General features: G+C 35.3%; 2 protein-coding genes and 2 pseudogenes across 3 annotated transcripts; 2 read left to right on the forward strand and 2 right to left on the reverse strand.

Annotated features, from left to right (window-relative positions):
* Nucleotides 1–30,469: 30,469 nt before the first annotated feature.
* Nucleotides 30,470–34,082, reverse strand: LOC149537939 (putative disease resistance protein At5g47280; annotated as a pseudogene). The gene is made up of 5 exons (XR_016355943.1): nt 33,187–34,082; nt 32,566–32,987; nt 32,134–32,489; nt 31,541–31,749; nt 30,470–31,410 (listed from the first exon to the last, which is right to left on the reverse strand). The product of XR_016355943.1 is annotated as a putative disease resistance protein At5g47280 (transcript).
* A 28,188-nt stretch (nt 34,083–62,270) lies between these two features.
* LOC149537940 (ultraviolet-B receptor UVR8-like) lies at nt 62,271–108,746 on the reverse strand (annotated as a pseudogene).
* LOC149537941 (UBP1-associated protein 2C-like) lies at nt 108,745–109,447 on the forward strand. Its single transcript, XM_089802399.1, has 2 exons — nt 108,745–108,809; nt 108,895–109,447. Exons 1-2 carry the CDS (start codon nt 108,745–108,747, stop codon nt 109,445–109,447), a joined length of 618 nt encoding a protein of 205 aa, XP_089658525.1.
* Nucleotides 109,448–113,714: 4,267 nt separating this feature from the next.
* LOC149537942 (uncharacterized) lies at nt 113,715–114,636 on the forward strand. Its single transcript, XM_089802400.1, has 3 exons — nt 113,715–113,732; nt 113,820–113,998; nt 114,084–114,636. Exons 1-3 carry the CDS (start codon nt 113,715–113,717, stop codon nt 114,634–114,636), a joined length of 750 nt encoding a protein of 249 aa, XP_089658526.1.
* The last annotated feature ends 7,260 nt before the right edge of the window (nt 114,637–121,896 follow it).

The following is a 121,896-nucleotide window of genomic DNA, read 5'->3' on the forward strand; positions in this document are numbered from 1 at the left end:
CCATAGTACCAGCAATCATTCAGTCCTCTCGATTGAGACCTCCTCCCTTTTGACTTTCCTCTTGATTTCCTATGATTTTTGGAATTACTTCCTGTCTCAGTCGTTCTTCCCTTGCTTTGTGCATTCAAAGTACTTTGTGATGTAGATCCACTTGAGGATTTCCTATGATTTTTCTCACTCAAAAAAACACTGATCACATCATCATATTTTAGGGTACTAGATCCAAGAATAGAATTACTCACAACTATTACCAAGCCATTCCTACTTTTAGGAAAATAACACAAAGTCAAGAGAGCCCTGATTTCCTCCTCAAAATTGATACCCACAGAAGATAACTGACTAGTAATAGTATTAAACTCATTTAAATGATTTGCAACAGATCCACCTTTTGCCATTTTCATATTAAATAAATGCTTTATCAAAAATACCTTGTTTGAAGCAGAGGGCTTTTCATACAGTGTCACTAGGGTTGTCATCAATTCTTTTGTCGTCTTCACTTTTGTAATATTAAATGCCACTGATGGTGCCAGGCATAATCGAATGCTTCCAAGTGTCTTTCTATCCAAAAGATCACATTCATCATTTGACATAGATCCCTGATTCTTAGCTTTTCCTTCCAATGACTTGCATAAATCTTTCTAATAAAGATAGTCTTCCATTTGTATCTTCCATAATTGGAAGTTCTGCCCATTAAACCTATGAACCCTCAACTTACCCTTGTCTACAATCACTCCCACTCAACCGTGAGACTTTCTTATAGAGGATAGCTAAAAAAACAATTAGGCCTTGATACCACTTGTTAGGATTAAACCATGGACAGAAAAAACAATTACATGCAAATATAACAAATAATTGAAAATAATATATCACATAGAAAAGAACACAAGACACCAAGATTTAACTTGATTACAATCCATAACCCCTTACAGTTCAATACCAACGCAAGAACCAATTTTGCATCACAACTATGAAACAATCCCTAACCCTAAGCTCTTTTATACAAGTATTTTTACCGCTTTAGGGTTATAATTAATAATTACATGTTGGCCCAAAATTATGATAAAATAGGGCCAATTTTATTTTTTTGAGCGATGCCGCGAGCCCCAAAGAATTTATGAAGTATGTACATTAACTTTCCTCATCAATCACCACAATCTAACATGACAAGATGTCCATTTGGAAACATTGTAATTGTTCAAATTATCATAATCACCTATGTTGAACATTTTCAATCCCTAGTGACTTATTCATCTGATGAATTTAGCCAGGCCCCCAAAGTGGGTCCAACTAAAAAAAAAATTGAATTCAAACACCTAAACTATCAAATTAATCTATTGAACCCATCATACTAGTTAGAATCAAGTTCGACCATTGAACAATCAATAAAAACTCATTTTACCATTGATCTGTAAAATGTCAACTTTGTTCCACTGGTCCTTTGACTAGCTTTACAAAATTGACAAAAGCACCTAGCTGGGCTCTAAAATCAAACACATTGATTCTCTATTTCGCATACTTCTATCTTGTCAAATTTTGTCTCATGACAAATTCTTAGTCAAAACATATTAACATCGAAGTTTCCCTCTCAGAACTGCTTTGCAAGAAAAGATATTAGATAACAATAAATCATGTTCAAATTTTAACTTCCAAAATTGGGCAAACTGACACTTGAGGAAATAAAAACTTAGGCGTTAGTTCACCATCATGAGGATAATATGAATCTATGATTAAGGCTCATGAAAAATAATAGGATGCAATGGCAAGTGGTCGAAGTGGGCTATTTAGGTTTGCAGACTCGAAACACTGGCAGAAACACATTTTTTGCAAACGGAATGGACATGAGAAAGTGTGCAGACGGATTTCTCAAGATTTGAAAATTGACACACTTAAAATTTTTTTAGAAGAAAATAGAGTGGTACAATCCATTAAATCTCACCTATCATGGGTTTAGAGTTATGACATCATGATTAGGGGTACTGACCGATCTATATTTCTTGACACTAGTAAAAAGTTACAAATTGCATTTGGAATCATGTTTGAAAAATAATCAAATGGATTCCTCATAAGCTCAAATTTTAAACATAGCAAGTCTCTGACCCCTAGAATGCAATACAAAAGGAATTTTCTCATTTTGGTCAACTGGGTCAAGGTTATGACAAGTTAAACAGGGTCTTCCAAAATTTTGAACAATTGACATTAGCATGATGATAATAAATGACCAACTTTGAGGGATTCAAAACCTAGTAAAATAGATTCAAAATGACTCAAAATTTAAAAAATAGTCTCTATGATATGGACACTAAACACTCCCAAAGTAGAAAGTCATGAAACATTAATGGATGTGAGATATTCAATTGCAAACATGGCCTCTTGTCGCTCTTTAACACTTAGGCAAAAATGCAGATTTGGTCATTGCTCAAAACGAAACTTCATGAAATAGCTCGGAATGATAGTTTACTTTCATGGGATGAGGCGATATACTAAATGCAAGGTGTTAGAAATATTAAACACCTCTTAGGCCTCAAATGGATAGTCAAGTACACATGCATTTGAAAGCACTTATAGGGCTTGATTTTCTCAATGGTACTCAAAATCAAGGCTTCAATTTTGAGTCCCAATAGTGGCTCTATTTAGGGATGCATTTCCCTTGTAGGCATGGCAAGGATTTAGATGTGTGGAAGAGCTAGACCACACACAAAAACTTCTCTTGTATAGGTTTTTTGAAAATAGGGAAACTACTCCTACTATGTACAAACGATGGCCCCAGGCCACCGAAAAGTTTTTAAAACTCCTTACCCCTGTCATACACCTAATTTTCATTGACATTTTCTTGAGGTAAACTAGAATTCTTATTCTCCTTTATTTCATCCAAGGTGTTAGAAACATTAAACACCTCTTAGGCCTCAAATGGATAGTCAGGTACACATGCATTTAAAAGCACTTACAGGGCTTGATTTTCTCAATGGTACTCAAAATCAAGGCTTCAATTTTGAGTCCCAATAGTGCCTCTATCTGGGGATGCATGTCCCTTGTAGGCATGGCAAGGATTTAGATGTGTGGAAGAGGTAGACCACACACAAAAACTTCTCTTGTACAGGTTTATTGAAAACAGGGAAACTACTTCTACTATGTACAAATGATGGCCCCAAGCCACCAGAAATTTTTTAAAACTCCTTACCTCTATCATACACCTAATTCTCATTGACATTTTCTTGAGGTAAACTAAAATTATCATTCTTCTTTTTTTCACCTAGCACATCAGCACTTTCAATCACTTTGTTATGCAAAACAAAATTATCATCACTTCCATAGTATACGTAAAAATCTGCATCAACTTCTACACTATGCTCACTATGAGAATATGAATCAGTATGATCATAACTACTAATATCAAACTAAAACTGATCATCACTAACTAACTCATGGAAACCTTCAATAGGAAACACAAAAGTTTGGTATTCTACTTCATTCAACCAATTACATGAATCAATTTGTAACTCACCTTGTGCATTTGGATATGAAGGGAATGCAAAATTTTATTTCTCCTCATTTGTAATATAAGTACTCCATAAATCAGATTGAACATTTGCTGCAATTTTTTGACATTCCAACAAATTATTAGTCACCAAATCATAAAAATCATCATGAAATTACATGTTTACAATATGCTGATCTGTATCAATGTTTTCCTCAACTAACTCATTAGAATGAGCCACTTCATTACTATTAGTTTCCTCATCATATGAACAATTAGAATGTATCTCAACCTCATAAAAAAAAAAAGAAAATGAACCAGTAATAGACCTTATCTCTATATCTTCATTCTCAACATAGAAGTCATCATGTGTATTGATGTACAAACTACCATCAGATACATCTTCAAAACTTGACATAACATATTCTGAAACTATATTTTCTTCAACATCAAATTTAGGGGAAATGACCTCACCATATGAAAAGGAAAAATGTGGCAAAGCACAAACATCCTTCGATAGAGTTGCATACCTTTCAAAATCATGAGCCAACAAACCTAAAATCTCATCGACACTTAACAAGACTTCATTACTGGTTTCTTCTCCTTGGCTATGATTATTATCCATATAGCTTGACACATCTCCAACAATAGACTCATTAGTAATACATTCAGAAAAACTAGAACTCTGATCATCACATATATCTTCTTCTTTGGATGACACCTCAACAACTAGTATCTTAGCACATTCATATTCATCATTAGAAGAAAGATTGTTACTGTTGTTACACTTTTACTCTTCTTTATAATCATCATCATAACAAGATGAATCCACATCACACCTATCATCAAATTGTTGATTACTGTCCTCTGATTCATAAAGCTAAGACTCTTCATATTCAACATCATTTTCAATGGATTCATTTCACTTATTATCATTTGTAGCATATTGATTTCTATTATCATTGAATTCATTAGCATTCAAGTCACTTTCAATCTCCATGATAAAATCTTTGTATTCACAAATCTTTTCTAACCATAACTTTTTTGACCAATCAATTGAATATGGTATAAAAACTTCTAAAAGTACCATTGGCCATGAATGCTTCTTAGGTCTATAATACTCCTCAAGATTCATAACTACTAATTTAAACTTCATGTAAATTTGAAAATTACTAAGACCATTAATACTACCAATTTCATATCTTATGTGAATGATGGTATTATTATGAATCTTTCTTTTTAGCCTAGCAATATTTGTACGAACACTATTAGGAGTTGGCACATCATTTTCATACCTATACTTTGAATCCATTTTTTAAAACTTTACAATTCTACCTCTATTTTCTTAGTGCTGAAACCACTACATAGAGGCAACCATTTTTACAATTCAACTTTCATTAAAGACAAATACATGAAAATTGAAAATACCTTTATCTATTGCTACATGAAATCTTTGATCTATTGATTAGCACATGTACAAACTTCAATTCTTCACACCACTAATCAAATCAATGTAGAACCTCCACCTCCTTGAAGAGGAAAATGAAATCACAATAGTGATTCACCTTTGAAATCAATTACTTCAGTAGATATAAACAACCACATAAATTTGCAATCAAGAAATTTATAATTCCTCTTTCCCAACAAACTAGATCTGCCCATAAATACTAAAAGCCTCTGATATTGAAATAAACCATGCACTGGCACAGAGATTTAGACTAGAGTCACCACTCACACTTTGTGAGAAAAGATTTTGAAATAATTTACCACTTGTAACTTCTGAACCAAACTTTCAATATAGGAGAAACTTGCATATCATTAACACTTGAAAAGAGAATACACTTCATAAATCAATTCTTGACTCTGAAAATTTCTCAACAGCATATGCAAAGATTGAACTGATTGAAGATAAACTTACAATAGTCATAAAACATAATTTACATCCAATTCTCACCACGTACTATTGTCCATGAATACATCTTAACTAGGGAACACAAAATTCAACAAGGATATGAAAAGAACACCACAATTCCTCACTATTGTAGCAAATTTTTTCTGATTTATTGAATCTTTCCTTTTCGAATTCTCAAGGCTTGTCTATCATACAGATTCAATATAAGTCCCCAACAGAGTCACCATTTTTTTGGTGACTTGGATGGGCAAAAAAATACTGAAAAATAGGATTGAGATATTCAATTCACACTAGAGGTTCTTGTCCTTTTAACAAGGTGTATTGCCATCGTATTCCCCAACAGAGTTGCCATTTTGTTGGCTCTTGATTTAATAGTTTTAAAATTAATCAAGAAACCAGACAATTACATCTAAGGCTAGAAAATTCCTACGATGGATGCATTTGACTGCAATCTTGGGCCAAGTATAAGGCATAACTCCTTCTTCACTTTAGGCTCTACAAAACCTAGGCTAGTTAACTATGAGGTTCTAATATATGGTACCAATGTAATCAAACATCTAATCTGAACCTATTAATAACAGATGAAACTCTTTTATCTTCTAATACTTATGCAATAATGTAGGAATGAGATAGCTACAGATAAGAACCTATGAATCCATAAGCTAAGTGAGGGTTAATTCATTTTAGCCCACTACAAAACATAAAGAACTGAATTGATTTTTATTAAAAAGATTTATGCAAATAACCTTCATATTAGCTTGCATCTAATTTAATGATTGATGCCTTATCCATTGCAACATAGAGTCATTACTAGCATGATGACCTAACTTGATTGCCTTACAATTAAGTTTGTCAACTGAAATCCTCAAATTCCATTCTTATGAAATATCCCCTCCATACACCCAGAAACCCTATAAAATCATTGAAGCATTTACTTAATTCCTTGAGTTAAAAGCAACAATAGATCTGATACACAACTCATCCAACCTGCCTTAGATTCAATTAACCTTATTCATTCAATCACAAAATTAATAGTGTATGAAGAATTAGGAGACATAATAAGAGAACATAGATAATTCATTGTAAATCCCTTTTTGCATTTATCCTTGGAAAGACTGAATACATTAAACTATTAATACTGAATGCAACTCAAGATATGTCACATGATCTATCATCAATTTCCATTATCTCAAAGAAACAAGACACAAAATGAAACGAAATCTACACAAGAGTGGATGTGTGGCCTTCATAGCTAGAGCTCTACTCAATTAGATAGGAAGTAAAACCAACAACATCCTTGGTATCATAGCAATGAGAAATTTCTTCAAAATTGGAACCCTTACAATGAATGAGAGAAAGAAAGATATAAAAGAGGATAAATTCCTAGATTTTTTCTATGGCTAACATGTGTCCGCTTGGAAAACCTTCTCAAGAAGTTAAAAGAATCTCTCTAATCTCTTCCCTCAACTGGTAAATCAAATCCTCACTCATTTTTCCTTCCAAAAGCATAAAATATCTTCAAGATTTGATGGAAATCGTAACTAATTGTAAAAGAAAAAAATCTCTGAGAAGTTCCATCAAAAAGCAAGTAAATTATGAAATACTAGAGGCAAAATACATCATTATGCATCAAATTTTGAACAAACTAAGCCAACAAAGCATATCAAATGTATCCCAACTAAATTGTGTACCTGCATTGATGAAATCATTTCTTGCAACTGAACATCCCATTGAGAACACAAAACCCCTTGTAGCATGCACCAATGACCACATGTGCAAAAAAAAATTCTAGAATAGGGAAGTTCATCTTCTCCCGATTCTAGCAATATATAATATGCCTATATTCACTTATCAAGAACTCTCAGGATCTAGCTTTGAAAAATCAGCTCCTGTCAAGGCCTCAAAATTGCATTGTTGCATATATTTAACTAGTTTCCTAAAGTTTGAACATTAGTTTTAATTTAAAATTTATTTAAAACTAATATGCATGTACTTTTTAAGAGGAAATATTAAAAAACAAAATTTATGCCTCCTTTTTCACTCTAGGTCAAACTTGGTTGACCAATTGGTGACACATGTCAATTCCTGATTCATCCACCTCACTACCAACTAGCACCAACTCATTTCCATGTGTCAATTGCTAGTTGGTCAGTGGGTCTACGTGTTTTGTTGACATCACCGGTCGTCATGTCGTGTGGTTAACCTCCTTGCAACTTTTATTTGGCAACATGGTGACTATTGTCGAATCTACCACATGGCACAATCAGGTGCCTTTTGATCTCAGACAACCACATCACCTTTTGATTCCTCAGTCTACTCACCACATGCTACCACTTGTGGGATTATGATTTGCACCACACCTTGCTAATAGACCCCACAACTCCTTATTGGATTTTAAGTTTTCTAGGAGGTAGCCATGTCGCTTGCCAATAGAACCTCCCATTTTTTAGTATTGATATGGTGACCATTGAATTTCAACAAGTTTTCTGGGTACTTCCTCCTTTTCCATGTGAGCGTCTTTAATTTTCATAATTGTTCAAAATTTTACTACTCTTTCCACTAGCTGATTGGGACTCATGTGCATGGTTCAGGCTTCAAAAGCCTTTGTCTTGTAGACATTTAGTAATGGGAGTCGAATAGTATTTAAACATTTAAAATTTCCCTTTCATAGTGAATGTGGGACTAACTGTTTATTATTTCCTATTTAACTCTCCACCTTTCACAATTATTTCCTCACCTGCTTGGGTTGAGCATGCATTCATAGCTTCATCTTGTGGTACATCGGATGACTACAAAAACTTTCTTGTCATAAAAAAGAGCATCTTGAATGCTCTTATTCCCATTAATGTTTATAAGAAACAATGGCAATCCAATGGGGAACAGAGTTGCAACCCATTCTCTCCATATTTTCCCATTTGGATCTCTTCCCCCACACAAAAAGCCATCTAAATGACTCATGGGAAAAGCTCCCTACTCATATTGAGTTTCATTGATCTTGATTGTGGACCCCTTCCCAAAGTTTGGTTGTGGATTGCGTAGGTTAAATTCCACCCGAGGCTCCTTTCCCGTTGTTGAGAAAGGGAAAGGAATAACATGACTAGACTAACACATAGGGCTGCTAGATTCTACCAATTCTAATTGAAATTTTTGATAAGTGGATCAAAACCATTCCTTCATCATTCAAAAACATTTCCTTTTTTTTTTTTATTACTCCCTTGCAGCTTATGCTCCGTCACTGACATAATGGTTTGTTCCTTTGTGTGTTCCTCCTTTGCATGGTTTTCACTTTAGTTCAGTTCTAAATGACTTTTGATGTTGCTTCACATCATAGTAGCCCCTATACTCTATAAGCTACCCCCCTTTTCGTGTGGGATATCCTGCAATAGGTGTGGGAGGTTCTTTCCTTGCTACGGCTTGTGTCTTTGTGCATGGAACTTCCTCTTTTACAAATGTTGCTAACCTCCTCAACTATTAATCTCCCATGGCTCTTCCAACTCTAATGTCATGGTTTTGAGATGCTTAATGTCAAAATTCCATGCACTAACTCCACACTTATACTCACTCTGTAATAATGCTTCTTGCTCTGTTGAAGGCATTTTCTTCAAAGAAAATTATGCAAAATCTTTAAGTTGAAGAGCTTTGACACGATCCCAAAGGGGAGGAAGATCTTGCAAAAGATTGCACACCACATATTCTAGAGATTTTTCTTGCTTGAAGAAGGAATGCTTCAACAACTTATTTTTTGTTGGTCATTTTTGTTTGATCTTTCACTAGGCACATTGCAATCATTTCTTTGAAAGACTTTGAGAATTTCTTGTCTCTATCATAATCAATCCCAGGTGGTGCATTTTGTATTGTCATAAGAAGAACTTTCATTGGTGGATATTTGGAGAATGGAGCGTGAACATGTGCCAATTCCAATGTTGTTATTCCAAGTGACCATATGTCAACCTTGAAATCATATTCACCGCCTAGTTGTAAGACCTCAGGTGCCATCCAACATGGTGTTCCCACAAAAGTGTTCCTTGACTATTGCTTGTGAATATGCATGCTTGACATAATGACCTTCTAAGTCAAAAATTGGTAAAAAGATTTAATTTATCTCTCCATTAATATTATCCACCATGTGTATCTCCCACACATCCATTTGATCTTGAAAGCCAATGTACAGACATACTGAAGCCTTGTTTGACTACATCCATTATAATCTCCTCTAACCCCCAATGATAAGATTTCCATTTGGAACATCGTAATTGTTCAAATTATCATAATCACCTATGTTGAACCTTTTTGATCCTTGGTGACTTATTCATCTGATGAATTTAGCCAGGCCCCCAAAGTGGGTCCTACAGACACCTAAAAATCCTTTAGAAAATAAAGTATTTTTATTTTTTGAAAAAGTCCCTGATGACATCATCATTTATTAATTAATTAATTATTTAATTAATTTATTTATTTTTATGCCATTAAATCCCTTTATCTTAATTAAAAATATTGAATTAAGGAATCCCTCCCACAAATTTTTAAATCTTATTTAAACATTATTTCCTTATTTATTAATTATTTAATTAATAAATTAACCAAAAATCCCAAAATAAATAATTTATTTATTTTTTGCCCAAAACTTGGCCAATTTCCTTAAGACCACTAACCTCTTCCAAAATCTTCTAATCCTTCTTTAATTTCGATTAAAGGCTAATCCCATCATTTCCTACCCCTAATCCCAACTCAAAATATTTAATTAAGATTAAATATTAATCTTCATGTTTATTAAAAATATTTTAATAAATATCTCCTCAACCCAAACCCTTGAAATAAATAAAACTTTATTTATTTTCTAAAAACTTTATTTATCCTCATCCTAGGAAGTTCTAGACTCTTCTAGAAAGTCTTTATCCTCATCCAAAGCCTAGACTATTCTAGAAGATGTCAATCCTTATCTTTGACCCTAATCCTAATCCCCCCCCAACCTTGTCACATTCCCTAAACATGGGTTAAGACTTGCTAACCCAAGCCAAAGCCAACAAATATCTCCTCCTTCACCCACCCTCATTAAATGCCATCCACTTGCCCATCTCTAACAAGCCTAATATAATCTTAACCCAAGCCTAATCCAAGCCTTAATCATTTGCACATTCCTAAGTCAAGCTTAAGACTTTCTTAATCCAACCCAAGTCAAAATATCTCAACTCTCTCACAAATATCCCAACCATAAAACTTTATGAAGCCCAAAAAGCCATAAATGACTCTTACAAGCCCATTCATTGCTCTTACAAGCCATTATGAGGGTTTTTATGAGCTTTGAACCTCCTTTGTTGACCCCTCAACCCCTCTTGCTCTAACCAATGACCCTGTGGCATGTGTCACTCCCTAATTGGTTATAAGGAAGCACAATCCATGTGCTCTCCTCTCACTCAATCTAAACCTTCCATAAGCTTTCTCCCATCCTTACATCCTAGCCCTCGATCCCTCAAGCCCTTTGCCTATTTAAGGAATCCTCTCCCAAGCCATTTTAACACAATCACCCATAGTAACAAAGTAATGCCATTTTGATCGTGAAGTAAAGCCATAATGCCATTTTTGAGAAGCCATTTTATATCAAATCCATCCACATCCAAATTCCAAGAATCCATTGAAGCTAGTTTGAGTACCTTGAGCATACATCGTAAATCCATATCCAAATTAGACACATCTATAAATTAAGAGAACAATCTCATTAAGAGAGCCCCTTAATGGCTCATATTCTCATTTGAGGGCTTCTCTTAGTCTATCTTGAAGTTACGTTTATTTAGTTTTGTGAATACTTTTGATTTGATATTTAGTGTTCTTTGCATTACTAATCCTTGTATGCATTCTGGCATGCCCAGTGGGACCCTGCATGGGTCATGCTTGTTATCATTTGTAGTCAAAATTGCATGTTTTGTACTAACTTTGGCTAATTTTCATGTTTTGGTGATTGGTAGAGGCATTTAATCAGGTTTTGCAGGTCCAAGGAAGCAAGAAGAAGATGAAGCAAGAGTTCTTTGCAAACATTCTGATGGGATTTAGAGTGTTTTCAGATTTTTCAAGCTTATAGGTGGACGGAGCACTTGGAATTCTTCTTCCTCTTCTTGTCTATATTCTTCTTCTATTCCATCTACTTCTTCTTCTTCTTCTTGTGGGATATTGGCCAATTTTTTTTTTTTAGGGAGCAAAATCATACACACCTTGTTTTAGTGCTTAAAATGAACCCCCAAATCATACTTAAATCCATTAAAAACTAAAAATTTGCAAAAAATAAAATAAAAAAATCTTTTAACAAGTGAAACTAAATCAATCCAATCATTTGCATCCTTGCAACATCAAGGTTTTAGATGCATTCATGCAAAGTTAGGAACACTTCATTTTTGGAAACTTAAAAAGAACTTCAAGTTTCCATTTCAAAAGGTTCAAAATCAACACTAAGTGCACACAAAATTCTAAATCAAACTCAAAGCATTAATTAAGGATAAAATGAACTTCATTTGCAAATATTTTAAAGTTCTTTAAAATCTCATGAAAACTAAGAGTCCTAAATAGTTGCCAAAATTGTCCTAAAAGGCTTTGTTATTTGTTCCAAACAAATGTCTTGTTGAAAAATCTTGAATGTTTCCTAGGTTTTTCATGCATCAAAACAATCTAGGAATATCATTTTTGGGCTTAAAACATGCAAACTAGAACACAAAATCTTGAATGAAAACAAAAGTCCAAAGAGTCATTTTTTTTGAGTCAAAAACAATCTTGAATGATCTAAACTAGAAAGAAAAGCATTCATATTCCTTCCTCTTTGAATTTCAGTTCAAACAAACTCAATCTTGAATGATCTAAGGTTAAAACAAAGCACTTCAAAGTTCTTAAAACAACACACAAAATCTCAATCTTGAATGCTCGAAGGAAAGAACTTGAATGTTTAAACACTCATCTTTGAATGCATGTTGCTAAAATCACTCTTGAGTGTCATGGATTAAAATCAAGTTCTTTCTTTTTCATTGGAATGCATAACAAATCCAATCTTGAATGCCATAGATCAAATAATCATTTTCATACATCACACTTCATCTTTTGGGGCATAAAAAGAATCCACATTTTAGAAACTTTCTAAGTTATAAAAACAAATAAAGATACTTTGAGTGAGTTTGTTGTTGGACTCACCCTCTTTAATCACCCATCATTCTAACCATTGGTTGCAATATCAGCACCATATATGGGGATGGGTCTACCTAAGAAGGTGTTAAATGCTCCACAAAAATCAAATTCCACTCACTTGAGTTTTTATTGGTTTTTCTAAAATAAAAAATTTCTTGAATGCACATTAGTCTCGCTAACACTTCATTTGGGCATAAAAATTGAACAAATCTTGACGTGGAGGGCCTCTGGCCATGTGCTTGAAATCGAGCTTTACACACATCTTTGTTTTGGCCTTAAAACAAACAAACACCAACTCTTGAATGCCTTAAAGAAAATTAATCGATACTTGACATGGAGGGGCTCCAGGCGCGTGGGTTTACTTTCTTGTTGACCCTAACTCTCCTTTGTGTATTCATTCTTCGATCACTTCCCTTTTGTTGGCACATTTAAAATTGGAATTGAACCTTTGCATCTTAAATCACGTGTGTTTTCAAAAAGTCTAGATCAAAAAATTTAAGCGTCAGTTGGAAAAGAACTCTGTCTTTTAGCCCAAGATCATCCAAGTCTTCTCTCCCCTTGTTGTCTTTCGAGGCCATCTTGGATGCATAAGATTAGGATCCAAAACCTTGTTTAAGTTTTAGGAGGCCTGCTCAAGGATTTCATCACCCCTTGGGACGACCTCAACTCCAACGTTCCAACGGAGTATAAAGATCGGGAGGTGAATACAAAGACACCTCTCTTGGGATCAAAATTCTATCACTCAAGCTAAGCCTCAAGGAACTTTATACCCTTGAGAAGTGAAAGAGGAGAAGTGGGTTACTGCTCCTCTCAGTTGTGTGACATCTTTTTGGTTTCATCCATGGATTTGGGCCTCACGTACCTTGCATATATCAAAGACTCCCTAGCTAAACCAAATTTCATCCTTGTAGAAAGCTTCCTAGGATGTTGGTGTGTTTGACATGCTTGCTCCAAACTTTTAGCTGCTTGTTTGTTCATAGCTTTTGAATGAATGTTTGCCAACTTTGGTCAAAATCCCAGAAAATAGAAATCTCCCAACTCAAGGGATACTTAGCGTAGTCACTGCCTCATTAGAAAATCATCCAAGCTCCCCCGCCACAACTGAATCTATCTAGTTCTTTGCTTTAGAACAATCCCAAATCCAAAGTCCATCCAAATCATCCCCCCAGCTAGCTAGCAACCCAATCCAAAATCACCCAAGCCTTTAAGGAATTGTTGTTACTCTACCAAAGTTTTCTATCCAATCAATCTATCCAAATCCCTCAATCTCCCCAAGGTTATCCCTTTGACAGAGCTTTGTCTAGGGTAATCTAGCCTTGTCATTTTTCATCCCTCATCACCTTAAGCTAAAGGTTGGGATCCACAAGTGGTCAATCTCATGTCATGCCCATAGGATCATTTGTCTATCCTCAAGTTGACACCAAAAGCCACCAATCCTGCACATAGGAAAGCAAAACTCTCACTTTTTGACAGCATACCCTTGAAGTCTTACATCCACAGGAAAGCCAAAAATCTCTAGCCAATCCTCCTTAGGTTTGTCATCCAGCTTTGACTCTCCCTAAGAAATCTTTCATCAGCCAATCCAAAATCTGCGCTTAATCCAAATCCAACCATGAGCTTCCGTGTTCATCCATATGCAATACCCCATCCCCATCCAACTCATCATCAAAACATGAAATCCCAACCCTATCATGATGAGTTTGGTTGCATTGTCCTTTCTTCTGCTACATCCTATTCCAATGATGATGAAAATCTTGTTGATTATGACATGTATCTTGAGAGCCTTAGATGCCTTCTGCCAACCATCCCCCAAAACCCAAGCACTCCTCCAAACTATCTAGTCATGCCATCTCATATCCCAGCTTCTCCTCCATCACCCAATCAACCAAGCTTCCAATCTTCCACCCCCATCACACCAGTTATTCCTGTCAATCCACAACCTCCACCTCTGACACATGAGTCTCCTAGGAATCTCCTAGAGGAAATACAAGAAAAGCTACCTCCAATAGTCGATAAGCTATGTCATCTAATCCAACCATGTGAAGTAGTCAATGATGAAGCTTCCCCATCTATAATATCACCTCCATCTCCCATAGCTATCATCCCCATACCATCCATCAAATTGCTTAAAATCCTTCCACTTCCTGCAAGCATCAAAATCCCACCACCTATCAAATCCCTCCAAATCCTATCCACATCACCTCCAAGCATTTCCCAAATCTCCCGCAATGATCCTTATGCATCCATCTTCTACTCACCCATCTCCACTACCGAATCTCCCATCTTGTTAGGATAAACCACAGACAAGAATAAAAACTACATGCAAATATAACCAATAACAGAAAATAATAGATCACATAGAAATGAACACAAGGCACCAAGATTTAACATGGTTTACCCAATCCCTGGGCTACGTCCACCAAAATAGTAAGTCCAATCTTATTACAATCCAATGATTACAACCTAATTACAATCTGTAATCCCTTACAGCTCAATACTGCCACAAGAACCAATTTCACATCACAACATAATGAAAAATAAACAACCCTAAACCCTTTTATACAAGTATTAAACCACTTTAGGGTTATAACATGTCAGCCATAATATGTTAGCTACCATGTCAGCCACGGACATAGTATGTACAGTACTTTCCTGATCAGTCACCACAATCTAACAATCTCCCACTTGGGGACTGATCAGGCTCCACACTAAACAACAATCTCCCACTTGGAGACTAATCTTGTAGCAATACCACTACCACATGGGGCTCCCACTAGATCAAACCACCCTGGACTTTGCTGTTCTTTTATTCATGTGCAGTCTAAAAGACCAACCGAAGCTGAAGAGGAGTTCAGCTTCTCCCTTCTTACAACCTTTGTCAATATATCTATTGGATTGTCATTGGTATGTATCTTCTCCAGCTCTAACTGTCCATCCTCAAAAACTGATCGAATGAAATGGTACCACAACTGTATGTGTTTGGTCTTAGAATGCAGAGCTGAATTCTTAGCAAGATGAATGGCACTCTAACTATCTGTGAACAAATAATTATCCTTATAAGGATGTCCAAATTCTTCCAAGAAGAATTGAAGCCATATCATCTCCTTGGTTGCCTCTGTAGTAGCAACATACTCTGCCTTTGTAGTGGAGAGAGCATTAATCTTCTGTAACCTAGAAACCCAGCTCACAGCTGCCCCACCAACAGTAAAGACATAACCTATAGTACTCCACCTGGTATCAATATCCCCAGCCAAATCTGAGTCAACATAGCCCTGTAAATCAGTAGTAGTTATTGGATGTTCCTCTCAAATATCTGAGAATCCTCTTGACATCATTCCAATGCTCAAATCTTGGATGACTCATATACTTGCTAACAACTCCCACTGCATGTGCAATATCTGGCCTAGTACATACCATAGCATACATCAAGCTTCCTACAACTAAAGCATAGGGTACCTTGGATATCTTATCCTCCTCTTCATGTGTCTTGGGACACATCTCCTTAGTTAATTTCAAATGACCAGGTAAAGGTAGAGAAACGTTGTAACACCTTCTTGACATAATCAGCTTGAGATAGTGTCAATTTTCTATTCTTCCTATCTTTGCAAATCTTCATACCAAGGATTTTTTTTCCTGCCCCCAAATCCTTCATAGAAAATGCATGTGCTAACTGGCGTTTTAGCCCCTTAATATGATCCATGTTAGACCCAGCTACAAGCATATCATCAACATATAAATATAAAATAATGTAGCTATCATCATCCAACCTCTTAAAATAAACACAGTAATCTGAATGACACCTATTATATCCATGCTCATGCATAAAACTGTCAAATTTCAGATACCATTGCCAAGATGCTTGCTTCAAGCCATATAAACTTTTCTTCAATTTGCACACTAAGTTCTCCTTACCTTTGACCTCAAATCCCCATGGCTGAGCCATATATATTTCTTCATCCAAATCACCATGAAGAAACGCTATTTTAATAGATCTAGCTACTCTAAATGCAAATCCTTAGTAGCCACAAGACTTAAAACAGTATGAATAGAATTCATTTTAACAACAGGAGAAAATATCTCATCAAAATCAATTCCCTTTCTCTATGCAAATCCTTTTACAACTAACCTGGCCTTAAATCTTTTCTTACATCCTTCCTCTTCTTTCAACCTATAAACCCACTTATTCTATAAAGCCTTTTTACCTACAAGCAACTTACACAAATCCCATGTCTTATTTTTCAGCAAAGAGTCCATTTCATCTTTTATTGTAGACTCCCACTGAATCTTAGTATCCACCTACACAGCTTCATCATAACTTTCAGGTTCACCAGCATCAGTAAATAAAATAGAATATAAAGAGGGAGAAAACCTTTGTGGAGGTCTAATTTGCCTTGTTGACCATCTAACATTCACTGGTGTTTGGGATATTTTTTGTTGCAATTGTTGCACATCATGAGGAATGGCTGGAACATCAACTTTTGGAGTATCATCCAGCACTACATAATCATCTTCTTTCTTCTCATGTTGCTGCAACAGATCTTTGTACAATACTTTCTCATTGAATATGACATCCCGACTTATAACAATTTTAAGATTTTCAAAATCCCAAATCCTATAACCAAATTCATTAATGCCATATCCAACAAAGACACATTTCTTTGATTTAGCTTCTAGCTTGGTTCTATTTTTAGAGTCTATATGAGCAAAAGCTTCACAACCGAAGGTCTTGAGAAAAGAATAACTCACCTTCTTACCAGTCCATGCTTCCTCTGGAATACCACAACCCAAAGGAGTAGAGGGACCTCTATTAATCAAATATATTGTAGTATTGATAGCCTCTGCCCACATGTGTAAGCGCAACCTAGCATGCAACCTCATGCTCCTTGCGCGCTCCATTATAGTCCTGTTCATGCGTTCAACCACTCCATTTTCCTGTGGAGTCCTTGGAACAATTTTTTGTCTATGAATACCATTAGTGGAGCAATAATCTTCAAATTCATGACTTCAATACTCACCACCATTATCAGATCTGAGACATTTTAATTTCTTACCACTCTCATTTTCAACCAAGCATTTTCATTTCTTAAAAGTTTGAAATACATCAGATTTTTGTCTAAGGAAATAAACCCATAATTTTCTAGTTGCATCATCAATAAATGTAACATAATAATGAGAGCCACCAAGGGAAGATACTTGAGCTGGTCCCCATACATCTATATGCACAAGCTCTAATTTCTCCTTTTTGTTTTCCTTCCCAGTCTTTACAAAACTCGCTCTCTTTTGTTTTCCATACACACAACTTTCACAGAAATCTATATTAACACATTTCAGACCTGGTAAAACTTTCTTTGAATGAAGTACTTTCATACCTTTCTCACTCATGTGCCCAAGTCTATTGTGCCACAACACTGTATCAGAATCTATTTTTCTCCTTGCTCAACTACAGCAATTGTTCTTGAACATTCATTTTTCTCTGAAACAATCAAAGTAGTAGGAAGAATATGACCTGTACAAAGATATAAGGTGCCTACTTTCACACCTTTTTCTACTACAAGGGAACCTTTTGAAACCTTGCAATTTTTATCATTAAAAGTAACTACACAACCCTCATCACCGAGTTGCTTGACTGAAATTAAATTTCTACTCAGCCTTGGAACATGTCTTACCTCATGTAGTAGCCAATGATTCCCATTCTGCAACTTAATCTTAATTTTTCCCTTTCCAACAATCTGACAAGGTTCATTATCCCCCAAATAAACAAGCCCAAAATCCCCTTGGACATAATCAATGAAATAACCTCTATGAGGTGTAGCATGAAATGAAGCACCAGAATCTAAAACCCATGAATCATCAACACTCTCTAAAGACAGAAGCAAAGCATCCTCTTTGGATTTGTTACTTACCACATTTGCCTCCTTGTCTCCATCTGACTTATCTCCTTCATTTTTCTTTCCATTCCAACAATCTTTCTTTTTGTGCCCTGGTTTCCCACAGTACCAGCAATCATTTGGTCCTCTTGATTGAGACCTCCTCCCCTTTGACTTTCCTCTTGATTTTCCATGATTTCCAGAGTTACTTCCTCTTTCAGTTGTTCTACCCCTGCTTTGTGCATTCAAAGCACTTCCTAATGTAGATCCACCTAAGGATTTCCTATGAGTTTCATCACTCAAAACAACACCGATCACATCATCATATTTTAGGGTACTAGATCTAGGAACATAATTACTTACTGCCATTACCAAGCCATTCTAGCTTTCAGGCAAAGAACACAAAATCAAGAGAGCCCTAATTTCTTTATCAAAATTGATACCCACAGAAGATAACTGACTAGTAATAGTATTAAACTCATTTAAATGATATGCAACAGATCCACCTTCTGCCATTTTCATATTAAATAAACACTTCATGAGAAATACCTTGTTTGAAGCGGAGGGCTTTCCATACAATGTCGCTAGGGTTTTTATCAAATCTTCTGTCATCTTTGCTTTTGTAATATTAAATGCCACCAATGGTGCCAAGCATAACCGAATGCTTTCGAGTGCCTTTCTATCCAGAAGATCCCATTCAGCCTCTAACATAGTTCCCTAATTCTTGGCTTTGCCTTCCAATGGCTTCCATAAATCCTTCTGATATAGATAGTCTTCCATTTGCATCTTCCATAACTAGAAGTTGTACCCATTAAACCTATCAACCCTCAGCTTACCCTCATCTGCCATCGCTCCCACTCAACTGTGAGACTCCCACTTAACTGTGAGACTTTCCTGTCAAGGATAACTGAAAGACAACCTCGCTCTGATACCACTTGTTAAGATAAACCACAGACATAAATAAAAACTACATGCAAATATAACCAATAACAAAAAATAATAGATCACACAGAAATGAACACAAGGCACCAAGATTTAACGTGGTTCACCCAATCCCTTGGCTACGTCCACGAAAACAAAAAGTCTGATCTTATTACAATCTAGTGATTACAACCTGATTACAATCCGTAATGCCTTACAGCTCAATACCACTGCAAGAACCAATTTCGAATCACAACATAATGAAAAATACCCAACCCTAAACCCTTTTATACAAGTATTAAACTACTTTAGGGTTATAACATGTCGGCCATAATATATCGGCTACCATGTTGGCCACGGCCCAAACCCCACTATTTATGAAGTATGTACAGTACTTTCCTGATCAGTCAACACAATCTAACACATCTATCCATTTGCTGCCTTTGAAGAATCCATCCCTTCACCTCCTATCGCACCATCCACTCCAATCCAATCCTATCAAGATCCTACCCAAAAGCATGTTGACATCCCCCAAAGCATAAACGAAGATATCATAGTACCATGTCTTCCATCCATAGTGCAGTCACCATCTCCTCCATCTCCAAAACCTCAAGCCATACCTCCTCTACTGCAGGATATCTTTTCATCCCATCAGCTAAATCAAGATCCTATCCTACCATCTCCTCCACTCCATCCTTCCATCTTATCACCTATCCAAGCTATTCCACCATCTATAATCTACCCTCTTGGTTCACTTAAATTCATCCATGGTGGCCCCCTCTCAGCAGAAGAATTAAGAACAATATCTCCTCATTGCAATACATCTAATAAAGCACTTCTACCATTTTCTACAAGCAAAAAGTTTCCTCAGCTCGTTCAAATGCTCAATCGATGGCATTATCAAGGTCAAGGTTTAGGACCACAAGAGCAAGGAATTAGAAAGCCTATTATTACACAAAAGAATCTAGGATTTAATGGTCTTGGATATGTATCCAAAGGCTCACCATCTAAAAGTGTTGGTACATGCCATCCCCAAACCAAGCCTATCTCCAGGCCCACCATGCTAGCCTCCCATCACTCCTTCAAAAAATCTTATGTCATCCCCCTTCCACCATCTTTGCAACCCAAAACAACCTACCATATCCCCTCTTCATCCACTAAATCCATTTTGGGTCCCCATGTCCCAAAATCTACCATCCTCCATCCTCCTATCAGCCATCATAACAATCCTATTCCCTCCATTCCTACACAAGATCAACAAAGGCACATATCAGGGCACATCATCCATCATCATCCCCCTACATGCTCTTCCATATCCTCTCCATCTCACAAAGCTTCTCCTAACCATCTTCCCAAAGCTTACCACAACAATGTGAATACCAACTTCAAAATACATAAAGCTAAAAATCCACATCCTAGGCAATCATATGTCTATTCTAAAAGACATACTCCAAAAAGGAAAAATCCAATCAAAGAATGCAAAACAACGCAAAAGCCTATGAAAAGAAAATCCAAAACCATGTGGATCCCAAAGAAAAAAGTTGAAACCCAATGCATAATGGCATCCACCATTGCTAATCCCCGATCCAGTGATTCATGTCCCCCATCTCCTAACTCCATCTTGGGTGCCTATATCCCCAAGTGTGCTTCCACAAATCCTCCATCAAGCTCGCATCTACCATCTATCCCCCATATGCTCTTTTCACACCCATCCCAACATGTGCCAATGTTGATCCTACAAGCATCCCCATCTCATGCTCCTTTCCAGCCTTTTCATCCCTCCATATCCTACCATCAATCCCATCTAATCCAATCTATTGCATAAATCACACATCCGGTGTACCAACAGCTAGCAACAAAATTGAACATTCCAACAGCCAGTGAAAAATCCCAAAAAAGCCAAAAATAGCTTAAGAAAGCCAAAATCATTCCAGCTAAGTTCAAAGTTAAAAAGTCAAAAAAGAAAAGAAAAATAAAGCGTCCGCTGGTGGAAACTTGGCAATTCAAGCACCTTGGACAAGTACCATGATGAAAACTTGGCAAACAAGCATCATGCGTAATCCAGCTATCCTTAGCTTAGCCTATCATCCTCATGCTTTTGGTCACATCTTTCCATCCAGCTCCATCTTCCAATTTATCCACCTATCTTTCATCCTCCAACTTTTATCTATCACTATCCACTTATCTTCTACAACCTCACCCCATCATCCTCGCTATCATCCATCTCCCTAGCGCCTTCAGCTTTTCTATCCTAGCTTCAATCCTATCACATCCATCATAAGCCCTCCTTTTGCATGTCATCTTCTAACTGGGGGCATTGTATTCCTTGGAGATCTTGTCTCTTCCATCCTCCCTTGTCATTAGTATCTCGCTCTAGGCTATCCTCATGCAAATCCAATGTCATCCTCTCATTAGCCATTCACTCTAGTGCCATCTATCAGCTCAGCTACCACCAACCTTAGCATTGTCCCCATCCTTGGTCGCACATCTATCATCATTATTGGATGCATCCTGCCAAATCCATATCTTTTGCTATCACCTCATCCTTAGCTTTTGCATCTTGCACCAACTTGAGCCATCTCACTATCTTATCATTTGGAGCTCTTGTACAACTTGTAAATAATCTTGTATCCAACGTTTGTATCATACCTTGTATCATAGCTTGTATATCTAATCTTGTCCAAAACAACTTGTACATTTGTACCATATCTTGGTCTGTCAGCTTGTACATCCTCTTTAGCTTAGTACCATTGTATCTATCTAGCTTTCGTGTCAATTCATCCTTGATCAACATCTTGCACACATCGCACAAATCTTGGTTAGCTATTCCAATGCATCTTTTAGCTAGATCTCCTGTCATCAAAGTGATATCCTTCTTAGTTCAGCTTGCCAGACACATCACTCATCCAAATCCACTAGCTTAGGTGCTCTTCGATAGATCCTTGTAGGATATAGCTTTCCTCATGTCTGATCTTGGTCCATTAGTACCTCGTCCTACCCATCTCATTGGCAAATGGTTCTCTTTTGGATTTTCGCTTTCTTTTGATTTGGAATCTTCCCTTTTGGGTCTTGAAGTATCTTTTCCAAGCAATCTTTTTGTTCCCTCCTCAAGGTTGTCATGATCTTCCATATCATGGTATGCGGCGAATGGGGCACTCTGAGCATAAGGTTTTGATCAAGTCTTTCGTTTGTTTCTTTTTTTCTTGTGGGTTACCCAGTGTTGGTTCCACGTTGTTTCCTCCGAGTTTCATGTGTGATGCTGGGCAATCCTTGTGTGTTTATTTTGAGTCAGTCTGTCAGTCCTCTAGATAGTTGGTGAAAAGGTCTTGATGTTCTTGGTACCCTTGGCAATTAACCAATAGTCTTATAGCAAATCTAGTGCTCAACTACATGGTGGTACTTCTCTTAGAAGTATCCCCCTACTCAAAAAGCTTCAATGGATTCCCTTCATATCCATTATCCCCCATCCATATCCATCATTCGTCTCTCCTACCCTAGCTTGTGCAACCGTATCTCTCAGAATCAATCATCACTCTTAGCTTTAGAGATCCACAATCCTAGTCTTAGGGATCCACCCATCAAATCAATCCACCAAGCCTCATCTTTCGAGATCCACAATCCAAGTCCTAGGGATCTCTGACACCAATCTTCCATCAATCTGACTCTTTGAAATCTTGTTGCCTCAACTTTATCTCATCCCATCATCCCTTCCCTTATCCTAGATTCCTTTTTATGGTGCTCCACTCCTTCATCCTCCATCTCCCCTAAAGTCTTAAGCTTATTTACTCTTGTGCCTCTGATTCTCCCTTTATCATTCTCTCGTAGTGAGAGTTTGAGCTAATTCAACCCCTTCTCTTTGCCAATCTGAGTCTCCTTGCTCATCTCGAATTCTTGTATTTTTCAAGAAATCGTCGAGTCTCATTTTCTCTCCCCGCCACCTTCTTGAGGGGGCATCATGTAGTCCATTCTCTCTCTTCTACCCAAGACTGGGGCAACTGTGTTGCTCCATAAAGTCATCTCCATGTCGTTTATATCTGAACTTCTTTGAAATAGTGTTGTTTCAACACTATGTCAAAGAGGGGCAAAATGTAGACACCTAAAAATCTTTTAGAAAATAAAGTATTTTTATTTTTTGAAAAAGTCCCTAATGACATCATCATTAATTAATTAATTAATTAATTAATTATTTAATTTATTTATTTTTATGCCATTAAATCCCTTTATCTTAATTAAAAGTATTTAATTAAGGAATCCCTCCCAAAAATGTTTAAATCTTATTTAAACATTATTTCCTTATTTATTAATTATTTAATTATTAAATTGACCAAAAATCTCAAAATAAATTATTTATTTATTTTTTGCCCAAAACTTGGCCAATTTCCTTAAGACCACTAACCTCTTCCAAAATCTTCTAATCTTTCTTTAATTTCGATTAAAGGCTAATCCCATCATTTCCTACCCCTAATCCCAACTCAAAATATTTAATTAAGATTAAATATTAATCCTCATGTTTATTAAAAACATTTTAATAAATATCTCCTCAACCCAAACCCTTGAAATAAATAAAACTTTATTTATTTCCTAAAAACCTTATTTATCCTCATCCTAGGAAGTTCTAGACTCTTCTAGAAAGTCTTCATCCTCATCCAAAGCCTAGACTCTTCTAGAAGATGTCAATCCTTATCTTTGACCCTAATCCTAATCACCCCCCTAACCTTGTCACATTCCCTAAACATGGGTTAAGACATGCTAACCCAAGCCAAAGCCAACAAATATCTCCTCCTTCACCCATCCTCATTAAATGCCATCCACTTGCCCATCTCTAACAAGCCTAATCTAATCTTAACTCAAGCCTAATCCAAGCCTTAATCATTTGCACATTCCTAAGTCAAGCTTAAGACTTTCTTAATCCAACCCAAGTCAAAATATCTCAACTCTCTCACAAATATCCCAACCACAAAACTTTATGAAGCCCACAAAGCCATAAATGACTCTTACAAGCCCATTCATTGCTCTTACAAGCCATTATGAGGGTCTTTATGACCTTTGAGCCTCCTTTGTTGACCCCTCAACCCCTCTTGCTCTAACCAATGACCCTGTGACATGTGTCACTCTCTGATTGGCTGTAAGGAAGCACAATCTATGTGCTCTCCTCTTATTCAATCTAAACCTTCCATAAGCTTTCTCCCATCCTTGCATCCTAGCCCTTGATCCCTCAAGCCCTTTGCCTATTTAAGGAATACTCTCCCAAGCCATTTTAACACAATCACCCATAGTAACAAAGTAATGCCATTTTGATCATGAAGTAAAGCCATAATGCCATTTTTGAGAAGCCATTTTATATCAAATCCATCCACATCCAAATTCCAAGAATCCATTGAAGCTAGTTTGAGTACCTTGAGCATACATCCTAAATCCATATCCAAATTAGACACATATATAAATCAAGAGAACAATCTCATTGAGAGAGCCCCTTAATGGCTCATATTCTCATTTGAGGGCTTATCTTAGTCTATCTTGAAGTTTCGTTTATTTGGTTTTGTGAATACTTTTGATTTGATATTTAGTGTTCTTTGCATTACTAATCCTCGTATACAGGTTCGACTAAATTTGTTTCGAATTCAAACACCTAAACTATCAAATTAATCTGTTGAACCTATCATACTAGTAAGAATCAAGTTCGACCATTGAAAAATCAATTATAACTCATTTTACCATTGATCTACAAAATGTGAACTTTGTGCCATGGGTCATTTGATTGGCTTTAAAAAACTGACAAAAACACCTGGCCAGACTTTGAAATCAAACACACTAATTCTCTATTCCAAATACTCCTACCCTATCGAATCTTGTCTCATGAAAAAATCTCAATCAAAATATATTGACCATCAAATTTTCCCTCTCAGAATTGCTTTGCAAGAATACATGTTAGAAAACAATAAACCGCATTTAGATTTAGCTTCAAAAACTGGGAAAAATGACACTTGGGGAAATAAAAACTGAGGCATTAGTTCATTGTCATGAGGACAATATAAATGTATGATTAGGGCTCTTGAAAAATAATAGGACACAAATGGCAAGCGGTCAAAGTGGGCTATGTAGATATGTAGACTGGAAACATTGGTAGAAAAGTAGTTTTTGAAAATGAAATGGACATGGCAAAGTGTGCAGACAGATTTGTCAGGATTTGAAAATTGGCACACTTAAAGTATTTCTAGAGGAGAACATATTGGTACAATCCATTTAATCTCACCTATCAAAAACTTAGAGTTATGACATCTCGAATAGGGGCATTGACCAATTTGTATTTCTTGACACTAGTAAAAAGTTACAAATTGCATTTGGAATCATGTTTGAAAACTAATCAAATGGATTAGTCATAAGTTCAAAATTAAAAACATTGCAAGTCTCTAACCCTTAGAATGCAATTCAAAAGGAATTTTCTCATTTTGATCAACCTGGTCAAAGTTATGACAAGTTAAACAAGGCCTTCTAGAATTCCAAACAATTCACATCAGCATGACGACAATAAATGACCAACTTTGAGGGATTTGAAACCTAGTCAAACACATTCGAAATGACTCAAAATCTGAAACATAGTCTCTCTAGTATGGACACTAAACACTCCCAAAGTGACGATTCATGAAACATTACTAGATGCTAGATATTCAATTGCAAACATGGCCTCCAGTCACTTTTAACACAGATAAAAATGCAAATTTGGGCATTGCTCAAAATGAAACTTCACGAAATGGCTCAGAATGGCAGTTTACCTTCATGGGACAAGGGGATATAGTAAATGCAAGGTGTTAGAAACATTAAACACCTCTTAGGCCTCAAATGGACAGTCAGGTACACATGCATTTAAAAGCACTTATAGGGCTTGATTTTCTCAATGGTCCTCAAAATCAGGGCTTCAATTTTGAGTCCCAATAGGCTCCATGAGGATACTTTTCTTATCCTTCCAATTTTCTTATTCCAAGCATCTTATAATCTTCTATTCAATTGCACACATTCAATCCTCAACTTGAACTTATATTTATATATTATGCATTGTTAATTTGGCTTGAATACATCTTAGAATAATTAATATTCATCTCCTCTGTTGGCTAGAACCAACAAACGAATTTATTAAACTCAACATGCCAAAACAAGAAAATTTTTCATTAGCTAGCCCTTCTTGGTAGACAATAACTCATAAATGATTTTTCTATGTTAACCAAGTGAACTCGGTTAACACTGCATATTCAAAAAATTCCTTTGGTAACCGAGTGAATTTAGTTAACACTGGTTCTATCCAATGTTTCCTTCATTAACTGAGTGAGCTTGGTTAACACTCAACTTCTTTGAACTTTCCTTTGATGCCCAAGTGAACTTAGTGGTCACTAACTTCTGAACTACGCAAACATTGGAATGCTCGACACACGTAGGAATTTGTCTTCATCACTTGAGTGAGCTCAGCATACACTGACTGATAATGATATGACATTTTGTGTAACATCAAAGACAATACACAATTAACCAATTATTTTCAACACATACTTTATTCAAGTAGATGAGGAATGATCTTCTTAGATAGTCTAGTTTGTCTACTCCATAGAGTTTTGCATAATACACCTCTTTAGCGCTACATAAAATAGATTCATTACAGCGGTGGTTAGGTGACATATGTCCTTTTCATCCTGGAATAGTAACAACTCATGTTCTTCCATGTGTTCAAAATTCTCACTCTCCTTTCTCAATTTCTCTAAAATGTTTTTACAAGTTTCTATGATTTTAGTGCTAAGATCCTCCATACTTGTTTTCATAAATAAAGGTGATTCAACTAGTACAAAGCTAGTTGAGCTTTGTGGTGATGCAACAAGGTTGGAGAATGCGAATACATTGTTAGATGTGGATCCAAAAATGGTGACCACATCATTAGCATCCTAATTGAGTGCCATATTTTTTCTTGACATAGAAATCGATAGTGAATATCAATGTATTAAAATTCATATAAATTCTCCCTACACCAAATAGGAAAATTGTAGTTACATAGTGTTTAATTATAAAAGTCCATAGTGAATATCAATATAATAAAAGTCTCAGGAATTGCTCGATTATCATTATTTCTAATAGAAGTATAGACTAATTAAAACACATTATTAAATACTAACCTAATATTATTTGTTGAATCATAAGCACAATTCTATCCCTAATTGGACAATAATTATAAACCTAACCCTAATATCATTTACAAATTTTGCACTCATCCTACCAAAAACCCTAAATATAATTATATTGTCATGGAGTGAAACATAAGTTGCAGTGATACATCAGTCCAAATCTTAATATTCTATGTATAACTTATGATAGAAATGTATAAAGCTAAAATGCAACCAATTATAAACTAAAACAATTATAACGTTTATAAAACTATTTTTTGAGAATAAGTTGTAATTGAAATACTTTCAAATGTTGAATATTTAATAATGTACCCTATCCTATTTTCTGGTCATTATATTTTATTAATTTTACTATCCAAAATTGAGCACATTAACTAATTATCTTAACTATATAAAGGAAATTTATCATCATCAAGATTTATAACAAGAAATTCCTATGTTATAAAGTATTTCAATTCTGAAATATTAAAATATATGATTTACTAATTTTAAAATCAGAAGTATTTATGCCATTTATTTCCCCCACGACTAAAATTAAAATGCAAACTTTAGATTTTGTTTTATCCAAAACCAAAATCAAACTTTAGAATGAATTCCTATTTAGAAATAGTTATGGTTCTTCTAAGATAATTTCTTAAAAAATAGGTATGATTCTCTTAAGAGAGTATTTGAATCAAATATAAAATAATGAAATCTTAAATATTTAATTAAATATAATCATAACTCATATCCATTTCCTTGTTCATGTATATGCAAAATGTGGACGTATAGTAGATGCATACAATTTTTTTTGATAAAATGCTTCAAAAAGACACAGTCTTGTGGAATTCAATGATTGCAGGGTATGTAAATAATAAGCAAGGGGAGAAGGCCATCAAACAATTACTGAAATGGCTAAGCAGTCAACTAGATGGCTAATATTTTTAATTTATATATTACTTCAAAATTATAAAACAATTCTATTTTAATTTTAATAATAATTTATTAATCTCAAATCACAGCCATTTGGTCGGCTAGATAGATGCTTCCAACAATTACACCAAATGCAACGGGAAGGCATTTAGCTAAATAGGTTCTCATTGACAAGCATCCTTGGTCCCTGTATATGTACATAATATTTTAATTATGGAAAGCAGGTACATGCCTACACAATTTGAACCAAACTGAATTAAAATTTATCTTTAAATAATGCCCTCGTCAACATGTATGTCTCGTGAGAGAGCGTAGATAATGCATAATTAGTGTTTTACAAAATGGCAAAGCATAATATAGTCTGCTAGACTGCCATAATAGTTGGATATGTTCATGAGAAGCACAAGAAGGAAGCTTTGAAAATATTTTGCAAAATGTAGCAAGCAGGAATGAAGTCAAACCTGTTTATGTTTGCTACCATTTTTATTGCATGTGGAAGCTTAGCAGCTCTAGAAAATGGAAAGCAGGTGCTTGCTGAGGCCGTTATGACTAGCTTTTTAACAAAAGGAAGGCTCGTATAAACTATACATCTATATATAAGCAAACAAGAGGAACCTAGTGATTCACACAGCCATCATTAAAAGAAAAGTATATATACGCATGAAAATAAGATCAAGCATCAAGTGTCTAGAATCTCAATCATGGAGCGAAAGGTAAACTTTCCTCTCCCTTCTCACAAATCGCAAATGGGAGTGTTATTGGAATGTTTTGGATATGGGAGGATTATATTGAGTAGAGACATGCATGGTAAACACAAATAACACAACTAGAAGCATTGCACTTATTTTTGTGCCCTTCAAACTCCCCATACTAAAAGGCTCAGAGATTTGGCCGAATCAAATGCAATGGAAAACCCTATATAGGTTTCAACTTTTTAGATGAAGATCAAGATGGAATAGAAAGACAATGTAGGGGGTTAGTTAAAGAGGGGGCTGCATAAATTTACAATAATCCCTTGTGATAGTTTATGCTAGAACAACGCATTCAAAGTAATAGGCATGACGAAGAGGATGAAATTCACAAAACTTTGAGACCAAATTGATTGTTTATTTGGCTCACTATTAAAAATTAACCCTATCTACAACAACATAACTATAACTCAATTATAAACTACAAACTTAAAGAGCTTATGTCATATATCATATTGGAAATCTGCTAACATAACAGTGATAGCTAGGGATTGGATTTAAAAGTTGAGTAAGGAATTAAAGTGATAGATAGTGCAGACATTAAAGTGTGAATAATTCAGTCATATAAGACAGTTGGTATTTTTATTATAGACAAAATGAGCAAGAAGCCCTAATGGAACATAGAACTTACCGAATCATAGCAAATCTGTCGAAAAGATCTGGGAGGTATGGATATCCTAATGAACTACACAAAGGTATGGATATCCTAATGAACTACACAAAGGTCTAGACTAACAGGAAGACCAGTAAGACATTCTATTTAGAGACAATTATTATCATATTAAAGAAATAACAAATACGTATGAAGATCCGATGAAGAATATAACTTACCTAATTGCTGGAAATTTATGGAGGAGATTTGGGAGGAATAAATGAAGAGCAGTATAAGCATTGGTACCTTTATAACGTGAATGATGTAGTGGCGGGGTATTTTATGAACCTTCGTGTTGTTGTGCATAGCCATTTCAAATTATTGCAGATCCCAAAACACACTATTTCTAATGCTTTTTCTAGCTAGCTTGATGCAAAAACATTCCAACTATATATTTAAATTAAATTATTACGAGTTGGCATCAATTTAAAATATGAATGAATGATTTCTGTGACATTGTAAATCGGAAAATAAAATATATGAATGATTAGCTCTCAACATTGTAAAGAGGAAAATGAAATATTAATGCGCCATGTTTGAATAAGTGGCATCCAACACCGCCGGATATGACATTCCGACGGCAAGTCTCACAATAATAAGCCTATTGGCTAAAAAACAATATTCTTACACCGTACAATGATAGAAAACAATGTTGATAATAATAGGTGGCACGGCCGAAGTCTTTCACTAAAATTATTGAAAGAAACACACATATTCCATCATGGAAAAGCAGGGGCGAAAAGGGCCTACATAGCTAACAGTAATCCAACATACTACATATGGTTACTGTCAAATTCTACGTTTACAAATCACCAATTCAGTTTGTTCCCCAAAAAAGCCAGTTCAAGTTGAATTCTTCTACCAGAGCTTCAACTCTGACATCAGGCTTGAAGTTCCTTCTGAACAGATGCTTATTGTCCTCATCACAAATCACCCTTTTTAGCGATGGTAGTTGAGCTAATGATTGAAGGGTTATCTTCAAATCAGGGCTTTTACTCCCGTGCACCTTCAAACCCATGCACGATGAGATGTTGAGCAATTCTAGCTTTCCAAGACTGCGGATGGAAGGAGGCAGTGCTTTCAGGCCTGGAGATTGACACAATCTTATCTCCTTCAGTGAACCAAGCTTCCCCAAATCATCAGGTAACTTTGCAAGGCTATGGCAATGAGTAATTGACAAAACTTCCAAGGATTTTGAAGAAGAGATTCCTGCCGACAACTCTTCCAGATCGCTACAGTGGTCCACATTGAATTCTAAAAGCGCGGGCAAGTTCAACATTTTATCCTTGCCAAGCCCTTCACAAAGACTAAAAGATATTTTCTGCAAACTGTTCAAGCCCTTGCAGTTCTCATGTAGAGAAGGAACTATGAGCCTTTCAAGATGGAGAGTTTTGAGCTGAGGAAGTGCTTGGAAACAAGCCAGTCCACTGAGCTTGGCTCGTTTTGCATTGTCATTATGGATGATAAGAACCTTGAGCTTTATCATTCTCTCCAAAAATGTCGGAATGCAATAGTCATTTGCAGTGAAATATAAAATCAAAGCTTCCGCCTCAGGGAACTCCATTATGGGCCATTGTGTATCCTTCATTGATCCTGTATATTCCCAACAGTCATAGAAGTTAATTTTCGTTTTAAAAACTCTTCGAGCGATAAATTTTCAAGTTTTTGGATAGGGAACAATACCACATTCATATTTGAATTACGATAAACAAGAGCAGATTACCTGTGTGAATGGAAACAATTTGAGCTCCAGATGAATGATTTCCATCAGTTTGCCACTCTAGGGGTAATTCAGATTGCTTTTGAGGCATATAAAACCTCCTCAAACGAGTCTGATTGTCCTGCTCCGTCAAAAACAGAGCCAATTGTCTCATTACATCATGTTGGGAAAATGAATAGCTACTCATTCAATCATCTGTGCTTTCTGGGGTCCTGGAATCATCCGCGAAAGTTAAGGAAACAGATTATTACAAGAGATCAAGTGAAAGTTAAAAAGGAATTCAGTGCGATTTGGGGACAATTTTCTCAAATCTCCATCCCTGGTCATGGAAACTTGGAATAACATTGAAAAGGGGCTTTACTTTCTTTTCTCCGAATGAAAGTTTGTTCTGGGCAAAAAATTGACATTCTCTGCAAATCAGCGACACATAACCTCCAAATCTTTAAACAAATATATAACTCCACGATTCTAACTTTTGTATGGCGAAACTAAACTCTTCTTTTGAAAATAGTACTCAAAACCTTTTGCGTCCAGGGAAACTAGCATCGAGCACAAGCAGAAAACAGATGGAAATAAGTAGCAGCAAGGTTTCTTACCAAGGATTCCTCTTCAAGTCCAACAGGTGACGAGCTTCAAACTTTCGCAGTCGAAGAATGGCCTCATTTTGTCTCATTCGACGGACATACACCCAAATGTCTAACAATACATTTGCAGGAATCATTCGTCCCTTGGGGAATAGAGCCAGATCCAAGAAACACTGTTTTTCACCAGGATTCAGCACATTTATGCTTGTTTCCAAGCGCTTAAGGAGGACATTTTTCTGATTATCATCTGAGATTTCTCCTCTTGCAAGCTCATCCCTCGTTTCTTCCCAAAAGCGGTCGGGCTCCCCATTCAGAGACCTGCCAATTACTTGAAGGGCAAGTGGCAGACCTTTACACTCTGCTTGTACCTGCAAATTAAGAGGCTAAATTAGATATACATATAAATCTAGGGAAGTTTACTGTTCTTGTGAGAGTAGTAGATACCTGTTTGACCAGTTCTTCATCATGTGTATCTGGAGTGGTAGGCATGCCAAAGGCACAGCGACAAAAAAGTGTGAGAGCATGCTCCTTTTGTAACGATGGCAGGGGATAATGGCCTTTGTTGAACCATGGTAGGATGGAGTGTATGATCTTCTTATCTCTAGTTGTTACAATAGTCATGTATTGCGCCCCTTTGAATAACACTTCTTTCAAGTGAGAAAACTGCCAAACATCATCCAATACAACCAGAATCGGTTCATTTCTTCTTGAACTTATTTCCGATTCCAATTTGTTGTGTGCATCCTCAACATTCGTAAAATCTGGTTCTGGGCCACCAACAATGCTCCTCCACATTTTCTTTAGAATAGTTAGGAGATCCGGGCTTTCTGAAACGACAATGTATATTACTCTCTTCTTAAAGTAGTCTGCAAGTCATGAGAATTCAGAGTGGTGAATATAAGATTGAATTGGTTTTATGGAAAAATTATGTAATATTTGTATAAATGTAGAACTCCATACAATCATAAAAGAAGCGCAAGATGAAGTTACAGAAAAATTCAATTGGCTAGAATTTTAAACCTCGAAATGATTGAAACCCAAAAACAGGGCACAAGCCATTGGTACCTTGGATTTGAGAATCATGGCAAAGGGCTGTAACAAGTGTTGATTTTCCAGATCCGCCGATAGCTGTAATTCCAACCACATCCAGTCCCTCCTCCAAAACAAGTTTTCTCACCTCCATCACATGTTCTTTGAAACCCACCAAACAGCTCGGCATATCTGGAGGAGGGCAGAGCTCTCGATCCCGCTGTGAAACCTCACATATTTGCCCACCAAAATCAGCAGGTTTTTTTATCAAATTCGGATATTATATTGTTGAAACCAATTTCTTGGTCAAATTTTAATTTTTGTATTAACCCATACAACATTTCCATTTGGTCGGAGAAAGAATCCTTCATATCTCGGGACAAATTCAGCAATTTGATTTGATTTGATGCCATTGTGGGCATAAGCGTATTTTGCTGGAATTTTGCGATCGCCCTCTCGATCTCTTGGAGATTTACACTTCTCTTTCGATCTTGTGCCTTTTCGAGCTTCTTTTGAAACTCTACAAGTTTTGGCAGCAACGCCTCTGATGTCGATTCCAAACTCACCTCGTGTAACTCATCGAGAATTGGCAACAAACATTTCACAGTGTCTTCAAGTTCCTTCAGATCACTGTTTTTGTAACGTTTGTATATGGATTTACCGCCTTCATAAACCACTGTGAGGAGAAGTCCCACGGCAGCTCCTTCAAACAGTTCGGCCATTGTGAAATTATTTTGACACTCGCAGCAGCCGAGGAGACAAATTAATGGCAGACTGCAGGGAACTGTCAGTTCCTTTGAACCCGCTGAAACAGAGAAAACAAGTGCTTCTCGCTTGGAACAATTCAAAGTATTTAAGGTAGAGTCGTAAAGAATATTAATACTGATGACTAAGAAGATTAGAGAGGAAGAAACGTGGAAATTGCACACAACACTACGTAAAGTATTTGAGGTATCAAGAGACAAAAGAAGGGAAGTTGCAAGGAAGGAAGGTGGAAAAGAATCTAGTCAGCGTGCTTTCTCCGCACCATTTTGTAAGCTCGAAACGACCGTATACTTGCGATTCATAATTCATAATTCCCGCTCCTCATCTGTCATGAAATGCACAATATAACTTATCATATGTTCCAATATGAGCATGGCATGATATCATTTAGACACACCGATAACACATGATTCAGTATACAGTTACGATCTCTTTTTCTAAAGGACGAACCACTTCTGGTCTTCTTCTAATTATATGACTCATTTGATAGTGTGAACTAGAACAGAGTGTTGTCAAACAAACGTTAAAAATGTAGTTCGAATTTATAATAAGATGATTTTGAGAAACCAAATGATAACCTCACATTACTTTTTTGAAGATTTTATATCAAACCGTGAATCCTACGGCAACCATTTGGACATCATAAAATTAAGTACGCGGTGGTTGTGTGCTTAAAAAATGGCACACGGAGAGCATGGCTGAATAATTTTCTTTCATTCTCCATCTTTCTCGGCTTCTTCTCTCTATTGCACAACTTCTATGTTTCTTCTTCTCCAATCATCCGGGTCATCAATATTTTTCTCATGACTTTTCATCAATATTTTTCTAATGACTTTTCATCATTATTTTTCTAATGACTTTTCTATCGCCGCAATGAGAGGCACAAAGTTGTGCATAACTTTGGCGGTGTAAACATTTGGAGTAAGTAAATACGTGTCGATTCGTGTACTTTGTAAAAGATGCCAAAGAGAAATTATCGTTGAGCCCACTCTTCTGTCCTTGAAGACCTCTTGTTCCAAGGAAACAGTCCAAGATTCGAATGACTTCCTTTGTGGGTCCTTGAGGTCATCATGGTGAGTGCATAGGAGCATCTATGACACAACTAGGAATTATTACGCCGTAGGTGTTCCCTATATGAAGAGGAGGAGATAAATTTTCCATCTAACAATAGACAATCGAGGAGAGCGAATGACTACTATTGAGAGGATTTGAGACATAGATCTTACCTTTTCACCACTCAACAAAAAAAAGTTTGCCTCTGGTGTTTGGTTTGGTTTAGGTAAGGCATTGAAGGCTACTTTCATTACAGTCATCATTGCCCTGTGTCTTTTCTGTCATCACCTTCTTCATATGTAGAGTAGTCCCATAATGAAGAATTGATAGGATCGATTTAAGAAAAGATGAAACGCAATTGGGAGCAACTAGCCATGGACAGAGAATTGAATTGACATGTATTATAGAATATGATTAGATGGTATTATTAGAATCCCTTTGTCATTCACTATTCACTCCTTCCACTAGCAGTGCAGAGGAAAGGGGTAATAATATCGACTGGGAATTGAGGCTTAGAGGTATGTTAGTGCAGAGTAGAGACGATGGAATTTCTGTAGCTGGACATATGATTAAAGTCAAGGTATCCCATGGATCATACCAGCATGAAATCTTTATTCCAACTCAGGCTACTTTCAATATTTGTTCTATCCATCTCCTCTATCATTTGATTAACGAATTGGATATTAGGTATTCACATGGCTTTGATGACATGCTCGATTGTAAGTTTGTTTTCAAGTGTATTTTTTTCCTTTGTTGATATGACTTGCTCTTCGAGATGAATCAAGCATAATGGGATTTTTGAATACTTTGGTGAGCTTGGGAGTAAGAGAAAAAGATGAGGACAATAGAAGAGAGTTGTTAGTGGCGTAGAAAACAATGAGGGTTGTATATCAGAGTCTACAACGAAAGAAAAGAAACATGGGTTTTTATGTGGTACGTTGACTAGCAACTGGGGATTACATCCCCTGTTTTGATGCTCATACAATTATGTGGCAGTGGGTTTGAGCAAGAAAAGAGATATAAATATAGAAAAATAGGGAGATATAAAGGAAGGGATACAAATATATAAAGAGAAATAGATAGTGATAAATAGAAAGGAAGGGGTACAAACATATAAAGAGATAGTGAGATAGTGAGATAGAGAGTTAGGTATATAAGGAGATTTAGAGAGGGATAGTTATAGAAATAGATAAAGATACAAACATATAGAAAGAAGATAAAGACAAACAAATAGAGATGATGAGAAGAGGAGATCTAGGGATGGAGGTGGAGATATATAAGAGATAGAGGGGAGGAAAGAGAAAGAGTGAAATATATATATGGGAAGACGGTAAATATGCATGAGGAGAGAAAGATAGAGACAAAGATATAATGTGTTATAGTAGAAATGAATATCATGGGACATATAAAGTTAATAAGATATGTATAGAGAAGAGGGTGGGGATAGATGGTGAGATGTAGTTAGAATGAATATGTGACATGTAGAATTAATAACATATAGCTAGGGAGGGAGAGGGAGAGGGACAACGAGAGGGAGAGATAAAAAAAATATAGATGTAGAGAGGGCAAGAATGAGAGATTAAAAAATGTGTTAGAGACAAGTAACAGAGAGACGCAGAGTGGGATAGATAGATATACATAGAGATAGGATACAAAAGTAAAGAGAGCAGGTGAGGAGGGGTAAGGAGATAGAGATAAGGAAGGGAGATAGAAAGGATACATATGTAGGAATGGGGGTGAGATCAAGAGGTAAGGATATAGAGACAAAGGAGGGAGAAAGAAAGCCTACATATGTAGGCAAAGGGGGTGAGGAGAGGTAAGGAGATACAAATAAAGCAGGGAGATAGAAAAGATGTGTATCTAGGGAGAGAGGGTGAGGAAAGGTAAGGAGATACAAACAAGGGAGGGAGATAGATTGGAAGAAAGAAGTAAAGATAGGTATGAAAATAATACTATTAGATTTGTACAAATTAACTTGATACAATTTCTTGATGGTGGTTTGAATTGAGTATGATTTGAAACATTATTTGCGGCAAATAAAATTTGAATAGTTGAATCCAAAGCCTAATCTAATTAATATAGTTTGTAGAATCTAATGTCTTGATATTAATTTAATTAATACTATATAGAAAATATTTATAAAGGATACATGAGAAAAGAGAGAGAGAGAGAGAGAGAGAGAGAGAGAGAGAGAGAGAGAGAGAGAGAGAGAGAGAGAGAGAGAGAGAGAGAGAGAGGAAAAGAAAGAGGGAGTGATGTAGAGGGAAGAGAAGGAGAGAGTACAGGGATAAAGAGAGGTGCGAAGATGGAGACTGAGAAAATGATGGATATGGAAAGGAGAGGGAGAGATAAGGGAGAGAGTGGGAATGGAAAATATAAATATAATAACACACACACACACACACAAAGAGAGAATGAGGAGATGTGGATGGGTATAGAGAGGGATATATGTATAGAGTGACAAGATAGAAGAGAAATAGATAGAGTTAGAGATTCATCAAGAGGTAAAGATAGTAAAAAAAATAGGGAGATAGAAAGAAATACATGGAGAGGGAGAGATAGATAGGAAGAGATATAAGTAGTGAAATATATTGATAGAGAGATAACAAGGATAAGTAAAGGGATATTAGAAAATGGAAAGGGGGAGATATATAGAGGGAGAGAGGAGAGATAGTGAGATAAAAATGGAGAGAGATTGATAGAGAAATAGGGATATGGAGAGAGAGGAGGGAAGATAAAGGGAGAGATAAGGATAGAAAAAGGGCAAGGTGTAGAGAGAAGACTAAGAGAGATAGATAGTAAGGATATAGACAAAGGTATGGAGATCGAGAAGAAAAGGGATATGGAGGTGGGAGAGGAAGATAGAAATAGAGATGAAGATAGAGTGATGGGATGAAAAAAAAAAAAAGATAGAGAAATCTATTGATAGGAAAATGACATATAGAGAGAGGATGATGGGGAGAGACACATAAAGGGACAAATACTTATTTCACCTTCCCTATCTCTACAACATACCCAATGCACACTAAGGTGTGATTTCTTGTCATTAAATGGGTCGATAATGTTCCATGAAATGTTTGAATGACATATTTACATTGAATGTTTATTTTGGTAAGCATCCCATTTGCATTGGATTTTTTGTAGATTGATTATTTTGCATTAGATTTGTACTTGAATTTAGAGTTGTCATTAACTTGACCTCCAATCAAGTGAAGAATGAGGAATGGAAAAATGTGACTCTCTTTGATCTAGAACAAAATTGGATTTAAGCCATTTCAGTTCTACCATGTATTTTGTATTTCTCAAGAGGAAAACGAATCTTTATAAGATTTCTCATGATTTGAGAAGATGGAGTAATATGCATTGAAGTTTCATAGAGTTCAAATCCCCTAACCATTTTGAAGAAGAACATGTTGAAAAAGATTTTTGGTGGAATATGTGAACCTTATTTTCCAAATGTTCAAAATGCACATAAAGAATTGCAATTGCAAATAAAGTCAAGAAATCATCCAATTCTCATGCATATTGAATGACATTTGGTCGATGTCAGACATCAAACAACATTTTTTTTTAAGGGGAGCAATACAAACTCTAGTAACAACCAAAGATAAAATTGTCATTTCAGAAGGGTCAAAGACACATGTTTATTAATTATGCTGGAATAATGTTTGTTGGTAGATGGTTCTTTATTATGCATGCAAAAGTTCTCTTGAACAATATTGTACAAAACTCTAGACTTTCTCTGTCATATTTGTTTGTAGAAATTTTTAAAGGCTACATAAATCTTATAAATACACCAGCTTCCCATCACAAGAGTGTGTAATAAAAATTATAGTACTTTGTTGAATATAAATTAAATATCGTATTGTGCATATCTACTCTATTCAATTCTGAAATTTTTGTTTCCCTATTTAGCTTTGCTATTTTGTCATACTTTGTCATGTGTTAGATCTGGTTTTTACACCCCTCCATTTTGACACTTCCCTCTTTGCCCATTGCTAAGTCGCTAGGTTAGCTCCCTCTCCATAATTACAATCTGTGATGTCATCTCATTGGTAGTTCTGATAAGCTTACAAGATGTGACTATGCTTTAAATGCCACCTTGTCCCTACAAGTTGATGACCTTGTCACCCATTCTTAGAAGTTGGAAACCCTCAACCAAGGCTTGGAAACCTTGACAAGTAAGCACTTTCTCACTAGTGAGATTTTTTTTTAAAAAGGCCATAATGACATTCCTTGTCATTAAATGAGATTAGGGTAAACTTTAAGAAACCCCCCTCCAAAAAAAGATATAAATTGTTGGTGAATCTTTCATTATTTTGAAAAACTAGAAATATTTTTATCAATGAATCTCTTAAATTTTTTGTTTTAAATATTATTTATATTGACGATTATTTTGGCATCATACTTTTTTTCAATTCCCCATACCTCTATATTTTAGCTAGTGACTCTATTCTTAATGCCACCCCTTATTAGGGTTAAATGAATCTTTACAAAGATGCCTCCCAATTTCTAGAAGAGATTAGTGATACACATGATGATCCTTCTTGAACACCTTAAAGGAGAGCATAATTGAATCATAGAGTTTTAAACTACAACCTTCTAAAGATTTTTAGTTAGTATCACTTATGAAGTGCCTTAGATAAGGATTCTACCACTTAGAGACTATTGGATCACACAAATTCAACACCTCTTACAAGTACTACTCTAAACGAAGAGGTACGAGGAAAAACTTGGGATGCTCATGAAAAGATCCTTTACTAGGAGTACCCCTACTTGGGAAATAAAGAGGATGGTGAACCTTCTTTCGATCAATTTGACCCTATGTTCAAATAAATAAATAAATGTATTCTTGGTGTGAAAAAATCCATTGAGATAGAAAAAAGAAAAACCTCTATATATTTTTTGAACATCGTCTTCAACTCGGTTGTGTTGACTAGGATTTGAGATCTTCAAGATTTCTTCCTACCCAACGAAAGAAGCACCCTCCTTTTAAAGAGTAGTAGCCCCCACATGTATAGGCTCTCTTAGTATGGTAAATTAAAGGTCACAAATTAAATGTGCTTCCCAAAAATGTCTCAACTAGAATAGTACAGGAGATTTCGAGTCAATCCTTAGTAAAACTAGACTGCATGCATATAGGTCCCTATGGAGGAAGGGGTTATTTTTCCCACAACCAATGAATGGGTTAACCTGAATGTTCTTTTATTTCCCTTCTTTTAAATATTGTAGGATATGTGTCTTTTTGTTATGTTTCCTTTGGTTTTTTTTGTGTGCATTTTTGCCTATATTTTTCAGTCACCCTTCCCCTGCTTTGACTTTGTTGCCCAATGGATAAGGCATTAACTCATCTTTTTCTTCCAAATATGATTTCTCTTTATCCTTCTAATCCTTATATTCATTTAAAGCCAGTTTTAGTTATGGTTTTTATACCTCGATTCATATGGTTGTAAAAGGAAAATCATTTTTTGGCAAGTGATTTCATTATCTAAAATACCCTTTAATGAATTATTAAGACTTATTGTATGGGAAATGAAAAATGTATACTTTGTGTTGAATGAAGATTGTAATAGTACAACACCTGTAGAGGTCATCATTGCCATCATAATGGTTTGCAACTTAGGATGGACCATTCAACCACACTTTTCTGACTGCACTGTGTAAAATTATTAGCTCTTTGTAGTGTGTGGTTGGAATCTCACGTACACATTTCACAAAATTTTGCACCACCGCCTCTACAGGTGATTTCTATTTTTTATAACTATCGAAAAACTATTTATTTGGTTGTTTTTATCTTTGTTGGTGTCCAACTGCCCCACAAAATCAAACGATTCCAATGACAAGTCTCCAAGGAACAAGCCTATTAGCTTAAAAATACAAAGTAGAAGAAGTGAGAAATAGTTTTTGTAAAATTGCATTAAATTCCAATCCCCCCCCCCCCCACAAAAAGAAAAGGAAAAAAAAATGCAAAGGGATTTAATAGTTTGCAAGACATGGTCTAGTTCCAATCAAAGGAATCTTTTCTTTGTTGTTGGTGTAGGCCCATTCATATTTAACAAGGTAATTATAGATTAGAGTTAAGACTTTTAATATGAACAAATAGCCAATACCCTTCCCACTTAATGGGAGTGAGAAAAATTGAACCAGGGTTCCAAATGATTTCCAAACCTCCTGATCCCTCTATGGATGGGCTTCCAAAGATTTTCCTAAAACCTGATTTCTTCCCAAATTTTTTTAACTCTTTCTGGTTCATTTTGGTTTCTTGAATCATAATTATATAAAGTTTATAATGGGTAAGATAAAAATTTAATAAGCATTGTTTGTTAGGGGTGATTAAGCCCCTAATATTCCATGTAATGACCTACATTTCTCCATGGGAAGGAACTTCCCCTTCCCTGCATCAAATAGTTTAGTCAATTTAGTTTGATCCTAAGACTTGATATTTTTTGCCTTTTTTCTTAGGGGACTTGCTTAGGTTTAGAGAGGCCCAAGGTTCTTGAGATTATTCTAGACCTCTAAGGTTATCCTCATTCTCCAACCTTATTAAATCATTCCTTAGATCCTTTTGGGTGTAACCTTATCCCCCAAGCTTCAAAAAATTTTCAATTAGTTTATCCTTTTCAATAGTGAGGCCCTCTTTCACTAATTCCTCTATGCACATATTGATAAGATCTTTAGTAAGTTGATTACCAAAGGCTTATTTCTCTTCCTTGCTCATCCCATGAGTAAAGGAGATTTTACTATGTTGAGACAAAGCATCCTCTTTTATAGGAGGAGCTTGAGGGGCTATGAAAGATGGGCCAAGAGGCTCCTTTACAACTAGAGTCTAAGTAGAATTAAGGGGAACACCAAGAACATTTCTGGATATAACAATAAGATTAAAAACTGGTTCTATAATGGAATTAATTTCTAGAACAAGCCCAACAACCTCACAGATCAATGTTTATGAGGTAGAGGGAGCCACATCCTCTAGCTCCTAATTTTTAACAATATCACCTTCCTCAGTAATAGGCTCTAGAGGATCTCCCACCATACCTAGTGTAGGAGAGAATGGCTTATTTGAAATAATAAAACCTCCTCCATCTAGGTTGAAGGAGATGTCAAGATTTGGAATAGAAAAGGGTGACCCGTATGAGTTTAGAGATTTAAATCTTTAAGATTATTACATATCTTACACAAAGAAGGTTGTCAATTTATTTTCTCAAAGATCCTACCAAAGAAGATCTTTGGTTCTGAGTAATATAAAGAATTATTTTTAATAATACTTAATTTTTTAAAATTTACTTTAGAAAATTCCATTTCAATCGAGAGTTTAACATTATTAGATGAAACAAAATCTTCCTCAAATCCTCTAAAATCACGCAATGAATTGCCTATATGGCTGAGAATAGAGCTTTGTAGTAATTCTATTGGAACATCCTGTAATATAATCTATTTCATTACTTTAATATTGTCAAAAGGATATTGATAAAAATTGGGTTCCCATCCTACAAATTTTAAATGATAGCCTTTCAGAAAAATTAGATCTCCATGCAATGCTTTTCTCCTTAATTCTAGTATAAAACAATCTAAGAAAATAACATTATTTTTATGGTAAGAAATGCATACCTAATTTGTGAAGGTGGATTCGATCCTATCCTGAGTTAGAGTTCTAGAGGGGTCTTCTTCACACCATTTAACAAAAAGACCATTGAATTGACAGTAATCCCATAGCCCATTAGTATAAATATTATTGATAATCAGGGTTTCAGTTTCATCAAGGGATATCCTAGAAACTATAGTGTGATTAATTCAAATATTTGTGTAATGCCCCATCTTTTTAGCATCTCAATGGAGGTCTTAGCCTTTACATTCTCTAAAGGGTAAGTGGAGAAATAAGGAGAAATTGATTAAATTAATTTCTTATAAAGTCATTAAAAAAAGAAAAAGAAAAAGGGGTGACTTTATATTTAATTAGTTTAATTTATTAGAGAGTGCATTAATTATTGGAAAGGGTGAAGCCTCTATTAATTTAATTTTCTAGAAGCATAATTAATTATTGTATTGTAAGGGAGAAGCTTCTAGAGAGTGCATTAATTATTGGAAAGGGGGAAGCCTCTAGTAATTTAATTTTCTAAAAGCACAATTAATTATTATATTGCAAGGGAGAAGCTTATAGAGAGTGCATTAATTATTGGAAGGGGTTGGAAGCTTCTAGTAATTTAATTATCTAGAAACACAATTAATTATTATATGGCAAGGGAGAAGCTTTTAGAGAGTGCATCAATTATTGGAAGGAGGAAGCTTCTAGAAAATGCAATTAATTAATATTTTATTTACTTCTAGAAGGGTGAAGGAAAAGTATAAATAGAGGCAAAATTTTCATTGTTTATCATCCGATTATTATGAATTGCATTTGACATTAAGTTGGGAGAAGAAACTAAAGTTTTTGATTTTAGTCAGCCATTGGAGAATGTCAACTCTTCAGTGTTGCAACAATTTGAGGTGGTGAAATATCCATTGAATTTGGTATTCAGGAAAGCTTTAATTCAGGAGTTCTATTTGTGCTTAAATTGGAGAATAGATTTTGGCTGCTATAGTACACATGCACAATGCCACACTGCAATATCTATGTTTGATTTGTTTCCATTCTTAGGAATCACTATTATCAAGTTCCTCTTGTAACCATTAGTAGTTATCATTGTACTTCATAAGCATATGATTTTGATGTGATAATTCATAATCAAAATTTGGCATTACTATAGTCATTATTGTATGTCAATTGTTTTGCATTTCATATCTAGTTTCCAAGTATTTGCATTGAAAATACCAAAAGAATTGCACTTGCATATTAGTTCCGTGTAAGAGGATATTACATTGGTATCAAAGCTTTCTTGCAAAGTGTTTGACAAAATTTTGAACAATTGAACTAGAGAAGATTTTGGTGTTTGAAGAAGTTATAATGAGTTGGGGTTACTACATTGGTATTAGAGCTAAATCCTGCCATCTTGAGGGTTTAGCAATCACATGCAGCCACTCAAGGTTGGATCGCATAGATTTTTCACTATCAGACAAGCTTTGTTGATAGAGAATAAGTTTTTATCAAGTAGCCAAACACCATAGGTGATAGGCAAGAGTGTAGCCCACCAAGAGATAATAGGAACGAGGATCTTGAAATAAGAAATTGTTTTAGAGCAATGGTTATAGGATAAGAGTGAATGGCATAGGCTTTGTAAGCAATCACCATTATGATTGAGCACATGAACCCATAGGACAAACAAAAGAGGGCTAATGGTTCTAGAAGTCGGTGGAGTAATGAGGAAGTTAGCACAAAGATGAATGCTCTATAGGAGAGCATGGAGAAACTTAAGTTTCATCAACAAAGATTGAGGGAGAGCTTGTCAAATCTAGAGATAATTGAAATGGCAGCAAGGTGTATGGCTTTTGCCTTTAAAAGGCCGACATCAAGGTTGCAAGGAAGGAAGTTTGAGTTTTCCCTAACAAAAGTCCCTGATGCAGATGTACCTATATTTAGTATGACACTCGCTATTCCTATTTGCAGAGTTGACAATGGACTTAGCAGCACTGAACTTTAGTAGGTTGAGGCTCCTAGAGCTATTGCTACAGATAGTGCAAAGACAATTGATGCAGTTGTTATCGCTGATACTTTTGGCTCTCTCAAGGACAAGATTATTATTGGAGATTTGTATGTGAGATCTCATGGTGTTGCTATAGTGCAGGAGGTAGTTGCTTCCTCAGGTGGGACATAGGCACATATAGGTCACTCAACTATGATGTTGGTGTTTGAGTAGAATTAGTAGATGTGGGTTTATGCTCTAGTATTACTGATTCACAACCTAGTGTTGAGTCATGTGTGCAAAGTTAGGAGCCCACAGTTGAGGGCACTAGTATATTTTGGCAAATATGTGACTATGTGACTAAGAGTTTTAGTCACACCACTAAAACTTTTAGTCATGTGCCTAAGATTGATCACATTTTACAATTTCTTTGCAATTTAGAAGTGTAAGTGACTAAACAAATGACTAATTTGGCCATTGGGTAAAATTACAAGATCAACCAAATAGAAATGACTAAATAGACTACCAAATAAATGACTAAATAAGTGACTAGATAGATAGCCACCAATAATTAGTCACCTAAATGCAAGTGACTAAATAAAATATCAAACAAATGACTAAATAAGTGAGAGGATAATTAGTCACTAATAATTAGTCATTAGAGTATAGGTTTGATTTAGGCCTCTTTTATGGAGCTTGATACTGCATTTTTGAATTAATGAGGCTATGAGTTGATTTAAAGTCTATACACTAAGTTTTGGATCCATAGTGATCAGGTTAGAGGCTATTTGATTAGCCTTAAGGCTAGCAATGTAATAATGTGTAATATGAAATTGTGATGTTTTGGAAGAAATATCAAAATTGTTGATGGCTTTTTGGGAATTGATAATAACATTGAATACAAATTCATTGAGGATCCAATCACAATATCACAAAAGTGCATCTAGATTGAATAAGAGAAATCTAGATCCACTCAAAAAGCTCAAGTAATATTAAAGTTGCATTCACCAGAATAGTTTATTCACTAATAGGTTTTTTTCTGTAGGAGCTCCATCTACACCTATCTCATGCCAAAAATTTGGTGATTTCAAAATTGATTGATCAAAAACATTTAGAGATATTATAATAAGAATAAAAATGAATTAACTTTCTATACTAATAACTAAAATTTGATTTCATTACTTAACTTTAATTTCAATATTAATTTAATTATTATTAATTTGATATTTTTCTAATTCCATAAAAGACATAATGCCCTCTATATTAAAATAATTAATTAATTTAATATTAAATTTATATAATTAAATAATCAATATATAATAACAAATTAGAGCTACCCTTCACAATGCTTTTATTAATGTGACTTCAATAAATGAATCATTATCTTACTGATAATATAATCTCATATTAGAATGTTTTGTTTTAATTTTATTTTATTTTCTATAATTAAATACTTAGTTGAATAGAAACTATCATTCTTTATTACAATCTTTGTTTCATAAGCAAAATCATTCATTTATACTACTTATATATGAAATAATTTTCCAAATACCCTTCCATAAAGACCCTCCATTGTGGTTGAAATTTATAAAGTAGTTGATATTTTATTTGGAGTTTATTTTATACGCCTCCATTGTGGTTGAAATTTATAAACTAGTGGATATTTTATTTGGAATTTATTTTTTTCAATTTACCAATTTTCGATCTCCCAAGAGCAAGAGGGAAAACTTATTGAGTGAATTTTTTCAGGTCGAAAGTTTGGAGGGAAACATGAGTTCTATTTTGTTCATTTTTTCAATCTCCCAAATCGTAAGGTTACATTTTGAACCTTCAAGGGCTACCAAGCATGACATAGGGTAGATTTCATGCTTGAATAACACAGCAGGGGTAATAACGACATGTTTCATGGAGGAATTTTGCACTTAATAGGAAAAGAATCCTATTTGGATATAGAAGAGGCGAAGTGGAATGTAAGAGATGACATTGTTGCAGAGATCAAAGGTGAAACACAATCAAAAGAAGGTATTGTATATATTATTATGTACTCTAATTCATTCTGCTCTGAATCGGTCTCTTAATCCTATTACTTCACTGTAATAACTTCAATCTTTTGTCATATAAATCAAATGCCCTTTGTATTATTATGCTCACACAATGAATGCAAAGATTATATAATTTCTTTCAACAAACTTAAAACACAATGCTCAATCTAAATTAAACAATAGAAATTGGCATCCTGTTGACGAGATTTAACTATTTATAAATGCTATTGCAAGAGTTATATTATGGGGCAACTATCTGCTCATGTTATGTGATCCTTCAATTGAATATGGTAGGTTTATTGATGCTTTTAGGGTTTTAAAAAGGGTGACCTCTTTTTCTTTTTTTGGAATTTCCACAACCCTATTTTACGAAGTAGAATGCTTTTGGGGATTTTCTAGATGAGGATGGTTGGCTTTCTCCATATGTCTTCAGAGGTTTTTTCTTAGCCTTGATAAATAAGCGACAGCCTGGGGATGCTTCCAATTTGTTACCATGTGCCCAAAACGTCTTGGGTATGGACTACAGAGAGAAAAGCTCAAGGATGCATCCTTGGAACATAATTTTCATCCATGCACAATCTTCATAGAAATTTGAATAAAAATGTTGCCAGGCATTTTATATTGTACTTAATTGTCGGACATTGACCAATTCTATTAGAGATAGGGGTGGTAAAGTTGAATTCTTAAATTTGGTGCTTTAGAAAGCAGTTGAAGCTTGTATTCTTATTGTTGTGAACTTTGCTCATGTTGGTTTTTGTTTGTAGCATAGACTAACACATTGTTTGAGGCACTTAAGAGAGTTTCCCTCATGAAATAAATTCTTAGATTGTTAAACCTAGAAAAAATCATCAACACTACATTTATACACTTTTATTTATGTAATTTTGATATTCTAGTCTGCAGGTTTGATGCCATGCAAATGTTGGAAGCATTAAGAGGCAGAAGACTAGTTTATGTGGGAGACTCCATTAACTGCAACCAGTGGCAATCCATGCTCTATATTTTGAGAGTAGACATGCCATATGATGAAAGCAACATACACACCAAAATGATGGCTATTTTCTTTAGTATTTTGTAAAGGTATTTTGCGATTTTCAATTTCATTTTAAAGTTTTGAAACCAAAAACTCTTGACTGGGATTTAGTAGTTTGAGCATTGGGAATGATTTATAAGGCTACAATTGTTCCATGTAATTTTCATGGGCTCCATTCCTGGTCTAGCCAAACTGGAAAACTAGTGGAGAGACACTAAGAATTGATGTGGTTTCTCAACAATAACAACACTGGAGAGATGCAGACATTTTGATTTTTAATAATTGGCACTGGTGAGTCCACTAGAATCCCATAAAGGGTACATTTATTGCCCCATTTTTTTCTTTTCTCATTCTTCTTGTTGTAGCATTCTGTATTTCAGAGCGACTCCTTGTTTTCTATTTTTTTGAGAAATTTATATTTAATCTATATAGAGGGTTAGCAACTTCTCCATTATTGTTCAAATGTTCTATACTCAAAAAAGAAATTGATTTATTTATATGAATTTTTTATAGATATCTCTGAATTTGACTGTGCAACTAATGCCTCTCAATTCCTTAATTTTTGTTTCAAGTAATACATAATCTGAAGTTGAGACTATCTTAAAGATCAATAGCTCCATTCTCCTTATTTCAATAGTATATATATAAGACTAGTATCTCCTTATTCTTCATTTTCCTAGAACAATCTACATTTGAAGCCATTATAGGGCTATTAGTTCTCTCATTTTTTCTTTGATATATACAAACTTCAAAACTCAAAGAGGGGGAATGTTGAATCCAAATCCTTAACCACACAAAGGATTAGAATGGGTATGATGTTAATATGTCATGTTTTTGAATTCAATAACTTCAAAACTTAAAGAGGGGAAATGTTGAATCCAAATTCTGAACCAAACAAAGGATTAGAATGTTATGATGTTAATGTGTTGTATTTTTGAATTGAATTGTTAAAATTTATTTGCATCAATATTTTGAACCACACTCCATAATCTATCATCATTTTAAATCACACTCCATAATCCATCATGAGAGGTCCTAAATAGAGTCTTAATAGGTTTATTAAAAACTCAAATATTGATGTATTAATATAGTGGGCTTTTTTTTTAACAGGATTAAATATTTCAAGGAAGGAGAAGAAGTCATCCCTTATATGGAAGAGCATGTTGCTTTTTAAAAGGAATTGTGGACATGGATCAAATGGATATTTAGTAGTTATCACAGAACCAAAAAAACTTAGACAAACTCAAAAACTAGTCTGATCTACAAAAAGACTAAGACACAAATCATAGAAAGGGCAACATTTAGTTACCATCGCCAATTAACAGTTCCATTCGAAACTACAACACAACCATTGCTTGATGGTATCAACCTTGATCTCCAAAGTGATGTGACCATAATATTGTCTTGTCCTAGCCACAACCTTCAAGTTCTTCAATTCCAATACTTCCCATGCCTCTTGGGAGTTCAAACCAAGAACGGTGCTCTAAATTCCATTCCAATCACCAAAAAAACTTCTTGCTAAATAGTCCAATAAACATTAAAAACCATATGGAGGTCCAATCTATATTTTTCTCTTACAAATCATTCTCCCAATCATATGATTTCTTCTATGGATTGCGTTGATTCAATAGGAAATATGAGGTAATCCAAAATAACCCATCTTTTGATATTCATTTCTAGATAGTCAATGCTTGACCTACTTGATGGCCTTAATTACTTCTACAAATCACCCAATGAAAATAGTGGCAATTCTATTCTTATGAGACCTCTGCATGCCATCTCCCCTCAAACTAAGTTAAAAAGAGAGAGGTTGCATTGCTCAAACCAGCTAATATGATGATAAACCAATTATGAAATGTTGTGATGACAAAACTAGTTTATTTTCATTAAAAGTATGCCATCTCCCCTAAAACAAGTGAAAAAATAGAGGTCATGTTGCTCAAACCAGCCAATATGATGATAAACCAATTAGGAAGCATTGTGATAAGGAAACTAGTTTGTTTTCATTAAAAGTATGCCATCTCCCCTAAAACAAGTGAAAAAATAGAGGTCATGTTGCTCAGACTAGCCAATATGATGATAATCCAATTGTGGAATATTATGATAAGAATGATAGCTTCTTTTCAGCATAAGATTCCTTATGTGATGTCAATTTTCTAACTAAAATGATTTCATGGTTGTGGACTTAATGGCTTACGAGTAAGAGTGTGAAAAATTGGATTATTATCCTATAATAGTGTATATGGCATCATCATGGAAAAGTATGCAATAAGATCTTTATATGATGAGTCATCATATCCTAATGGATGGGAAAGACCTTTTACATCCTTGTCATAGTGTGAAGGAGGTTAGATCAGATATTTATTTTGTTTGACATGACATATTCTTCATAGCATCAATATTCCAATCAGAAAGATCATGTGTGGGATGTTTAGATTATCTACAATTGTTGAAGAATGTTGTTAATTGTCTAGCTTTTAAATATTTTGATTTTGAACATGTTTATTATAATAAGAGAAACCTTATGTGTGTATTTAACTATTTATTAATAATTTAATAATATAGATCTAATACAATTAATGATAAAATATAATAAATATTATTAGTAGTAAATTATATATATAAATATTACATATAGTTTTTTGTTAATTATATTCAAATATACACACACACACACACACACACACACACACACACATATACACATATATATATATATACATATATATATATATATACATACATACATATATATATATATATACATACATATATACATATACATACATACATATATATATATACATATACATACATACATATATATATACATACATATATATACATATACATACATACATATACATACATATATATACATACATATATATATATATATATATATATATATATATACACATACATATATATATACATATATATATATATATATATATATACATACATATATATATACATATATATGTACATATATATATGTACATATATATATATACATATATATATGTATATATACATACATATATGTATGTATATATACATATATATATATGTATATATATATATGTACATATATATATGTACATATATATGTATATATATATATATGTACATATATATATATATATATATATATATATATATATATATATATATATGTATATGTACATATATATATATATATATGTCTATGTTATTATTATGAGTTTTTTCCCCCACTTGCAGCCCTACTATATTTCCAGATTTTTTGATCTGTTAGAGTAACTTTACTTTACGAATATAGGTTATGGCAAAGAGGCAACAACATCTATCATGCGTGGGTTTTTCAGTTCCCGAATTGAGTTCATTTTTAAATCAAATTGCCATCTTTAGTACCAGGTATACCAAATATGCTTAGGTAGACTGTCATGTTGTTCCTCATTTGATTGAATAGTTGATAAATTTTTTATTTTATGTTGGAACTAGCTCATAGAGTTGTCAAATAGATCTACTTTATGTAATAAAAAATAGTTATTAAGGAAATGATCCTAAGTTGCCGGAACTTTTTTAAAAATAAAAAAATATGTATGTGTGTGTATACATATGCAAAAAAAATTAAATCCATACTTGAATATGCTATTAGTAAAAGAACATAGAAAAATACACCACCAAATCTATGTTTCAGTTCAGTAGGACGTTAATTGCATCATTTAGCCATACGTACAACTTGATACACTTGCTTGGTCACATGCATGGAACATACTTCGATCTCAAGGGGACAGTTTGAGAATGAAAGGAATTGTCAAAATATAAGTGCACAGTTATCTGAATTTTTATTTTGTATTGGTTAGAGCATTTCTAACTAGGCTATATCAAAATTTGTGATACAAATTTGAAGTCCCAGATTCAAAGGTATCATATCTTTTTAAAGACATTCCTCTATATTCACCAATTTAGATGTCACCTATTGTCAATTTGGATTTCCTTTAAAAGCAAGTTTTCATTTTCATACACAGATGCATAAATGACATATAAACAGGTTTTCGGTTGTTTTAGTGGTCACAATTTGGTTGGGAGGTCAAAAAACACTTTTAAAATGTCTAAAAATTTCGAGACCAAATTCAGCCTAGGTCTAGACAGCAAATTTTTCTCGGGTTCCTCTGATAGAATTTGCAAAAAATTTGTAGCTTTACAAGAGTATTTGACAAGGACCAGACTTTGTACAGAATTGAACCATAGGATTGCTAGAGAGAATCTGGTAACTTAGAGAAAATAAACAACTATTTATATTTTGATAGAGTGATATGCCTTGAACCCTTTCAAATGATGGCGTGTGATCTTTTGTGAACAAATAATTACATGATGATGAAGGAAAATGAAATTTATAGAAAAACATTATAGGGTTAAGAAACTAAGGTCATATATTTATTGTTCTCATGATTGTTAACATTGAATTCTTATTTGAGATGCAACAACTAGGATGCCATATTCAACACAACTATCTTGCACAGATTGCTCTCAATCCATCCACAATGATTCCACTTACTAACTCTCTTTGTATTCAGTTCAACTGCATTGTTCCTCTCCTTCAACCTCCATGCCCCTTCAAAGCTGGCAAATGGAAAACAAGGTCCACATATCAGTGCAACTACATGGGCTAGGAGACACTCAAATTTATTTAATTTTTTAAAGGACATGCTATTGTGGTTAAACATGACACTATTCTCATGACTTTTACAAAGTTTATTTAGTATAAACTATCCCAACCTGTTATATCTTGGAACTAAAGACTAAATTTTGACTTTTGAAACTACATTCTCATTCAAAAGGTACTATTCAAAGGATAGGCTATAACCATTGACAGATAATTTTTTCTATTCATATCTCTGTGCTCTGATCTACTCTTTTGGTTTCTTATTAATGACTACCCATACTAGTAAAAATTGTGACACTTGCATCTTCTACCTTGAAAATCCTTAGCAATAAACATGGGCTTTAATGTGGAATTTGGTGTATGATCATGTCTTTGCATTCCAAGGCAACTAGGTATTAAGTGTTGCAATCTAATCAATAAGTCATTAATTAGGAATTGTACAAGTGCTAAGTCATGCAATTATCTGGGTAGCCATATTATTTAGCATGACATGACCATTTAGGTCTTTCTATTTTGTTGTTAGGCCAAACTATTGGCATGGTGAGGCTAGATCCTTCTGTTGAGCCAAACTAGTGGTACAGATCCTCTTCTTTTGTTAAGCTTAATCACCCAATGCATCGCTCTATAATTAAGTGAAGACATTAACATGAAAAGATCAACCATACGGGTATAGAAATATATAACAATATTTTAGAGAAGGCCAAACCAATCTCCAGATAAATGGAATTGTGCTTAACCAATCTAGCTGGAGTATATAAGATACTGTTTTCCAAAAAGGACATTACAACATGAACTCCAGTTATTGTAACTTTGATGCTTAAGTATTTATTCAGATGATAGAACCTACCTGGGCTATTCCCTACATATGAAGCATGTAAATATCCCATTGTAATGGTAACTATATCCTGTTGGTACTACTATTATGGTTGCTTCTGCACTCTAGAGCTTCACTTAAATCTGTCAAAGCTCTAGAATTGTGCATAAAATTTAGTAAGAATGTACAAAGATCAGAACTGTATTGTTCAAAACTTCAGACAAAATGGAATCAAAATATCAGCAAATATGCATTTCCATGCTTGGAGAATATTGAGAATGTTTCTTTGTTTGATTAGAATGTTTGAGGAAAAGCATTAGAATGTTTGAGGAAAAGCACAGTGACCTGATAAGAAGCAATATATAGTAGGCGATACATCCTAGAAAAGGTTGCGCCATGGCATGCAAAGAAGGCGTGATGCTTGTTGGATGAAACACTTAGTTTATGGGCCTTGTTTCTTATTGTCCAGGGGCACCAAGATCTTCCAAATCATTCCCAAACCTTTTGGCATTAATTTATGGTGATTTTGAGTTGTGATGACATTTTATTCTGTTGTACCTCCTGTAACAATATTATATCAAACCTATAAATGTCTAATTAAATTCACCTGTTTAATTAATACTCCTTCCAATATATTTTGGTGAAGTTTAGAGTTATGTTGAAGGGGTGTATTAGCCTATGTTTGTTTTGGGGCATGATTTTGTTTAGTTCTGGATTAATTTCCATCTCAATGAATAAGTGGGAGTTATGCAATTGCACATCACTAAATAAGTGAGAAGTGTCTGTACTATTGCACTGTACACTCCAACGTCCATTGAGTTAGAATCGATGTTTTCTTTCATTTCACATGGATCATTTGCTTCAGCATATATTTTCTTTGAATAATCCATTTTGGCTAAGTGGTAAGGCTGGCTTGAATATTTGAACAAGATTTACAACTTAAACTTTCTGATTTTCTTACACATTTTCAACATTACTGTATGAGTTTTATTTCATTTTTTCACCTACATTTTCATGATACTCAAGTGATTGGTAATTAAATACCCATGAATCTACTTTCATTCAACTCAATTTTGGGGTACTTTTATTCATTTTTGTTCAAGTTATAACAGTTTTTGTGTATGCTACTTCCCATATTTTTCTGTAACAGTCTGGTTGCAGCAGATTGTACAGACTTTTATGGACTTTTGATGACCTTAAATGTATATGTTTGTTAATTTTTGAGAGTCAGCTTTCATTTGCAACTGGTTTGGGTCAATTTCATGCTGATTTGAGAAAGTTAGTCTTTTTTGTAACTGCAGGTCCAAACTCTATGTAGTGTAACCCAAGAGTAAGCAAAATGTAAAACATTATTTTCTCTCTATTTTGGGATGCCCAGGGTTGTATTATATATATTTTATATTTTTTTGTAACTCTAAGATTTCAAGTATCCATTCATGTTTTTGACAAGTTTTTGGAAGCGTGAGTGGTCTAATATTCATATGTAGCAGAAAGTGAATTTACAGATTTGATGTTGCATGAGTTATTGGATGGTAGGTTGGATATATTAGAGCTTGGATAAGTATTAAGCATATATTTTGACTCCAAAAAAACTCCAATATAACTTCTACATGAGCTTTTTGTGCAAGAACAAACTCACATCTTTGGACTGTCCATGAAAAAGAACACTATTACAGTCATGGCAGCAGTCCACAAACATAGTTGTAAATCAAAAAGGCATTGATACATGTTGCATGCATTTGTCTTCAATCCATAGGAGTTTTGGTGTCCTTAAATCTAAATGGCATAAAAGCTCACCCATTTTAAATTAAGTAGACATTTATATTTGCAATTATCATACTACTTGTGCAACCACTGTCATAGGGACAATGTTATCCATTTGGAGAACCTCATCATTGTGTTTTTAACTTTCCTTGCAAGTTTGCAATTTGCATGCATATTTGTGTAGGATCCTTAATATCCAAATATAATAGAGGTTCCATAATTTCATTCCTTGTATTGATGGTTCTTCATTAGAAATTGATTATCCAATGTTGACTGTTACACTCACAGTCTAACATTGCTTCTTGTCATTGTTATAAAGAAATTGAGCTTTGAAGGTTTGTGCTTGATGCATAAAGTTCATGTATTGCGTCAGTGGTAGATAATGTATCTAGTTTGATCTTAGGTAACTTTTTTATATATCATGGTATCTTTGTACCCAAAGTCCCATATTAGGACTGTCATGTGGAAGCAAGAGAAAGTTGCAGGTCTAAACTTGGTTAGAACCTTATTGCATTTTCAATTAGGTATGTTATTTAGGACCTAAAAGGCCTTGAATTTATTGCTTGTTACACAAAATTAGTGAGAGAATACTGGAATAATTGATTTTCCTAAAAGAGCCTTAATCCCTATTTCTTGAATCAGTTAAAAACTTGGTGGAGACTATGCGAGAAGTGGATATTTGATGCTTGAGCAGCTAATGGTTTGGACTTCGAGAAAAAATTTCTTTCTTCAAAATAATTGCTTGTTGTTTGGCATTTCAAAGCCCAACCATGTCATTTGAACTCATTTGCTTTAGTACCTAAGGTTTTTGGACAACATATTTGTAGGTTATTACTGCTGCAATTTATTATTTCTCATTTCCAACAAATGAGCATTCATTTATTACTGCTGCAATACATAGAGAAAAAGACATATTGTGTTGAAGAGATTAGAATCAAGCAGCTCCATCAATGGAGTTAATCGACTATCATGAACAATGCCACCTCAATTATGTGAATTCTATGCTAATCTACCCAAAGCAAAAGTTGAAATGACCCCTCTTTGGTGAATGTGCACCTTGAATTCAGGATCTATTGTAGCAAATTGCCCCAGCAATAAAGAAGCTTCCTCTTATGAACAACTATGGCCTTGTTATTGAATATTATCTTATCAAATTATCAAGAAGATTACTGTCTATAAGTGAACGTAAGGTATCATATATATTCCAATATTCTTGAAAAAGATGAGGTGCACTGTTCTATCCCTTCTAAGCATCTAATCCCCAAGGAATCCTTTTCTAACAAAGCTTTTATCTGAGAAGTCTTCTCCCACACACACACATAATCCATTAACAAATCTTTATTTTGTTAAATATCTTTTGCTTTGCCACACAGTACATACTGTAGTTTTCCACAAATAAGTTCACATCACACTGATTCATGTTTCTTAAAAGTCACTACTATGTTCATAATAAAAATGGTATTAAAAAACCTTTATTTATCACTGATTCAGTTCACCTGAAATTTAATGTAATTTTCCTCTTGCTATATAGTTGATTAACTTTAGTGAAGTAGAAGACCTATGGATTAGAGTTAAATTACAAAATTAACTTTAGTGAAGTAGAAGACCTATGGATTAGAGTTAAATTACAAAAAACATGGAAGAGACACATCAAAGCCTTTCTTGGGTTTATTGTAATTAGATTTTCTATGATCCTCTATGAAGCCAAATTTGAGCCGATCTGCACTCCCATTCTCACTAAAATTTCCATGAGCCGAGTATATATGCATTATTATAGATACAATCTTTTGTTGTTATACTAATCAAAAAGTTGTTAAAAGTGAAGTGCTCTGGGACTAATTGATAATTTGATAAAATAACAGTCGTGATTTTAGATCTTTATACTATAGCTTCATATTGACAACTACTTCTATCCCTATTTGCAAAAGTTGGAGATCATGAAAACAAGCATTGGAACTTGATGATTCACTTTTCTGCCCCATGATAATAGATAATGGTGTTTTTTATGTGACCTTGTCAGTTCATAACTCTGGTCAAAAGCATTAACACCTAATTATAATCACTATTTTTACATCAATTTCAGAAGTTGTTAATGTTTTTCAGCTGTATCTATTCTTTGCTGACATTTCAAAATGTTTTTCTCCTTGTAATGATAGATTAAGTTCAATATTTAGTAGAACAATATTAAGCATCATTGTCTTTTCTTTGAGTTGTGCTCAAATACTTATTCATTCTTCTGATATAATCTTTGCAAATAAATGGGTTTTCTTTTGGTATTCTAAAATATATTTATTGTTACTGTTCATTGGATATTAATGGGATGTGCAATATGTTTGTTGTGAACAGACTTTGAGTTGTAAAGATATTGACCCTATAAGAAAAATAGTTATTAGTCTGAACTAATTAATAGATGAAATAGAATGTTTGGATTTGATAGGTCACAAAAGGACATTTTCAGTTATATCCTATCATAATGCCATTAGCAATTGCAATCAATAGCCTCTATACCCTCAAAGTTGGATTGGCATCTAGGTGAAATGTAGAAAGCACACTTATTGCAGAGACCATCATACCCATTGGATGAGCATCATGAGGCATCTTTTGTATGATATCTTGCAGAGAATTCAAAACAAATTCCACTTCAACTTAGATTAGAATTTAATTGTGACAAAAAACAAATACTGATAAGAATATTACCACAGTTTACTTGGAACAATACAAACACAAAAATCACGATGACTAGAAGTTAGAACAATTGTTTAATTAAAGCATTACAGAAAACATTAAGCAATACACAAGCAGGACGAATGAATTTAACAGCTATTTTTTTTTCACTTTAATGAATTGAAATGCATATCTAGATACAAAGGAATGAAAATGGCTTTAGTAGAAATATAGACTGGAGAGAATGGGCATTACCATAAGTCCATCAGGTAGCACTGAGTGTTGAGAAATAGAAAATTCCCAATCAGCCAGTTGAGTCGCAGATGGTAGATTTCCATACAATGCAGGGGGGGGGGGGGGGGGGCGGGTTGGGGTTGGTAAGCGACCTCAGGAAATGAGCTCTTCTCAGCTAACTCTTCAATTGGATAACCTCTATATCGCAATATGCCTTCATCTCCATATATGTATGAAATAGATGAATGAACAAGAGCAGTATTAAAATATCCTGGATCATATAGCTTCAATCCTTTATCATCTTCACCTATAGTTAACTGCATACCAAATGTCCAGCTCCTCAAAAGTTGATTTTTTTTAAATATAAAAATATATTAAGTCCAATAAAAATTACTTTGGAACTATTGTTTAACCTTTAAAGAAAGACATGCTAATGCAAGGCATTATAATCTTCGAGATAAAATTGAGTGCACATGCTGATCTAGAGACAGACTTCAAAAGTTCAAACAACACAAGTCAGCCATCACAAACTTCACTATTTGTGTTCATTCTATTCTTAAGGATTAGAACACAAGAGCTAACTAAAGTTAAATAAGAAGAAGCCCTATGAAGATCTGAAGTTAACATGGATAACATCACTGATATACACTTATGTTTCTCAAGGATTGTTGCATTTTATTTGCTGCTATTGTGAAACTATTAATCCAAGACTCATTTGCTTGAATGGATTAAGACACACGCTACAGCGAAAAGGATGTCATATTAAGATTGCATGTATGTGACCTTGTCAGTTCATAACTCTGGTCAAAAGAATTAATACCTAATTATAATCACTATTTTTTTTTACACCAATTCCAAAAGTTGTTAATGTTTTTCAGCTGTATCTATTATTTGCTGACATTTCAAAATGTTTTTCTCTTTGCAATGATAGAATAAGTTCAATATTTAGTAGAACAATATTAAGTATCACTGTCTTTTCTTTGAGTTGTACTCAAATAATTATTCATTCTTTTAATATAATCTTTGCAAATAATGGGTTTTCTTTTGATATTCTAAAATATTTTTCTTGTTACTATTCATTGGATATTAATGGGATGTGCTTTTATATATTTTTTAGAAGAGTCCCGCAAGACATCTTTTAGCCAATGAAATGTATCCATCAACATATGTGTTTTCATTAATCTATCATCTGGAGGTGACTTTTTGTAGAAATTAGAAGTGAAACTCAATTTCTCATAGCTCAAAGACAAGAGGTTAATTTTGGCATGTCTTTTCATTGATGTTATGCTTCCAACATTAATGTGGATGATTTTTTTATGGTAAAATATTTTTGTTCAATTTATTTTCTAGATTTGAAGTCCCAGATAATTTAAAATTTCACTAAAATACTAATAGATCAAGGTCTTGATTTGAGTGTGCTGGTCAGGAGATACTAAGTTGAACTATGCAACTGGAAACCAACACTGTCTAGAAGAGATGGGTAGTACGTGTATGGTGTTTGGGGTTTGTTCATCTGCAAGTTCACTCGGGAGCATTTACATTGAAATGGTAGCATTACCTCCACACAAGGGAGTATCATGCCTCTGCATTCCTGAGCCCATATTGATGCATGCCAACTACTATGCAAAACATCAATAAGGCTAAATAGATATCATCTGCAACAGGTCAGTTAGTTTTTGTCACTCCATTTATTTTTGTCAGTAAATTTGAACTGTGAAAGGTTATGGAACATTTGAATTTGCAACTTAACAAAGATAGCTTTCTTGCACTATTCAACATTAATAGTTTAGATTATGCAGTAACTGTATACTTTTACGTGGATGTGTGAATGATTTTTGTGATAAGTTTGAATGAAAGCATGCTGTAGATTAGTCTTTTTAACTAGTACAGTAAACTCTTATAGAGATAAACTTGCAATGACTTGTCAAGGATTTTATTTTTCATTCTCTAATGCAGTCCACTTGTCAGGGATGAACTTGCAATAACTTTATTAGTTATCACTCTCTAGTTAGGAACAACAAGTAGCTGAAACTGGTGGTTGCTGCATATTTAAAACCACCTTCAAAATCCATGTGTATGCTCTTCTCTATAATTGTTTTCTTGTTTTCTTCCTCTAAAAAACATTCCTCTCCCTCTTGAAAATTTTCTTTCATCTCCTAGACAGCTTCCCTTCTGCTTTAAAAAAAATTCATGGGTGTCTTCCACTGACCTCAATCTCATCACACCAAATTCATCTTGAATAGAAATTGTGATTGGTTAGAGATTTTGATGATTCTACAAATCTCCATCAATGTTTACAACTAATTAGAGGGTTGTTGGAATTATTTTAACTTTAGCTAGAACTGATTAGTAGGAGATAATTTCCACAGCAAGTCAAATTGTAATATTGCTATCAAGATTTAACTGTGTGATTTTTGAGTCACTCATTGATCCATGTTTCATGAGTAGTGATTCAACGTGAATCCATCTCTCATGTGAATAAATGGAACACTTAGCACTCATTGGATCTAGGTGATTCTCACAGGGGTGAAGCACCGGGACTTCCCGGGAGGTCACCCATCCCAGTACTACTCCAGCCTAAGCGCGCTTAACTTTGTAGTACTGGGATGGGTGACCTCTCAGGAAGTCCCGGTGCTTCACCCCTGTGAGCATCACCTAGATCCAATGAGTGCTAAGTGTTCCATTTATTCACATGAGAGATGGATTCATGTTGAATCACTACTCATGAAACATGGGTCAATGAGTGACTCAAAAATCACATAGTTAAATCTTGATAGCAATATTACAATTTACCTAAAACTATTGCTCCATTAGAAGCTTAAACATTATGCTCCAAAATCTCAAAAAGATAAAAGTCTTCATAAATCTACAATTATATAAATAAAGAAATTGGACAAAATTCTAGAACTCATAGAACTAGATTATCTTCTAATAATTTTTTCAAATCTCAAACTAGTTTATACAACAGCTTCAAATAAGTCCTTGATAATGTTGTCCAACAAATTATTCTTTCCCTTTTACATTTTTTATGGTTTTATTAAAAAATGTCATTCCACACTTTAAATTGTGAAAAAAATATATAACACACATGATATGCCCTAAAATAGCTCTAAATAACTCCTTAATCATGTTTCCCAAGAGATGAAAATCTTTCTATCCTATTCCATTTTCTTGATTTTATTAAAAATTGCCATTCTTTGCTTTAAATCGTGCAAAAATGTTAAACACACATAATGGCCACGTTTGGTTCATTGTTCTCTTTTCAATGAATTACACTAAAAGGATGGTTGATGATTTGAAACTGCTACAAAAATTGTTATTTTCCCCATAGGTGCTCAGATTAAAAAACAAAACCTTCAATTTTCCTATCAAATATGGTCCATCGATCAATAATAACAAATATAATTTCTCATTTTAATTCTGAAATTAGGAACACAAATTTCCAAAATTAAAATTGCACATTTTATGTAAAAATATTATAGAGAGTGGGTTGGATTGACCACTTGGTAAATTATAATACATCGGAGTTTTCAGTTTTCAAATTCTAGTTGTCTTTGAAATTCTAAAGAAACAACAAAAAAAGGAGTTTCACTGGAAACTTGCATAGCTGTTGATTGCACCTTATAAAATAACCAGAAGCGCAACAGAAAGCTGCCGGTTTGATTGGTAATCTGGTTCTTTACATACAAGACCAAAGCCCACCTTACCTTAGTTCTACAAAGGCAAACCAAAGCCTCTAATACCTAGCTTCAGCATAGAAAGAAAAGGCTTAGTAAGAAAGGAGCATCTATTCATCTTAGGATAGGAACCATACAGCCTCCAATTATATGACGAAGTTGTTGTAAGTCCACATATTAAATATTAATAAATGCGTGTAGGTGCAGTAAGCACAATCACTCTTTTATCCATGTTTCAATAGATATGTCGGAGGAGCATCCTGGGGGATGCAAAGAGCAGCATACATCATATTAACTATGAATAGTCCTATCCTCAATAATGTTGCTCAACATTATATACAACCCATCATGTGTGGATCAAACTCCCATCTTCCATGCTGCAACTATCAACAACAATCTATATAATTTTTGGTCAGACTAGGAACTAAGCCAAAAACTATAAACTTGTGAATTCAAGGATATTCATGGATTCCACATAATGTGTTCCATTTGACTTCAAATACACAACCTTTATGTGAATAGTTGGTAAACTTTTAAACGTATCACTCTTGCCTAAAAAGTTGCAAATACATGAACCTTACTATCAGGCTTCCTCCCAATATTCTCCAGAGGCTGCCTTGACTGTTTATCCAATCAGAAAAACATTTTGATGGAATGATCTAGGAATCTTAAGAAGTTAAGCTCCTTCTATAATATACTTCATGATGGATAACATTCTTGCATTGATAAATGAAAAGTTATCTTCTAGTTGTAGCTGTAAACTCCACGATTGGAGAACATTCTTGACGTTGATAAATGCAAGTTATCTTCTACTTGTAGCTGTAAACACCAGAGAAGTTTCTATCACATCTTCCCTCTCATTTTTATAGACTTTCCATAACTAACTGAGGCTCCTCCAGTACATCATACATCTTGATCTCCCTTGGTTCAAGACACTGACACAGAGACTCTTGCCCTAGTTGTGCCCTCCCATTGTCTCCAAAACCAAAAATCAAGCCCTTATTCATAACTGTGACTTTGTGATAAAGAACTATGCTTATTTGAGAAATATGATAACCCTTTAAGGTTTCAAGCACCACCAGGCTCATAACTTTATCCAATATGCCTCTATCTACAAATCCCAAGCTTCAAAAACCCATCCATCTGAAGGCAAATACCAATCCATCATCTGAAAGAACAAAAATCTTCCTCTTTCTTGCACAAACCTAAAATAATAAAATTGTGGCATCAATTTTTGCTATCTAGATATTCTAATTTAAAGCGTTGATATGCCTAACATATAAAAGGCACACATACAAAAGAGATGTTGTCAAGCGAGGAACAAATCAACACATTCACCTGCACTACTCTGTGCTCCTTGATACCAATCAATAATTCTGAAGTTGTCTTGTCAATTTCATCACCATGCCCCAAAGCTCAACAATAACCTTTTCCCCATGTATACACCTATGGAGATTAGAAATAAATTTCAAAGTCATATTAAATAACATTAGAAAATTATTACAACTATCAACCAGAACATCTTCATACCATGAGACTATGCAAGAAGCAATGAGGAAGAACAAATATTATAAGAATCTCATTAAAGAGTTTTCAAACTCGAGAGATTCATGAATTTTGGTATATTTAAAAAAATTAATTAGATTTCAAACATAAATGTCATGGATATTTTGGAAAACATAATTAGCTAAAAATTAATTTTGTTACAGATGACAATAAATAGTAGAAAAAACTCACATATCCATTGGAATCAAGTGCAGCAGAGTGTGCATCTCCTGCTGATACATGAATCACATGAATGTTTTTCCTGGAGCTCATCTCATGGATCGCCATGGCCAAGTAAAAATTTGAACTAGACCCAAAAGAATATAGTGTTCCATCCTTAGTAACTACCATTGTATGGCTGACTCCTACAACAATTTGCAAAACTGCACCAAGACTACCAAATCTTTCAACTTTCCTTGGAGTGGTTCTCTCTAGAGTATCCCCATGACCCAGCTGACTGTGTGAGTTGCTGCCACAAGTGTAAACTTGCCCATATTTTGTAAGAATCACTGTGTAACTCGGACCTATAGCAACTTGTATCAATAATTAAGTTCCCTTATTCACAATAAAAAAACTTCACTTATATTGCTTCTCTATTTTTTTTGATTTTCAGATCTATAAGTCAATGAACCAATTTTTTTTTCAATTTTCTCGGGAATAAGTATGTGAAGTATTTTTTTCTGATTTTTTAATTCAAGGATCAAAAATCACGTGAATGTTTTTCACATATTTCAAACCATGTCTTTAAGAAATATGATATGGTTATGTATTAGCAGGAGATGAACACTCTGTTGCACTTGATAGCCTTGTAGTATAACCAAGAGAACTGATAGCCTTGTAGTGAAATCTAAGTTAAGAATTTGATTGCCGATGATATTTTGGAAGGGAAATTACAAGATGATAGATTTAAGGTGGTAGATGTGCTCATTATCTATAAAGATCATACATAAATCATAACTAAGTCCAAGGTGAAAGAGTATATTTTGAGGGCATGTCAAGGCACACCACTTGCCGGTCATCTAGGATTTCTATAAGGAACACAAGAAAGCTAATACTTTTCATGCAAAGGTCATAAAATTATAGGTTGCAGAAAGTTAAAGAATCTAGGGAATCTCAATGAAACAAAACAAAGCATGTTTTTCTAGCTGGTGTATTGTAGCCTCTACCTATTTCTAATCAGAAATGAGAGAGTTATCCATGGGTTTGTTGAAGGTACAAGATGAAGATTGTTGTATATGGTGATTGATAGTTTTACTAAATATGCTCACTTTCATGCCATTTCTTCACTGTGTAACAACATGCAGATGCATCCACAGTCTGGAAAGAATTCACGACCCGAAAAGGAAGAAAGTAGTAATCTCTACATCCTTAAAATGCTCTCAATTTTTGGATAATTTCAATTTCTATGAATTCTACTATTATCAGATATCTAACTATTTGGATTATTGTTGTCCGCTTTACAAGTATTATTGCAATAAGGTTAGAAAAATTTCCAAGTGGACAATTCTAGATTATCTAAGGGTTTGTATAGCTATTTTATTCCATCTGCAATAAATTCAAGTATAGCTATTCCCTTATATTTTATTTTTACGGAATAATATAGGTAGTTTTAACTACAAAAAATGTTGATGTCATGCTTAAGTGATTTCTCCTATGAGAAGGAATTTTCTATAGTTGGCTATTATTGTCTGATTATAGAATGTGTCATTGTGAGATACTAAATAATTTATTAGTTAGGTTTTAAATTTGATCTTTGCTATCTTCTGAATATGATTATTCATGTTATAGGAATTAGCCTATGTTGCTTTCCCAAATAATCCAGAGAAGAAAAGGATTTCAACAATATCTTTAACAATGTGAAAAACACATGTTTTCCAAGCTGATCTTTACTTGCAAACCTTAGTGCAACACAAACACACACTCAATGTTGGCACTTGGTATTACCCTCACAAAAGTGGTATTATGATCTTAGAATACTCTCAAGACTTAGAAGCTTTACCTAAGAAACCAAATTTTTCCAGAACTCACTGCCATCCAACCTTTACTGGTGTAGCCTGCACTATTGTAGATTCACCATCTTCTAAAGCAAGGCCAATACATCTTGAGCCCATCATCAACATGGAAATTTCTTTGTTACACTACTAGATCATTACCTGGTTGGCTTATTCTTATGTGATATTTTATTGGGATTTATTTGCATATTTTTTAGTAAACACTTATCGACTCAAATTTTTGGATAATGTTTCACAAGAACTCTGCTTTTGGGATTAAACTACATAGTTTGAGATTTTTATCCTTGTCTAGCTCTAGACTATTTGTTGTTGTAGACTTTATAGAGCTTGGTACTTTGTTTTGTGAATGATCTCAACTAATTTTGAAGAAGCTAGTGTACTGAGAACATCATTGTTTTGCACTATTTAGTGCTATATAAATAGTCTCACTGTATTTTAGTGTTACATTTAAGTTTTTAGAAATTGTTATTTGTGTGCACTATGAATATTATTCAATTGCATTACTTACTGTGGTGTAAATATTCTCATTGTATTATTAGTGTTAATGTCTAAGTTTGTAGAAATTGTTAGAGGTGGCTAATCACAAAAGTGAGGCACAAGCAAACATTCTTGTATTGATAGGTACATGGATGGTATGGATTATGAAGAGTTCAGTGTGTACTTTTTCTGGCTCATCTATTTATGACTAGTGGCTTTTCATCTATTAGTGGAGTGTATGCCAATGACTAGTACAAAGTGGCATTAAGGAAATGACTGTATCTAGTACAAAGTGTCTATTTTTGGATGACAAACTTGAAGCAATCTTCTAGTCACTACATGCACTTCTACATTAGTAGTAACAAGTTGGACACCATTTTTTAATTTAAAATCCATTACCCCAATATCCTTTTCCTCTAGCTGATTTAAGTTTGACAAACTGGAATTATTTTTTGAAATAAAATGAGCCTTTAAACTATCAACTTGATTGGATGTTACTTTGTTGTCCCCATTTCAAGAAATACATGTCCATAACATTTTTTGGTGCTATATTGAGAATGAAATGAAACAAATAATAATTTATTAAGTATTCTTTAAAGGGTGCTAGCTCAATGGAAGAGCACCTTCTTTACAAGCAGGAGGATGGTGGTTCAATTCCATCGTGCCCTATTATGACCAAGTACACTACCAAACATGTGACTAAATATGCTATTGAATATGCTACTAAATATGTGACCAAATATACTATTAAATATGCTATTAAATACAGTGTCAAATATGTGCCAAATATGTGACTAAATATGTTATTGAATATGCTACTAAATATGTATCTAAGTATACTATTAAATGTGCTACTAAACACTACCAAATATGTGAGTAAATATACTAAATATATGATTAAATATGCTATTAAATATACCATTAAATATGTGACTAAATCAACTATTAAATATACAACTAAATATGTGATTAATTATACTACTAAATATACCACTAAATATGTGACTGAATCATCGATCAAAATCAATGATTAAATAAGTGACTAAAATCATTTAGTAGTAAATTTAGTAGCGTTATGAATGACTGGATATTAACTACTATTAGTCACATGACTTATTTTAGTCACATATATACAATTTTTAGTGATATTTTTAGTCACATATTGCTATTTTTGTACTAGTGTTTGTTAGGAGATGTTGATGCAGATAGTATGGACACATTTGACAATCCATTTGATGATGCTATGAGATATACTAGGTATGACACCCCTTGTTAGATATTGGGTGACGACTTCAAGGAGCTTTTGGATGGGTCTCAAGATCCATGCTTATATGATCTTACTATTGAGGTGGAAGTTAAGAGATGTGATGAGATTAATACAGCAAGGGCTTCCATTTCTTCAAATGAGGAGTTTGTTGAGGCACATGGAAGTTGTATGTTGGATGAAAAATTGTTCAAAAAAGATAACATATGTATGAGCAATCTTGTGGTGGAGAGGCTTGATTCAATTTCCTATCTTAGTGTGGTTAGTGAGATAGAGAACTTGCATAGGAGTCAAGGATTACAAAGGCATCATGTGACTTGTTAGCTAAAGGTGAGTGATAGTAATATTTCTTTAGCTCTTGATCATTATGATGCTATCCATTAGATGTTAGCTACAACTAGTTGGGGTGCTTCTATGTTTAATGAGCATGGTGATAGTAATCTTTCTCTATCAGAGGTTCATGTGATTTGAGAGGTTGTTAGGATCTTGAAGCATAGTTACTCTTAGTTGCTGACAAGGATTACCTTCTAGAGTGGGGCAGCACTTGCTATGAGATGTTGTTAGGAAAAGAGGAGGAGGTGGTTGAGCTCACCTGAGAGCTTGAGGTGACTATGGACTCTCTCTAGTATACTTAGTTGGCTCTTTAGAAGTCACTGTCGTAGTTGGATAAGGTTATCATGGAGTTAGAATGGGTACAGTCGACACTAGCCCCAGATCCTATTCAATTACATATTGTGGTTGGTGGTGATTTTTCTTCTACGGTTGAGGATGATGGATGTGATGATGTGGCAAACACATTCATCCAAGATATGAGTGTAGTATGTATAGAGGAGGTGAGAGCATTAGTGGAGACAAGCTCTCATGGTGATTTGCTTCCTTCTACTGGAAGTGAATCTATTTATTCTTTTCATATAGCTAGTAGCATTGGATAGTTGGCATTATCACATTTTTAGAGGGATTAGCTATGGATTATGGGGGAGAAAATTGATGCTTCCACATATAATTTCTACTGTACTAAGTCATTCATGGAGTATTTTCTTGAGAGCTTGGATTTGTTGGAGGTTTCATACAGTATATTTGAGGGTACTCTCATTTGAGGATCTTGTGCTATACAACAATTAGTGAGGAAGATTATAGAGACCTTGGCTACAATGCTTTCCAATAGGGATTTTGTGGTTGGATTTGCTGAGAGGGTTGCCCAGGATCTTGCTTGACCAATAGTTTAGAGTCAGAGAGTGGAGCCATATTTTAATTCCTAGTTTGATGATGATGAGATTGGGAGTTTTTATCGGCATTACACTATGAGGAGTGCTCATCACTTTTCTTTTGATCCATAACTAGAGGACTTGATTTTTAGCATTATGGATAGTGACAAAAGGTTTGACTATACCCACAGAGGGTGTACTTCTCCACCAAGAGTTGAAGATTCTAAGATATAGGGTATTTTGAAATAGTTGGATGTGCTAACTTGAATGAGATAAATCAAAATCACAAATGGATGACATAACTAATTTTGAATCCAAGATTTGAGCAGAGCATGATATTGCTTTTTCAAAGAGCAAAAAGTGATGACATAGTTGTGGCTTCATATTTGCAAGACATTTATTATGAGATACTACATGCTTTGGGTACAATTAAGGTGGAAGGTGATGAGATTTCATGTCCAGTTAAGTTAGATGATGCATTTGTTGGCATGAGTTCCCTAGATTATGTATTTGATGGTGATGCAGCAATAGTGGGAATACGAGCATGCGATGATACTGTCATATCAGCAACAACTTTTGTGTCAGTTGAACCATCCAATAAGGAGTACAACAACATGCATGCAGTTGTTGGTGTGTGTTTTGATGATGGCGTACATGTTGATGATTATGTGTTTTCATCAACTATAGATTTAGTTCAATTTTTTGTTGTGGTAGTTAGTATTGTTCATGTGTCCATATATTTTGATGTGGTTACACCTATTGTTGATATAGTTGGCATGAGTGCATATAGTTTTCCTGTAGCTGCATATTTTTCAATGCATGTTGGTGATGATCAAGATTCTAGTCCAATATATATTATGTGGGTTGATACAAGGGAGGAGAGGTTTCATAGATCTTTTATTAAATTACCTTCTAGTAACATTCTAACTTCTACATCATCAACCCAAGTTTTGGGTGCTAGGTTACAAGACATGTGGTTGGTCTTGATGATGTTGGCTTGCAATTGGTTTAGTGTCCACAAGGATGTCACATACTACTTCATTTTGGATCTAGATGGAGGTTGGAGTTCATTGTGTTGTTGGATTGCTTGAAGACAAGCAATTTTAGGAAGGGTGGATTGTAATGTCCCCATCTTTTTAGCATATTAGTGGAGTTCTTAGCCTTTACGTTCTCCGAAGGCTAAGTGGAGAAGTAAGGAGAAATTGATTAAATTAATTTCTTATAAAGTCATTGAAAAAAAGAAAAAAAAAGGGGGTGACTTTATATTTAAGTAATTTAATTTATTAAAGAGTGCATTAATTATTGGAAAGGGTGGAGCCTCTAGTAATGTAATTTTCGAGAAGCACAATTAATTATTGTATTGCAAGGGAGATGCTTTTAGAGTGCATGAATTATTGGAAAGGGGGAAGCTTCTAGTAATTTAATTTTCTAAAAGCACAATTAATTATTGTATTGCAAGGGAGAAGCTTCTAGAGAGTGCATTAATTATTGGAAGGGGGAAGCTTCTAGTAATTTAATTTTCTAGAAGCACAATTAATTATTGTATGGCAAGGGAGAAGCTTTTAGAGAGTGCATTAATTATTGGAAGGGGGAAGATTCTAGAAAATATAATTAATTAATATTTGATTTCTTTCTAGAAGGGTGAAGGAAAAGTATAGATAGAGGTGAGAGCTTCATTGTTTATCATCTGATTATTGTGAATTACATTTGACATTACGTTGGGAGAAGAAACTAAGGTTTTCAATTTTAGTTAGCCATTGGAGAACGTCAACTCTTTAGTGTTGCAACCATTTGATATGGTGAGATATCCATTAAATTTGGTATTCAGGAGAGCAACAATTTAGGAGTTCTATTTGTGCTTAAATTGGAGAATAGATTTTGGCTACTACAATATGCATGCACAATGTCACACTACAATATCTATGTTTGACTCATTTCCATTCTTGGGAATCACTATTATTAGGTTCCTCTTGTAACTATTAGTAGTTATCATTGTACTTCATAAGCATATGATTTTGTTGTGATAATTCAGAATCAAATTTCGGCATAACTATAGTCATTATTTTATGTCAATTGTTTTGTATTTCATATCTAGTTTCCATGTATTTGCATTGAAAATACTAAAAGAATTGCACTTGCATATTAGTTCCTTGTAAGTGTTAGATTAGGTGAAAAACTAATCTCTCAAGAACACCTGCATGCATAACCCTGTCACATGGATGAAGCAAAGAATAGAGGCAAGGAAAAATCATGGAGGCCAAAAAGCTCGATCCATCTTATGGACATGCAAAGAGCAATATCTCATATAATCCAATAAGTGAATAAATAAAATACAAAGAGGTGAATCCTTATAAAGGAATCATGAAACCCGAAAAGGGAAACTAAATCCTTAAAAAGCTAGGGTTGCACAATATAATTAATAAAATATTAATTATATGCACCTACAAGATAGCTTAAGAAAACTAGAGTAATAGGTAACTTAATTAATTAAATCAAAGTGATTTAATTAATAAGTTAGAACAAATAATTACTCTAACACCCCCCTTAAGCGAAGCTTGGGAGGAAGCTAACCTAGCACAGTTATGAAAGTAGAATTGGGTCCCGGCAACAAGGCCTGATCAGGTGCCCAATCACAACAAAATCTCTATAAAGAGGAGAAATAGAGAAAACCACATGGGAAAAACCCTACTCCAAAAAGAGATAGCAAAGAATGTTCCAGAAGAAGGAACAAAGAGATCAGAAGAGAATCATTGAAGCATGAAGAACCGCAAAAGTCTGTCAAAATGCTGATCTGTAGAACCTCCATGGAAATAGAAGGCATGAACCATCAACCAAAGGAACCTCCATGGAAATACAAGGCACGAACCATCAACCAAAGAAGCATAGAACAACAATATAACCTCCCCTTAAGGCAGGTGAGGTGACAGGCAGCTGAGAAGATGGGCCTAAAATCTCCTACAACACAGGAGCCAAACACATCGAGAGTGAGGTACAAACACCAATAAAGGCACGTGTCATCAACATTGCATGAGAAAATAGAGAAAGAGGGCCTATAAGTGGCAAACAACTATCCCCCCCATGGCACTTTATAAAATAGTGTGAGTACAACAAATCACAATGATGAAAAGGATCTCGAAACGCAAGAGTGGCACTTTATCTTAGTGCGTTGCATAAAGATGCTTACAATGAATATCAACAATGATCAAAAAAAACATAAGGCTGAAACAACAGAAGGTAAGCCCAAAACGAAGCAACTGAAGCAAAAAAATTGATCTTTGGACCTGAAACAAACAAGATATCCACCAAAATGCTAAAATGAAAAAGACTGATTAGGATGTGCCCAGAATAGAATCTGAAACAACAACCAACATCACTGGAAAGATCATAGAAAGAGCTTTCCAGCGATATAAAGAAGTCCAAAATCGGAGATCAGAAGCTCAAGATATGCCTCCCGGAGTGCAAAACAAAACATTTGGCTTTGACTACCAAAGTAGGCAACCAAACTGCATTAAAACCCAAAAACACCTATACCAGCATCTCCATCTTGAAACCAGCTCTCTGGAACATTTTTCAAATAAAAAAAATATGTCTGTATGCTCAAGTTACAGAGAAAAAACCTCTAGGGCCTCCGGATGCAGGAAAAAAATATTTTTTTAAATAAAAAAATAATTTAAAAAACACAAAACTTCCACCACCACCGCACCGTTGGCGGAGTGGTGGCCGGGTGGTGGGAGGACGGAGGCCACCACGGACGGGGCGCAGCGGGGCTACGGCGGGAGCCGCTGCGGGCTGCTGGTGGAGTCGCTAACGGTGGCCGCTAAGTGGGCCGCCAACGGTGACCGCTAGTGGTGACCGCTGCGGTAACCGCAGTGGAGCCGCTAGCAGTTAGATAACCACAATGGCAAAAAACAAGCTATAGAATTATTTTTTTGCAATTTCTTTTTTATTTTGAGCGTCTCGGATTGTGTGCAGAGGCCATACGGCCCTGTACGGCAAATTTTTTTTGCCTCCCAGACCAACGGTGTCCAAAATGGACAAATTTTATATGGATTTTGACTGCAAATGGCCTTCCAGATCCAATGGAAGCATCCGTTTGAGCCCAAAGTGCCCCAAAATTTTTTAAAAAAAATTTTGTCCGTACGGCCTCCCACTGCTCCGAAAAATGCAGCTTTTGAAACGCTTCAACAAACCATGAACAGTGAGCAGAAAGCTAGCTCTGATACCATGTTAGTTTAGGTGAAAAACTAATCTCCCAAGAACACCTACATGCATAACCCTGTCACATGGATGAAGCAAAGAATAGAGGCAAGAAAAAATCATGGAGGCCAAAAAGCCAGATCCATCTTATGGACATGCAAAGAGCAATATCTCATATAATCCAATAAGTGAATAAATAAAATACAAAGAGGTGAATCCTTATAAAGGAATCACGAAACTCGAAAAGGGAAACTAAATCCTAAAAAAGCTAGGGTTGCACAATATAATTAATAAAATATTAATTATATGCACCTACAAGATAGCTTAAGCAAACTAGAGTAATAGATAACTTAATTAATTAAATCAAAGTGATTTAATTAATAAGTTAGAACAAATAATTACTCTAACAGTAAGAGGATATTACATTGTTATTAGAGCTTGCTTGCAAAGTGTTTGACAAAATGCTAAACAAGTGAACTAGAGAAGATTTTGGTGTTTGAAGAAGTTATAACCTATTGGGGTTACTACAATTTGCCTCCAAAAGTAGGGAAGAACTTCGGTGATCCATGATCATATGTTGTAAAGGAGGAAATAAGGGAGAGTCATTCTAAACCCTAATGGGGTGAAGAGGAATCACATTGGCTCCTAAAGCTTTCCTGGATGAACTAATTGGGAGAGCCCAAGTTCATTTATTCGAAGAAAATCCATTAGGTTTTTCAACATGGGCATTCGTCCACTCACTCCTCCTTCATTTTCAATTAAGATTCATTAAATCCTTGGCCAGTGTATCAAGAGGAAGAGTAAGAGGAGTTTTCCTCTTCATTGAAGCTGAATGATTCTCCATTAACATAAAAAAGGGTTCTTGGTTTCAAAATGTACTGTAGGCATAGAATTAAAAGCCTCAGACCAAGGGAATGGAAATTAACTATTCGAAGGAGCAAAACAGGCAACATTCCTAAATGAAAAGCTCTTCGAAATTGCATGCAAGAAGTAGAGGTTCTTTGTCGAATAATAATGTTAACTATAGAGGTAGCTGCTATAGAGGTAGTCAAGGAGATGATATGGCTTCAGTTCTTCTTAGAAGAATTGGGACATCCTCAGAGGGATAATTACTTTTTTACAAATGGTCAAAGTGCCATTCATCTTGCAAAGAATTCAGCTCTACATTCAAAGATGAAACACATATAGTTGTGGTACCATTTCATTCAGTCAGTTTTGGGGGATGGACAGTTAAAGTTGGAGAAGATACATACAAATGACAATCCAATAGATATGTTGACAAAGGTAGTAACAAGGGAGAATCTGAACTCCTCTTTAGCTTAAGTTCGTCTTCTAAACTTAACATGAATAAAAGAATAGTAGAGTCCAAGGTGGTTTGATCCAGTGGGAGCCTCATGGAGTGGCGACATAGCTATAGGAGTAGTCTCCAAGTGGGAGATTGTTGTTTATTTTTGTAGCCTGATCAGTCCCCAAGTGGGAGATTGTTAGATTATGGTGACTAATCAAGAAAGTACTGTACATACTTCATAAATTCTTTGGAGTTGGGGGCATCGCCCTGAAAAAAAATTTGGGCCGTATTTTATTAAGATTTTGGGCCAACATGTAATTATTAATTATAACCCTAAAGTGGTAAAAATACTTGTATAAAAGGGCTTAGGGTTAGGGATTGTTTCATAGTTGTGATGCAAAATTGGTTCTTGTGGTGGTATTGAGCTGTAAGCGATTACAAATTTTAATCAGGTTATAATCACTAGATCATAATAATATCAGACTTGTTATTTGGTGGATGTAGCCCATGGATTAGGCGAACCATGTTAAATCTTGGTGTCTTATGTTCTTTTCTGTGTGATCTATTATTGGTTATATTTGCATGTAATTTTTATTTCTATCCATGGCTTGATCCTAATGAGCCAGTGCAAATACAGTGTTCAGCAAGGGAGTCATAGTAGTTCTCGATGTAGTGGTGTAGTGCTAGGCTCCGGGAGTCGGTAAAGTTGAAGAAGGGGAGTTGTGGTAGTTATGTGCATTCCAAGAGTGGTGTTATGGTGATCAAGGAGGATCAAGGGTGGTCAAGAGACTTGGGGAGTTGAGATCACATATGATCGGTATTGGAGTAAGGTGGTCTTATGGGACAAGTCGAGGTGAAGATATCACAAGGGCTAAGTAGGGGTTCAACATGTAGATTGAATAGGGGTAGAGCTTGTAGCTTGAGGTGCATGCATGGAGCAACAAAGGAAGAGAACTAGAGTAAGGAGTGGTTCAACATGTGCTTCTATTTCATAGGAGTGTATGTTTAGGTAGTCAGGTGTGTGGGCATGTGATGAAGTTTAAGGGGAGGCATAGTCTGGGTAGTCAGTCAGAAGTAGGGATCACCAGTGCCACGCGTGGTTGGAGATTCTAAAGGAGAAGGCTTAACCTAGGCATAAGCTAAAATCCAACCCTATGATAGTTGGTATCAGAGCCAATCAATCCAAGCATGGGAAGAGATGTGGGTATGAATCTTGGAGAGATTGGGCTTTGGTTTGCCCCAACTTTGGTGAGGAGATGACAGTGGGCATGATCTAGTTGAAGTGTAGCTTTGGTTTGTTATTGCTTGTGGAGGAGTAGGCAACAGAGTGTGATCTTTGGTAGATTGGCTTTTGTTTAAATCATTGACTCCTAGAGTTGGAATCAAGTTTTAAAGATGGTCAAACTAATAAGCAGCTTGTGGAGAGTTGATATCGACATTGTTGGAAGTGGTTTCAGCAGTGGAACTTAGCATTGGAGGTCAAGATGTGGCATGGAGTCACAAGGCCATAATGCAGGACGATGGACATAGTGCAACATAGTGTTGTGAGTTAATTGGAGTGCAACTTAAGTGAAGATGGAAGTGTCGGGTATAGTTAAGACTAGTTAACAATAGTGATGGGCTGCAAGGCACAATGAGGTTTAGGAGTTGTGTGGGCAATTATGAGGAGTATGGAAGTTGGGTTGTAGGGTTGCTTTGTTTGGTCAATCTCAATGTGGAGTAGGACAGTGTGGGAGACATTATCCGAGGTGAAATCTAGATACTACGTGGAGTAGATCAGAAAGTGGGCTATAATGGAGTAGTGTGGTGTAGGGTCTCTTTGGTGTAGATCCAAGGTGCAATATTTGGGCTATGTGGAGTAGAGTGGTGTAGAACTTACCAGAGGTGGGTTCGAGGAGAATAAAGTAGCTACTGGGAGCGGTGAAGTGTGCGCTTGCACAAGGTAAGTCCATTTGTGTTAAGCTTTGGGGCCATTTATAATGGTGAGGTGTAGGATTTTTAGGGTGAGAATCTAAGGAGTAGGTGTTGATGGTGTGTTAGGTGGGCTTGGAAGTCAGGGTGGCGGTTTGGGCAATAGTGTCATGAATCAATGGAGTTGGGTGATGTGGAATTGTGAGGTGTAGGTTGATGTGAAGTGCATCATCTGAGGTGAAAATGAATTGGGTTGCCGAATGAGTGCAGTGGTGTAGGGTTGTGGCTTAAAGTGATTTTAGTCAAGATTCGAGGATAGTAAGCAAGTACTAAGAAGTCACAAGGTACTGGAGGTGTATTAGTGGACAGAAGTGGGGTGTATTCTAGGTTGATGTGTTGAGGACGAGTGGATGTAGGGCATGCCAAGGGCTGGTCAACAGTCAAATAGAATGGTGCAATGGAAGGCTTGGTTAAAAAGCCAAAGTTGAACATGATGACTTGGGAAAGTGGATATGGGAGCTGTCAAGTGTAGTTTGGTGTAGGATGGTGTCAACGACATGATCTGAGGAAGGTTGTGTGAGTACTAGGTGTAGCACAATGTTCTAGACGTGAAATCAGTAGATGAGTGTTGGTGGTTAATTTGGGTTGTAGTGTTGTAGATGAGTTGGGTGTAGGGCATGCTAGAAGGTTCTTTAGTAGCCAGTGAGAGTGGCACAACAAAAAATCAGTGAGGCTAAATGTTGAACATGCAAACTTGGGAAAGCAGGTTGGGCTTGTGCATCGAGGTGGTGGCAAGCTTGCCTTTTAGTGGATGTCAAGAATGGAATCTTGGGTAGTTGAAGGTGGAAGACAAATTTTGGGTTGCCAATGGATTACAAAAAGGTGGCTAAGTAGAGACAAAGCAGTGGTCTGAATTTCTCAAGGTGTCATCGGGGATGGCCAGCTCAATGGAAGTTAGACATGGAGTTGATTCATGCAAGAGGGTTAGTATTGGGGATGCTGACAAGCACCAAGTATGTTGTGGTAATAGAAGGTGTGCACTAGATGGTGATGATGATAGTCAATGTTTGAAATATAAGGACATATGTAGATCTGTTTAACATGTTGTAGTAGTGGGTGCTGGCATTGAGGACCTCACATGTTTTAGAGTGGGGGAGGATGTAAGGGGCTATTGATTCACAAGATGAAACTCAAAGGAAATGGGCCTATGTGGAAAAGTTGGTTTCACACAAGTGTGGTGTAGGCGAGACGTGGGCCAAGTTAAGGAGCAAGATGGGGCTATGTCGTGTGCTGGGCAGACATAGTTATGGCATAGGATTTTTCCTAGACATGATTCGAGGTGTATGCTTTGGGGTTGTGTTGCGAGATGTTCCCTCCAACATAGTTGTGGTGTAGGCATGATGTGGAATCGATCCGAGGTGCAATCCTAGGGGCTGTGCTATGAGATGTTCCCTCTAGCATAGTTGTGGTGTAGGCGAGGCATGGAGTTGAGCTGAGGCGTAATCGTGGAGGGTAAGTTCTAGTGTGCATAATGGGTGGCTTGGATAGCTAACCTCCCTCAAAAGGGATGAAGAAGAGTAGTCCTTCCCTCTAGTCTCCAAATGAGATAGAGGTGACACATAGTCATTAGGAGTGAAGAAGAGTAGCTCCACCATATTGCAGCATGGTGAGGTTTGGTGAGAAGACAAGGGCCCCTAACTTAGTGAAGCGGAGTAGCTAAGCCAATGTTGGATGCCTACCTAGAGGCTGACTGAAGTTTGAAAGCTGGGGAAGCGGAGTACCTAGTCCTACAGTAGGAGGCAAAGTGGTTTGTTTGAGTAGGAGTATTGGGGCTTATGGTTAGTTGTGTGGGGGATGTGTTGTGGAGCCAGATATCTAAGTAATGCAGTATCAGATGGGTGTGGCACTGAGTGCACATCCAAGGTGCTTGGTTGAGTGGGTTTGCATTGAGCTGGGATCTCAAATTTTTTGGCGGTCTAGTATGACAATCAGGATACATAGTGTTCCAGGATAGTGCTCATGGTGAGCCGAGTCATGAGGTAGATCTGTATCAAGTATTTGAAGAGGTAGTTGTTGGGCATGACTCAAGGAGGTGAATCATGATGGATGTCTAAGAAAAATGGCTTGTGGTGCATGAATGAAATGGGTGAAGCAGATGAGTGAAGTGGTTCAAAGGTGAAGATATGGTGCGGTAGCCGAGATGGAAATGGAAGTACAACATCCAATGGGATTGGGTGGATCATGGAGCTAGGGTGTGGAACTCAAGTAGGTCTTGTATTACAAAGGGATCTATGGATTGGGTATGAGATTTTGCATGGATGCATGAAGGGGTTGGTTCGAGTGCCTTGGATGCATGAGAAAAAGAGGTTCACCAACAAGGGCATGTAGACATAGACTTGGTATTGAGGTAGTCAAGGCTCAGTGTTTGGATTCAAAGTTTGGCTAAGGCAGTCAACAATTCCATGGAGAACAAGGGTTGGGATTCAAGGTTCAATGGGGAGCTAGGGAGACCAACAAGAGGTGGAATGTCATGGAGAAAAAGTCATGTTAAGATAACATGCAAGATTGGACTGTAGGAATCTAGAATGTTCAAAGAGGTGTTGCGGTGGTGTCGAGTATACTTTGGAAGTATGTGTATTGAGCTAGGGAGGACTCAAAGGTCTAAGTCAACCAGTTGGATGTAGTGTTTAGGAAGGGAGTGATAGTGGTTCTTGATGTAGTGGTGCAATGCTAGGCTTAGGGAGTTGGTAAAGTTGAACAAGGGGAGTTGTGGTAGTTATGTACATTCCAAGAGTGGCATCATGTTGATCAAGGAGGATCAAGGGTGGTCAAGAGACTTGAGGAGTTGAGATTACATATGGCTAGTATTGGAGTAAGGTGGCCTTATGGGGGCCATTGAGGCAAAGATATAATAAGGGTTAAGAATGGGTTCAACATGGAGGTTGAACAGGGGTAGAGCTTGTAGCTTGAGGTGCATGCGTAGAGCAGCAAAGGAAGAGAATTAGAGTAGGGACTGGTTCGGCATGCACTTCTATTTTGCAAGAGTGTATGTTTAGGCAATCAGGTGTGTGGGCATGTGATGAAGTTTAAGGGAAGTTGTAGTCTAGGTGAACAAAAAATGGCTAGACTATACAATCAATCAGAAGTAGGGATCGCATAGTGCTACACATGGTTGGAGATTCTAAGGGAGAAGGCTTAACCTGGGCATAAGCTAAAATCCAACCCCATGACAGATAGTTATAGAAATAGATAAAGATACAAACATATAGAAAGAGGATAAAGACAAACAAATAGAGATGATGAGAAGAGGAGATCTAGAGATGGAGGCAGAGATATACAAGAGATAGAGGGGAGTAAAGAGAAAGAGTGAAATATAGATATATATGGGAAGACGATAAATATGCATGAGAAGAGAAATGTAGAGATAGAGATATAATGTGTTATAGTAGAAATGAATATGGGACATATAAATTTAATAAGATATGTATAGAGTAGAGGGTGGGGATAGATAGTGAGATGTAGTTAGAGTGAATAAATGACATGCAGAATTAATAACATATAGCTAGAGAGTGAGAGGGAGAGGGACAAGGAGAGGGAGAGATTTTAAAATATAGATGTAGAGAGGGCGAGAATGAGAGATAAAAAAATATGTCAAAGACAAGTAATAGAGAGACAAAGAGTGGGATAGATAGATATACATAGAGATAGGATAAAAATGTAAAGGGAGTGGGTGAGGAGGGGTGAGAAAATAGAGATAAGGGAGGGAGATAGAAAGGATACATATGTAAGAATGGGGGTGAGATCAAGAGGCAAGGATATAGAGACAAAGGAGGGAGAAAGAATGCCTATATATGAAGGCAAAGGGAATGAGGAAAGGTAAGGTGATAGAGACAAAGCAGGGAGATAGAAAAGATGTGTATCTAGGGAGAAATGGTGAGGAAAGGTAAGGAGATACAAACAAGAGAGGGAGATAGATTGGAAGAAAGAAGTAAAGATAGGTATGAAAATAATACTATTAGGTTTGTAAAAATTAACTTAATACAAATTCTCAGTGATGGTTTGAATTAAGTATGATTTGAAACATTATTTGGGGCAAATAAAATTTGAATAGTTGAATCCAAAGCCTAATCTAATTAATATAGATTGTAGAATCTAATGTCTCGATATTAATTTAATTAATACTATATAGAAAATATTTATGAAGGATACATGAGAAAAGAATGTGTGTGTGTGTGTGTGTGTGTGTGTGTGTGAGTGAGTGAGAGAGAGTAGGGAAAAGAAAGAGGGAGTGATGTAGAGGGAAGAGAAGGAGAGAGTACAGGGATAAAGAGAAGTGTGGAGATGGAGACTAAGAAGATGAGTGATATGGAAAGGAGAGGGAGAGATAAGGGAGAGAGTGGGAATGGAAAATATAAATATAATAAGACACACACACACACACACATAGAGAATGAGGAGAGATGGATGGGTATAGAGAGGGATATATGTCTAGATAGATATAGAGTGAGAGGATAGAAGAAAAATGGATAGAGAGTTAAAGATCCATCAAGAGGTAAAGATAGTAAGAAAAATAGGGAGATAGAAAGAAATACATGGAGAGGGAGAGATAGCTAGGAAGAGATATAAAAGGTGAAATATATTGATAGAGAGATAACAAGGATAAGTAAAGGGATATTAGAAAATGGAAAGGGGGAGAGATATAGAGGGAGAGAGGTGAGATAGTGAGATAAAAATGAAGAGAGATTGATAGCGAAATAGGGATATGGAGATAGAGGAGGGAAGATATAGGGAGAGATAAGGATAGAAAGAGGGCAAGGTGTAGAGGGAAGACTAAGAGAGATAAATAGTAAGGATATAGAGAAAGGTATGGAGATCAAGAAGAAAAGGTATGCGGAGGTGGGAGAGGAAGATAGAAATAGAGATGAAGATAGAGTGATGGGATGGGAAAAAAATAGATAGAGAAATCTATAGATTGATAAGCAAATGACATATAGAGAGGATGATGGGGAGAGACACATAAAGGGACAAATACTTATTTCACCTTCCCTATCTCTACAGTGTACCCATTGCTAAGGTGTGATTGCTTGTCATTAAGTGGGCCGATAATGTTCCATGAAATGTTTGAATGACATATTTACATTGAACATTTATTTTGGTAAGCATCCCATTTGCATTGGATTTTTTGTAGATTGATTACTTTGCATTAGATTTGTACTTGAATTTAGAGTTGTCATTAACTTGACCTCTAATCAAGTGAAGAATGAGGAATAGAAAAATGTGACTCTCTTTGATCTTGAACAAAATTGGATTTAAGCCATTTCAATTCTACATTTATTTGTTAATTCTCGAGAGTAAAATGAATCTTTATAAGCTTTCTCATGATTTGAGAAGATGGAGTAATATTCATTGAAATTTCATAGAGTTCAAATCCCCTAACCATTTTGAAGAAGAACATCTGGAAAAAGATTGTTGGTGGGATATGTGAACCTTATTTTCCAAATGTTCAAAATGCACATAAAGAATTCAATTGCAAATAAAGTCAAGAAATCATCCAATTCTCATGCATATTGAATGACATTTGGTCAATGTCAAACATCAAACAACTTTTTTTTAAAGGGGAGCAATACATATTCTAGTAACAACCAAAGATAAAATTGTCATTTTAGAAGGGTCAAAGACACATGTTTATTAACTATGCTAGAATAATGTGTGTTGGTAGATGGTTCTTTATTATGCATTTTAAAGTTCTCCTGAACAATATTGTAGAAAACTTCAAACTTTCTCTATTGTATTTGTCTATAGAATTTTTTAAAGGCTACATAAATCTTATAAATACACCAGCCTCCCATCCAGTGATAACTTTAAGAAACCCCTCTCGAGAAAAAAGCCTAAAATGTTGGCGAATACAACATTTTGTGGGCAGGAAAATTTTAATGTTGAGGGCAATTTTTTTGTTCCATATAGGAAAATAAAATATTATATGTTGGCAATTTTTGTCTTGCCCTAGCAAAAATCATTTTAAATGTGGTGAATTAATGTATTTTTGGTCGACGGATAAATAAATGATTGCTATTTTTTCCTTTTCCAAAGATGAATTAATAATGTTAGAGGTGAATTACTTGTTTTGTAGGAAAATGAATAATAATGGTCTTGGCTAATCTTCAGTGGTAAACTAAAAAATTGTTTAATCTGAAAGCAAAATTTGCACATGTATTGGCTAGTGACTGTATTGACTGCTGAGTAGTCACTTCAAGCATCAACTTGTGTACTATCTTAGGTGGGTTATTAATAATGTTGTAACATCATTACATCAGTGTCACTATTAACAAGTTGGCTACCATCACTTTCATATTGTTAATAGTAAATACAATAGTTTTATTGATCGTTGATTAGTTGGAAATCAATGATAGAAGATGCATCTCGGGGCCACTTGCTTGAAAAGACCTATAGTCACACGTAATTCTCCAAAATGGAGACACGTGGAAAGGTTTGCATGCAAATCATTACTCAATGTCAAGCACTATCAACTGTCTAACATTAATGCCAATACATTTTGGCATTTCACACACTTAAAATTAATAGGAATACAAACAATTAAGATATGAAAGATCGTGAATGCCAAAGAATATAATGAAAGTGTCATTAAATAGCCTCTTCAATTCCTCTTTGATTATCATTTCTCATATTCTTTAGACTTCAATCTGAATTCGGTTTGCAGTTGTAGTTTGCAAAGTTTCTTGAATCTTAGTCATAGATAAACCAATTTGCCTCAAATGCACTACAATAGCTCTACAAAAGCCCTTTCTAGGCATTATTCCTGACGATGTCCTTGTCATGGTTTGCAAGGTGTAACTTCTACTTTGAATTTTAACGAAATGTTTGGAGGTGTAACTTCTACTTTATAGAATATCAATGGCATACTCATAATGACTACTCTAGAAAATTAATACACATACATATGACATTCATATAAGAAATTATAATATATTTGTAAGTGTCTAACTTGTAATAGAAGTGTATAGTTCAATAATTTGACAAAGAATGAGATGTCTAAGAAATATTTTCAATATAATGCACCACACAAAGAAATTGAATTTAACTTTTTATAACAATATTCATTCTAATTTTTTTTTAGAATGTGTTAAACCAAATAAATAATTATAAAGGAATTCATGTAGAAATGCGACAACATATGGTCTATTAATTGGAATATTACACATATTTTGCAAATGAAAATCAAACTTAAATTAAAAGCATTCCACCATAGTGAAATCGATGTCTTTTAATTCTTTGCTCGTGTTCTTTTATGGGTAGCTTAACTTTCTTGTTTTGAAGAAATGTTAATTTTTTTCAAATATAATTTTAACATAAATAATTGTTAACAACTTGGAAATTAATTAATTATTGTAAATTATATAAACAAAACTCATAGAAATTATAATTTAAATATTATATACCAATTATAGCTCAATGTTTTCTAAATTTTTAATAAGATTTTTAAAACTAGCATTTTTTCGCTGTTAGCCTTCTAAAAAGAAGAGAGTAGAGCTCAAATATAGAGGCCCTCCTCTAGGTCACTTCTTCAACTCCACTAAACTAGAAATATTCTTCATCAATGCTAGAATGTAAGAACCCTAGAGTTGGATGTTACTCATTCAAAGAAGAAAGCAAAGTTAAGCTCAATTCAACTTGTAAGTACTAGTTGCCCATCTCCATTCTCTCTATATCCTTTCATCTAGAACCCTCTCTTCTTTTAAAAGCCTCAAACCCCTTCCTTTATGATAGCACTCGACATCATTGTAAAGAAAAAAGAGAAAATCACTAATGGCAAAGATTTCAACACACAATTCAAATGTTTTATGTCCATAAAATAACTTGCTTTTGCCATTTTTGTTGGTGAAAGCCTGACCTATTTCAAGTTTTAGGTTTTCCAAAGTTAAATGCAACTATGTTGGATTTGAGAAGAAGAGTCTAGACTAGAAGAGCAGCTTCCATGCACAATTATTTGTCCTACACTACCTCAACAATGCCCTCAAAGACGTTGAAAAGTGTGCTAGTAAATGTTTCTATGTAGAAATTTCATCAAAGGGTGAAAGTTGTGGAGTTCATGCTAAAGAATTCTCAATAATTTTTTTTTTTGTACTATGCCAATGGACTACAAATTAGATGCCAAATAGATCCTCCCATGGTGGATAAATCTACTCATGACAGATGAAGATAAGAGGATTATTAAGATGATTGAAATTCCTACTCTAGAAGATGGTAGGTTTCGATGGAAAATTTTAGAATCTGGAGGACCATTCCAGAGAGATTATTTTCTACTAATTTTTTGTATGAAAAAAATCAATTTTACCCCCACAAAAAATGGCATCAACCAATAAAAATTTAGAAATTAGCATATAGAAAATGATTTAAAAAATAAACTGATTTTATACTTTAGAAAGTCAACATTCAAGATTTTAAAAAAATTAATAGGTAGGGGTCTAATGAAAACATTAGTTCCCTCCCTATATATAGGTAGGGACTAATAAGTGTTCAAGACTTACCTTACATACTAGAATTCAATTTTAAATACTTTTAAAATAGTAAGATAATTTAAAAATAATTATCATCTGTATTTTTTTTTTTTTTAAATTAATTAAAATTGATGTCATGTATGATAATTTTTTTTAATATTTAAAAATATTTAAATAATCTCTATAAATATTTTTTGGTAAAATAATTCTTTAGCTGTAATATAAAAATAATAATTTTTATTTCAGTATCAAATAGTTTACTGGTTAATTGTAGATAATCAAATTTATTAATTAATAATTAATTTCGAATAATACATTATAATATTTTGAAATATCTTCAATGAAATTAAAATAAATAATTATTTAATGGGTATGTGCAAGATCATGTTGTGCCAAAAAGTGGCGATGTCAAAAAATAGAGTTTGAAGACGTCTAAAAGCGCTTCAAAACCCACTCTGACTTGTTTCCTCCTATCCAGGTACCAAACCTAGAAGTTAAGGCCGAGCCTTATCAGATATCCAATTACAAATCGGATATCCGATTCAATATCGGATATTGGATTACAAATCGGATATTTGATACCCAACGTAATAGACAAATATAATAATAATAATATAATAATAATAATATATATTTATTATACTATAATATAATATATAATATTATACTATAATATAATATATAATATTATATTATAACAATATTATATTATAATAATATAATATAATATTTAATATTATAATATATAGTAATGTAATATAATATATATATAATATAATATAATAATAAAAAAGTAATATATTATAATATAATATATAATAAAAAAGTATAATATATTATAAATTAAAATATTATAATATAATACATTATAATATTATAATATAATATTTTATATTATAATATATATTAATGTAATATAATATATATATATATAATATAATAAAAAAATATAAAATATAATAATAATAAAGTAATATATTATAATATAATATATAATAAAAAAATTAATATATAATATAATATATAAATTATAGTAATATTATATTATAATAATATAATATAATATAATATATTATATTCTATTATAACAATATTATATTATAATGTATTATATTATAATAATATAATATAATATTTAATATTATAATATCTAGTAATGTAATATAATATATATAATATAATATAATATAATAATAAAAAATAATATATTATAATATAATATATAATAAAAATATAATATATTCTAAATTATAATAATATAATATAATATAATACATTATAATAATATTATTATATAATATAATATAATACATTATAATAATATTATTATATAATATAATAATAATATTATATTATAATAATATAATATAATATAATAATATTATTATATTATATAATATAATGTAATATATTATATATAAAATATCATATATTATATATAAAATATCATATATTATATATAACATATAAGATTTGGTATCGGATATCCAATTTTAAATCGGATATCCGATATCTGCTACATACATTAAAAAAAACATAGACCCGTGAGCGCATGTTTTTGGTATTTCGAGGGACCAGTTTGCAAGGGCGACTAGATATCAGATACGATATCGAATATCAGATATCCAAGTAGGTTTTTTTTTTCCACTCATTTTTAATTTAAATTCAATAGATTTTTGCATAATTTTGTTTGTTTTAGTTGAATCTAGGCTTTTTTGAAAAAAATGGTTAAAATTAAGATTTTTTTAAATTTATATTATGTTTTGCAATTCAAGAGGAATGGCTGATCAAAATGATGACACTAAGGTAGGAAATAATATTTCTCGTAACCCCCCACCAAACGATCTAGTATCCCCACAAAACCATCCACCAAATGATCCTCTACCCCCTCAAAACCCTCCTCGAATTGAAGATTTGATAAATGAAAACCTCACCAAGTTGAGAGGTTTGAATAGGACATATAATAATGTACCCGCATTGGCTCCAATGTTATCTACATTAAACACCATAGTGGATAACATTGAAACCCTTATGAACCAACAAAATGTTGCTTTTCTTTGGCGTGATAAAATGCACGTGATGTTTGATGATGGTTTGGACTATGATGAAGTTGCAGCCCTCAACATAATCAAAGAATATTTGGCTAGCCTTTTTGCAAACCCGAAAATAGGTTTAGGAGTCAACCCAAAAAAATCCAAAATATCCATTAAATGGTGCACAAATGATGCCATACATGCAAACTTTTGGGATTGTTGGTGGATGGTCTTTGATATCCCTCCACATGGAAATTTAGACATACCATTTTATTTCCTTAGAAAATTATATGTAGAATTTGTGTTGAAACTTAAAGTGAACTATTGGAGCATGAAGCCCAACATGGGCTTAGGACTAGGAGCTCCTCAGAATAGACCCTCTTCCCAGTAGAAGAAAGCTGGCACTTTTGTCCCCCCCACTGATATCTCACCTCCTCCTCGAGTGCACCATCTAGATATTATGACAAAGGCTAGCTCTCAGACCATCAGAGCCATTCATAAGTTGAGTAGCCTCATGATATCTCAGGCTAGGTTAGTCTTGCCTCCTTGTGTTGATGATGTTGGTGCCAATTCATCATCGGCTAGCTCATCACACGTTTGTGTGCCTCATACTTGCATTACACAGAAGAATATTTGCCTGGGTCTTATAGGTGATCTTCCTGAGTATCATTTTATATTAGACGAGGATACACTAGACACACATGCAGAGGCTATAGACCCTAATGCGAGAGAGGAGGGGAATGCAGAGGCATGGAATCCTTTGGTGTCGGTACATGTATACATTTTTTTGTTATGACATATACAATTTAAAGTTAATTTTTATAATAGAGTAATTTTAATTTTTAAGCCATATTGACTTTTATATGTATGTGATCTTCATCTATGTTTAGTTGATGAATGAGGAGGAGCTCAAACAGATTGATAATGCCACACTCTCAGCCATTTCATTTGGCCTTGAGACATCTATGGTACATTATGTTGTGTTCACATTTTTTTTCTATTTGATATTGTAGAATATATGGTTGCTAAACTTTCTTTTATCTTGCAGGTAGCAGCTGTCCCAGAGTGACAAAGTGCGGAGGGTGAGCCAACGCGCATTGACAAAGGAAAGGTAATTAGGTGTTTTCTATTTGATTAAATATCGATGCATTCTTGTAACATGATTGTGGTAATCCCATTTAATTACATTCTTTATTGTATATAGGGCATGGCTATTGGTGATGAGCATGTATAGATTCCATATCGTAGACCATCAAGGATTTCCATTCGCACTAAGAGCCCCATTGTATGTATAAGTATCATTTATTTTTTTATCTTTATCTTCATAAATAAATTCAAAATAGATTTCCATAATATTAACAACTACTATTTTGTATCTCATAGGAGACTCCTAGTGCACATGAGGTCCGACAAGAGAGTTATGTAGATTTGATGATGCGAGCACTCTCTCCTGAGGAGGAGCCTACAATAGTAAGTTGTAGTTTGAATTTATGATTAAATATGTTATAAATTTAGCAAGCTATGAATTATAATGTTATAGTTTAAATTGTAGATTCATCTAACAAACATATTTGAACATATATAGCCCACAATCAGAGAGGTAGAAGCATTGCTGAGGACATATGAGAGGACTCCTAACCGGCGTAGGAGGTCGACGAGAGAGGTATTTATTATGAAATTTTGATAGTATAAATCTGCATTACAAAAAAGATCATTATGCATTTGAGTAATTCAATGTTAGATACAAAGAATCATATAAATTTAGTAGTCTAACTTTGGGTTTTCTATTTTTTTTTATGTAGGAGGCATCCGATCCACCTAGTGCAGTGAAGAGGTTGCATTTTGATCATCCACCAGCACCCTAGGATAGTATAGTTTTCGTAGGATGCATCATGAGACATTTTGAGATGGCATATGCCACATTGTATATAGAAACATTGATATTATACACATTTTGATGGCATGATCAGCCACATTTTGTATATGGATCTATGTATTTTGATATATATTTGAGTACTTTATCTTTGGATATGCTAGTCTATTTTGATATGTTCATTATTAATAAATGGTATATTACAGTTCAAGTTTTTATTATTGATTCATATTATATGAGTAGTGGTTTGTACAGATTTATGACTTATAAGAATGTATGGTCTATTTAACACTTATTACATTTTGGCAATGCTGATATAGATGACAAAACTTCTTAAAAATCACCATCCTTGCACTACTCTAACTCAAAACCTATTTAACTATAAAAATTTTAAGATCAAAATCAGTCAATTCACTAGCCCATTTAAAAATTAATATCATATGAATTCAATATTTATTCTCAACATCCCTAGCACTGGAAAAGTCTTATTCTGAGTGGTTGAGCTAACCAAATGCTTTTAACATATATTTTGTCTTTTAAACATAAACTGTAATAACATAAAAAAGATGTGTTACTTATACAGATAATAATAGGAATAGAAGACATATAAGTACCTCGAAATGCACTTAGAGCACCTTGGAAACTACTTGGTACGGGGTGGTCGCGGATGATGCATGGTCTTCGTGGCTAGAACAAGGGTGTGACCAGGGTTCACCCACCCACCCGAAGCTAATGGCACTGACGATTCGATGCCAAGATTAGCGGTTTCAAATTTACACTATGGTACACCTATGAACTGAGGCACACTATGAGTTTTGGCATCGGGCAAGATTGTTGTGCCGAATCCAAACAAAATGTGATATCTTGAAAATGAGATGGGTTATTTTAGGCCTCAACATCATTGTCCTATAGCATTCAACAGTTCATCGATAGCCCTCACGAGCTCTGAGTTATGACCCTTAGAAGATCGACCTCAAAACACACTTAGAGAACCTTTGGGACTCCTTAGTACGGGGTGGTCATGGATGATCAATGGTCTCTATGGCTAGAAAAAAGGTTTCACTAGGGTTCACCCACCCACCTAGAGCTAATGGTGCTAATAATTCGATGCCAAGATCAGTGGTTTCAAATTTACGTTGTGGTGCACCTATGAAATGAGGTACACTGTGAGTTTTGGCATTGAGCAAGATCGCTATGCCGAATCCAAATAGAATTTGATCTCTCAAAAATGAGATAGGCTATTTTAGGCCTTAACATCACCATCTTGTAGCATTTGACAATTGATAGATAGCCCTCACAAGCTCCGAGTTATGACCCTCAAAAGATTGACCTCAAAACGCACTTAGAGAACCTTGGGGACTCCTCAGTATGGGGTGGTTGTGGACAATAGATGGTCTCCATGGCCAGAACAAGGGTGTCATTAGGGTTCACCCTCCCACCTAAAGCTAATGGCACTGATGATTCGATGCCAAGATCAGTAATTTCAAATTTACGTTGTGGTGCACCTATGAACTGAGGCACACTACGAGTTTTGACATCGAGCGAGATCATTATGCCAAATCCAAATGGAATGTGATCTCTCAAAAATGAGATAGGTTATTTTAGGACTCAACATCACTGTCTTATAGCATTCAATAGTTTATCGATAGCCCTCACGAGCTCCGAGTTATGACCCTCAAAAGAACGACTCAAAATGCACTTGGAGAACCTTGGGGACTCCTCGGTACGGGGTGGCCACAGATGATGGATGGTCTCCATGGATGAAACAAGGGTGTCACTAGGGTTCACCCGCCCACCCAGATCTAATGGCACTGATGATTCAATGCCAAGATCAGTGGTTTCAAATTTACATTGTGGTGCACCTATGAACTGAGGCACATTGCGAGTTTTGGCATCGACCAAGATCATTGTGCTGAATCCAAACAGAATGTGATCTCTTGAAAATGAGATAGGTTATTTTAGGCCTCAACATCACCATCCTGTAGCATTCAATAGTTCATTGATAGCCCTCATGAGCTTCAAGTTATGACCCTAAGAAGATCGACCTCAAAATGCACTTAGAGAACCTTGGGGACTCCTCAGTATAGGGTGGCCACGGATGATGGATGGTCTCCATGGCCAGAACAAGGGCATCACTAGGGTTCACCTTACCACCTAGAGCTAATGGCACTGACAATTCAATGTCAAGATCAGCAATTTCAAAGTTATGCTGTGGTGCACCTATGAACTGAGGCACACAGCGAGTTTTGGCATCGAGCGAGATCGTTGTGCCGAATCCAAATGAAATGTGATCTCTCAAAAATGAGATATGTTATTTTAGGCCTCAACATCACTGTCCTATAACATTAAATAGTTCATTGATAGCCCTTGGGAGCTTCGAGTTATGACTCTCGGAAGATCGACCCAAAACACACTTAGAGAAACTTAGGGACTCCTCAGTATGGGGTGGTCGCGGACAATGGATGGTCTCTGTGGCCAAAACAAGGGTGTTACTAGGGTTCACCCATCCACCTGGAGCTAATGGAACTGAAAATTCAATGCCAAAATTAGCGGTTTCAAAGTTATGTTGTGGTGCACCTATGAACTGAGGCACACTGCAAGTTTTGGCATCGAGCGAGATCACTGTGCCAAATCCAAACAAAATGTGATCTCTCAAAAATGAGATAGGTTATTTTAGACCTCAACATCATCATCCTATAGCATTTGACAGTTGATCGATAGCCCTCATGAGCTCTAAGTTATGACCCTCAGAAGATCAACCTCAAAACTCACTTAGAGAACCTTGGGAACTCCTCAGTACGAGGTGGTCATGGACGATGGATGGTCTCCATGGAAAGAATAAGGGTGTCACTAGGGTTCACCCACCCACCCAGAGCTAATGGTGCTAATGATTCGATGCCAAGATCAGCGGTTTCAAATTTACATTGTGGTGCACCTATGAACTGAGGCACACTACGAGTTTTGGCATCGAGCGAGATCGCTATGCCAAATCCAAACAAAATGTGATCTCTCAAAAATGATATAGTTTATTTTAGGCCTCAACATCACCATCTTGTAGCATTCAACAGTTCATCGATAGCCCTCACGAGCTCTGAGTTATGACCCTCAAAAGATCGACCTCAAAATGCACTTAGAGAACCTTTGGGACTCCTCAGTACGGGGTGGCTGTGGATGATGGATGGTCTCCATGGCTAGAACAAAAGTGTCACTAGTGTTCACCCACCCACTCAAAGCTAATGGCACTGACGATTTGAACAGTTCTAGCTATTAGAAGTTAGAGTTTGAAAAGTTGTCAAGAAAATTGCAAAAGTTGCTAAGCAACTTTTTGCAATTTTTGTGCTAAGACAAGTTTTATTGAAAATTTGATTGAAAATGGACTCTACAAACTCTTAGGTACCCTAATAATGTTCTAAAAATCTAGAGTTACCTTAAAAACATGGAATTTACCAAAAATCCACTTTATTGGACTAATTGATGGCCAAGGCTTATAGTTGCACCATGGGGTCTTGTGTCCATTACAAATGTGGATGGTCATTAGATCTATCCCTAGACCTTATTACATCAAGAAAAGAAAAATGATTAGGTGCTTTGCATTAATGTTCCATGTATTTCATTAATGTTATTAGACTAAGAACCAGTTTATGGGTTCCCTAACCCCAAATGCCCCAATTCACCTTCTCAAAACCCTTGTTCCTAGGGCATCACCAATCTCACACATGCAAAACCTTCTTGGACTAATTCAAAATTTAGACATATATTTTTTATCACCATAAACATGAATCAACTCACAAACACTGCCCTCTTTAAGGAAAATCAAGGATAGCCACAAGGAAGAGAACGAAGCAAGGTGAAACACGAGTTCAAGCTCAAGGCCAAGGAAAGCAATGAAAGGGGACTCGTCAAAAGCATTTGAGTTCAAAGGAAAATACTTCAAGATAATACACTTTGAAAGTGGAGCAAAGGAAAGAAAATTCAAGGATCAAGCTGAAGGAATTATCCCAAGACCAAACCTTCACTAGTCAAAAACATGGGACAAGTTTGGATTTAAAGAGGTCCATGGACAAGTTCAAGGATTCAATTCATAGGCATTCATGTGTCCCAGTGCAAGTCAACTTTACACTTGGTCAAAAACTTAAATGTTTGAAGAACAAAGACTATCTTACAAGGAGATCAACCTGTCTCTATTTACATCAATTTTTTGTAAGGATCAAACAAGTACACCAAGAATATTCGAGGATCTACCACCAAAGTGGGCTTAGGAGCATGAAAAATGACATAAATCAAAGTTTGAGGTTGAGGGAAAAAAAGAATGCAAGGATAAGATTCCCATCAACGCAGTGATCCCAATGATGATCAAGTTGTGCAAGGAAATAGATTTAATATGCCATGGAAGATGTTAATGCATGCAAGGGATTGCTCCAAGGATCAAACCCAAAGATGAAGATGAAAAAGAATAATTTCAAATGATGAAGGTGGAAATATCAAGGGTTCAAGCATCGTGAAGTCCACCTATCCAAAAGAAAGAAGTCCTAGAATGATAACAAATTCATAAGAATAAGGAGGTGGAATTAAGATAAAGATTACATGGAGAAGTTAGAGGTCATAGAGTCACAACATAACAGGCTTCCAAGCATTGAAATGGAGGAACTTAGTGAAATTTTGTTCAAGTTCATTGGTTTTGCTAAAAGGGAGAGGAAGAAAGGAGTATATATCTTGGATGATAAGTTGAATGATGACTAGGTGGCTTCCTTGTTTCTTATTGGTCCTTGGGTGATTGAATGTTTTTCACTGGCTTATTTTTTTGGCTATTTTTGGTTCCCCTAATTAGAGCTTGTAATGGATTAATCCAGATCATTGTTTTCAAATCAATCTTGTTAGTTCATTATAATTGGGGCTCCTATTTAAATCCCCAACCCTCTCATTTGTAAACCAAGGCTGTTGGAGAATTGTTGCCAATTAAATGCCAAATTTTCTCTACTTTTCATTGTTGTGCATTGCACGAAAAATTGTTGTGATCAACTTTTGACACAAGGTAGGATGGGTGAATGATTCTATGGGAGCACTCACCAACCACCTTGCTAGAATGCAGGATTGCCAAAGAACCCATGATGTCATGCATCAAGTTTGCATTATTGCATAATTATCCTTATTTCCTCACTTAGCTTTAAATTTCATTTCATGTTGTTTAGTATTAGTTTTTTTGGATGAAATAATTATGGCTGCACTTGCTCAATTCAAATATAAACTAGATCATTAGCCTCTTGCTGATGGTAGGAGTGCCTTGTGTGGTGATTTAGTGAAAGTATTCAACTCAATCGTGTAAGTCACCCAAGTGATTACTAGAAAATCACATTATTTCACTAAGTGAACATCCACAATTAAAGGAATCTTAAAATCATTTCATGATCTTAGTTAGCAATATTAGCATGAGAGATAACCTTATATCAAGAGAGTATTGAATGTTTGGTGTTTCATTAATTATTTGAATCTGCATGTTATAGTGGAATAAAACTCACAATAAAATTAACAAGATTGGAATCTTCGCAACTTTATCAAGACCTCTATAGAGATACTATCCTATTACTAGATTTTAGGAATTAGATCTAGTTAAAGGTCTCTGTGAAGCCATAAACTTAGACTAAGACTAGAAGATGTAGTCCTCACTCAAAAAATAAACTATGAGAAAATCCCATTTGAGTGTCATACATGTCATGGACATGGTCATTTCAATAAGGCCCAAAAAACTATAGACAATTGCAATAATGAATCTTTTTCAAATTAAATTTGGGAAGAAATACATCAAATTTTTTAAAAATTCAAATCACATAGTATTCTAATTGTTCATCTGTACTTTCTAGATTTTTCTTATTTGATTAGTTTGATAAAAATAGTTTTAATAATCATAATTTCAGCTTTATTTCAAATAAGGAAAAAGCCAAACTTGTAATAAAATATTCGCAAGCAATTATCTTTGATATAGTTATAAATGCTGTTAAAATTGTCCTTATAGCCTTGTATCATATGCAAATATGATTATGAAGAAAATAACATAAGAAGTAAATATACCTAGTCGAGTGTTCTAATAAGGTCCTCTCTCTATTTTAGGGTCTCCAACAGGGCTTCATGATCATCATTAGCAATAGTAAAAAGTTCTTTTACTTTTGGTCTTCCTTGATGCTTTAATAACTTTACATTTTTTGCTATAATAAGATGTAAATATATGAGAATCATTTTGTGCTTCTAATAGTCTTTGAATGTAGGAATTCTGTTCCTTCTAAGCATGTATGTCCACAGCCATGTTCCAGCAACAACCACTGAACCAATAGGATATGTGAATCCATCATCATCTATGATCGATTGTGCAAGTTTTTATTTACCTCTTACACAATGTGCTAACCAATAATCGAATTTCTCATCATTCCCCTGTAGTGCAACCAATGCAAAGACATGTCCTGGCTGAAGTAAATCTGATAGATGGTTATGCTCAAGTGAACTTTCCATGTCATCATTTCTAATAGACGGTATGATAAAAAATGGAGCAAGATAATGTGGAGCCCATGTGTCTACCCACTCACTTGACTCACAATGATCCCAATCACACTGAAAACAAATAGGACAAAAACAATCTCGTTGTTGTGTCCAAATGGTCCATGTACTAGAATCAAAGCTTTGAAATCAATGCATTTTTAATGAGTCTCTCACTGTAGCACAATCGGATCTATTAGCTATGGACCCTTCCTCAACCAACCAAAAGAACTTGTGAACCACTATATCAAGTGTCCCCCCCTATGATAATGCTAAACTACACCAATCAACAATGCTACGAGCATCAAGAAGCTTTGCTATTGAAATATTCAGTTGCTCCTTAACTAGAGCTCTCTTTACGCATGTCCCTGCTCCATCATGTTCCCTTTTTCCATGGCCAGACTCAAAAAAACTCCAAATATGAGGCACCCCTCTCTACATTCATCCTACACAACCAATAAAACATACGAGCATTCTTGAATTGACCTGTATAGTTATCTGACCAAATGATATGTCTATCCATAGAAATTGCATGCTCGTGTAAGAAATCAAAATAATTCTTGAAACAATGTTGCACAAAATCATGAGAGTGAGATCTATCATCACTCATATAAAAAAGATACTCTCTAATAATCTTTCGATTATCTTCCGCACTATTAGGGGCATGTCTATATGTTATGTGAACAAAAATAGCAATCTAAATGGAGTTGTAATATTGAGATTATGTCTCATTTTGAGGTTGCAATGTGTAGTTCTCAGCAAAATCAACAACTAATATAATAGTGCCAATGGAAAAAGTCTCCTTACACATTCTAAATTGTTGATCCAACCACTGAGACCTGTGACTATGTCTTACATACTTGTAAAAAAGATTTGTCTTGAAATCTGAAATAAAACTAGCCACACTGATATCTTTTCCAACCAATTCACATCTAGAGCTCTCACCCCCACTCTTCAATGTCTATTTCACTATTTCATATACCCTTTTTTTCACTATTGTCTTTCCAAGATCTTGTTCGCACCCCTCATGGAAACATGTGTCAAACTTGGATAAGCCACCACATTTTGAACACTTCTAATTTTAGCAAGCATTTCTATAAAAGGAACAACAATCAACTCTACGACATAAAAGTTGATCTAGCAAGTCTCTTGATGATTTTGAAAGCCCACTAGCCCCACAATCCTCCAACATTTCTTTACTATGCAAAGTAGAACGGATCGAGTGTAATAGTTCATGGTGCATAGAAAACTCAACATGATATTTGCAACAACATGTATTTTGAATTTTGAGTGGCACACAATAAAATGGCTTCAAAGATTCAAAAGCCCTTTGTGATATACGAAGACTTAGATGACTCTCTCTAAATTGTTTGAACAACATAGTTTGACTTACTTCCAAATAGTATTTAGGATGTGGCATGCAGTCTCTGATGCCAATTCTCAATTTTAACATGTTTTTAGCATTGGGTGATACTCGTGAGTTAGGGTATCAAAATTGTGTAATTTCTTACTTCACATCATTGGATAGCTTCTTATCAAAACATGGAAGTCTCCCACAAAATGCCCATGTTTCATTTTAAAGAGGATCATCAATTTTCTCCCGTCAATTAAGTGCTCTTCTCAAAGTAGTATGGTTTAGATTCAAATCAATACAAGTTTGTCTCATATATCTACCCTTTCTCAAGTGATGACTTACCAAAAAAGTTGTAATAACCCTTTGAGCAGCTCTGTTATCCTTCTCCCTGCTATTTTTCTCAATGCTATTGAGAGCACTGAAAAGATTCTTAACAATAATGACATTTCTTTCTAACTTTTTATTGACACGAATCTTGAATTTGGAAAGCATAGGTCTCATCTTTTGCATCTTTAATAAGTGCATGAAAAGCTAACATTTCTCTACCACTATCTTGTTACCGAAAAACATCTAATATAGTCTTGAAGCCCATAACTGAATGGTTCTTTCTGATTTTTTCCCTTTCGAACTAGTAATAATCATTTCATCAATTTCAATTATCCATTTTGGTGTTTGAGAAGCTTCATGTTAATTATAATTAGGAGATATGTAATGTTCTTGTGCATTAGGTTCCTATGCATTGTCATGTTTGACATGGTCAATTATGCAATTTGAATTATGACTTGGTAGCATTTCATCTTCAAAATTTTTATTCTCTAAATTTTCAATTTCGGCAATATCATTTTCAATAGGTACATTTTCATTCTCCAACTGTACATATTCATTATCTGACTCTATGATTTCACCTTGGACTAATTCATCGTCAACTTGACTGATATTTAGCATACCTTGTCTTTTTCTTCGATGTTCCATTTTGTCTCTTTCCCTATATGCCTCAATGTCTTCATTGCATAGCTTCTTTTTGCATTTATCCTTTCAACGACTGTTGCTCCCCATTCAGATGACAAATTTGAACACCTAAGGTTATATTTTCGAATTTTTTTCGATTGGTTGGGCCCCAAAACACACTATTTTGCAAATCCTGTGAAAAAAAACTGAAAAAGTGATGTTGTCGGGTCTGTAGGGACAGGGATATGTTGGAAATTGGTGCTAGGAAAAATTAGATATCTGATTTCAGACTGGATATCCAATTTGAAATCGGATATCTAATTCTCTCCAATGACATTTGAAGGGAAAATGGCCTATGCTATAATAGTATTAATATTATAATAATTATTGGAGGGAAACTGACTTTGGTCTATTAGTATTAATATATATTATTAGAGCATAAGAGTATTAATATATAGTATCAATATTACTATTATACCTATAATAGTATTATTATGATTACTATAGATATAATAGTATTATTATGATTACTATAGATATAATAGTATTAATACTTAGTGTTTATTTAAATTATTATAATTATTATTATGCTACAATAGTATTAATAGTATATAAATATCGTATATATATATATATATAGTATGCTACATATGTCATCAATTAATGGGTCAAAGCGGGTCATAGGTCATCCTATGACCCCCTTTCACCCATATGAACAATTCTAATCCGTCCCTCGGAGTCTTAGGACTCCTAAGGACATATGTTGTAATTTAATGGGTCAAAGGGGGTCATAGGTCACCCTATGAACCTCTTTGACCCAAATTAACCATTATAATATGTCCCTAGGGGTCCAAGGACCCCTAGGGACATATGTGCTCATTTAATGGGTCAAAGGGGGTCATAGGTCAACCTATGACGCCCTTTGACCCATATTAACCACTTTACTATGGACATATGTCATCATTTAATGGGTCAAAGGGGGTCATAGGTCACCCTATGACCCCTTTTGACCAATATGAACAATTCTAATAAGTCCCTAGGGGTTCTAGGACCCCTAGGGACATATGTCATCATTTAATGGGTCAAAAGGGGTCATAGGTCCACCTATGGCCCCCTTTGACCTTGACCTATGACTCCATTTGAGCTTGACCTATGACCCCCTTTGACCCATATGAATAATTCTAATATGTCCCTAGGGGTCCTAAGAACCCTAGGGACATATGTCATCATTTAATAGGTCAAAGGGGGTCATAGGTCACCCTATGACCTCCTTTGACCCATATGAACAATTCTAATATGTCCCTAGGGGTGCTAGGACCCCTAAGGACATATATCATCATTTAATGCATCAAAGGAACCCACAATAGCCATTAAAATATGTGTCATCATTCAACCTTTGACCCATATGAACAATTCTAATATATCCCTAAGAGTCCTAGGACTCCTAAGAACATATGTCATCATTTAATGGGTGACCTATGACCCCCTTTGACCCATATGAACAATTCTAATATGTCCCTAAGGGTCCTAGGGCCCCTAGGGACATATGTCGTCAATTAATAGGTCAAAGGGAGTCATAGGTCAACCTATGACCCCCTTTAACCCATATAAACAATTCTAATATGTCTGTATGGCTCCTAGAACCTCTAGGGACATATGTCATCATTTAATGGGTTGTAACAGGTCATAGGTCATCCAATGACCCTCTTTGACCTATGACCCCATTTAACCCATATGAACAATTCTAATATGTCCCTAGGGGTCCTAGCACACCTAGGTACATGTATCATCATTTAATGGGTCAAAAGGGGTCATAGGTAAACTTATGACCCCGTTTGACCCATATGAACAACTCTAATATGTCCCTAGAGGTCTTAGGACCACTAAGGACATATGTCATCATTTAATGGGACAAAGGGGGTCATAGGTCAACCTATGACACCCTTTGACCCATATTAACCATTTTAATATGTTTTTAGGGGCCCTAAGACCCCTATGGACATATGTCATCATTTAATGGGTCAAAGAGGGTCATAGGTCACCCTATGACCCCCTTTGACCCATATGAACAATTCTAATATGTCTCTAGGAGTCCTAAGACCCCTAGGGAGATATATCATTATTTAATGGGTCAATGGGGGTCATAGGTCACCCTATGACCCCCTTTGACCCATATTAACCATTCTAATATGTTTCTAGGGGTCCTATGACCCCTAGGGACATATGTCGTCATTTAATGGGTGAAAGGGGGTCATAAGACACTCTATAACCTCCTATGACCCATATGAACAATTCTAATATGTCCTTAGGGGTCTTAGGACCCCTAGGGACATATGTTATCATTTAATGGGTCAAAGTGGGTAATAGGTCACCCTATTACCCCCTTTGACCCATATTAATCATTCTAATATGTTCCTCGGAGTTCTAAGACCCCTAGGGACATATGTCATCATTTAATAGGTCAAAGGGGGTCATAGGTCACCCTATGACCCCCTTTGACCCATATTAACCATTCTAATATGTACTTAGGGGTCTTAGGACCCATAGGGACATATGTCATCATTTAATGTGTCAAAAGGGGTCATATGTAACCTTATGACCCCCTTTGACCCATATGAACAATTCTAATATGTCGTTATTGGTACTAGGACCCCTAGGGACATATGGCATCATTTAATAGGTCATGGGGGGTCATAGGTCACCTTATAACCCTTTTTGACCCATATTAACCATTCTAATATGTCCCTAGGGGTAATAAGACCCCTAGGGACATATGTCATCATTTAGTGGGTCGTGGAGGGTTATAGGTCACCCTATGACCCCTTTTCACCCATATGAACGAGTCTAACATGTCCCTAGGGGTCCTAGGACACTTAAAGATATATATTATTATTTAATGGGTCAAAAAAGGTCATAGGTCAACCTATGACCCCCTTTGACTCATATGAATAATACTAATATGTCCCTAGGGGTCCTAGGATGTCTAGAGACATATGTCGTCATTTAATAGGTCAAAGGGGGTCATAGGTCAACTTATGACCTCCTTTAAACCATTCCAACATATGTCATCATTTAATGGGTCAAAGTGGGTCATAGGTCACTCTATGACCCCCTTTGACCCATATTAACCATTCTAATATGTCCTTAGGGGTCCTAAGACCCCTAGGGACATATGTCATCATTTAATGGGTCAAAGAGGGTTATAGGTCACCCTATGAACCCCTTTGACACCTATGAACAATTCTAATATGTCCCTAGGGGTCCTAGGACCCTTGGGGACATATGTCGTCATTTAATGAGTCAAAGGGGGTCATAGGTCACCCTATGACCCCCTTTGAGTAATATTAACCGTTCTAATATGTCCCTAGGGGTCCTAGGACCCTTAGGGACATATGTTTTCATGTAATGGGTCAAAAGGGGTCATAGATCACCCTATGACCCCCTTTGACCCATACGAATGATTCTAATATGTCCCTAGGGGTCCTAGCACACCTAGCGACATATATCGTAATTTAATGTATCAATGGAGTTCATATGTCAACCTATGATCCCTTTTGACCCATATGAACAATTATAATACGTCCCTAAGGCCCCTAGGACCCCTAGAGACATATGTCATCATTTTATGGGTCAAAGTGACCTATGACCCCCTTTGACCCATATGAACTATTCTAATATGTCCCTAGGGGTCCTAAGACCTCTTGGGACATATGTCATCATTTATTGAGTCAAAGGGGGTAATAGGTCAAGCTATGACCCCCTTTGACCCATATGAACAATTCTAATATGTCACTAGGGATCCTAGGACCCATAAGGACATATGTCATCCTTTAATGGGTCAGAGGGGGCCATAGGTCACCCTATGTGCCCCTCTGACTCATATTAACCATTCTAATATGTTCTTAGGGGTCCTAGGACCCCTAGAGACATATGTTGTCATTTAATGTGTCAAATGGGCTCATAGGTCACCCTATAACCCCCTTTGATCCATATTAACCATTCTAATATGTCCGTAGGGGTCCTACAATCCTTAAGGAAATTTGTCGTTATTTAATGGATGAAAGGGGTTATAGGCCACCCTATGACCCCCTATGACCCATATCAACAATTCTAATATGTCCTTAGGGGTTCTAGGACCCCTAAGAACATATGTCATCATTTAATGGGTCAAAGAGGGTCATAGGTCACTCTATGACTATCTTTGACCCATATTAACCATTATAATATGTCCTTAGGGGTCCTAGGACCCTTAGGGACATATGTCATCATTTAATGGGACCTATGACCCCGTTTGACACACATGAACAATTTTAATATGTCCTTAGGGGTTCTAGGACCCCTAGGGACATATGTCATCATTTAATGGGCCAAATGGGGTCATAGGTCACCTTATTACCCCTTTTGACCGATATTAACCATTTTAATATGTCCCTACGGGTCCTAGGACCCGTAGGGACATATGTTGTCAAGACCCCTAAGGACATATGTCATCATTTAATGGGTCAAAGGGGGTCATAGGTCATCCTATGACCCCCTTTGACCCATATTAACTATTCTAATCTATCCCTAGGGGTCCTAGCCCTAGGGACATATTTCATCATTTAATGGGCCGTTGGGGGTCATAGGTTATCCTATGACCTATGAACCCCTTTGACTCATATGAACGATTCTAATATGTCCTTAGGGGTCTTAGGACACTTAGGGACATATATCATCATTTAATAGGTCAAAGGGGGTCATAGGTCAACCTATGAACCACTTTGACCCATATGAACAATTCTAATATGTCCATAGGGGTCCTAGGACCCCTAAGGACATATGTCATCATATAATGGGTCAAAAGGGGTCATTGGTCACCTTATGACCCCCTTTGACCCATATGAACAACTCTAATGTCTCTAGGGATCTTAGGACCCCTAGGGACATATGTCATCATTTAATGGGTCAAAGGGGGTGATAGGTCACCCTATGACCCCCTTTGACCCATATTAACCATTCTAGTATGGCCCTAGGGGTATTAGGACCCCTAGGGACATATGTTATCATTTAATGGGTCAAAAGGGGTCATTGGTCACTCTATGACCTCTTTTGACCCATATAAACAATTCTAATATCTCCCTAGGGGTCTTAAGAACCCTAGGGATGCATGCCATTATTTAATAGATCGTGGGGAGTCATGGGTTACCTTATGAACCTCTTTGACTCATATTAACCATTATAATGTCCCTAGGGGTCCTAGGACCTCTAGGGACATATGTTGTCATTTAGTGGGTCGTGGGGGGTTATAAGTCACCCTATGACCCCTTTTGACCCATATGGACAATTCTAATATGTTCCTAGGGCTCTTAGGATACCTAGGGACATATATTGTTATTTAATCAGTCAAAGGGGGTCATAGGTCAACCTATGACCCCTTTTGACCCATCTGAACAATTCTAATATGTCCCTAAGTGTCATAGTACCCTTAGGAACATATGTCATCATTTAATGGGTCAAAAGGGGTCATAGGTCAACTTATGACCTCTTTTGACCCATATTAACCAATTCTAATATGTCCCTAAGGGTCTTAGGACCCTTAGGGACATATGTCATCGTTTAATGGGTTAAAGGGGGTCATAGGTCACCCTATGACCCCCTTTCACCCATATAAACAATTCTAATACGTCCTTAGTGGTCCTAGGACCCCTAGGGACATATGTTGTCATTTGATGGGTGAAAGAGGGTCATAGGTCACGCTATGACCCCCTTTGACCCATATTAACCATTCTAATATGTCCCTAGTGGTCCTAAGACCCCTAGGGACATATTTCGTCATTTAATGGGTCAAAGGGGGTCATAGGTCACTCTATGACCCTCTTTGACCCATATTAATCATTATAATATGTCCCTCGGGGTCCTAGGACCCCTAAGGACATATGTCATCATTTAATGGGTCAATGGGTGTCATAGGTCACCCTATGACCCCCTTTGACGCATATGAGCAATTCTAATATGTCCCTATGGGTCCTAGTACCCCTAGGGATATATGTCGTCATATAGTGGGTCAAACGAGTTCATAGGTCACTCTATGACCCCTTTTGACCCATATTAACCATTCTTGTCAGGAAGCCTATGAACATATGTTATTTTTTAATGGGTCAAAGGGTGTCATAGGTCACTTTATGACCCTCTTTGACCCATATTAACCATTCTAATTTGTCCCTAGTGATCTTAGAACCCCTAGGAACATATGTCGTCATTTAATGGGTCATGGGGGGTCATACGTCATCTTTTGATCTATGACCCCCTTTGACTCATATGAATGATTCTAATATGTCCCTAGTGGTCCTAGGACACCTAGAGACATATATCATCATTTAATGGATCAAAGGTGGTTATAGGTCAACCTATGAACCCTTTTGACCCATATGAACAATTCTAATATGTCCGTAAGTTTTCTAGGACCGCTAGGGACATATGTCATCATTTAATGCGTCAAAAGGGGCATAGGTCACCCTATGACCCCCTTTGACCAATTAAATATGTCATCATTTAATGGGTCAAGGGGAGTCATAGGTCAACCTATGACCCCCTTTAACCAATATGAACAATTGTAATATATGTCATCATTTAATGGGTCAAATTGTGTCATAGGTCACCATATGACCCCCTTTGACTCATATTAACCATTCTAATATGTTTCTCGAGGTCCTAGGACCCCTAGGGACATATGTCATCATTTAATGGGTCAAAGGGGGTCATAGGTCACCCTATGACCCCCTTTGACTCATATTAACCATTCTAATATGTCCCTAGGGGTCCAAGGACCCCTAGGGACATATGTCGTCATTTAATAGGTCAAAGCGAGTCATATGTCACCCTATGACCACCTTTGATCCATATGAACAATTCTAATATGTCGCTAGGGGTACTAGGATCCCTAGGGACATATGTCATCATTTAATGAGTTGTGGGGGTTCATAGGTCACCTTATGACCCATATTAACCATTATAATATGTCCCTAGAGGTTCTAAGACCCCTGGAGACATATGTTGTTATTTAGTGAGTCGTGGGGGGTTATAGATCACCCTATGACCTCTTTTGACCCATATGAACGATTCTAATATGTCAGGGGTTCTAAGATACTTAGGGACATATATCATCATTTAATAGGTCAAAGGGGGTCATAGGTCAACCTATCACCCTCTTTGACCCATATGAACAATTATAACATATCCCTAGGGGTCTTAGGATGCCCAGGGACATATGCCATCATTTAATGAGTCAAAGGGGGTCATAGGTCAAGTTATGACCCCCTTTGAACCATTCTAATATGTCCCTAGGGGTCCTAGGACCACTAGGGACATATGTCATCATTTCATGGGTGAAAGGAGGTCATAGGGTCAAAGGGGGTCATAGGTCACCCTATGAGCCCCTTTGACCCATATTAACCATTCTAATATGTCCCTAGGGGTCTTAGGACCCCTAGGGACATATGTCGTCATTTAATGAGTTAAAGGGGGTCATAGGTCACCCTATGACCCCCTTTGACCCCTATGAACAATTCTAATATGTTACTAGGGGTCCTAGGACCCCTAGGGACATATGTCATCATTTAATGAGTCAAAAAGGGTCATAGGTCACCCTATGACCCCCTTTGATCCATATTAACCGTTCTAATATGTCCCTAGGGGTCCTAAGAACCTTAAGGACATATGTCATCATTTAATGGGTCAAATGGGGTCATAGGTCACCCTATGACCCCCTTTGACCCATATGAACGATTCTAATATGTCCCTAGGGGTCCTAGGACACCTAGGGATATATATCATCATTTAATGTGTCAAAGAGGTTCATAGGTCAACCTATGACCCCCTTTGACCTATATGAACAATTCTAATATGTCCCAAGGGCCCCTAGGACTTGAAGTGACATATGTTATCATTTTATGGGTCAAAGTGACCTATGACCCCTTTTGACCGATATGAACCATTCTAATATGTCCCTAGCGGTCCTAGGACCCCTAGGGACATATGTCGTTATTTAATGAGTCAAAGGAGGTCGTAGGTCAACCTATGACCCCTTTTGACCCATATAAACAATTCTAATATGTCACTAGGGTTCCTAGGACCCCTAGGGACATATGTCATTCTTTAATGGGTCAGAGGGGGCCATAGGTCACCCTATGACCCCCTTTGACTCATATTAACCATTCTAATATATGTCGTCATTTAATGTGTTAAAAGGGGTCATAGGTCACCTTAAGAGCCCCTTTGACCCATATGAACAATTCTAATATGTCTCTAGGGATCCTAGGACCCTTAGGGAGATATGTCATCATTTAATGGGTCGAATGGTGTCATAGGTCACCCTCTGACCCTCTTTGACCCATATTAACCATTATAATATGTCCCTAGGGTTGCTAGGACCCCTAGGGACATATGTCGTCATTTAATAGGTCGTGGGGGGTCATAGGTCACCCTATGACCCTCTTTGATGCATATGAATGATTCTAATATGTCCCTAGGGGTCCTAGGACACCTAAAGACATATATTGTCATTTAATGGGTCAAAGGAGGTCATAGGTCAACCTATGACCCCCTTTGACCCATATGAACAATTCTAATATGTCCTTAGGGGTCCTAGGACCCCTAGGGACATATGTCATCATTTAATGGGTCAAAGGGGGTCATAGGTCAACCTATGACCCCCTTTGACCCATATTAACCATTCTAATATGTCTCTAGGGGTCTTAGGACCCCTAGGGACATATGTCGTCATGTAATGGGTCAAAGGGTGTCATACGTTAGCCTATGATCGCCTTTGACTCATATGAACAATTCTAATATGTCTCTAAGTGTTCTAGGACCCCTAGGGACATATGTCATCATTTAATGAGTCAAAAGGGGTCATAGGGTGACCTATGACCCTCGTTGACCCATATGAACAATTCTACATATGTCATCATTTAATGGGTCAAAAGGGGTTATAGGTCACCCTATGACCCCCTTTGACCCATATGAACAATTCTAATACGTCCCTAGGGTTCCTAGGACCCCTAGGGACATATGTCTTGATTTAATGGGTCAAAGGGGGTCATAGGTCACTTTATGACCCCCTTTGACCCATATGAACAATTCTAATATGTTCCTAGGTGTCCTACGACCCCTAGTGACATATGTTGTCATTTAATGGGTCAAAGGGGGTCATAGGGTGATCCGTATGAACAATTCTAATGGGTCAATGGGGGTTATAGGTCACCCTATGACACCCTTTGACCCATATTAACCATTCTAATATGTCGCTAGGGGTCCTAGGACACCTAGGGACATATATCATCATTTTATGGGTCAATGGGGGTCATAGGGTGAACCTATGAACCGCTTTGACCATATGAACAATTCTAATATGTCCCTATTGGTCCTAGGACCCTTAGGTACATATGTCATCATTTAATGGGTCAAAGGAGATCATATGTCAACCTATGACCACCTTTGACTCATATATTTTAATAATATACATATATTTTAATAATGTACATATATATTAATAATATACATATATATATTAATAACACACATATTAATATAATAATATATATTAATAACATATATATATATATATATATATATATATATATATATATATATATATATATATATATATATATATATATATATATATATATATATATATATAACTAAAATAATTTGTAAATCATAAGCTATAACTCTTAAACTCGATTTTTCCTCCAAAATGGGTTGGGATTTCAAAATTTTTAGTAAAATTCATTGAGCCATATCGAATATCCGATTTGAAATCATATATCTGATTTGAAATCAGATATCCGATTAGGCTTGGTATTTACCAAGCCTACCCCGTCAAACCAAAAGACATGTATGAAGAGGGTTTTAGTGATACTCAAACTTCGGGTAGTCGTCTGACAATGTTATTTTGATCAAAATTGAATGAAACGAAAAGAGTTTTTTAATATCTCGCTCAATATTCCATCAATATACTTTCTGTCAAATTCTGAGTTCAATAAGTATTTATTAGTTAATTATCAATGAAGATTATTATAAAGTGTTGATTGACATATTGATTGAAAAATAGCTATAACTTTCAAACGGTATAACATTTTTTAAATCTAAAATTTGTGTCACATTCTATGCTTTGCCTAGTTTAAGGAAAAAAAATTAAATTAAATTTGGTAAAATTTTTTATTAGTAAAGGTGGTCAGACACAAGACTTTTTCTTTTCAAAATTTTTTTTGTAGAAAATTCATATTTAATTATTTATTTGGAATAAAACTATCAAAAAATATGCATCACATCTGGGCATGAGTCTACTTTTCATATCTATAATTATATTTTAAAAATATTATAATTTTATTTTGATTAAGGTGGTTAGACATACACCTACTTTTTATTTTTGCTCTAAAATTTTTGTAGTACTGCATTAAAATTCAAACTTTTGACCAATCAATTATTTTTTTCTCCTGATAAGGCCTAGTATTTTAGAAACTACATTCACTTTCCTACAGATTTTTTTTTTACAACTTTTTGATATAAAGTCCACAACCACTTCAAAATTATGTGTCAAGTTGACATAACCCTGATTTGCTAATTTTTCACTGCCACTTAAGGCCATAGTTTGGTACACCATGATCCTACACATACCCTAATATTCCAAACAAATATTAAGTTAAAAATAAATTTCATTTCTAATATATTAATATTTTTAATTATAATTTTATCAAAATATTTCTAGATTAATGTTATTCTATATAATATATATCCATAGATTTTTAAAGTAAAAAATATACATCTTATAATAATACATTTATAGAATATTTTTATACATCTCCATCTAAATATTCAATAAAAAAAATTAAATCTATATTTTATACATTAATATTTTTTATATAAATAGTTAAAATATTTTTCTATAATTATAAATCTATGCATTTTATTGAAATAGTTAAAATATTATTCTAAATATCTTTATTACTTACAAATTAAATATTCAAATAAATATTAATCTATAAATATAAATTATATTTTTTCGCTATGATGTGTTCATATTCTATGTAGGTAGATTAAATCATGGGGTAAGTCCAATTTCATCTGTGAAATTAGACTTTCAACAAATTTTTTTCCTTTCTATTTTGATCACACACACACACAAAAAAAAAAAAAAAGAAAAAAAAAAAATTTCATTTTAAAAATAAATTAAAAAATCCTTGCTCAATTTCATTAGAATTTTATGATAGTTGAACTCAAATTAAAATTTGAATCTTTAGGACTTAGGGTAGAACTAGTGGCATCCTTGATAGCTAACTCTTTTTATTTTAAGGACCAAGTATGTCATGTCCCCAATTTTTGGTGACAGTTCGATTTAATTAATTTAATTAATACTGGTTGTCCAAGGACGACTAATTAATTATTTTAATTAAATAAATAGTTATTAAAAGATAACTTTATATTTAATAAAGTGACTTGGATTATAAAAATATTTAATAAAGTCACTTGAGGGATAAGATCAAAAAATGTTCTAGAAGTCTCTGGAGAGGATGGAGAAAAAAGAATAAATAGGCACCCCGGGGGCTCCATTCGAATAAGGCAGTTGATTATCTCTCTTTGTGTTTCAGATTGTGATTCAATCACAGGTGCATTTGTGGAACCTAGGGTTTCTACAATTGTCACAGTTGGCCATTGAGAACGATAACTCTCAATTGGTACGCAATTTTGAGGGTGTGAAATATCATCTGAATTATTGCAGATTGGAGGTGACATTCGGTCATTTCATCAGGGCGACTATTTGTGGCTTAGGGCCAAATTTGGAAGATTGAGTTTTGAGGATCACTTTGAGTATTGAGATTCGAACATATAATCTATTTACAAGGTTCACAGGATCAGTGGTAGTATTGGACAGAATAGGGAAGAAGGCAAGTTTCCTAGACAATCCTCCCAGCCAGCATTTCCGTATACATGGAGGAAGATTCGAAGGTGATTAATAATCCAATTCAGTTGCAAAGCATGTAAGAGCTTTGACATCCGGCAGGGCGGCCTCCCTCATTATAACATTAAGACCAGCGTGGTACCGCTAGAAGATTGGCAGTTCGGAAACCCTCTGTCTTCGGCAGCAATTTAATGACAATAACAAGATCCCGATCAGGAAGGGAGTTCAAGACGACTGCACGATTTGCCATGACCCAGATATTAGACGAGCGCCATTCTGCGGATTACAAACAAGAGCGATTCACCTTGGACTAGTGGTTAAGACAGTCAACAGTCAGATTCAGGGCAACCTTGGTTCCGCAAATGCTGGGGGTGCATTCACTATGATCGGTATCTCAGTATTGAGAAATGTGAGGGTTGGAATACTATATCCAATTTAGCGGCAGCAGCAAATTCAAGTCCTGGTCAAACTGGTGATCTCTCACAGAGGAAGCTTTATATTGGTGGTCTTTCATATGACACAACTACTGACAAACTGCTGGAAGTATTTTCAAAGTATGGAGAGATTGAGGAAGGTTCAGTTGCATATGATAAGAGTACAAACAAATCCAGGGAATTTGCATTTGTGACTTTTAAGACTGTGGAAGCTGCAAAGCGGGCTCTGAAGGAACCAAACCAAACCATCGATGGTAGAGGGGTTAATGCAAAACTTGCAGCCGAGGGTCAGAAGGAGAAACCGGCACCACAACCTACAGCATCTCCACAAGCACAGCCACTTCCACAAATTCAGATAGGTTATGCAGCTGAATATCCAAGTATGATGTCATATCATAGGTCAGTACCACAGGCACCAGCTTCTGCACCCCTACCAATTGGTTACTCGACATATCCTCCAGGTCTATCTGCATATGCTGTTCAGCCAACACCATATTCTGACAACAAGCCTTCATAATCATTGATGGAGTCGGCAACCTCAGGTTTTTATTCCTATATAGTCCGGTTCATTGTTGCTTATTGGATTATGAAACATTGATTTGTTTTCTGGACACCATTGGCATTATTATCTACTGCTTGTACATCTATTATTTGAGATACTCTCCTGTGCATACTGTTTGACGAAATGTCAAACTCTTGAAGTTTTAGTATTTTGGTGTCTAAGAAGCTATAATCCTGTCGGGGATATTTCAATGGTATCAGAGCTGAAGTATAAAGAGTTTTTTTGGTGCTGGAGAAAGCAATAACCTGTCAGGGTTATTACAGTGGTATCAGAGCGGTTTTCTTGCCATCCTGTGGGGTGAGAACCGACTTACATGAGTGATAAGCACTCTACTTCAACCAAGATGGACAGGTACAGCACAAAGTCTCCAAGGACACAATCTCAGACAAGTAATAGACGCAGTATTCAGAGTCGGAAGTGTGGAAAGGAGGACTATTCAGGTATTCAGGACGAGCTCAGAAAAATCAAACATAACATGTCTGAACTGTTGGTTAAGCACCGCCATATGATTGACAGGCTATCCATCCCAGCTAAGGTGAATAAATCAACTGGATTTCATCTTGACAAATCTTCTCACAAAGCGTTGACTGATACAATGAGAGATGCTACTAGGAACCTTAATGAGGAATTCGAGGAACAAGTGTGCAACCGGTCAGAGGTTTCAGTTCGGTCACAGGAAGAAGTGGTGAAGGATATTACGCTGATGGATAGTAACTGTCAACTTGACACTCAAGTTGAGACAATTGAATACAAGCTTTCCCAGGGTGATGTCTCAGCTCAAGGTAGTTTGGTTTCGACAAGCAATGATTTCAGTGAAGTGAGTTCAGATGACGATGAAGATGTCATTGTGCATGATGATGAGATACCTGGTGGGAATGAGCAGACATCGAGCATTCATGATTTTGCTGAGAGAGAGTACCAGGCTCAGTTAGAGGCTTCATCACATGAGGATGAGAATGGCAGTACTTCACAAGATTTGTCCAGCCAGCTGAAGGTAAGCAAAGATAGTATTGTGGCTTCTTTATCTCATCATGACAAGATGCGGGAGATGTTAGAAGCGCACATCTAGATGATTCAGTTACGAGGAAGATATAAGGGAGTTCAGGCAAATTCTTCCTGCTGTGACTTACATGCAATTGGTGAAGGAATGGGAACGACGAAGTTGAGCTATTTACATCTTCTATCAGATCGTGACCATCTTCTAAGCCTTTCCAAAGACTATTTAGATGCCTTGAGGAGGAAGGAGGAGGAAGTTGTCAAGCTTTCTTGCGAGCTTGAGGACACTCGAGCAACTTTGGCATTATAGGACTGGGAGAGGCATAGAAATGAGCATGGCGTGGAGCTGGGCTTAGTTTCATCTTACATGCCTGACATTCAGCTCCCTGCAGCAGACAGATCATATATGGTAGCTGATAATGTTACGAGTTCATCTTGCATTCACATCCAGGATACAAGGACCATGGCAGACAGGTATGTGAAGTTAGCTGGTATTGGTCACATTACTCAGGTAAGTAGTTTGCTTGAGTTACTAGTTGTTTCTTGCATATGGATTCGGGAATGTTTCAGCAGCATTTGGGATTCAGTCAACCGAAGATCTTTAGCACTTTATGATAGCCATGATTGTTTGAGTACTATCATGGATTTGATTAGCAGAATATACGGTGTTATCTTTCCTTGTGCCAGCAGAACATCCGATGTTGGTATTAGTTTTTATGCACCGTTGTTGGGTTTGGTTCATATTTCCAGTCAACCATCCTTGCTGAAAGGTGTTGAAGGTTTTTCATATTTCGAAGCATGTACAGATGAGTCCCAGGATCATTTTGACCTTGATGACATCCGGGAGAATGAAGTGAACAGTTTTGAAGATTCAGATTCCTTGACAGTTTCTTTAGGTATAGAAGAGCTTGACAGCAGAACTATAGATTTTGACACTCTGGATGTTGATATGAGTTTTGAAGTTGATTCGAAAAATATGGATGCAAATAATCCAGAGACCAGTATCTTTGAAGACACTCCTCTAGACAATGTGTCAGAGGGAGTTTATAGAAGACAGTCTAGCCAGAGCCATCATGTGATCAGCTAGTTGAAAGTTAGTGAGCGAGACATTGCTATCGCTTGTGAGCATTTTGATACTGCTCGTCAGTTGTTGGCTATTACTGGTTGGGGTTCTTCTATGACAGATGAGTCCAACGGTGGTTACTTTTCTTTGGCAGAGATTCACGCCTTGCGCGAAGCTATTCGAATTTTGAAGCAGGATTATTTACGATTGGTAGCCGACCGTGATCACTTGGTTGAGTGGGGGAGTACAGCATATGAGGCACTCTTGGATCGTGAAGAGGAGGTGAGTGAACTTTCCCAAGAGCTCATAGCGACTACTGAGGCGTTAGAGGACACACAGCGGGATCTACAGAAGTCGCAGTTTCAGTTGAAGGAGGTGACCGTGGAGTTGGAGCATTTGCGGTCAAAACCAGCCCCAGACCCAGTTCATTTGTCTAATGAGGTAGATGACGGTAAGTACACTCCTACAGTAGCTTTTGAGGAGCTTATTGTTGAGACTGACATACATGTTCACGGTTTGGAAGAAGTTGGTCTTAATGAGTTCGGGATACCGGTAGAGTCAAGTTTCCAGATTGATTCTTCTCAGTTAGTTGATAGTGTGGTACAGTGGGGTATGCCACCTTCACAGGAGGATCAGTTGTGGTGTGCAGGGAAGTATATTGATGCTTCTTCATATAATTTTTACTGCACTAAACCGTTCATGGAGTATTTGTTGGATAGTGCATGTGTTCATTTGGACCCGTATAAAGTGACAGAAGGTGTTCTCATCCATGATACTAGTGTTATTTGCAGATTGGTTGAAAAGATTATAGGGGTCTTTTCTACTATGCTACCTCACAGGGATCTCGAGGAGGGGTTTGTTGAGAAAAATGCACGGGATCCTATCCAGCCTACAGTCACTCGGAGTCAGAGACTAGAGCCATATATTGATTACCAGTTCAGTGATGATGAGCTAGCAGCAGAATTTGGAGGTTCTTATCGGCATTATACGGTAGGGTACGCTCATCATTTCTCTTTTGACACAGAGGTAGAAGATTTTATTTCACGCAGATGTAGATTGGCTCCAGTTTCTTATCATCCATTAGGGGATAGATTGGCACCATCTTTTGAGGATAAAACTGGTAGTAGCAAGTTACTCGGCTTGCCGCATCGACACGCCCGGAGTAGTTTTTCAGAGATTGGATTTGCTGGCAGTAATTCAGGTACCTATAGCTGTTGTCATATCTACAGTGCAGTTGGGTGCAAGTGTCTTTCTAACGGGGGCTTGAGTTTTGATAGAGTTGATGTTTCAGTTGGCTTGAGTTCCGCAGAATGGTTTCTTCTACTAACATCTACAGTTGGTTTTCAGATGATTTCATCAGAATTGTCAGTTGTTTGGATGTTGAGTACAATTTCTCAGATACTGGTATTGATGATTTCTCCACAAGAGTATGGTAAGGATTGGGATGATACACAGATTTACATTTGGGATCCAGGAAGACTGATTGGTTCATGGTTCAGCCATTGCTTGGGGACAAGCAATTTCAGGAAGGGCGGACTGTCATGTCCCCAATTTTTGATGACAGTTCAATTTAATTAATTTAATTAATACTGGTTGTCCAAGGACGACTAATTAATTATTTTAATTAAATAAATAGTTATTAAAATATAACTTTATATTTAATAAAGTGACTTGGATTATAAAAATATTTAATAAAGTCACTTGAGGGATAAGATCAAAAAATGTTCTAGAAGTCTCTGGAGAGGATGGAGAAAAAAGAATAAATAGGCACCCCGGGGGCTCCATTCGAATAAGGCAGTTGATTATCTCTCTTTGTGTTTCAGATTGTGATTCAATCACAGGTGCATTTGTGGAACCTAGGGTTTCTACAATTGTCACAGTTGGCCATTGAGAACGATAACTCTCAATTGGTACGCAATTTTGAGGGTGTGAAATATCATCTGAATTATTGCAGATTGGAGGTGACATTCGGTCATTTCATCAGGGCGACTATTTGTGGCTTAGGGCCAAATTTGGAAGATTGAGTTTTGAGGATCACTTTGAGTATTGAGATTCGAAGATATAATCTATTTACAAGGTTCACAGGATCAGTGGCAGTATTGGACAGAATAGGGAAGAAGGCAAGTTTCCTAGACAATCCTCCCAGCCAGCATTTCCGTATACATGGAGGAAGATTCGAAGGTGATTAATAATCCAATTCAGTTGCAAAGCATGTAAGAGCTTTGACATCCGGCAGGGCGGCCTCCCTCATTATAACATTAAGACCAGCGTGGTACCGCTAGAAGATTGGCAGTCCGGAAACCCTCTGTCTTCGGCAGCAATTTAATGACAATAACAAGATCCCGATCAGGAAGGGAGTTCAAGACGACTGCGCGATTTGCCATGACCCGGATATTAGACGAGCGCCATTCTGCGGATTACAAACAAGAGCGATTCACCTTGGACTAGTGGTTAAGACAGTCAACAGTCGGATTCAGGGCAACCTTGGTTCCGCAAACGCTGGGGGTGCATTCACTGTGATCGGTATCTCAGTATTGAGAAATGTGAGGGTCGGAATACTATATCCAATTTAGCGGCAGCAGCAAATTCAAGTCCTGGTCAAACTAGTGATCTCTCACAGAGGAAGCTTTATATTGGTGGTCTTTCATATGACACAACTACTGACAAACTGCTGGAAGTATTTTCAAAGTATGGAGAGATTGAGGAAGGTTCAGTTGCATATGATAAGAGTACAAACAAATCTAGGGAATTTGCATTTGTGACTTTTAAGACTGTGGAAGCTGCAAAGCGGGCTCTGAAGGAACCAAACCAAACCATCGATGGTAGAGGGGTTAATGCAAAACTTGCAGCCGAGGGTCAGAAGGAGAAACCGGCACCACAACCTACAGCATCTCCACAAGCACAGCCACTTCCACAAATTCAGACAGGTTATGCAGCTGAGTATCCAAGTATGATGTCATATCATAGGTCAGTACCACAGGCACCAGCTTTTGCACCCCTACCAATTGGTTACTCAACATATCCTCCAGGTCTATCTGCATATGTTGTTCAGCCAACACCATATTCTGACAACAGCCCTTCATAATAATTGATGGAGCCGGCAACCTCAGGTTTTTATTCCTATATAGTCTGGTTCATTGTTGCTTATTGGATTATGAAACATTGATTTGTTTTCTGGACACCATTGGCATTATTATCTACTGCTTGTACATCTATTATTTGAGATACTCTCCTGTGCATACTGTTTGACGAAATGTCAAACTCTTGAAGTTTTAGTATTTTGGTGTCTAAGAAGCAATAATCTTGTCGGGGATATTTCAGTGGTATCAGAGCTGAAGTATAAAGAGTTTTTTTGGTGCTGGAGAAAGCAATAACCTGTCAGGGTTATTACAAAGTAATCTCTAATATATATGCGTTGTTTGAAAAAAAATTGATGAGATGAATTTGCTATAGTTAGTTTAATTGTAGTGAATTTATATTTTAAAATTCTAATACATACAAATTTTTTGAAAAATAAGCCTTTGAATTTATTTTAATAATTTTAACTACAAGTAAGATTACTTTATGGGGAAGTGTGAAACTTTACAACCGTACTGACTGCAGCTACTTCTGTTTGGAATAGTTGGACATTTGTGAGAGTATTCTGCCTGACACTAACAGTTTGATATTTGATGTGACTTAAAGGTACGCACATGGGCATGTATGGACATGGAATATGAAACATAATAGGTGCAATTTTTTTGGCTATTTAGCCAGTGCCACCAATTTTGTATTCTCTGTATTTTGTGACAATAGAATGTTATGTCAAACTGTGTGTAGTGTGAAAGAAAGGATTATTATGTCACATTGTCATCAGTATGAAAGAAAGGATAATATAGCATTAATGATGATTAAGAACATTTAATTTTTTACTATTGACTATTTTTTATTATTATAGGGCCATCAGGGAGGGAGTGTTTGATTAAAGAGCTACTTGGAGGACTAATAGTAGCATTATAGGGTCATTTATTGGATGTTTAGTATGATCGAAGGTCGTTTATGGGGATATTGTCAGATTATGCTTTGATATTTTCAACCCAGTGTGAAGAAAGGGGCTTGAGAAGGCCATCTATAACATTGATGATAAGTTTTGTATCCCCCTCCTGGAGAAATACATGAGTCTCCCTCTAGGTGCATCTAATTTGGAGACAACATTTCAACGTCAGACACTGATAATCAGAGAAAATTTGGCCTTCTATCGAGAATGGCCATGGATGGAAGCTAGTATCTAGTTTCTACTGAGGTGGAGAAGAATTGTTTAAGACAAAGGTAAAGGATGGTTAGCTAATTATCTTAATTTGTTTAATGCCTACATATAGCTTGGTGTGGTCTTTGATGATCTTGACACCCTTAACTTCTGTAAGCTGAATTCTAAGAAAACAAGCAGGGCCAAATATGACTTTGAATTTCCCCCAAAGTTCTGCATTGAGAAGCCGAATGACATACCAGAGGTCATAATGGTGTACCGAAAGCAGAAGAATTAGTTTTTGTCTTGTAGGGAATTGTTTGGTTCAATGTTATAGCTAGGGTTTGTAAATTCTCTATACAATGTATTCCTAAAGTTTTTAAATCGTCTATACAATGTATTCCTAGGGTTTCAATTTTTTTAGTATTGTCCCCTATATCATAGGCCAATAGAAGTGTGTCCTCTTGGTTCTGAATTGTGGGTATTTTTGGACTTTGGAACGATGTGATATGGTTTTATGTTATTTGTATTTACATACTCTATCAATATAATGTAACTTGTAGTTTATATGTTTCATGCAAAATGTCTAGATTTGTATGTTTATCTCATAATTTATTGAATGGATCTGGGTTTTGTTTATGGTTTCTATGCTGCTCTGTAGATAGCTCTGTTCTTGTTTAGACGGATAAGCTGAATTTTAATTATATTATGTGGAGTTTTCTTTGTTTTGTTTGATTATAGACAATTGAATTTTAGATTTTTCATTGTTTATGACTCTCAATGCAGAGTTTGGTAGCCTCCTACTTTTAATCAATAGTTATAAATAGTTTTAAAGATTCTTTGTAGGATATTTTAAAGTGTTGCATTGGTTTGGATAACCGATAGCAATTTGTAGAATTTTAGGTTGCAAACTTCTTGGGTCTTGGTAGACACAAATTTACATTTGATGAATGATTTGTTGGTATGGTATGTGCAGTGCTGATATAGTTATATTATGGTAGTCTCTAGTTATAAAATTCAAGGACTCTTTTGCCTGTATCTTAGTATTTGCTGATTGTTTGTAGACCAATTTAAACATTATTGAAGTCTAATAGTAATGGGTTAGAATTTTTATAAATTAGGTTGGTTTTTTATTTATTGCTCTCCCTATTGTGCTTTGTTTCTTGGTTCCCTAGTTTGGACTTTGGGTTAAGTGCTCTAAGTAGGGTTTGAAGGGTTTTAACCTACCATTCATAGAGCTATTAAAAGGATTAAGGATTCTTCGAGCTTTTGAGATCTGCTATGGGCATTTTGTCTATAATGGTAATTTTATTAAGAGATTCATCGTATTAATATATTCTAGTAAATGCAAATCTCCTTACGATAGGGATTCAAGAAATTTGTATTAAGGTTAGATGTATTAGACTCTGGCTTTAATGAGTAGCAATCTAATAGTGTTTTGATTATTTATATATGGAGATAAGAATCTCAGATGGGTTGTTTCCTGTAGATCTATATTTCTTTCATCCATTTTGGATGTTGTGGTTAGGAGTATGTAAAGGTGTTTCTAGCCCTGATAGAGTGTGACTTTGGTCTATCTAGTTTTTATATCTAATTATGTCCATATATTTTAAAATTACAATATGGTTTGCTAATTTGTATGGTATTAGTTGAAGGATGGTAATATGTGATGGAGCTCAGTATTTCCTTATAATTTTCAATTTTATCGGGATGTAGATAATGTGAGTAAGCTCCTAGCAGAATCACAAGTTATTTTTTAGAATGTATTCCTTTTTAGTTTCCTGATGGTAGAAATTAGTGAAGGGTCACTTTTCTCTTGGTTATTTAATTTTGTAAGTTGTAATTTCTTAACTTTATAAGGTTGATAAATAATATTAAATAAGATAGGAAATTAGACCTTCTGGGAGTCTCTAGATGGCTGACATTTTCTATTTTATGGTTAATACATTTTCTAACCATGTTGAATGATAAAGCTTCATAGGAGGAATGATTGTTCAATGTGGGAGGTATGCTAGCACATAGTTGGTTTTTGACTCTAGATCAGGTGGACCCTGACAAATGCATTGATAAAATGTAAAAAAATCTGATGTGATCATTAGGGGTATGCCCCTGTATATTTTGTAATTTAAAATTATGTATTGATAAGTGGTGATTTGACTGGGGTATGCCCCTTTTAAGATGTAATAATATAGGACATTCATCCTGAGCTAGACTGGAGGTTTTCTTCTCGATTCTTTCCTACCAGTGCCCATTTGAATGGAGTAAAGCTATTGTAACTTATTTATTAAATTAATAAAATTAATCAAGGCTTTGACTATTTAGCAATTTTTAAAAAAAATTGACTGATCAATTTTTTTTCTAGATAAGGCCTAGTAGTTTATAGCCTACATTCAATTTCCTATACATTCTTTTCTTACAACGTTTTTATATAAAGTTCATAAATACTTTAATTGTGTGTCAAGTAGACATAATCCTGATTTGTGGGTTTTTCACTGCCACTAAGGGCATAATTTGGTTGACCATGATCCAACATATGCTTGCAAGTTATTTTAAATCGTATTTGTGAAGTTAGACACAATGCTATTTTTTCAAACAATTTTTTTTAGTAAAGGGATATCTTAATGAATTGTACTTTGATATAGTTTTTTAGACTACTTATTTGTTGTCTTGGATCACAAATTTATCTAAAAGAAATCCTCTAGTCATGACACAACAACAACAACTTAAACACCAAGTGAATCAGCTTCAAAGTAATTGTCATGTGGATCTTTGTAAAATGTTTCATCATGTTCCTTCATGGTAATTCCAATTGTTGGCATATTTGCAAGTGGTTTGTCATGTCTCATTTGTATTGTCATTATTGATTTGTGTTAAATTGTGTATATCTATTCCAACTATCTAGTGTAGCTTTTATTCTTTGTAACTTTGCCTTGATTTAATAAAAACCTGCAATGAGCTTCTTATATTTAGGAAAGCCTATCAATTTACAAAAACCCAATCTATAATTATTAGTTGTCAAAATAATTAGATCAAGTTTTGTCATTGTAGCCTCATTTTGAATTATTATCAATATGGTGAGGGTTTTGAGTTGTGTTCCAAGAACAACATTTCATTCTTTCGTCGCAGAATATGAGAGCAAGGGCATGGGTTGAAACTTGCCAAAGTAAACATAAATGGCCAAAGATCTAGCCAAAAAGGATAATGAAGCCTTTATGGATGAGGATTTTGAAAAGGTTGTGGACATTTATCCACAAGCAATATGTCTAGACTCAAATTTTATTCATATAGAAATGGTCACAATCAAGTTGAGTACTCTGAATTGTATTTATCGATTTAGTCTCCATAGATTTGTTTTAGCCCTAGTTCAAATAGTTTGGATTGAGATATATAATTTGGAAGTGTGTATCATGTAAGACAAATACTCTTGAGGCTAAGGGTAAATGATAGTATCTTCCCCAGATCTTCTGCAAATTCCATGTGGAGTAAGAAGTAGGAGAAAGAATTTGATAAATGTTACTACAAAAATTACAGGTTTGAAGGCTCAAAGTTAAGGTTTTAACCATGTTTTTAACTTTCAAATGGACGAGAAGATTCTAGAAAGGCTTTAAATTTTTTGAATTTGGAAAATAAATTAACCCTAGCAAATATAACTCTAGCCAAATAGAAATTAAAAATGAATGTTCAAAAAGATATTTTAAAAATAAAGCCATCTCAAACTTAAAAAATTAACAATTTTTAATTTTAAAAATTAATTAGGTAGGAATTAATGTTTTCTACTTATATATAAAGACAAGCACTAATAAAGTTGAACCCCAAACTGAGTTGTGTATTTAGAAAATTTGTTTTCACATTATCATGATTTTATTTCTTGACAAAAGGCTGAAGTATTACAAAACAATGGTTTTCCTTCCTTCCCTCCTTTGCCTCTAGTGTGAGTGACTCACTTCTCTGATATAGTCACTATTTCACAGTCTTCAAATGTTGTTTCATACCCTCAACTCTTCCATTTTCAAACCTTTAAAAGTTATATAAGTATTAATAGTTGGTTCTGAGGAGGTGGTACTATTTTGTCGGTCATGCCAAAAAAATGGCTTGGCAATCAGGCAACAACTATCTAGCCCCACTCTTCGACATGGCTGGATGCCACTCCAAGCATGTTCATGCCCATGTTTCAATAACCCTATCTGTATTTCTGACAATATGGTGACTAATTGACTCTATGATTTTTTATTTAATAAAATGCTATATATATAACTTAATAAAACAAAGGCAACTTGGAGCAAGTGAATTTCCACAATCTATCAAAAATATTTGAGTAATTTGAGTTAGATTTGGTATTACTTTTTACATTTATAGAAGCACTCAAATATATAAGTTATTAAAAATTTAATGTAATATATAATTAATTTAATAGTAACATAAGACCAATCTCTTAATAAATCCTACATATTGATAAATTGTAATTTCAATTATTCAATAGAATATAACATCAAGGATATAATACACATTGATTGGAAAGAAAATTTTAGTCTTTTGAAATCAAATATAATCATGAATCTTTTATATGATCGAACAATCTCTTTTTATATTATAATATTTTTAGAAGTTCTATAATATTTGTCACATATATGAATTCATTATGCATATATGATTTTTAATGTCATTTTAACTAAGTTCTTTAATATTTAGATATATGTACTTTGATAATTATATTACATTTACACATCTTGCATGTATAATGCAAGTTTCTCTTTTTAATTTAGAAAATATAATATTTAGAATAATAAATAAGTTCAAATTAATTTTAACTTTAAAAAATATTATTTTGTGAGTGCATTGATTTAAATTATAATATTATTTATTTATTTATTTCAACTTCATTTAAAAATATTATCAAAATTATATTAATATATAAATTTGACAAATAATTACAAATTTAATAAATAGCTATAAATTATAGATTTTATACATAATAGAATATAACTAAAAATATATTAAATTGAATTAGTTGAATTATTTATTAAAGTCAATGGGCCCTTGGTCTATTGGTGAAGTTGAATGGCTCATAAAGAGCCCCATTAGGGATCAATTCTTGTTGAGTGCAAGGCTCCGACACCATAAGGGATGAGGCCAAGATTGTGCCCCGAGTGATTTTGCTAGTGTGGATGCCCCTCAGTCCTTGGCTCTAAGCCAAAGAGGTTTCAGGGACATGTGGGCCTGTATTGGGTTCCTAAATGTTCAAGTGGTGGCTTTCATTGGTTGGTAGCTCGCAGACCGCGTGGCTTGGGTTGCCTCGTAAGTCTCAACTCTCCATAAAAAAAATTAAATTGTTTATTAAATTTTATTTATATATGTATATTTAAACACTTTCATATTTAAATTATATTAATTTGTTTTCAACATTGTCTATTTAAAAAATTAAATTAAAACTTTATTAATTTCTTCATATAATAAATAATATGCTAAAAAATAAACATAAAATAGTATTAAGAAATAAATTCTTTTAATATATCAATTTATTATTTTACTAAAACAAAAATAAAAATAAAGATAAATTATTTTAAAATTGTAAATTAAAAAATTCTCATCCAATATTTTTCTTCTTTAAAAATTGGAGTCTTACAAGTTTTAAGTATATAAAATGAAATTGTTAGGTGTTGAAAAAATATTCAAAAACTCATACATGAATATATCTGAATAGCATGGGCATGCAATGCACATACATGGCATGAGCGCACATCATGAGGAAATGTCAAACGGTGGGGCTGGATAGCTATGGTTCGAAATGATGGCTGTATATGGAAATTAATTAATCATTTAAAAATTTAAAACAATGGCGTTCTAATTGTAAACTAAGTAGTAAATAAAAATAAAAGTTAAAACACGACCATTTTGTCGGCTGTGTAGGTGCTTCCGTGGTTGCCGGTCAATCACGCTAAACACTTCATGACCGACAACTTTATTGGCTAAAACTGAACTCTTTCCTTAATTAAAAATGAAGTCTTCCAAAGTTTTCTCCTCTGTACGGAAATTGTGTATGACGCCTTCTTCAAGAAGAAAATAAATAAATGGACAAGTCTATTTTGGACCGTGAAATGCACGCAACTCACATGTTTCTTG

The sequence above is a fragment of the Cupressus sempervirens genome, chromosome 9 (genome assembly GCF_028749045.1).
Source record: "Cupressus sempervirens isolate cs-2001-9-10 chromosome 9, ASM2874904v1, whole genome shotgun sequence".
Classification (NCBI taxonomy): domain Eukaryota; kingdom Viridiplantae; phylum Streptophyta; class Pinopsida; order Cupressales; family Cupressaceae; genus Cupressus; species Cupressus sempervirens.

Coding starts and splice junctions, on each gene's coding strand:
- LOC149537941 (XM_089802399.1), top strand. CDS start 108,745: ATGACCCAGATATTAGACGAGCGCCATTCTGCGGATTACAAACAAGAG. Junction 108,810..108,894: donor GAGCGATTCACCTTGGACTA/GTGGTTAAGACA, acceptor TCGGTATCTCAG/TATTGAGAAATGTGAGGGTT.
- LOC149537942 (XM_089802400.1), top strand. Junction 113,999..114,083: donor GAGCGATTCACCTTGGACTA/GTGGTTAAGACA, acceptor TCGGTATCTCAG/TATTGAGAAATGTGAGGGTC.